Below are 113514 nucleotides of genomic sequence, written 5' to 3' on the forward strand. Positions count from 1 at the left end.
AATGAACCGAACCTCGGCTGTCTTCCAGGATATTGGTAACGTTCCTGTAGCCCAATGCTGATCGTTGAAGCATTCCACCAGCGAGGTGACGGTGTCATCGCTGAGGTTAAATAAGAGCTTCGCTGTTATCTGATCTGGACCTGGAGCTGCATTTTTTCTCATGGCCGCGATTTCTGCTTTTATTTCTTCTTTCGTGAGTGGGATGTCCAGCTCGGGATTCGGCAGCCCAGAATACTCCGGCTGTTCCACGACTTGGTCAGTGCACAGATACCTGGTCTTGAGCTTTTCCATCAACTCTGTGTCCGTACCCGGGGTGGCGTGTACGATCTTCGTGAGCCTGTCTTTAGTGGCCGACTTGCTGCTGCTGGGGTCGATTAGGACACGTAGGAGCTTCCAAGTCTTTGACACCCCTAGCTTCCCCTGAATACCATCACAGAGCGAATTCCAGTTCTGTCTGGCTAAGGATATGGCATAAGATTCTGCCTTTTTGTTTATCTCCTCTATTTTTTTCTTGAGTTTGCGGTTAAGCCGCTGTCTGCGCCATCTCTTTGTCAATGAGTGCCTCGCTTCCCATAAATGTAGAAGGTGCGTATCGACCGCTGGGCAGTCCTCTGTCGTGCAGACCTCTTTTGTAAAGGCTTTCAAAGTGTGCACCTCATCTTTAACCCATTCCTCTAGGTCGGTAATAGGGTTTGCAGGAGATGTCTGGGCCTTTCTCCACCTGTCCCAGTTCGTAACTCTTGCGATACCTATTTTGCGCTTGCACGCATTTGTGCTTATCTCCAGAGAGAGTATGAAGTGATCGCTTCCCAGGTGCTGTTCGGTATTCTTCCAAATGGCGCTTTGTATGTTCTTGGTGAACGTCAGGTCAGGACACGTATCTCTACTGACACTGTTTCCCAGCCTCGTAGGGTAAGTGGGATCGGTGAGGGTCGTTAACCCTTCTTGCGTCACTACTTCTTCCAGTTTTCTGCCTTTTGGTGTCGCTGCCGGGTAGCCCCATGAAGGGTGTGGTGCGTTGAAGTCGCCCCCAATCACGCAGGGGGAATGGCCCACTGAGGTCAGAAATTTCTTTATGAGGGAACCCAATTTTGCGTGCCTGTCTTTAGGAGGGCTGTATACATTCAATACGTGCGTGCTTGCCGCTCCTCTTTGGAGAGGAAGAATAGTTATATAGCAGTGCGCAATATCCGGCTCGAAAGGGTCGTGCAATATGGCAGTGTATAATTTGTGCACTAACGTGGCAGTTAACTGGTCGTGCTGGTAGGTGACATAGTCTTGGAGTTTAATAGGTATTAGGTGGAGTTCTTGAATTAGGATAGCTGCCGGTGGGTCAGACTCCTGAGATATAAGCAGATTTAGAGCAGCCTGCTTTCTCCTGTATCCCCGGCAGTTCCACTGCCAGATCTTTACTCTAGGTTTGGCTGGCATGTTGAATCCGTATCGGATGGCTCGTCCACTTGCATTGTACGAGCGAATTTCGACTTATGTCTTTTATACGCATGTTCCTTCCGAAGTGCAGAAATTGCCGTCTCCGTGTATCGTCGGTTGTTTGCAATCTGCTCTCGAATTTCTTGGAATTGGGCGTTCACGTAAATTGGAAAAGCTTGAAACTCCTCCTTGAAGGACCTCAGTTCTTGGATAATTTGTTGATAGACCTCGCCTAAGGCGGGCTGGGAGCTAGGTACTACCTGCTGTTTTTGGTTTTGAGGAGTCGGCTGAGTTACCGGGGTTATTGCGCTAGTAGTAGCTCGCTTAAGCTCTTGGTTTTGGATTGTTAAAGCACTGACTTGTTTTTTCAGACTTTCTATCTCTTTTTTGAGTGCTGCCAACTCCGTGTTATTCTGAGGGGAGGACGAGGGGAGGGGAGGCCACTCTGCAAAGCTCACCTTCGAATCTGAAAGCTGACCCGAGGACGTCTTCTTCGGCACCCCGGTGGTCTCTTTAGTTTCTTTAGTTCTCCTCTCTGCTCTGTCTTTTTGAGAAGCTCCTGAGCGTTGCTTCCTTTTCCGCAGAGGCAAATCAAGTTATCCCCCATCTCCTCGGGAAGGTTCAACGTTAGATTTACCATGGTTTCCCTCTGCACATAAGGCTTCATAAGATTGCAATTATAAATGCGCACTTCTTTACGCCTACCGGGGATTTTCACTGCGTAGTTAGTGTTAGAAAGCTTTGCAACGACTTCAGCAGGTCCTTCCCACTGTACTTCGAGCTTATTCTGCCTTGAACCTCTCAGCAACATCACCTGGTCCCCGATACAAAACGTCCTTTGTCGGGCTGACTTATCATAGTACACTTTGGAGCAAGCCTGGGCTGACTTCATGCTGGCCTCAACGAGTTCCTTGGTGTTATGTAAGCGATTCAAGAGGTTCAGAATGAATTCTACTACTGTTGGGTCTTCTCCGCGCCCCTCCCAGGCTACGCGCACCATTCGCAAAGGTGAGCGCAGGGACCTTCCGTACACCAACTCGGCTGGGCTAAATCCAGTGGATTCGTGCGGCACTGACCGCAAAGCGAAAAGCGCTGCAGGCAGGCAGGTATCCCATTCGCGCTTGTTTTCATAGCACAGTCCCCTCAGGACTCGTTTGAGAACAGAGTGCCATCTTTCTACGCTGTTGCTCTGCGGATGATGGATCGAGCTATGCACTACCTTAATGCCGCATCGCTCGAGAAATGAGGTGGTGAGGACACTCGTGAAAACGCTACCCTGATCACTTTGGACCTCGGAAGGGAATCCAACTCGTGCAAACACTGACAGCAGCGAATCCACTACACTCTCGGACGTCACCTCGCGCAGCGGAACAGCCTCTGGAAACTTTGTGGCTGGGCATAACATAGTGAGGATATAACGGTACCCTGACTCTGTCACAGGAAGTGGCCCAACTACATCTATTACTAACCGGTGAAACGGCTCGGTAATGATTGGTACTAACACCATCGGAGCTTTCCACTTATCTTGCGCCTTTCCAACCCGCTGGCACGTGTCGCATGACCGTACAAAATTTTCCGTGTCCTTAAAACATCCAGGCCAATAGTATTCTTGCAACAGCCTCTGCTTTGTTTTCCTTATTCCAAGGTGACATGACCACGAGCTGCCATGGGAAAGTCGCAGTAAGTCTCCGCGGTACTTTTGGGGAACGACTAATTGGTCCCGCTCTACTCCGCGCTTATCCTTGAATAAGCGATACAGCACTCCCTTTCTTATCTCAAAAGAAATGTTCTTTGCTGTCTTAGTGGCGCGGTGGCGCTCTCTTATCTCCTGTATCTTGGGATCATTGGCTTGCTCCATAGCTAAGTCCTCTCGAGTTCCCCTTAAAAGTCTCGTGAGATTACTAGACACTGGCGGCAAGAGGTTACTCTCAAGAACGTCCTCATTCCGCGTCTCATCAAGCTCACTTTCAAGTAGACTTATCTGAGATGCCTCGCTCTCAAAGCTTTCTGACCTGCTATCTTCCGCATCTACCACTGTTTTAACTGCCGTTTCCTCCGCTGTGGATTCTTCTGGAATGAGCAGTGTAGCTAGTTCTCGCGCCTTTGAACGTGTTAAGGCTTGCACAACTCTGTCTCCGAAAAGGATGCCCCTCTTTCGCAGTAGCATGTCCGATTTGTTGGAGAACAAATACGGATAGCACTTAGGAAGCTTTCCTGAAACGGCAGCCTCGGTTGTCAACTTGCCGAAAGGGCCCTCGATGACCACGTTCGCGATTGGCAAGCACACACTCTGTTCCTCCACTACCTGGCGGATCCACGCACACTGTCCTGTATAGTCGGAAGGCGACACATACGCCGGATGGACAACATCCATCGTTGCGGCCGAATCGCGCAGTACCTTGCAAGGCTTCCCGTTGACTACTAGGTCATGCAGGTAGGGTTCCAAAAGCTGCATATTTTCATCGCAGTCACTGACATACGAGAAAGCAATCTTTTCTTTCCGGCAGTTGACGGCAATGTAACCCTGCTCATTACACCTAAAGCATGTGAGCGGCTTCCTAGCCTCAAGCTTATTCTTTGTGTTCTGCGCGTTTGTCACTTCCCCACTTTTTTCACTGCCGTCCTTTCTAGGGCGTTTGCCTGAAGAAGCCTTCCTTTCTTCGTTTGCAAATCTAGCAAAGTGCCTTTTCTGACGGTTATTCACACTCAACTTGGGACTGCGGGGCCTATCCACTGCTGGGTTGCTGAATTGTCGGCGCGAAGCGTACTCCTCAATGAGTTCGGCAGCTTCAGTGGCCGACTTAATGTCGCCTCGGTCTTGTAACCAATTTCTTTCTTTTTCTGGGAGGCAGTTATAAAACTGCTCCAAAAGAATTCGCTCGACTACAGCGTCCCTATCACTGTAGGAATCAGTGCTCTTTAGCCACTCGCCCAAATTAACTCTTAAATTGTACAGGAATTCAGGGTAACTCTCGTCCCTGGACTTAGTAGCGTTCCGAAAACGTTGTCTGAACGCCTCGGCGCTAAGCCTATACTTTCTCAGAAGGCAAGCTTTGACCTTCTCGTAGTTGTCCGCGTCCTCCTTGCTTAGCCGCGCGACAACCTCCGCTGCCTCGCAGGGCAGAACCGTCAATAATCTCTGAGACCAAGTGTCTCGCTGGAAGGACAGTTTTTCGCAGGTTCGCTCAAAGTTAGCCAGATACAGACCGATATCCCCTGATATCACATATGGCTGCATGTACTTTGACATCTTGAAATCTGCCTCCTTGTTGAGACGAGGTACCGCTAGCTGGGGACAATCGCCCGACCTCTTGCTCAACTCTAGTTCTAATTTCCGGAGCTCAATTTCTAGCTTCTTTTCCTCTTTTTCCCTCTCACGTTCGCGCTCCATTTCCTCTTTTTCCCGCTCTTTCTGCTGTCTGAGCTGCTCCTTTTTTTGACCGATGAGGTTCCATGCTTCACTGAGCTCCTCATCATCGGTTCCCAGATCAGTGATTGCCTTTATAATCTAGGGTTTTCGTGCCAAACCACTTGTATCAATTCCCAATTCCTCACACAATAGCAACAGGTCCGGTTTCTGCAGCTTTTGTAGGTCCATGATCGCTCCGAGTGTCGGCTACTTCCAAAACAACTGTGCAAACTACCAAACCTAAAGGCGTTTCCACACTCTTTTTACCAGTTCTAAAATCTAACCCTGTTCTAGAACCTGGTCCACATCAGAAGAAAAGCCAAGCACTCACCCACACATGCGATCGATGTTCCGAGCTGCTTTCTTGTTGGCCGATTGTTGCTCCTGCTTGTTGCTTGAGATGCCACCTCCGATCACCAGATGTTGTGGCTTGTAGATTCTGATCCACCTCCAATCACCAGATGTTGTAGCTTGTAGGCTTGTAGATTCAGATCCCAACGCTGGTCACCAGTTGTCGTGACGCTGGGGCTATGGACCCGGCCTTCACTTGGTAGCGTGCAGAGACTCGGGGTTGATGAAGGATTGAATCTTCCACGTTGGTACAATACATACAAGCAGGTTTAATGGCACTTTGAGAAAACTTATTTACAGGACTATTTACATGAAAAAGAAGGGTACATCAGCAAAATGACAAGCGTTAAGAGTTCATAGCGAGAAGCGACTGGATGAGCCGTTTACCCAGGGCTCAGAGCGACATTTCGTGCTCTGCAGCGTCCTTAAAACCCCCTATGTCCAGCCCCTCTCTGAAGATGCTGACCAACCAAATCCAGGGCACGCCCCTCAGATATCGGCATCCAATCGAACACATCACTGCACTGATGGTCTGAAGCACTGACTGGCCCGGCATTGTTTCGTTGAGCCTGGTCACTTGTTGGCGGGAAAAGCTTGGGAACGGCGAGGAGGTACATTTCTATTCTTCAGCCAAGAATCGATAGGCTGGTTCCGGCAAGTGGATTTACTTCTCAGAAACCCAAGTTCACGTGCGCGCCGCATACGGCTCCCAGCATTGTCCCTTTCCAACAATTGCAAATCTTTCCTGCATTCCCAGGAAATCCTCTAGTGGCCGTAATCACCTTGCTCCTTTCTTGTCCTGTACGTCAGCGGACGTGTCACTCTGTCGCCTCCTTTGGACAATAGGCATTCCTTACTTGACCATAGCGCTTCTCGACGGGAAGGGTGAACAATTGAACGAAAGCACTTCCGGCTATTTCCCGCAGGGGGACATTTCTTTGTGTTTTTCTAGACGTTCTCTTGACAGGGTCAATTTGGCATTTGCAGGGTGTCCACAAAGCAAAACAGGCTTACAAAACAGGATTCCTGGAAACAGGCTCACTTAGAGCCATTGTACCAACACCACATATCCACAGCACTTATCCATGCCCACAGGAGAACAATAGAGCGCGCAAGTGCGGATGATGCACGGTCGTAACAGTGCACACCCATTTAGTTGCGTTTCAACCACTGTAATAACGTATTAGATATTGCAATCTTGAAATCGAGACATGGTTTGGGGCCATTTATTCAGCGGGCACTTTTCTGGAAACTTACAATTCAGGACGTAGCGTTCAACATTGTTCAGCCTGTTCCGTTTTCACTGGAAATAATATTCAAGTGGGTACCACCACCAAAACATACTAGCTAAAACAAACTGTTGCAAAAGAAACAACACAAGACAGCCAGTTCAACGACACGCCCGCAGGCTCAGGCAATTTTTTTCTCGTTTGATTATGAAGCCGCGTGGTGCACAGGAGACACGCAAGCTTGTTTTACAAGCGAAGAACATTTCTCGAAAAAGGTTTATGCGCAAGCGTGATTTTTTCCGCTGTCTGATTGATGTTGCCTGTCCAGTTGGTCAGCAGTGGTCGCATTAGTTTGGTTAGGTCCTTAGTGTGATTGCGGTCTTCTCTCTCGCAAATCAATTCCGGAAATTGCACAAAATAGGGAAGAAGGAATGAAATTAACATGCTGCATAGCTTGCTGCTTCTTATGACCTGCGGGCACTTCATCACCTTGCTAACAAAGGTGCATGGTGATTTTCAGATACCTTAGGCGTCCATCATCGAGAATTTTGACAAGTCCAGGGTTTTGCAGGAATCACAAGGCACACAGTTAATAAATGGATGAGGACTAATCAAATAAAATTATTGACACTCTAAAGTAAGCACTAGAGGTTGTTTAAACTTTGGTAATATATAAATAATGAAAACATGGGCAGGCACTGAAAACAGAATAAATAAAAATGTTTCATGACATTCTGTAAAAACATTCATACTTTCTCTTGAAATGGACGTGCAAGGTAACCAGCCAAGAATGCAATCGGTGCTATACTCTATCTCAGCTGCTGGTTCACACCACACATGAATGAATCCAAGCTGGCTCGAAAACTCTCTCGCAGCAGACGTCATATGGCAGTTGGCAACGTACGACTTTCATAATCACGAATTCCAAGTTTTATAGCTGCCTATTGTTGATAGGTGCATTTGCAGACCGATGCTTGCAAGATGCCAACCTGCACAAAGCATGGCAAAATGTATATAACGTCAGTCGATATATTTTTTTTTTTCGTTAGTGGTACCTTCAGTATTTTCTCCGAGGTGAAAACTGCAGCCCTTGCGTCAACTTTGTCGTTCCCGCCTTTGAATTGCCTTAGGCTGCTAAAAAGCGATACTATAGACCCGCTTTCAGAGCCTGCTTTAGGGCGTATCGGAAGCTGAAAATAAGATTCGGTTAAATGCAATGCACTAGTAAGGCACACAGAAGACATTGTTGTAAGATACTTGATGTGGTCAAGAAGGTACTTAATTTGCGCCACTGTTGATCTGGTTGTCATGATTGTTGCTTCGTACGTTTGCTTGGTTAGCCTTTGCTTCGACGTGCCTCCTTGGACCTGAATGTCTTCGATATGGCAAAGTCCAACTATAACCAAGAGAGTCGCTCGTCATATGACAAATAGAGCGGCTCCTCTTGGTGTCTCCATGGCTTCACTTATGTGATGTTGGGCAAGGCATACCATATTGATATCATCGTCATAAAAGTGATCGTGGCGCAGCTATCTTGAAACACACATGCTTCAGGATGACACGGGAAGTTGTCCAGGAGGAAATGAAGTGTAGCTATAGCAAGTGGGGAAAATAAAGCTATTGACCTGCGCACATTAATTTTTTTAAGGTTGTTTGGCTCAACATGAGCCCGCGTGAGTAACTTGTAATGTGGGCAGTTCGGGAACACGGAGGGGACAGCTGAAGGAAGCAGGATCTTCAGTTTTATGTTCTTCCTGTAATCGTCATCTGTGAAGTGCAGTGAGTATACCAGTGACTTGTCATTCGGCTCCCACCGGCTTCCTTTTCCATCCTAGCCCTCCCGAGATATGTTTTTCAGCCATGCTGCTCGACGTTGTGAATCGCACGGGAACTCATGGTAACCGATCTTTTCTTGCTTTCGTGGCGCACAGCGGCACACAGCACTTGTCTGAGATGGTGCTGCATACGCTTAGGACGCTGTTATGCTAGTAGTCAAAACGATAACACGCGTCAACCCAGCCAGCGCGCTCCTTCCGCGTCGTCTGCTCGTCCGTGCCGGCGGCGCCTTGTCCTGGAGTGGTGGCGCCCCCGCGGAGAATGACGGCGGAAGCTGTAACTTCTCCCAATACGCGCTGCCCCAGCCATTGAGGCGCGACGCGACGGGCCGCACCAAGTGCGCCTCCATTGAGCGGCCGTGGGTGATCGATTCAGTGGTCACTGACCATGGTCAATTGACCATGGTCAGTGACCACTGAATCGATCACCAATTTTTGTTGGTATTGGACGTTTTCGCCACCTGCAGCGCTGTCACTCAACCGTTGCAAAAGCGCGCAATTTGAACCGGCTGGTTGTAAGGTGCTCGCGCAATTGTCTTTGCAGTTCTCTCAAGTTCTCTCTTCTCAGTTCAGCTCTCTCTGCAAGTCTCCCAGAGGCTGTATGACTCATTTATCTCGCCACAAGTAGCTTTTAAACCACAGTTCAGCAATGCGACACTAGAGCCATTCAATGAAGGACTGCACTTATTCCTAGTCCGGCATTTATTTCCTTTGCGCATTTTCACTCTGTCCGTTCATAACAACAACCTGAAAGAAAAATAAAGTGGCTAAGTGGGCTTTACTATAGATATGTAAATCAAGTTACATATCTATAGTTATTTCATAAATTGGCAAGAGTTCTGATTCATCATCATCACTGCCTGCACTAGGTATGCTGAAGGGAATTAATGGTCTGCAATCATCGCTGCTTCATGCGTTAGCTGCAGCCGCCAACCTTGGCTCATTTGCCGACATTATCTCTTCATCCCAGTGTCTGGTATCCCTTGCTTGTTTCACTCCCTCGAAACCTAATCGATTAGCTGAAAAGCCCTATTTCCTGGATTACATGTCCCACTCTAATGCTTCTTTTCAGTTTTCTGCATCTTCATACTCAAAGACGTGCAAAATGTGCTGCAATCTCAACTGCAGGTACTCTACTGCAAGATGCCCAGCACTCTGTGTCATATGGTATGGTGTTGCGGCAGCGTAGAAGTACCACCCACACAAACCATCAGATGAGGACCTGCTTATGCCTTTTTGGACCAAGGACGCCACCTGCTTAGGGCAAATAGGGCCCGCTCATTTCAATAATAGCTGATTTCTACTTCCTTGTTATGATTACCTTGAAACTGTACTTTAATCCACATCTGTGTTTGTGAAGGTTTTCCAAATTATTTTACTTTCTATAACCTGCTGCACTGTCCTTTGCTTAGGTATTTTAAACTTATGCTTTAATATCCACTTTTCAGCCTTTCAAATGATTACATGATAGTAAGCTGCCTTTTATTACATTATATGTACAGCACCTTCCAAATTTACTTTCACTTCTTCTTGCTCTTGGGGAAATGTTTCTCATGGTTCAGATTCAGAGCGACTACCTGGCTTAAAAACATTACTCCCTTCCTACGTCCGAAACCTTCCTACCTATGTGCAGCAGTGACTTTGTGACTATGTTTTCGTCTGCTAATCCTAAGGTTTTAAGATTAAATACATGAGTACATTTTGGCAGAGGCAAGATGTAAAGATACCTATGGGCTATACAATGTCAGTGCATATTAAAGGACACCAAGCAGTCAAAATTAATTAGCTCTTTCCCATGCTTGCTGTCTTTCATAGACCGCATTAGGTTTTGGCATTCCCGATCCCCGTGTGCCATGTCAATACCTCTACCTGTTGTAAAGTGTTGCTCTCATCACAAAGGGTTGAAAAATAAACTTTCATCTTGTAGTTTCTTTAGGTCCTTGAGCATGTGCTGTTATTGAGGCAGTGGGCAATATTTGGCTGGGGCTTGGACATGCAATAGCCCAAACCAGATTCGAAATCGAGGAAACAGTTTAGTTGAAACAAATGTCGATTTCAGTCTCATCGACATCAACTGCAATGCCCATTCTCTTTTTCTACAGGAATATAATGTAGACATGATGCAATGCTGTTCTCCCAAATGTTTTCCGATTGTCATGGCTACTGCAGTTCAAAATAATGAGACCAAAGAGCACGACACACAAGGAATGCTTATTCGCAATGGAAGCATTTTATTGCAAGCTGTGAAGTAAATACATCTGTCGTGAAGAACAAGCAAAAGATTGCAAGAAACCATCAAAACAAAATTTAAAACCCCATCTAGAAAAGCAAAAATCTAATGCCATGTTTTCATGGAAAGCAGCCATTTTTCAAAAAAGGCTGCTCTTTGAAGCTACTCACAAAATTATTTCAGCATAAATGCTCAGTTGCTACAATCCTCTTTTTTTCCAACTAGACACAAAGTCTGCAAGACCTTGTGTATAAAATGTCACCAACCAGCACGCAGCTGCCATGCCATCAGCAAAACCATGTGCCCAACTGCTCATTGCACACCGGCCAAAACTCTGCACTGCCTTTGGGCAAGTGGAGAACAGCTGCAAAGCATCTTAAAACCCATCCACCTTTTGTTTCTATTTTAAGGTGCTATCATTTCTCCTGCTTCAATCATTCTTTTCGTTTTCAGGTGCGATTCCATAAACTGAACTAGTTTATGAACCACCCTAAATTCGAAAATGTGTTCAAACCTGCTGTCTATGAGGCAGCGCCTTCAGAATTCGCGATGGCCAAAAGTACTTTTGCAGCAGACTCGTTAGTAACAGAGCTACAGCCATCAAAACCGGCATGTTTCTCTCCTTCCCTTCCGTCACCAGTCTCTCCCTCCTCCCTGGTTGACTAGCCTTGGCAAGAGACAATACGCGTAGGGCTGGTACATGTAGGCTCCCTAAATACGGGAAATGCGGAGCGCCATCTCTTAGTGCTTTGAGAAACTATGCCTGCCATGTTGGTTCGGTCAACAAAATGAAAACGCTGCCCTGTGCTGGGTAAAAACAGCTACAAGAACGCATCAAATGCAGTCATTATGGCCCCGACTTTTACAGGCATTCTTTTTTTTCTTGCTGGTTGGTTTGTGGGGTTTAACGTCCAAAAGAGACTCGGGTATGAGAGACGCCATAGTGAAGGGCCCCGATAATTCCGACCACCTGGAGTTCTTTCTTTAAGGTGCACTGACATTGCACAAACACGGGTGCCTTGCTTTTTGCCTTCCATCAAAATGCTACCGCCGCAGCTTTATTTTTTTTTTTTTCTTGCTTTCTGCTACCCAAGCACCACCAGTGACCTTTGTTTGAAGGTTGAGAAGTGAGCTTTGGCTCATCCAGCTACAATGCCAATAAGGAGGAGGAGGGGGAGAGGCTGAGCTCAATGGGTGGCCGAAGCATAGGTGCGGGACCTCTGGCCTTTCTTAGGAAACCAAGCCTGTGCATGTATGGATGTTCTGTGTTTTCTGTGTTCATGGTTATGCATGGTGTACCATGGCTGGATTCGAGTGGCGACGGTGCGCTCTTTACGACCTAAGCATGGAGGGTGCTTCCTGTCTGCTACAGCTGCGAAATCGTGGCACTGTGTGGCATTGACGCGTCTACTCAGTGATGCCGTCATTTGGTGTGCAACAAGCAGGAAAAACAAAAAGCGGAGGCTGGCCAAGCCTGCGGCTGCAAGCCTACACTTTCACCCGGTTGTGATTCTTGCCAACGAGATGTCATGAACTTGAGCGTTCAGAGCGACCTGCAGTGATTTTTGCCGCTGTACTGAGAGTCATAGATGATAGGAGTGCCGGCCGTGAGCCATCCTTACAGGCTCTGGCTGTGTATCAGCATCTTGCCGAAGAGCCAATACCAGGGAAAAACTCAAACTTGCAGGAGTGTGCTTGTCGTTCAGAGGAAATAAAGTTCAAATGTGTGGCAGAAAACATACGTATGGGTCCGGACCGAAGGAAATACCAAAAGCACACTGCGGCCGAGAAGCTCAACTATTGTCATGAAGTTAGCTTCGTTACAAACTAGCCGCAGAGTTGAGCAACATAGGTGGCAGGCAAAGACAAGGGTCGGAAGGCTTTCCTACTATCCTTATATGAGAATGGTGATGAATGTCTCCTGTTATTTCCAGGTGATGTTGCACACGCCTGAGAACAGTAAAACCAGTTACAGTGAATGCGCTGTTCGCACAGTTACAGTGAATGCGCGAAGTGCACAAAAAGTGCAATAAGAGCAGGTTACCTTTTTTTTTAATTTGCACTAACAACTTAAAACAGGTCAACGACCAGCCTGACTTGCAGACACGCGAAGGCGCTCAAAATTTCGGTACATGTGCAGAAGCAGACAGAAATGTGCCCAAAAGCGAAAAGATGCCGTCACACTGGCATATCATTTGAAATAATGCATGTAGGCAAAACAGGTAATCCTCCGTGCTCAGCCACTAATTGTAACAGACCTGGCAGAACAGGCCCGAGGCCAAAAATGCGCATGTGATAAATTCTTTGCTTCTGTAGCCATGTCAATGCATTTTTGACAGTTCCCCTCATATCATGAAGGAAACAAAGTTACAGCAGGAAGAAAAAAAATCAGCTTTTGTGCAGCATAATGGGACTGACCTTACAAAAGTATGCTGCTACTTGCCTTACTGCAGACTGATAATCCAAATTACTGTTGTATTCAGATGGTATTTAGCACATGTTGCGCACTGTAAGAAATACTATGACAAAGTAAGTATTACTACGATCAAAATGTGCTAAATAACACTGTTACCTGAGCCTACACTGCTCCGCTTTTGCGCACACAAAACTGACACTACATAATTTCTCTAAGTATTTCACTCACTCCGCAAACTGAACACTTGAACGCTTGAAGGCGCGAACGCAGGTGCGCACCGAGTGCCGCCACAGAAGCGAGTGACCAGGGTTGGGTAAATCTTGCACACCCTTCACAGGGAAGAGAGCACTGCTTGCCTAGAAGAGCTGCCATTATATCTGCGGCGAATGCGCAGGCTGTATGAAAGCGCGCGCCGCTGCCACTTGAGTCCAGCCGTTGGTGTATGAATAGCACAGTGCACAGAACACTCTGAAGTATGCATAAACAAGGGCAAGAAACTAAAAGCCTTCTTTCTTGTCTGAGTGCATGCATGAGTGAAAACGAAATGCAAGACAAAGTGCGTGACATCAGCAGACCAAGTGACACCCCTCGCCCATCAGTCAGAGAGACACCAATGGATGCAAAATCTGTTGGTACCTCATCGACAAAGTTCGATGGCAAGCGCAAAGGATGAGGAGGTTTGGCTGTCTGAAAAGGACCACGAGAGCTTTGGTTTGCATTTTGTTGCTTTCCAGTGTGTGCATCGCTGCAGTATTTCGCAGAGACCATGTCCAACGCCTTATCGGGCTTGGTTAAAATGTCAGCCTGGTCAGTAGCCCTTGAATATGTTAGCTCTCTTAAATGAACAACCTGAAATAAGCAAGGACATAAGTTGTGCTGGCCATATTGTGGACTGCTTTCAAGACAATGTGTGTAATGCCAAATAATCTGAGAAGTTGAATAAACCGTTTGGGGTGCCTTGTTTTGTTTTCTAAATATGCATTGTAATACCATTTAACATAGCTTGGCCACCCAACTTGTGCACACCAGCTAACACAAAGCTTTAGCTGCACTACACTAATCCCTCTGTCACACAAGCACTTCCGATCCTCATTGAACTCAATCTGCATTCAGGCTTCCAAGAAGGATTGAAGCATCCGGTGCTACACGGGCGTTTTCAGTGAGCATTGAGAAATTTCCTACGTGGTCCGTTGTCAGCGTCAGTCGCAATGAGTCTCAAAAGGAAATTTAAGATTGGGGTAATGATTACACGATTTCAGTGTACACAGCAGCATTCCGCTTTTGGGGCCTCAGGTCACCTAACCTATCTTCCCAGCGGTCAAGTGCTATAGTGCAGTTTCTCTTCCACTCCAGTTTCCACGCTGACGCAGTCGAAGAGAACGCCACCTTAGCTGCCACTGGCGGCGGAATACGGTGTCAATATTATAAAATTAGCCGTTCTACCAATGGTCTATCACGGCTTTTAATGCATTTATGTGTTATTATGTGCAGTTCCATTGCATTTATTCGTTTTCAAGTTTTAGAGCTCGTTGATGACGAGGGTGTCAATGACCGCTTTTGAGTGTGCTTGAAATCTCGAGAGCGATTGAGGAAGCAACCTTGAGTCACGCAGGCTCGAGCTCGACTGCACTTGACAGTTGCCGTGTGACAACCTCGATCTACAATGAGTTGAATGTAGATCCAGTTCAATGAGGATCGAAACTGTTCGTATGAGAGCGGTTTAACTCGCAACTTGCAGGAACAAGCAGTCTATATACACCTTTTCAATAAGTGTTACTCGATGCCACCATATTGTTCGCTCCTCCTCTCTGGACTGCTGCAAACCGGCTCTGCTTCCACTGTGCTAGCGCCAAATGCACAAAGCAGTCCAGTAGGTAATATGGTGACACCCAGTGACCACTTATTGGAAAGGTGCACACTACTATGACTATGCTACAGTATGCTAAGGAAGTGAACACACAAAAAAGCCAGGCAATCATGTTCCTCTGGTAACAAATGTTTAATTGTGGCTGGCCTTGCATATGGCGGGCAGTAATGCATGTACCCCTGTCTTCGGACAGGACAGCAGGGTTGTAAGCATCTCCAGCAAACACTGTGCGGATGTTCGTTTTGTTATAAAAATTTAGGAGACACTTAAGATCTGTCTTTAAGAGTATAGCATGGCAGCGTCAACAGCTCCCGTCTGCAGCTTCCCTTGTGGATCCTTGATCGCATGCATGCACCTTGCTATTTTATAAATGATGTGTTTAAAGAACTTTGCTGCAACCTACAAAAAAAAAAAAATGTAGGAAGTGCTTAAGAGCTCTAAGATCGCTAAGGCAAACACGACCTGGCACCAGAATTAGAATATGTGACTAATAGGTACGGTGTAGGGAATGCAGCCTTATAGTTACACGCGTCAAATGACAGATCGAATACCACACGCCCATCCTCCGAGGTCCTGTGAATAAGCGCATAAGTGGCCCGAGTATGCATGGGGTTGCCATTACCCTCTTTGTCACCTCTCCGCGGCGGTTTGCACAGCCAGGATGCCTCCTTTCCTCCTCTCTGCAACGCGGCAACAGAGCAAGCACCTGCCAGAGCTCTTCACTTGCAAGCTCCAGTATGAAGGACGTTTCTTGATGACAATTTCTGATCACACTTTCTGTACATGACGCACATGAGCCAATTAAAATACAGCTATTTAAACAAATTTACTAACACTAACAAAATGCAGCGAAGCCCAACTGCCAAGGAAGTAATAATTTACATTCTGAAGCTCATTTTGAAGGTGGGCTGTTCTCTCAGAAATACAGATAAGTTGCTGAAAACACCCATTTTTAAGCTCGGCCTTCCTCTAGTCATTTTACAGTTTATAGCATTGGTATTTCCAAACCTTTCAGGATTTATGACTGGACTATTTGGTGATATGTTTTCCACAAGGTGGGAGAGTTTGCCATCAGATTTGAAAATCTGCAATAGGAGCTCGGTGTTCAAACTCCACTCGATTTGCTTGAAGAAGTTCCACACTTGAAGTTCTGGAGAAGCCATATCAAGTAGTACCAAGCTTTCATTGCTGCTGAAACCCAGCAAATGGAAACAGAACAGTGGGAACACAAAATGAGCACGTGTATCTGACCAAGAGTGATCAGAGATTGAAAGTAAGCTTTTCTTGGCCACTAGCTGAATTTCGAGGCTGACATTTGAGTGATTCATCATCTGAGCTGAACTGAGAGCTAGTAAAATTGTCTTCAAGAGACTTCGCTACTGCTCTCATAAAAAGAAAACTATAGTAGAAGCAGCAGAATCGTGTGAATGGCGCCAAATACCTCTTTATTTCGAATAATTTTTTAAATGTTGCACTGTGCCAGAAAGAACAAAAAAAAAAAAATAAAATAAATAAACAAGCTGCACACAAACAAACTATGATTGTCACAATAGCCCCACTGCGGTAGTGCAGTGGTTAAGATGGTAGATTACTGTGCCGGAGTACCCATGTCTGAACCCGATTGCTGGTGGCTGCTTTCGATGCAGACGATGTGGCACCCGTGTGCTGTGTGATGTCAGCGCGCGTTAAAGATCCCTAGGTGGTCAAAATTACTCTATAGACCTCCACTATGGCACCCATTTCTGTCTTTCCACTTTGATTCCCTCCTCCCTTCCCTTACGGCACAGTTCAGGTGCCCACAGAAACAAGTGACAGATTCTGTGCCTTTCCATTCCTGTGAACTAGTTACTATAATTACTTTTGTCATACTATCTGCCTAAATGGGGCTACCTGTTCCAAACATGAAAATTTACGTCTGCCAGTGTGTGAGAACCATCATTCATATATGAACGATTGGCTTAAAGCGGTCCTGAAAGGTATAAGCCCTAATCCCTTAATTTGTGCCAGTATTATCTCACACATAATCATCAGCATACAACCATAATCTACCACATTGTGCCCAAGACCACCCAACATGGGTATAAAGCTCTGTTTTAACCAAGCTGTATGAATGTGGAGTAGCATGTCTGATACTAGATTCAAGGGTCTCGGAGGGTTCTATTCCACCTCACCCTCTCACCTCAAAGGAGCTGCCTGAGTTAGCAGCTCCAGATAGCGTCGTCCTCTCTTTTCTCGATCCTTTGTCTCTTTTGCGCTTTTCCACAATATGAGCTCCAGCTAGTTCGGCCATATCATGTGGCCTCATGACATCGCAGAACCAGACAACCAATGAGTGCATGGCCATGTCACCTGCCAAAGGCATGGTTGTGATTTTTCTCACAGCCTCCTATCCGATGTGGATGTAGGCTACAATCCAGCACACAACAGCGGCAGGGCAGACACATTAAAAAACATGGCAGCCCTTACGAAAGCCAGCTGCTCTTTCAGCTGATAGAAAGTCCAAGATTTTCCCAATTCTATTATCTTGTAGGCAATAGACAGTAACCCGATCGGTTTAAGTTTGCAAGTGCCTGACAGCCCCTATTTTATAGATTATGGTACTATTAGGATCCTTCCAAGATTTTAATACGCTTGAGGTCGTGAGGCACTACACACACAAAGCAAGCAGTTTTTCTAGCACAATCTCCCTACCACTCTTCAAAGATCTGCAGTTGCCTATCCATACCAGCCGATTTCCCCCTTTGCATTGCTTCTAAGGCTTTTTTACTTCCTCCATGACCAGCATGACGTACAACCTGCTCACATTACTGCCCGTCATCCTGACTGCTTCAGGGCAATGTCATCAGCAAATTGCAGATTACTGAGGTATTCTCCATCTACTCTTATCCCTGAAGGCATGTCACCTAGCACATAGTACAATAGATGCTGTCAAGAGAGTACAAGAAGTGGCCGATTCCATGCCAAGTTACCTAAGACAATGCCATGTTTTAGACACCATCACACACGGATAGCTTTTTCTCGGAGAACCACAGCTGTGTTACATCCACAAGGGATCAAGTTTTCTTCTATATGACAAACTCTCCAATAAATGCCAGGCCTGTTCAGGTATTAATCTGTTACTTTAATTCGCAAGGCTAGAAGCTAGACTGGCAAAAATTGCAGTCACACATTTGTGCTTCCCACCTCCCCCCACTGCAAATCATGTGTTTCAAACCACCCAGAATGATTTTAAAATAATAGCATATCAGCAAATGCAAAGGTGACAATATACAATACTATTAAATACATTGCAAGCAAGGTGTTTTAAACTTAACTGGGAACACGCTCTAAACCTGTGGAAGCAGTGAGAGTATCCATTTGGTCACATCAGTCGCAGCTCACTGCACTACTGAGGTGGCAGTGTAATCGAACTGGCGGAGGAAACTCGTTTGTCGGCACCAAGAATTCCTTGCCTCTGCAAATGTAAATAAATGAGAGTAATACAGCAAGTACATTTAGTTTGCATAAATTCAGCAAACTCACTCACAGTAGAATTTGGTTTCAGTAAAGCAAGTGAGAGTGCCTGCTGCAGAAGGAAAAAGGTAGCAACGAGACTGGCTGTCAATGCTAGCACAAATACAAATATTTAGCACACTTACAAAACACTGAAATAGCAACAAAGAGAATCTAAGTTAAATCACTTGTGCAGTAAGTGCCCAATATGCTGCGGCTTGCATGGAACTGCAATGGAGAGTGCTTATAGCAGCAACTGCCAAGCTTTATGACAGGATTATGAGGTACTAGCAATGGTGCCTCACTCTCCCACAAAACATGCAAGCTCAGATTAATTATCACTCTGTTTTTAAATAAGCTGTCAATGGCCTTGGCAGCAGCTTGAAGCCAAGCACTGCCAACTATTTATGTTGGAGCAGGCAAAAGATATATATATTAGGGAACTCTGTAGTAGCAACATGCATCCAAAGTGTTAAATCTATATAAACAAGCTCAGTGAGTTCCACTAATGCAGTTATTTCGGCAGTAAAAGGAGAGATATTGTCACAGGCATGAACCTATGCTAGCTGAGGAGTAACGAAGTCACCCACATTGCTGTATAAACCGAAATAAGTGAGTACTTGACAGTGGAAGGTCTGAGCAAATAAGCACATGAATTCGGTCATGTATATAACCATACTTTTGTAGCAATTTCATGCTGTGCAGTAGGCTTGTTGCACTTCGAGGCTCATTCCGCACAGGGCCAACTTACGTTTAAACCATCTCTCAGCTGGCCAGCAACCCCCCTTTTAGCAGTCCGCAGATATTACTCATGTATTGCAGCACTACCACGTATGGTCTGTACATATGAGTGCCATTTACCTTCCAACAGTTTTCCGAAAGAAGCCCGACATTTTCTATGGGCCGACCCGCTACATCGGTTGAAGCCGCGAGGAAGGCAATAAAACCTCCTGATTGTAAACCAGCGCGTTCACGCTGGCGCACGCAAAAATGCCTTTTACTGCCCAAACAAATATAAGCGAACTCAGAAATAGTTTTACGTTATCTTTTAGTCGCCTCATATGTACGAATACTCCAGTGCATCCGGAAGACAACAGCAACCGGTGACCGATCGGTGCACAGCAGCAGGTATGGAAGTTGTTCCAAGCGAAATGAAACGAGATCGTGGACGCCATTACGCAGTCTCCTCACGCCTTCGCCCGGAGACTGTCGCGCGATTACGCCGCGTCAATAATTGAGGCTAACGCATGCTTGAGCTGCCGTGCAAAAACTCGTTAAAGAAGCTGCAAGGAAGGCGATGGCAGAAAGACGACAAATGCTTTACTTAGAAATCGCGGGCATGTACGTAAGGTCGACTCACCGCAGTCAGAAGGCTGCAAGTAGGGCTGCGCCCTTGAATTTAAGGATCCACGAACTGAATCCGCATATCACCGAGTTTGCATCTACCGGGATGATGGCCCGCAAACTGCAGCAGTCCGACGCATAAAAGACAATCTAGGGTGCCTAGGGCTCGCAAAGCGCGAATGCTCGTTGTCTGAAAAGCGCGCCAGCCCTCCTTCTTTCGGCCATACTTTGGGCGGCTCAGTGATCTGGGTTTGAGGCTTACTTCTAGAAAAAAAAAACAAGCACAAAAAGCTATATGCACGTCACATCCGTCCAGAAGAGCAACATATCCTCCTTTCCACCTGAACTTGCAGATATGCAGAGAGCCGGCTCCGTGAACTACGCATGCGCGCCCAGGAACAAAGTGGAAAGGAGGATATGTTGCTCTTCTGGACGGATGTGACGTCAAATAGCTTTTAGTGCTTGTTTTTTTTCTAGAAGTAAGCCTCAAACCCAGATGTTCACTGAGCCGCCCAAAGTATGGCACAAACAATGAAGGCTGGCGCGCTTTGCAGTTTGCGGGCCATCATCCCGGTAGATGCAAACTCGGTGAAATGCGGATTCAGTTCGTGGATTATAGCCTTAAATTCAAGGGCGCAGCCCTCGGTGCAGTCCTACTGACTGCGGTGAGTCGTACATACATGCCCGCGAACTCTAAGTAAAGTATTTGTCGTCTTTCTGCCATCGCCTTCCCTGCAGCTTCTTTAACGAGTTTTTGCACGGCAGCGCAAGCATGCGTTATCCTCAATTATTGACGTGGCGTAATCGCGCTATCGCGCGACAGTCTCCGGGCGAAGGCGTGAGGAGACGACGAGACTGCTTAATGGCGTCCACGATCTCGTTTCATTGCGCTTGGATTCCTGCTGCTGTGCACCGATCGGTCGCCGGTTGTTGTTGTCTTCCGGATGCACTGGAGTATTGGGACATATGAGGCGACTAAAAGATAACGTAAAACTATTTCTGAGTTCGCTTATATTTGTTTGGGCAGTATAAGGCATTTTTGCGTGCGCCAACGTGAACGCGCTGGTTTATAATCGGGGTTTTATTGCCTTCCTCGCAGCTTCAACCGATGGAGCGGCTCGGCCCATACAAAATGTCGGGCTTCTTTCGGAAAACTGTTGGAAGGTAAGTGGCACTCATCTGTACAGACCATACGTGGTAGTGCTGCAATACATGAGTAATATCTGCGGACTGCTAAAAAGGGGGTTGCTGGCCGGCTGAGAGAGTTTAAACGTAAGTAGGCCCTGTGCGGACTGAGCCTCGAAGTGCAACAAGCCTACTGCACAGCATGAAATGGCTACAAAAGTATGGTTATATACATGACCGAATTCATGTGCTTATTTGATCAGACCTTCCACTGTCAAGTACTCGCACTTATTTCGGTGTATGCAGCAATGAAAGTGACTTCATTACTCCTCAGCTAGCATAGGTTCATGCCTGTGACAATATCTGTCCTTTTACTGCCGAAATAACTGCATTGGTGGAACTCACTGAGCTTGTTTATATAGATTTAACACTTTGGATGCATGTTGCTACTGCAGAGTTCCCTAATATATATATATATATATATATATATATATATATATATATATATATATATATATATATATATATATATATATATATATATATATCTTTTGCCTGCTCCAACATAAATAGTTGGCAGTGCTTGGCTTCAAGCTGCTGCCAAGGCCATTGACAGCTTATTTGGAAAGAGAGCAATAATTAATCTGAGCTGGCATGTTTTGTGGGAGAGTGAGGCACCATTGCGAGTACCTCGTAATCCTGTCAAAGAGCTTGGCAGTTGCTGCTATAAGCACTCTCCATTGCAGTTCCATGCAAGCCGCAGCATATTGGGCACTTACTGCACAAGTGATTTAACTTAGATTCTCTTTGTTGCTATTTCAGTGCTTTGTAAGTGTGCTAAATATTTGTATTTCTGCTAGCATTGACAGCCAGTCTCGTTGCTACCTTTTTCCTTCTGCAACAGGCACTCTCACTTGTTTTACTCGAACCAAATTCTATTGTGAGTGAGTTTGCTGAATTTATGCAAACTAAATGTAATTGCAGTATTACTCTCATTTATTTACGTCTGCAGAGGCAACGAATTCTTGGTGGCGACGAACGAGTTCCCTCCGCCAGTTCGATTACACTGCCACCTCAGTTGTGCAGTGAGCTGCGACTGGTGTGACCAAATGGATACTCTCACTGCTTCCACAGGTTTAGAGCGTGCTTCCAGTTAAGTTTAAAACACCTTGCTTGCAATGTATTTAATCTTGTGTAATATTGTCACCGTTGCTGATATGCTATTATTTGAAAATCATTCTGGGTGGTTTGGAACACATGATTTGCAATGGGGGGAGGTGGGAAGCACAAATGTGTGACTGCAATTTTTTGCCAGTCTAGCTTCTAGCCTTGCGAATTAAAGTAACAGATTAATACCTGAACAGGCCTGACATTTATTGGAGAGTTTGTCATATAGAAGAAAACTTGATCCGGTGTGGAGGTAACACAGCTGTGGTTCTCCGAGAAAATGTTATCCGTGTGTGATGGTGTCTAAAACATGGCATTGTCTTAGGTAACTTGGCATGGAATCGGCCACTTCTTGTACTCTCTTGACAGCATCTATTGTACTATGTGCTAGGTGATATGCCTTCAGAGATAAGAGTAGATGGAGAATACCTCAGTAATCTGCAATTTGCTGATGACACTGCCCTGAAGCAGTCAGGATGACGGGCAGTAATGTGAGCAGGTTGTACGTCATGCTGGTCATGGAGGAAGTAAAAAAGCCTTAGAAGCAATGTAAAGGGTTCCGGAAATCGGCTGGTATGGATAGGCAACTGCAGATCTTTGAAGAGTGGTAGGGAGATTGTGCTAGAAAAACTGCTTGCTTTGTGTGTGTAGTGCCTCACGACCTCAAGCGTATTAAAACCTTGGAAGGATCCTAACAGTACCATAATCTATAAGGAAGGGGCTGTCAAGCACTTGCGAACTTAAACTGATCGGGTTACTGTCCATTGCCTACAAGATAATAGAATTGGGAAAATCATGGACTTTCTATCAGCTGAAAGAGCAGCTGGCTTTCGTAAGGGCTGCCATGTTTTTTAATGTGTCTGCCCTGCCGCTGTTGTGTGCTGGATTGTAGCCTACATCCACATCGGATAGGAGGCTGTGCAAACAAACTGCTCTTTACAGAAGGGACATAATTTGAACTGCCCATATCATACAATGCAGCAGCAGTAGTGAAAAGTGCTCCACAAAGAGTGACTTATTGTAGAATGGTTGCTTTATTGCGGTAGCGTAAAAGGCGTCACCCTTGAGAAAAATCACAACCATGCCTTTGGCAGGTGACATGGCCATGCACTGATTGGTTGTCTGGTTCTGCGATGTCATGAGGCCACATGATATGGCCGAACTGGCTGGAGCTCATATTGTGGAAAAGCGCAAAAGAGACAAAGAATCGAGAAAAGAGAGGACGACGCTATCTGGAGCTGCTAACTCAGGCAGCTCCTTTGAGGTGAGAGGGTGAGGTGGAATAGAACCCTCAGAGACCCTTGGATCCAGTATCAGACGTGCTACTCCACATTCATACAGCTTGGTTAAAACAGAGCTTTATACCCATGTTGGGTGGTCTTAGGCACAATTTGGTAGATTATGGTTGTATGCTGACGATTATGTGTGAGATAATACCGGCACAAATTAAGGGATTAAGGCTTATACCTTTCAGGACCGCTTTAAGCCAATCTTTCATATATGAATGATGGTTCTCACACACTGGCAGACGTAAATTTTCGTGTTTGGAACATGTAGCCCCTTTTAGGCAGATAGTATGACAAAAGTAATTATAGTAACTAGTTCACAGGGATGGAAAGGCACAGAATCTGTCACTTGTTTCTGTGGGCACCTGAACTGTGTCGTAAGGGAAGGGAGGAGGGAGTCAAAGTGGAAAGACAGAAATGGGTGCTGTAGTGGTGGTCTGTGGAGTAATTTTGACCACCTAGGGATCTTTAACGCATAGCACATGGGTGCCACTTCGTTTGCATCAAAAGCAGCCGCCAGCGTTTGGGTTCGGACATGGGTACTCCGGCACAGTAATCTAGCATCTTAACCACTGCACTACCGCAGTGGGGCTATTGTGACAACCATAGTTTCTGTTTGTGTCCAGCTTGTTTATTTTTTTATTTTATTTTTGTTCTTTCTGGCACAGTGTGACATTTAAAAAATTATTCGAAATAAAGAGGTCTTTGGCGCCATTCACACGATTCTGCTGCTTCTACTATAGTTTTCTTTTTATGAGAGCAGTAGCGAAGTCTCTTGAAGACAATTTTACTAGCTCTCAGTTCAGCTCAGATGATGAATCAGTCAAATGCCAGCCTCGAACTTCAGCTAGTGGCCAAGAAAAGGTTAGTTTCAATCTCTAATCACTCTTGGTCAGTTACACGTGCTCATTTTGTGTTCCTACTGTTCTGTTTCCATTCGCTGGGTTTCAGCAGCAATGAAAGCTTGGTACTACTTGATATGGCTTCTCCAGAACTTCAAGTGTGGAACTTCTTCAAGCAAATCGAGTGGAGTTTGAACACCGAGCTCCTATTGCAGATTTTCAAATCTGATGGCAAACTCTCCCACCTTGTGGAAAACATATCACCAAATAGTCCAGTCATAAATCCTGAAAGGTTTGGAAATGCCAGTGCTATAAACTGTAAAATGAGTAGAGGAAGGCCGAGCTTAAAAATGGGTGTTTTCAGCAACTTAGCTATATTTCTGAGAGAACAGCACACCTTCAAAATGAACTTCAGAACGTAAATTATTACTTCCTTGGCAGTTGGGCTTCGCTGCATTTTGTTAGTGTGATGTGGAGAATAGGTACATGAGACTCTCAACAACTGCTGCAGGAAATCAAGAATGACCACTGCTTCCAAACAGCACTACGAAAAAAAGAAATCTGCCAATAGGTGCACCATATCTTTACTAGTAATAAAAGAGGCAGTGTAGCATATTTTTAGTATTCTGAATTATTTTTCTTGCTGGCTTATTTTGATATTCATGCCCCCTTTTCTTTCACTTTTTGGATTTTTTCTGCAAATTTCGGAGAAAAAGGTTTTTATGTTATGTATAAAGCCAAAACACAAACATGGACATTTATTTAATTGAGGATCAAAATACCTGCATTTTAGTATTATCTAATAGCAAGATTGTGTAAATATTTTATTTAATAAACAAATTACATGGTGCTGAAGGAGTTGAGGCAAAAAAAAAAAAAAGAAAAGACTTCTTCATTTTCAAGCTGTAGTTTAAGAAATGAGCATTTTTCTGCCTTTTGTATATCCTCAAGATTTTATTACAATTTCTTGTTTTTATATTCATGTTTGACAATACTTTTTGAATATTTTACCCAGTGCTGAGAATTTATCTTGTGTATTATGCTTATATTCACAATATTCACGTGTTTAGAGGGCATTTAAATAGCTGTATTTTAATTGGCTCATGTGCGTCATGTACAGAACGTGTGATCAGAAATTGTCATCGAAAAACGTCCTTCATACTGGAACGTGCGTGTGAAGAGCTCTGGCAGGTGCGTGCTCTGTTGCCGCATTGCAGAGAGGAGGAAAGGAGGCATCCTGGCTGTGCAAACCGCCGCGGAGAGGTGACAAAGAGGCTAATGGCAACCCCATGCATACTCGGGCCACTTATGCGCTTATACACAGGACCTCGGAGGATGGGCGTGTGGTATTCGATCTGTCATTTGACGTGTGTAACTAGAAGGCTGCATTTCCTGCACCGTACCTATTAGTCACATATTCTAATTCTGGTGCCGGGTTGTGTTCGCCTTAGCGATCTTAGAGCTCTTAAGCACTTCCTACATTTTTTTTTTTTTTTGTAGGTTGCAGCAAAGTTAGTTAAACACTTCATTTATAAAATAGCAAGGTGCATGTATGCGATCAAGGATCCACAAGGGAAGCTGCAGACGGGAGCTGTTGACGCTACCATGCTATACTCTTAAAGACAGATCTCAAGTGTCTCCTAAATTTTTATAACAAAACGAACATCCGCACAGTGTTTGATGGAGATGCTTACAACCCTGCTGTCCTGTCCGAAGACAGGGGTACATGCATTACTGCCCGCCATATGCAAGGCCAGCCACAATTAAACATTCGTTACCAGAGTAACATGATTGCCTGGCTTTTTTGTGTGTTCACTTCCTTAGCATACTGTAGCATAGTCATAGTAGTGTGCACCTTTCCAATAAGTGGTCACGGGGTGTCGCCATATTACCTGCTGGACTGCTTTGTGCATTTGGTGCTAGCACAGTGGAAGCAGAGCCGGTTTGCAGCAGTCCAGAGAGGAGGAGCGAACAATATGGCGGCACCGAGTAACTTATTGGAAAGGTGTATATAGATTGCTTGTTCCTGCAAGATGCGAGTTAAACTGCTCTCATACGAACAGTTTCGATCCTCATTGAACTGGATCTACATTCAACTCATTGTAGATCGAGGTTGTCACACGGCAACTGTCAAGTGCAGTTGAGCTCGAGCCTGCTTGACTCAAGGTTGCTTCCTCAATCGCTCTCGAAATTTCAAGCACACTCAAAAGCGGTCATTGACACCCTCGTCATCAACGAGCTCTAAAACTTGAAAACGAATAAATGCAATAGAACTGCACATAATAACACATAAATGTATTAAAAGGCATGATAGAACATTCGTAGAACGGCTAATTTTATATTATTGACACCGTAGTCTACTGCCAGTGGAAGCTAAGGTGGAGTTCTCTTCGACTGCGTCAGCGTGGAAACTAGAGCGGAAGAGAAACTGCACTGTAGCAATTGACCGCTGGGAAGATAGGTTAGATGACCTGAGGCGCCAAAAGCGGAATGCTGCTGTGTACACTGAAATCGTGCAATCATTACCCCAATCTTAAATTTCCTTTTGATACTCATTGCGACTGACAGCAGATGACGGACCACGTAGGAAATTTCTCAATGCTGACTGAAAACGCCCGTGTAGCACCGGATGCTTCAATCCTTCTTGAAAGCCTGAATGCAGATTGAGTTCAATGAGGATCGGAAGTGTTTGTGTGACAGAGGGATTAGTGTAGTGCAGCTAAAGCTTTGTGTTAGCTGGTGTGCACAAGTTGGGTGGCCGAGCTGTGTTAAATGGTATTACAATGCATATTTAGAAAACAAAACAGGGCACCCCAAACTGTTTATTCAACTTCATCTTAAAGCAGCGCGAAAACACAGGACTAAAAGGAACAGGAGACGACACAAGCGCTTTTTAGTCCTGTGTTTTCGCGCTGCTTTAAGATAAATCCTATCCAACTCGCCCAGTTTTCTATACTTATTCAACTTCTCAGATTATTTGGCATTACACACATTGTCTTGAAAGCAGTCCACAATATGGCCAGCACAACTTATGTCCTTGCTTATTTCAGATTGTTCATTTAAGAGAGCTAACATATTCAAGGGCTACTGACCAGGCTGACATTTTAACCAAGCCCGATAAGGCGTTGGACATGGTCTCTGCGAAATACTGCAGCGATGCACACACTGGAAAGCAACAAAATGCAAACCAAAGCTCTCATGGTCCTTTTAAAACAGCCAAACCTCCTCATCCTTTGCGCTGGCCATCGAACTTTGTCGATGAGGTACCAACAGATACTGCATCCATTGGTTTCTCTCTGACTGATGGGCGAGGGGTGTCACTTGGTCTGCTGATGTCGCGCACTTTTTTGTCTTGCATTTCGTTTTCACTCATGCATACACTCACACAAGAAAGAAGGCTTTTAGTTTCTTGCCCTTGTCTATGCATGCTTCAGCGTGTTCTGTGCACTGTGCTATTCTACACCAACGGCTGGACTCAAGTGGCAGCAGCGCGCACTTTCATACAGCCTGCGCATTCGCCGCAGATATAATGGCAGCTCTTCTAGGCAAGCAGTGCTCTCTTCCCCGTGAAGTTAGTGCAGGATTTACCCAACCCTGGCCACTCGCTTCTGTCGCGGCGCCCGGTGTGCACCTGCGTTCGCACCTTCAAGCGTTCAAGTGTTCAGTTTACGGAGTGAGCGAAATACTTAGAGAAATTATGTAGTCTCAATTTTGTGTGCGCAAAAGCGGTGCAGTGTAGGCTCAGGCAACAGTATTATTTAGCACATTTTGATCGTAGTAATACTTACTTTGTCTTATTTCTTACAGTGCGCAACATGTGCTAATTACCATCTTAATACAACAGTGATTTGGGTTATCAGTCTGTAGTAAGGCAAGTAGCAGCATACTATTGTAAGGTCAGTCCCATTATGCTGCACAAAAGCTGATTTTTTTCTTCCTGCTGTAACTTTGTTTCCTTCATGATATGAGGGGAACTGTCAAAAATGCATTGACATGGCTACAGAAGCACAGAATTTATCACATGAACATTTTTGGCCTCTCGGGCCTGTTCTGCCAGGCCTGTTAAAATTAGTGGCCGAGCAAGGAGGAGTACCTGTTTTGCCTACATGCATTGTTTCAAATGATATGCCAGTGTGACGGCATCTTTTCGCTTTTGGGCGCATTTCTGTCTGCTTCTGCACATGTACCAAAAGTTCGGGCGCCTTCACGTGTCTGCAAGTCAGGCTGGTCGTTGACCTGTTTTAAGTTGTTAGTGCAAATTAAAAAAAAAAGGTAGCCTGCTCTTATTGCACTTTTTGTGCACTTTGAACAGCGCATTCACTGTAACTGCTTTTCCTGTTCTGAGGCGTGCGCAACATCACCTCGAAATAACAGGAGACATTCATCACCATCTTCATATAAGGATAGTAGGAAAGCCTTCCGACCCTTGTCTTTGCCTGCCACCTATGTTGCTAAGCTCTGCAGCTAGTTTGTAACGAAGCTAACTTCATGACAATAGTTGAGCTTCTCGGCCGCAGTGTGCTTTTGGTATTTCCTTCGGTCCGGACCCATACGTATGCTTTCTGCCACGCATTTGAACTTTATTTCCTCTGAACGACGTGCCCACGCCTGCAAGTTTGAAAAACTTGCGGTGTTTCCTTTCATCAATTTCTGAGTGATGGAGAACTCTGTTCCAATAATTTAGCTATATTTTATGCGAGTTTTTCCATGGTTTTGGCTCTTCGGCAAGATGCTCATACACAGCCAGAGCCTGTAAGGATGGCTCACGGCCGGCACACCTATCATCTATAACTCTCAGTACAGCGGCAAAAATCACTGCAGGTCGCTCTGAACGCTCAAGTTCATGACATCTCGTTGGCAAGAATCACAACCGGGTGAAAGTGCAGGCTTGCAGCCGCAGGCTTGGCCAGCCTCCGCTTTTTTTTTTTTCCACCTTGTTGCACACCAAATGACGGCATCACTGAGTAGACGCCTCAATGCCACACAGTGCCACGATTTCGCAGCTGTAGCAGACGGGAAGCACCCTCCATGCATAGGTCGTAAAGAGCGCACCGTCGCCACTCGAATCCAGCCGTGGTACACCATGCATAACCATGAATACAGAAAACACAGAACATTCATACATGCACGGGCTTGGTTTCCTAAGAAAGGCCAGACGCCTCGCACCTATGCTTCGGCCACCCATTGAGCTCAGCCTCTCCCGCTCCTCCTCCTTATTGGCATTGTAGCTGGATGAGCCGAAGGTCACTGGTGGTGCTTGGGTAGCAGGAAGCAAGAAAAAGAGAAAGCTGCGGCGGTAGCTTTTTGATGGAAGGCAAAAAGCAAGGCACCCGTGTTTGTGCAATGTCAGTGCACCTTAAAGAAAGAACTCCAGGTGGTCGGAATTGTTGGGGACCTTCACTATGGCGTCTTTCATACCTGAGTCGTTTTTGGATGTTAAACCCCACAAAGCAACCGGCAAGAAAAAAAAAGTAATGCCTGTAAAAGTCGGGGCCATAATGACTGCATTTGATGCGTTCTCGTAGCTGTTTTTACCCAGCACAGGGCAGCCAGCGTTTTCATTTTGTTGACCAAACCAACATGGCGGGCATAGTTTCTCAAAGCACTAAGAGATGGCGCTCCACATTTCGCGTATTTAGGGAGCCTACATGTACCAGCCCTACGCGTATTCTCTTGTGGAGGCTAGTCAACCAGGGAGGAGGGAGAGACTCTGGTGATGGAAAAGAAGGATAGAAACATACCGGTTTTGATAGTTGTAGCTCTGTTATTAACGAGTCTGCTGCAAAAGTATTTTTGGCCATCGCGCATTCTGAAGGCGCTGCCTCATAGACAGCAGGTTTGAACACATTTTCGAATCTAGGGTGGTTCATAAACAAGTTCAGTTTATGGAATCGCACCTGAAAACGAAAGGAATGATTGAAGCAGGAGAAATGATAGCACCTTAAAATAGAAACAAAAGGTGGATGGGTTTTAAGATGCTTTGCAGCTGTTTTCCACTTGCCCAAAGGCAGTGCAGAGTTTTGGCCGGTGTGCAATGAGCAGTTGGGCGCATGGTTTCGCTGATGGCATGGCAGGTGCGTGCTGGTTGGTGACATTTTATACACAAGGTCTTGTAGACTTTGTGTCTAGTCGGAAAAAAAGAGGATTGTAGCAAATGAGCATTTATGCTGAAATAATTTTGTGAGTATCTTCAAAGAGCTGCTTTCCATGAAAACATGGCATTAGATTTTTGCTTTTCTAGATGGGGTTTTAAATTTTGTTTTGATGGTTTCTTGCAATCTTTTGCTTGTTCTTCACGACAAATGTATTTACTTCATAGCTTGCAATAAAATGCTTCCATTGCAAATAAGCATTCCTTGTGTGTTGTGCTCTTTGGTCTCATTATTTTGAACTGTAGTAGCCATGACAATCGGAAAACATTTGGGAGAACAGCACTGCATCATGTCTACATTATATTCCTGTAGAAAAAGAGAACGGGCATTGCAGTTGGTGTCGATGAGACTGAAATCGACATTTGTTTCAGCTAAACTGTTTCCTCGATTTCGAATCTGGTTTGGGCTATTGCATGTCTAAGGCCCCAGCCAAATATTGCCCACTGCCTCAATAACAGCACATGCTCAAGGACCTAAAGAAACTACAAGATGAAAGTTTATTTTTCAACCCTTTGTGATGAAAGCAATTTTACCACAGGTAGAGGTATTGACATGGCACACAGGGATCGGGAATGCCAAAACCTAATGCGGTCTATGAAAGACGGCAAGCATGGGAAAGAGCTAATTAATTTTGACTGCTTGGTGTCCTTTTTATATGCACTGACATTGTATATCCCACAGGTGTCTTTACATCTTGCCTCTGCCAAAATGTAGCCATGTATTTAATCTTAAAACCTTAGGATTAGCAGTTGAATGCATAGCCACAAAGTCACTGCTGCACATAGGTAGGAAGGTTTCGGACATAGGAAGGGAGTAATGTTTTTAAGCCAGATAGTCCCTCTGAATCTGAACCATGAGAAACATTTCCCCAAGAGCAAAAAGAGGTGAATGTAAATTTGGAAGGTGCTGTACATATAATGTAATAAAAGGCAGCTTGCTATCATGTGATCATTTGAAAGGCTGAAAAGTGGATATTAAAGCATTAGTTTAAATTACCTAAGCAAAGGACAGTGCAGCAGGTTATAGAAAGTAAAATTGGAAAACCTTCACAAACACAGATGTGGATTAAAGTACAGTTTCAAGGTAATCAGCTATTATTGAAATGAGCAGGCCCTATTTGCCCTGAGCAGGTGGCGTCCTTGGTTCAAAAAGGTGAGGGCATAAGCAGGTCCTCATCTGATGGTTTGTGTGGGTGGTACTTCTATGCTGCCGCAACACCATACCGTATGACACAGAGTGCTGGGCATCTTGCAGTAGAGTACCTGCAGTGGTACTCTACTGGTGTACATGGTGTACATCTTTGAGTATGAAGATGCAGAAAACTGAAAAGAAGCATTAGAGTGGGACATGTAATCCAGGAAATAGGGCTTTTCAGCTAATCGATTAGGTTTCGAGGGAGTGAAACAAGCAAGGGATACCAGACACTGGGATGAAGAGATAATGTCGGCAAATGACCCAAGGTTGGCGGCTGCAGCTAACGCATGAAGCAGCTATGATTGCAGACCATTAATTCCCTTCAGCATACCTAATGCAGGCAGTGATGATGAATCAAAACTCTGTTGCCAATTTATGAAATAACTATAGATATGTAACTGCACTGTGGGAAGCCACTTGATTTTTCTTCCAAGTTTTTTGTTATGAATGGACAGAGTGAAAATGCGCAAAGGAAATAAATGCCAGACTAGGAATAAGTGTAGTCCTTCATTGAATGGCTCTAGTGTCGCATTGCTGAACTGTGGTTTAAAAGTTACTTGTGGCGAGATAAATGAGTCATACAGCCTCTGAGAGGCTTGCAGAGAGAGCTGAACTGAGAAGAGACAACTCGAGAGAACAGCAGAGACTTGTGCGAGCACCGTACAACCAGCCGGTTCAAATGGCGCGCCGTTGCAACGGTTGAGTGACAGCGCTGCAGGTGGCGAAAACGTCCAATACCAACAAAAATTAATTCAGTAAAAGGAAACCTTTAGATAATTAAAATTCGCACTTGTAGTTTATGGGTCACCACCTCCTTTGTTTAACTGAAACTGTATAGTTTCATTTGCAACAATTTCAGATACGATGGTGCGTGCGCCATTATCATCATCATCGCCCCCTCCGCTAAATTATTTGAGTTGCGGCGCGTTATATGAAACGTTTTAAAAAACGAAGTGTCTAAAGGTACGTCCGACGGATCCATTCGATTCTCGTAAAGATACGGCGGACGTCGATATACAGGCTCATGGCTATATGCACGTCGAACGCGGCCCCATTCCGCTTGCTACGCGTGAATGGATCTCATCCTCTATGATATCAGCTAGCCGCGACTCTCGATGAGGTGCTACGAAGAGTGCATCCGTTCTAACATAGATCACGGTCTTCACTTAGGGTTGTGCACGGCAAACATTGCTGTCAAGCACATAGCTGCAGGCGATATGCTACGTACTGCACCAGCTCCACCAGCTGGCATCGAGATACGCACATTCACGAGCAGCTTTCGCTTCGCACTAAACTATCACCTCGATCTGCCCGTAATGCGAGCGAGCTATTCCTAGCATTTACGCTGTCTTAGGTCCTGCATCGACCTCTGAAGATCTAGCGCCGGCACAACACACACACACCTCGTCGTGCAGCTGAACATTCGGCAGTCCAAAGTATGCATGTGAAATGGCATTATGCTCGTTCCTCACATGCAGACCGAGGAAACAGGATGTTTTTAGCTAAATTCTTCGTTTAAATTCTACCTCAGAGCCGTGGCAGAAGACATGCCGAATCTACTAGAGGCCTGCACATCGACTCGTCGAGGCGAAGACCTACTGCACCGCACCGCAAGAGTGCACAACCGGAAAGCCGGAAGCGTGAATGATCCGAATTCCCTGTGAACAGCAATGTTCTTTGGTATATAGGGGATTACTAGACTAAAGTGCTTAGGCTGCATCTTTTTCTTGTCGTTGAAGTCTGCGTACATGTAGTTTAAACCCCCGCATGCTCGAGGTTAGCGTGACCCGACTGAACGGCCGCGCAGCTTTGAAACGATCGGGATCGATATGCATGCATCGCCGGGCTTAGGTACGCGGTAGAAAATGTGCGCTGCACATTTCGTTGAAGAAGCTGACTCTTGGAATTTTGCAGAGTGTGCCATGCAAGCGATCGTTGCTACAACCACGCATCCATGTTCCCACGGCTGGCCTACCCCGAGGCGCATAAATGTTCAACCGTGGACGTATCAATGATCGAAGAGAGGACAGATTTTCACAATATTGGGCGCGAAATCGATAGCTACCAGTGCTCAGTGTTAGAGAAATTCTGCCTTGATCATGAGCAATTCAGTGTTTCAGGTGTGGTCAGCAGCTATATAAGTTTGAACAGTTCGCCTTTCAAGTCAGCGGCGCCAGCGATGGATCGGCGGAGCGATTTTCCACGCTACACCGCTGTCTTGCTAGAAAGCCTATCTAGGCGGCGTTTGACATTCAGCTGCTTTTTGTTGGCCCCGTAATTGAAAGCAACGCCTTCAGAAACGCGTTAAATGTTCAAAAATGTATTCTCTTCAACAGTTTCACTCCAGGCTGTCAAAGCAGGCGGACGTTGATAAAACAGTTGAGCACTCCAGTCTTTAGAAATCTGTTCAATCACCTTCAGTTTGTAAAATTATTGGAATAGGTCGCTTTCCGATCGCTGGGACATAGACCCTCATGACAGCGCTGTCACGTGAATAAGGACCACACCAGGCCGAAAGCTTGTCTCATATAACATAGCTAACCAAGGTATACCTTACAGCATTGTGTTGATTTTTATGGTGCCTAAGCGACTAATGCTGCCATGCACCAAGAACAAGGTTTAATGTATTTATTTTGTGTGTAATGACTAAAATGTTCTTTAGGATGTAGCTTGTTTAGGAAGATTTTAGGAAACCAAAAATGCAGGAAATTTGCACGTCTCTCCTAGGATCATGCTGGGATGGAAAGGGATCTGTTGCATATTGTACAAAATGTTTCCTCTTTTCTCGACTCTGGCGCACGTGTAAGATATGGTTTATTGTTAGTTCATCTCCACACTCCTTGCATATTGGTTTGTCCTCTTTCATAAGTATGAAGCTGTGTGTGAGGTTTGGGTATGTGTTTTGTGAAGATGACCTAAAATGTCCTCCACGTTGTGTTTTTGATTACTGCATGATTTCCATTCCTTAATGACAGGTTTGACAAGTATAGTTTGTAGTTTATTTCAATGTTTCAAAAATCCTGCCATTTCACTCTCACTTTTCTTTGTACAAGCTTCTTGGTATCTTCATGCAGCATATTCACCCTCTGTAATTTAGCATTGCGCCAAGGTAACCTGGTTATTTCTTTTCATCACCTTTCAAGACTACTGTCCCGATTTCATAAAGTTTCTGACGACAGGAACTCCTTGGAAGTCATAGAAATAAACGAGATCCACAATCATGAGCTATCTAGGGTATGCATATACATGTCCATCGCTCAGTGGAATGGCGTCAGTACGCTGTTAGAACAGGTCTTGAGATAACAACCATTGTCTGAGGTGGTCCTTTAATGGGCATTGAAATGCTATGTAACTACAGGTACTGATAGAACTCTTGATCATGTTATGTGATGATGCGATCCTTGCATGAATATAGGTATACATTTCAGAATCTGCAGTGCACCACTTGACCATTTGCCACCAGTTTGTGTGAAAATGTATTTTTCATGCATGTTAACCAGTGTTTAACAGACGACCCCTGTGCACAAGCCAAAAGTGCCACGAGCCAAATGTCACGAGGCCACACGACATGGCAGGAGCTGTTAAGCCAAGCTTACAAAGTTATATTTGAAATATTTCAGCTTCAACGTTTCAGCTCCAATTAAGAAAGGTTGAGGCTTACAGAGGTCTATGCCAGGTTGTCTATCACCTAACAGGGCAGCCTACGACCGTATGCTAATGAGTATATCTGAGATAACAGAGACATGAATTAAGGAATTAGTAGTAATGTTTGTAGCAAAGGGCATGTAAATTAACGAGAATCCACAGTGGGATCTGCAGACAAGAACCATTAACGCTGGCACACCATACCCTTACAGGTGGAGATTAGGAGTCTCCCTAATTTTTTGTCTGCTCAAAGCTTGTCATTTCCTTCGTTCTTCCAGATGAGGAAGATGTGAAAATGATAGCATCTAAAATGCCAGAGACCATCGTTAACAAGGATGCTGATCCCAACAGCGTAAAAAGGAATTTCAGAAAAGATGGGTGACTAGTAATGCTGGCAACAGTTGAAACTAAGTGGAAAGGCATGAAATTGAAATGTAACATATGCAGAGATTTGTTGCGAGACGACCAGTCTGTGGTGTGCGACATCTGTCTCCGTTAGTTCCATCAAGTGATTGGCCAAAGCAGATGGGGCTTGTGGTTTTGTGATAAGTGCAGTGTAGTAGCATAGATGCAACCTTGCCCATTAATAATTCGAGTGGAGTAAGTGCATTGTTTTGTTTTGTTCATGGTTTCCATGAAAACATTATGAGAAATTTTTTCCTAGAGAATGTTTGCTGAAATGTGAATATAATGTGCAATAAAACTAGTGTTTTCTTGCTGTTTACTTTTCCTTGTATACATTAGTTCTGTGAAGAAAACCACAGGCTAGAAAGAAATGTAATGGCATGCATTTTGATACTTGGCCCCGTTGTGCTGGCTCAGTAGTTAGAGTGCTTGGCTGCTGAACCCAAAGATGCAGATTTGGTTCCAGCCACAGCAGGGACATTTCAATAGAGGCGAAACAATAGGCCGTCATGCACCGTGCGGTGTCAGTGCATGTAAAAGAACCCCAGATGGTCGAAATTATACCGGAGCCCTCAACTATTGTGTTCCTCATAGCCGTAGTTATTTTGGGATGCTAAACCAGATATATATCACATCATACTCTGAGTAAGATGCTATTCATGGTCAGTTAATCATACACTAAATGATCAATTTTTTTTCTGCATGGTACAGCAGCTGTTGTACAATTTTACTTTAGCCTTCATGAAGAATATCACACTGGCTCCACATGGCCTTCTGTTGATCCTTGATATGCGTCACAATCACACACCCGAGTATGTATTTGTCTAAAGGCACCTATGCATGCAAGGAGGGGACCGTTACTTTCCACTTGTCAGAACTGAAATGCATGATCCACATCATTTCTGTAATTCAACTGCTTGCTATTTGAACTGTCCAGCATTGATGCAAGTTTCAAAGAACTGCAATTAGCAAATTAATCTAAGCAGCAAACCATGCCAAGAACTGCTTTGGTTTCATCTTTAGCAACTGTTTGGGAACTAAAATTAGCCAAATGTTGCAAAACATAGATGAGAGGTTACAAAATCTAAAAAACAATGCAGCCTACCTGTGGCATGTAGGGTTTCACATCCTAAAGTGACATATGTAGCTATGAAGAATACCGTAGTGGAGATCTCCAGACTAATTTGACTGCCTGGGCTTTGTACTTTGAATTGACATCTTGCAGAAAACAGAAGCATTTGCATTTCACCTGCACCAAAGTGCGACTGCCATCACTGGTATTAAACATCACGACCTTGGGGCAAGTAGCCTAATGTGCCACTAAGATGTCGCAGCGTGTACGTACATGCTATACATTTCAACCTTTCTAGCATTAAAGCTGTCACATGCATGGCAGATATTCATGTTCAGCTTTGGACTGACAAGTTTAAAAGTGTACTATTTGTGTTTGTCTAGCATGAAAAACAAAGGAAACTAAGGAAAAACGAAAAAAAAAATGAACATGATATGTTAAAAAAGCATTAGTCATCAACACATAAAGCATATTCGTTCCTTTATTAATGATAAAGTGGCCTTCAACAATAGTACAAAGCCTGAACATTTAGAAAGGTGCTGTGCCAGGCAGCTATTTTACAGAAACCTGAACCATTTCACCTGTAGTAATACGCATCCCGCGGTGTGGGCTGGGCACTTATTTTACGGTCCACTCCAACATGCGAAAACTGCATCGTGCATTCCCATTTTCCGAGTTTTGAGCTCTGTAGTACAGGCTAACAAATTGTCGATGACTTATTTTCGTCTGATTGTTGCACAGCGCGTGTAAATAAATTACCACTGCACCTAATAAACACTGACATGCACGTGCAACATCGCCGATCATAAACGGACACACTGATGTCCGTCCGGACATCGGCGCACTCATCACAGCACTCTTCGTAGTCTCACACAGCACTCTAGTAGGACGTAATCCGTAATCACAGCATCTCACGGTAAGCACAAACCACACCTCCAGTTGTACAACAAACACGAATGACGCGATGCTTGGGCTAGAGACACGCCGGCGGTGCCCAGCTTTTTCAGCGCCGCTTGTACTACGTAGAACTTGCAGCACCAAACCTCAATGCGAGCAGAAAGCGATGCGTTACGTGACGCATCTCATCACAGATGGAAGTGAGGAAACTTTGAAGAATCAAAACTACATAATTACATAACGACCGTCGTAGACGTTAATCCACACAATAACGAGGACCAAATGAGCGGGCGTGCGGGCCGCGGGCTGGCCGTCAACACCGCGATTACATGCGCTTGCGCTCTGGTCGTGCTTGCCACCCTGCCGCGGTCCAACTCACGTAAACCTATCATCATGCCATCACGTAGTATATCACCCATTCTAGGCACTATTCTTGCCACTGTACTATTCTTTGTAATTTCACATTTCACGCATGCAGTATATAGTACATACTTCTTACACCTCGCACGTACCAACTTCGATTTGCCCCGCCGGGGTGGCGCAGTGGTTACGGCGCTCGACTACTGTGCCCAAGGAAGCGGGATCGAATCCCGGCCTCGGCGGCTGCGTTTCGTTGGAGGCGAAGCGGAGTGGCGTCCGTGTGCTGTACGATGTCAGTGCACGTTAAAGAACCCCAGGTGGTCGAAATTTCCGGAGGCCTCCACTACGGCGTCTCTCATAGCCTGAGTCGCTTTGGGACGTTAAACCCCATAAACAAACAAACAAACAAACAACTTCGATTTGGCTACATATGGCTACCATGTTGTTGCTACAACCACATCTGAGTCCGGCTTTCCCGACGGATCCCAAGGCCCATATCGGAGAAAAATGCGTTGGGTCCGTCGGAAGAACCCTACCGATCGGGTCCGTCCGCCGTACCTCTGAAAAATATTTCCCGGATCCGTCGGACGGATCCCGAAGAAAAACGCACCGGGTCCGTCGGACGTACCTTTAAGACCATTGATCGGGTCCGTCCGACGTACCTTTAGCCACAGCCTTTAAAAAAATGTCTGACGCGTTATTGACTCTGGTTATTCTCCTTCCAGTGCTTTACGGAGCCTGTGTTGCGCTTTATCTATTTGTTGCTAATGCTAACGAACCATAAAAGGGCTGTGTTCTGTGTTTATACAGCACAGGCGACGCACTTCGCACGGTGAGCATCACTTTGGTAAGTCGAATAGAAAGCCAGCTGATTGCTCTTTGGAAGGAAATGAGTTAATATATTGATTTGTGGAACATTAACGTACTCGAGTGCCATGTTGGTAAGCATGGTGCCTGCGCTAGAACCGCGATTCTTCCGCGAATCGCTGTGTGAAATTAGCTGGGAACGATTTGTTTCGGGACGTTTAACTGTGAACATTGCAGCAAGGTTACTTTCTTGCTGCACTTGAGGTTGTCTGAGAGAAGTTCTGCTTGCCTGCGCAGAACTAAATAAAGCGCTCCGTTGAAAGTGTTCAGGCATAATGACTACAGAGACATCGAAGGCTTACGTTTGTGTCAGAAGTGCTTTGAATTAATTTTTAGTGTGAATGTGAGGCATGTAGCTTTCCCCTAGCAGTCGTAAGATCACCGAGGCCAACGTCAGTTTTGCACTTGCATCGGACGCGCCTTTTCAGCACATGCTGCATGTATGCGCCTGTTGTTGCTTTTATGTATGATGACTGTGGTAATAGTTTGCAGACTAGCTGTGTTTCAAGTGTGTTGACCGCTTCTTAATAGTGTGTAATGTTGATTTACTAGCTTCGCATTTTTTTTTTTTTTTTTTTTTGCAAATGTTACGCCTGACACGCTGCCCGTCAGTCCCGAGACGAGTGGTACGCTGTGCAGCAAAGTAAATGTACTTCATTACCGAACGGGGTCACGTACTCGTTAGCTATGATTTTTATTTTTATAACTGTAGTGCACAACGTAGATGTAATGTGGGATCGCTTGGTTCTTTCCTAGTGTATTCTTGTAAAACAAATAAACTGGTCAGAACAGCATAGAGATGTGGCTTTAGGGAATGCATCGAAACAGGCTTGCCAAATGGCTTGCCTCTGTTCTCATTCTTGCTCAGATCCAAAGGCAGTAAATTTCATTTATCAACTTAATTTTTTTTGTAAGTTCAGTGTTTGACTTTACAGTAGTTGTCTGCATGGTAGGTAATCTGCCCAAGTATAGATGACTTGCAGCACTGTCACATTGTTGGTGGACCAGAGCCATGAACGAACCCTGTTTGCCTGCCTAGCCTGCTACTAGCTACCTGCCCCATGGAAGATACCTATACCTGATTTACTATCATGGAGTATGTGCAACAGCCACCTGATAGCTCGCAGCTGCAGCCATGTTGTTTTTATGTTCTACACCTGTGCACTGCAGTGTAACGCTCTATCACGCATTTTAAAAGGACAGTATTTAATGGCTACATTTTCATCTACAGTAATCTGTCACGGTTCCATCCACCAAGGCTGCACGACATTCATAGGTGCCCTAGTGAGGCTTAGAGGAGTTTTGAAAATTCTTGTGCAGTATTGTTGAATTATTACTTACAAAATATTGTCCAGTGAACCAGTTATAACTGTGAATGTATTTATTTTTTTCTAAATTACTATCCACGCAATGCTATTATGGCATTGCGAATGCACAAGATTGTTAGTCTGCTAGAGTTTCCAGTTTGTACAACCCATAGCCATTTAAACAAGAATTGCAATGGTGGCGCTGAATGGCAGCACTTATCTGCGAGATGGCTGATGCATTGTGAGGGCACCAGACATTCCCCTCATCATCTGCGGCGACTGTCATCGATACTACGAAATCACAGTGGTTGCCAGTGTTCACGTGCGAACTGCTCGGGGTCGCAGTCGTCAACAATTTCAAGCCACTACAAAAAGTGTGAATTGCATTGATTACATCTTTGCATGACAGCCGATGTAACCAGCATGAACTATGTCTTATTACAGGTACCATATGCAGTTACTTGCTGTGCTGTACGACAGCACAGAGCACATGTGTGATTAATGGGGTAAATAAAATAAATAAATCCTGTCTCCTCTGAGAATCAAACCTCCATCCCTTGTATTCCTCACATACTGTACTTTGTTTATGACAACAGAACATGAGTCAGCACATATGCATTCTTGCAGTGGAATGATCTAGGCATAGCACTGCTAATTTTTGTTCTAATGTGGCACCTTTTATGGAGTTCACCGATTTTTTTTTTTTTGCATTGTTCATATAATAAACACATAAAAACCCTGCAGCACTATGAAAATTTACCCGGAGCATTCAACTCGTGCTACAGTATGTGCAGTAAAGCTACCTTTGTCTTTGTGTGCAAAATGAAAATTTTTACAAAAGATTTACATTTTGCATGTTGATTTGATCAGAATATATTGGTTTTGAACATGACTGGAAAAGGCTTTTCAATACCTGAGCTGTTTCATGTGCATGGTTAACTACCATGCTGAACTTTGTAGTCAAGTAAAATATTTGCATAGTGCCTATATGCGTACAATATATGCATAGAGGCAGGTAGAGTGATTGTTTAGGTGTACTGTAATTATCAGGCTGTGCTAGTATCCTTACAGCTATGATATAAAAATTCGCATCAGGTTTGTAGAACTTTTATTGTGAACAGTGGTTATATGGTGTCTGTGTATTTTATTTTAGCATAGCCGTGATATTGGTGCAAGTTCTGTCAAGTTTGGTTTTGTTTTGATTTTAACAACTTTGTTTATTGCCACTTGTGGACAGCCTTATCACACAGCGCTATTCAGGTTCTACTAGTGTCGAAGATCATTGATTTCACTTTCTTTAATAGACACCGAGGGTTCACTGATACATACGCTACCAAATTTTTTTTGTTTCAACTGCTTCAATTGTTTTCCTTCCCAGTGGTGTTGTACATTTTCACAAAAATTTGCTTTCAAAGTGCAGTTGTCGACTTTCTTCCAAGTTGTGTGATATGCTGTGAAAAATGGCATGCGTGTCATAAAACTTGTTCCAGATTTTTTTATCGCATTCTGCATGTACAAGTTTTTTCAACCTTCTATGAATGCTTTGTCTCAAAAATATTAAGTATGCAGGCTAACGTAGGATTAGGTTGCATTCTGGGTTCTGTTGTGCCGGGTAGCAGCTCAGCAGTCAGATTCTTTTACTGGACTTGCCTGAGGGTACGAGTTGTGTGAAGCCTGCACACAGACCCATATCATGCCATTTGACGCGAACTTTACGTTCGGCCGCCTTCAGTTCAGAAAAGGACTGTATTGGGTTACTACGACAAACATTACCCCAGCTTGTTTTAGGCAGAAAAAAAAAAGTTTGTGCCATGGTCGCCATCTTGCATGTTCTCATACACTTTAATTTCAAATTTGTAAAATTTGCTGTTCTCATCGTAGTTGTTCCAATAATATCCCAAGTTTTCTAGAAGTAAAGGAACCCAAGAAAATTGTTTTGGAGATTAGAGGATATAAGCCATGCCAGAATAAAATTCTCAAGTTTAGAAAATTTGCTTTTTGCAGCATTTACAGCTGTCAAATACAGAGTAAGGTTGTTCTAGTAAATGTATGACCTGTATTAAGAAAAAAGTACCACTCGGTGGCATTTATTTTGGGAAATTAAATCACAGCACTCAGTTCCTTGCTCGTGTACAACCGCCCAAATCTTCAACTAGACTGCACAACGCCCACTTTCAACAGTGATGCTGTTTAAGCTGGAGGTTGTTTCATCTATTGTGCGCAGCTTAATGTGTTCGCAGTAATGTCACCATTACCGGATGTGACATCATGACGTCACATCCAGTCATGTCTAATAACCAGAACTGAGGTCACCACATGACATCATGTCCAGTCATGACCGATGACTTCACCGTGCGATTCACGCATATATGAAGCTAACCTTGCCAGGCATCCAATCCAGGCATCCGTGCTGCGCCTTTCATTTGTCGCTTCCTCAAACGCCGTACCACACAGGAATCAGCAGCGTTTTAAATTGGTTTACAGGAAAGAAAAGGCATAATATCTGTCACACTTGTCCGCCGACAACAGATAGCCACGATGAGTCTCAAAGTATAATCACGGATAACTTGAGGCAAACAGAAACAGCATCATTGTGTCATCAGTCTTATACACGACTGCAATCTGCCTTAATTTTTTTCTGTACCACTGTGCCTTGGCAGGGATCGAACTTGCAGAGAGGTAAAAATAAGGCAAGGCCTCGGTGAGCCTCTGGTTAGACTTATTCTTTTCGCAAGTTAGCTCTTTTTCAATGTGCAGAAGAGAAAAGGCGGCCATCGTGCACATTAGTAAAGAGTTCGGCAGCTGCACATTCACTCTCCTGATCACTAATCCCTTACTTTGTACAATCTTTGCCAAAAGTAACCAGGCTGTATGTTTAGCTTTTAGCTTGTATCCTAAGGTCAACATGAATTCCTAAAGGATCACAACTTGAGAAGTGAGGACTGCAGCTTGCCTTTACTACTTTGCACAGATTTACAGTTTCAGAAGTGGTACGAATTATCTGCTACTTGACTGAAAATTGGAGCATGCAGCCTGGTTATTTTCGGCAAAGGTAGTACCTCCATTATCTTATACATACTCTTTAGCATATAGTCATGAACTACCACATTATGTGAAAGACTGCCTGACACAAATATAAAGCCTCCCTTAACCTAGCCGTATGAAGTGCCTTTGTGGCCTACGGGTAGCATGTCTGACTTGAAATGCAAGAGTCCTGGAGGGTTCGATTCCTTTCACCTACCCATCTGATTCGAGAAGCTTGAGTTGGCAGCTTCTGCCAAATCTGCCATATCATATGATCAAGTGACTTTGCACAACCCTGCCACCAATCAATTCCCGGCTATCACCTGCCGGCTATCACCCACAATTTTTCATTCACAACCCTGATACCAAATTTTCTGGTGAATGGCAGCCTTTAACGCTGTCATATTAACATGTAACCAAAATTTGGTGTCCTTCAAGTGGTGGCTTTAGACAGCTTGTGTTGTTCGTCCCTTTGAGACCTTGATTGGCAGGTGGCAAAGTAGAGACAAGAGGGATGATGAAGAGAAGGTAGGAGGCAGAGGGTGGAGAACGGGTACAATGTGTCGCACTGTGATTGTAGATTAGGTGGCACAACCTGCTTGCATGGTCGCAACCCATCAGTGGTATTGAGAACAGCAATGCGAACTCCTAGCACATACTCCCCTGCACAGATCGTATTGATTGTCTATACTTTTTCTTGGACAAGTTCTTCTGAATATCTCGTAGGATGTCACTGCTAAGATTTTTGCACGGCCCCTGAAGGCTAGGTATTGCTGCAAAGCACCTTGTCCAGAAAACGGAAACATAGAATGACCAGCTTGTTCAGCTTGTTTCTGCAATGGGCACAAAACTGGACTCCATTCCACTCGTGAAATATGGAGGAGTCTCTATGACCGGTTATCATTGTACAGTAGAACCCTGCTATAGTAAAGTGAAACTGAAGTCCCATCATAGTAAAGGTGCTTTTGGTAAAACTAGGTTATACTAAACAACGTCTGGCCGTGGCGTCGACTTCCCACGAAATGACATTGCTGCACACGCATTACTTAGAATCGCGAGGAAATTTTTTTCTTAAAAAAAAATAAGTAGTGCATTTTTTTTATGGTTTTACCGCTAGGCTCATCAGCACTGAGAAGAAGCCAACTTTAAGGCCTTTGAGCCGTGAGGGAAAGCATGCAGCGCGTAGGGGGAAAAATGTAAAGCTGACTACAAACACAAAAAGAAGACGGCCGGTCACTTAAAAATAGAGTAAAAGGGAAGCGAAGAAACGGCCGAACATTCACACAACACTGTTCAGCACGAAGGAGTAGTGGCAAGAATTGGAGGCGTGGCTTGTGCGGTTTTGCAGTGCTGGACTGTCGCGCATTTTTCATCTATTGCCTCTTAAAAGATGGAAACAGCGGAAGATGATGCCGCGCTCACGCAATGCTTTGGTTCTCAGCTGAAATCAAGCTCGGCTATATTCGTATCCATGTTGCATTCATGCTAAACAGGTACTTCTACAAGCGGTAAAAAAAAAAAAATGAAAAAGGAAATGGCACAGAGACGATAAGAAAGACATGCAAGGCATTTTAGAGTGTTCTTTTCATAAAGCAACAAGATGTGCTTAGTAAGCAGACTTTAATTACAAGATAGTATCTTCAGGACCATGTCATCACTAACAACTGATATAGTAAGATTTTAGCCGGTCCCGGTGACTTTACTATAATGGGGTTCTACTGTACTTATCAGTTCGCAAAGAGCACTTCCTGGCAGAAGGGCAGCTCAACACTGTTAATGTGGAAAACTCTGCTTATGCTCAGACTGAAACCCACATCTGATTTTGATTATGCTTCCTGCAGGAACGACCTTTAGTCTGCATCTCAAGTGAGCATGGGGTATCTTGATGCTTATTTTTATTTTTTGTAACCACAACCTCGAGCAGACTAATTCGCCAAAGCTGGCAGCGCTGGTTATGTATACGTTTGCCGCTGGCTCAAGCCTGCACTGCAGTGAAGTGCAGGCACAGAGCAACGCTAAAGAGCATAGGCGTTCAAATTGCAAAACTTTTCTGCCCGAGTCAAAAAGAATTCCATTTAAGCTTCCGGGGAAAAAAAAAAAAAATGCTACAGTGGCCCTGCGCAATATAATACCATTTACCATATACCAGCTAGTACCACATCACTACTCTCTACAGTGACTTTCTGTTAGCTAGTGCCAAGTTACTGTATATCTGGCAGAACCACATGAATGGTTTGTGGGGTTTAACGTCCCAAAGCGACTCAGGCTATGAGAGACGCTGTAGTGGAGGACTCCGGAAATTTAGACCATCGACATTCCACCGACATTCCACAGCACACGGTCGCCTTGCTTTTCGCCTCCATCGAAAAGCGGTCGCCGAGGCCAGGATTCGATCCCGCATCCTTAGGAAGCGCCCTAACCACTGCGCCACCCCGGCGGGGTAACACATTAATGTGTCATGACGAACACAAAATAACATAAAAGGAACAGCCAAGGTCGTAATGAGCGACTGCAGGTGACAAATGCATCGGTCCCTGGTACTCGTGCTTTTTTAACATTACACATATGCATCACTGAACTGAATGCTCATACGAGCAGAAAGTAAAAACTCTAGGGGCACTTTGGACCACTAAAGAGCAATGAGGTGAAAGCCTTTATTGCACGGTGGTCTGATGCCCTCCACTATGGCACCTCCTTCCTCGTTTTCCTTATGGCTCGATTCAGGTGCTCGCGGAAAAGTGTGAGATACGCCTTTTCTTTCCTGTAAACCAATTTGAAATGCTGCTGATGCTTGCTGTACTGCGTCTGCTTTTGTATGCCGTGTCATGTGGCGTTTGAGCAAACGCCAAATGAAAGGCGCTGCACTGACGACTAGATCGGGTTAACCTTCACATGTGCTCGAGTCGCCTGGTAACGTCACGACTGAATGTGATGTCATCATGGTGTAAGTTTCGGCCATGACATCATAGTAATCTCTCATTATCATCACTGTCACTAACTATCATTATCAATCAGTATCTATCACTAAGTTCTTCACGGACAGATTTAAAGGTAAACAGCACAACCATGCAACTGCTCGCAAGATTCCAATGACAGCTTTCGCATGTTCGAATGGGGACGGAGGAAAGCAGTGGCAATGTGAGTGGCAAGTATGTATTTCCTGGGGCGGCTGTGCTGGACAGACAGAGCGGGAACATACGTGAAGACACAGGTGCCTTCACGGCCAGTCAAGCTCAAGCAGTGATGGCATGACTGCACAATTTCCCAGGCAAGGTGTCTCTGGCCACCCTCCTCACACCTCTCATAACCATGTTGCGCGAACTGCAGCGGAGATGGTGGAGGCTGCTGCCACATTTGCCCTATCAGTGCAATTGCAAAATGTTTTTTCCCAAGTTTATGACTACGAGAGTTTCAAATTGGGCTAGTTGGTGGTTGTTATTCCTGTGCATTGTTGCGCTTACGTAGGAACTGGGACACAATCGGAGACGACACAGAACAGATGTGCGCAAACTATCAACTGCAGGTTTATTTCTGAGTGCATGTATGTATAGGCATTATCAAAACAAAAAACAAAATTAAAACAAAAAACAAAAATTCCGCGATCACATCGTCAAGGCAACATATCTTTTAACGTTCTGTCCAGCATTAAAGAACATGCCTTATCCTTCTGACTTGGCTGCTTGTTATTATATTTCCAAAAATTCTTTTTCTTGATTAGAAAGCTCGATAGAAGGTACGCTTACACATGGCCCTTCTTTTCCTGATTGTATGCAGTATGCTTCCCACAGTTTTCTGATTAGCTTCTCCCTTGAACTGAGCAGTATTGCTGTCTGCCGAAAGTTAGGTGTGCATTCTTTTTGGCATCTGGCGCAATGATCTGCCAGATTTCCCGGTGAGTTGACAAGACCGCAGTTGCGCCTATGTTCTCTGAGCCTCTCATTGACGCGCCTACCGTTCTGGCCAACATACGTCCGCCCGCATGATAGCGGTATCTTATATACTACACCTTCGCGGCATTCCACGAACTTTGTCTCGTGTTTGACGCCACATGACTCCTCTTTCTCTGCACTGTATTCTTCATTTACTTTCGCGCACATAGCTTTCAATTTTTTGGGTGCGGAAAAAACGACTTTTACGTCGTGTCTTTGTGCAACCTTTTTCAGGTTGTGGGAAAGTGCATGGACGTATGGGATAACCACTGGCCTCTTCTTTTCTTTGACATTGTCTTGGTCCCTTATTCGTACTGGCCTTCTCATTATTTTTTCCGCCACTGAAACGAGCATTGGTGTCGGATAGCCTGCTTTTCTCAGCCGTGTTGCCTGCAAATGGAAGCTTTCTTGCATCTTGTGGCTACATGATTTCTTTATGGCCTGCTCTAAACATGACATGGCCATGTTGATAATGCCTATAAGAAATCAGTTGATAATGCCTATACATACATGCACTCAGAAATAAACCTGCAGTTGATAGTTTGCGCACATCTGTTCTGTGTCGTCTCCGATTGTGTCCCAGTTCCTACGTAAGCGCAACAATGCACAGGAATTATGACTACGAGAAATAGGGGTTTGCTGTAAACATTCCCACGGTGATTTCACTTATATGTACTCCTTATTTTGGTTTCCACTCTTCTTCACGCAAAAATTTCACAGAACCAAGAAATAAAACTGCAGACCTGTCTTAGTTAGGTTATAACTGGGTTTAAATGTATTCAATGAGGTAATCACCGCTAGATTAAGAGGAAACCTAGACTTTAGTGAACAAAAAGGCCAGGCTGGATTTCAGGCACACCACTTGACCACAGCCGATGTTCACGGCATCAATCAGATGAAAGAGGAACCACAGAATATACCGTATTTACAGGTAAACAATTCCGTAATGAATATATGATGCGAGGGAAGAGTTTGTGTTGAGAATAAAAAGAAAAAAATTCTGTCACGATTCCAACACAAGCTCACGATTATAACATGAAATCGTAACATTAAAGGCAACCATAGCTGGGGATGTGACAATAAAGGAGACTGCATTTAAAAATCCAAAAGTATCCGAGTGGTTTATTCACTGTCACTACTCAGTTACTTATCGCTGTTCATGAACATGCCCCCACTCGTTTCCCCCTTCTTGGTTAGACACGATTTGCCAAGCACTACATGCTTTCTTCTCTTGCTTAGAATCCAGCATCGCTCCCTGCATGTTTTGCCCATTGGCCATGATCTAATGATATTAAACAGGAGAATTCGAACCCTCAATAACTACACCTTTTTATTATTTTCTTTTTCACTTCCACCTTCTGGTCTTTCTCCATGGTTACCTTTTTTTTAACCTTGCCTCATTTTACAGCCTCGAAGTTGCCAGAAATTTGCCTTCTCCTCGCAACTGGCTTACCTGGTGGTAAAGCTATCTTGATGACCAGCAAAAAAAGAAAAGTGTTAAATTCAGATATTGCTTCTAAATATAGCATGAAGTGCTGTTTCAGTGATGCAATTTCTAAAAACGTAACTCGTGCTATAATCGTATAAATACGGTCAGCAACCCCTACATACAACCTGCTTATATTACAAGCATTTGATTCAGTCTATGCATCAATCATGCATGCATTACATAACCATTCATAGGAAAGGCATATGTAGAAACGCTGTTAATAGTATATGGAAACCGCACAGCAGCCACAAGTCTTCTGCAGAAAAAGCTAACCCTGATCAGGAATGGTGGTAGTTCCCCCCACACCCCATAGTTCATCCTGTGTTTTGTGCACCCCTAATCCCACGAATTTAGCGGTGAGGGGGAGGGCAGAAGAGTTCAGGATTTCGTTACAGAATGGGTATTCAGCTCTAACAGAGGATGGCGACATTACCCTAGAAGCAAGGAACAATAATTTCAGAGATATCATTACTGGGTGCGCGTTAGAAGTAGGCGGTAGGATAAGAGAGGATACCGGTAAGCTGTCTAAGGAGACGAAAGATTTGATTAAGAAACGCCAGAGTATGAAAGCTTCCAATCCAACAGACCAGATCGAATTGGCTGAGATATCAAAGCTAATCAATAAGCGCAAGGTGGCCGATATAAGGAAGTATAACATGGAGAAAATTGAGCATGCTGTAAAGAACTGGGGAAGCCTTAAAGCGGTAAAGAAGAAATTGGGCATAGGCAAAAACCAAATGTATGCGATAAGGGACAAGGCGGGCAACGTCATCACGAATATGGACAAGATATTCAAAGTAGCCGAGGAGTTCTATACAGATCTCTACAGTAGCCAAAGTAGTCAGGACCGTAATGAGATTGGCGGTAGGGAAAAACAGTCGGACGTTCCATCAGTGACGAAGGTCGAGGTCAAGAAAGCACTAAAAACTATGAAAAGGGGGAAATCGGCTAGAGAGGATCAGATAACTACAGATTTGCTGAAAGACGGGGGGGATATCGTGCTAGAAAAACTGGCCACCCTGTATACGCAGTGCCTGGTGTCATCGACGGTACCGGAACCATGGAAGAATGCAAACATTATCCTCATTCATAAGAAAGGGGAAGGACCTTAAAAATTACAGACCAATCAGCTTTCTGTCTGTTACGTATAAGGTGTTTACTAAGGTAATCGCCAATAGAATCAGGGCAACCTTAGACTGCAATCAAGCAAAGGATCAAGCGGTTTCAGAAACGGTACTCTACTATCGATCATATCCATACCATCAATCAGGTGATAGAAAAATGCTCGGAATATAACCAGCACTTGTACATAGCATTCCTTGATTACGAAAAAGCATTTGACTCGGTTGAAACCTCGGCGGTGATGCAGGCATTGAGAAATCGGGGGGTAGACGAGCCGTACGTGAAAGTGCTGGAAGATATAGTGGCTGCACAGCAACCATAGTTCTGCATAAAGTAACAAAATTCCGATAAAGAAAGGTGTTAGGCAAGGAGACACAATCTCCCCAGTACTATTCACAGCTTGCTTAGAGGAAGTATTCAGACTTGGAATGGGAGCAGTTATGGATAAGGGTAGATGGAGAATACCTCAGTAATCTGCGATTTGCTGATGACATTGCCTTGCTAAGCAACTCTGGGATGAACTGCAAATAATGATGACCTAGACAGGAAAAGTAGAAAGGTAAGCTTGAAAATCAATATGCAGAAGACTCCCAAGTGCAGCTGCCGACTATAGCTGTTAACAATGTTGAGTCATACGCTTAAACGCAGAGCTTATGTGTATCCCTGACATATATCGCACCAAGTAGTGACACAGAAGCGATCTTTATCTGAAGAATGGTGGCAGCTTAGATGGAGAAATGTTCATGTCAGGCCGCACAACAAAAAAACACTGAAATTGTGAGATTCAGCAACTTCAGCTACAGAATTTTTTTATCGCACTAGCAGCAAAGAAGCCAGAAGAGTCAGAAGAAGCTCTGATTTCAGCTTTTAGCGATTCAGGTACTACAATTACAGTGGCCAAAGGTGCACACAGTTTCCGTACCCACTTGCTTTTGAGTATGTACCCATGATCGCTGCATGTTCTCAGTTTTATCTCTGTTTAGGAGGGTGTCCACAATCGTTAGGAACGATCTGCTGATACTGGCACACAAGCGTGTAGTTTTCACGTAGATAGGAACCTAGTGTATACTTGAGTGAAGGCTCTCCAGCTTATGATACAAACTATGTGTAAAAATAAAAATAAATATATGATTGTACAGGGATTTTGGGGAAACCCAACAGGTTGCTTGTTTTGATGGATGTTTGGAAGGAATGACTAAGTGAAATGCTCAAGTTCATAGGCCTCTTGTTCGTCCAACACGGGCATTATGAAACTTCACTGGCTGAAGCTGCATTGGAATGAGGGCAACATCTGCAGTGGTTTGCTTCCACCAGGAACAATGCTGTGAATCTGCTTCATAGCAGTGCTGGTGCTCCTCAAAGTGGCAGTCCTGTACAATGTAGACCAGCTGCCACAAGTAAAGCGCCGGTACATCAATCAAGTGCGAAGCCCTCACAGCCACATTAGGCAGGATTTGCATGTAGCTTCCCGAGAAGAGTTTAATAAACAGATATTTAACCTTCGTGGCACACCAGCTCAAATTTTGTCACCCTCTGCAAAATGTGCCAACTATAAACCACAAAAAGTTGACAAATGCACGAAATGAGTTGTGCTATGAGCAAAAGAAGACCGGGCTTAAAAATAATGTTTCTAGCAATTTGGCAAAGTTACGAGAATGGCAAGCCTTCACAATGAACCACATAACACATTGGTTCCTGGTATTTGGCTTCACTGCATTTTATTGGTGTAGTCGGGAGAATAGCAATTTCCAACTCGCAACAACCACCCCATCTTGATACATCAAGGCAACTGCTGCAGACATACAACAGATCCGAAGGCATGTCGCCTAGCACACATTACAATAGATGCTGTCAAGAGAGTGCAAGAAGTGGCCGATTCCATGCCAAGTTACTTAAGACAATGCCATGTTTCGGACACCATCACATACAGAGAACTTTTGCTCAGATAACCACAGCTGTGTTATCCCCGCAAGGGTCGTGTTGTATATGACAAACTCTTTAATCCATGCCAGGCCTGTTCACATATCAATCTGTTGCTTTAAATCTAAAGGCTGAAAACTAGAGAGGCAAAAAATTGCAGTCACACATTTGTGCTTCTCCACCTCCCGCCAAGGCAAATCATGCGTCCAAAATCACTCTGAATGCTTTCCAAATAATAACATATCAGAAAATGCAAGGGTGACAATATTCCACAACAAGATTAAATACATTGCAAGCAAGGTATTTTAAACTTAACTAGGAGCACGCTTTAAACCAGTAGAAGGAGTGAGAGTATCCATTTGGTCACACCAGTTACAGCGCACTGCACTACCGAGGTAGCAGAGGAATCCAACTGGTGGAAGAAACTCGTACGTCGGCCCCGAGTATTCCTTGCCTCTGTAAATGTAAATAAATGAGAGTAATACAGCAATTACATTTAGTTTGCATAAATTCAGCAAACTCACTCACAGTAGAATTTGATTTGAGTAAAGCAAATGAGAGTGCCTGCCGCAGAAGGAAAAAGACAGCAACGAGACTGGCAGTCAATGCTAGCACAAATACAAATATTTAGCACACTTGCAAAACACTGAAATAGCAACAAAGAGACTAAGTTAAATTGTGTGCAGTAAGTGCGGAATATGTTGCGGCTTGCATGGAATTGTAATGAAGAGTGCTTATAGCAGCAACTTACAAGCTCTTTGACAGGATTACGAGGTAGTACATGCAACGGTGCCTCACTCTCCTGAACAAAACATACCACCTCAGGTTAATTATTGCTTTGTTTTCAAATAAGCTGTCAATGGCCTTGACAGCAGCTTGAAGCAAAGCACTGCCCACTATTTATGGGGGCATTATTTCTGCTATCATTCCCAGTTTTCTCAAAGTGATGACGCTGTTGGAGCAGGCAAAAGATATATATTAGGGAACTCGGCGGTAGCGACATGCATTCGAAGTGTTATGTCTATATGAACAAGCTCAGCGAGTTCTACCAATGCAGTTATTTTGGTAGTAAAAGGGCAGATACTCTCATGGGCAAGAACCTATGATAGCCGAAGAGTCACCCTCATTGCTGCATGCACCGATGTGAGTACTCGACAATGGAACGTATGAGCATATAAGCACAATAAATTCGTGCGGGTATACGCCCGTATCTTGTAACCATTTCGTGCTGAGCAGTAGGCTCATTTCACTCCGGGGCTCATTTCGAACTGGGCCAGTTTACAATTATACTGTCTCTCAGCTGGCGAGCAACTCCCCTTCTTTAGCACTTCGTCGACACTGCAAAGAAGCTGACCTCTTGCACTGCAGCACCACGTATGGGCCGCATGGATGAATACCTTACGAGTTTTTTGACAGAAGCACGACCGTTTCTATGGGCCCAGTCACTATCTGCTGAAGCTGCGAGGAAGGCAATAAAACCTCCTGATCATAAACCAGCGCGTTCACGCTGGCGCACACCAAAATGCCTGCTACTGCCCAAACAAACTAGGCCACAAACGAAGAATCTTAAAAAAACAAACAAACAAAAAAAAAGCAAATTACAAACTTTCGTGACTGTCGACTCACAAATAGTTTCCCAAGCATCCTTGGCCGACCATTTACGTGTGGCCGACGTTCGGAAAATGGTCGGCAGCCTACTTAGTCGGCTAGTAAACCACGGCAAGCGGTCGGCCCGGAGGTAGCCGCCAGCCATTTCGGCAAGTAGTTCGCAGCGGCCTTTGGCCCGACTTTTTGGGCGGACTAAATGCCGGGCACGGCGCCAGGTTAATGGCAAGAGTGCGGCAATGCGTTGGCCCGACTGTTGAGGCGGTACCTTGAAAAAAAGTTATGAAGAGCACGACTGCTACTTTTTTTTTTATTTGCCTGTTACTTGGCTTTGGTTTTTCGCGATGTTATGTAATTTGCGCTTAGTATGGAACAAAATGATACATGCTATTCAGTGTAAATGTTTTGTTACATTAATTAATGCTATTGTTTGTTTAACTTGTCGCTCACATTTTTAGTGAACCAATTATAGCTGTTAGTAAAATTATTTACCGAGTTCTGATAAACAGCAAGCCACAAGGTGGCCGCGATTTCATGTGTAGATCATGTCATTATACTGTTTGCTTAATACGAAGCGCAGCTGTAGGTGCTGTAACATCAGTTATATTTCGGCGCACAAACTCCCGTACACCCCATTTAGCCCGTATCACTCACTGAAATGCGTCCGCTATATGGCAGGGCACTTGAGTAGACGCAACTTCTCATTGTGAAGGAGGAGGCTATTGTGTAAAATAAAAGAAGCGGACAGAAGAGAAAAAGCACACGGGGGCAGAAATTATGCGTAGGGCACTGGCAAGCCTTGGCCGCGGCGAACGCTCCGGCAGGCAAGCAAAGAGACAAATTCTAAAAACACTACTTCGCAGCAGGAGAAGAGAAATGCGTACACGGAGGGAGACCCGGACGAAACAAAACCGACCTCACGCTCGGACGTTTCGAAGGGAGGGCGGAAAAGAGGGGGGAAATGGTGGGAAGGGCGGTGCAACTACGTGTCACCCCCGCAGCTCGAAAGTTGGTGGCGAGCGTTCCTGACTGGGCGAGAGAAGAGATGTATACACGCCGACTTTGAAGAGAGCATGCAGTTTTGTGGTATTTGTATACTATTTTTGAAGGAGCTCTTTTCGAACAAAGTTGTCTTACGATCAAATACATGAAGAAAAAAAAACGAAGGAAAATGATTATTGTCCAGGTTATTAATCCCATACTTTTTTTCTCAAAACAGTCTGGTAAAGCTAAGAGCCGCGAGAAAACGGGCCAGCGTCCTTGTCATTTGGTTTTGTTTCTTTGCGTGTGGCCCATTCATCCTCTTTTACGACCTGCCGGGGTGGGACGGGCGGCTCTTTTCATTTTTTTTTTTTTTTCGGAAGTCGGAGGGGCGCATTTTCGCAGCGAGCGGTCCGATTCTACACCAGAAACTAACCCCCTCTCCTCCCCCGCTTCTTGTCAACAGTTCTTGGAAGACTCGGCAGCTTGTGCTCGTGGGTGCGTGCGTGCTTTCAAGTTCATTGCAGAAGTGTAGAGCGCGACCAAGAGACGATCTCGAGCGCGCGAGGACGCTGTACGTGCGAACGAAATGTTGGAAATGTAAGCGCGTTTTCCAAAGTTGCGCGTTATTAGTTAAAATTACAAGACAGTCAACTTTGTTACCTTCAATAACTAGGCGCTGGACAACCAGACCTCTTTTTCTTTCGCATTTATATACTGTCAGGACAAGTGACTATAGTAGTTTTCAAACGCTGTATCCTTTCAGTAACTCCGCCAAGCCATCCTGAAGTAACGCGCTCCTCCGGCGCGTTTGGACACAAAAAATCGAAGATGCTCCGCTTTTTCTGTTTTTTTTTTTGTTCCTTTTTTCTTTTTGCTCAAAGAATGGTAGTGTGGTTTCATAGGAACGAACAGTTGATTTTTATTTATTTTATTAGTATTTCGCTTTTGTTTTGCAGATTGTTTTGAATTATGGCTTCTATATTTTCTTGCTTGTTACTGTCCACTCCTGGTCCGCGAGAGACATATTTTCTCAACGCATCCTGCGTATCAATATGAGTTTGAGACCTCTATGTTAGACAGAGTGATTGAAAATTAAGAATATTTATTGAGAGCTACACGATGTACGCGCAATAAAAGAAGCTAGTTGAAAAGAATTCTTTCCTGAAGCAGCTGCCGCAATTTCGGGTTTTTTGTTGTGGCTTGCAGACTAATAATATGGAGAACTTTTAGTTTTAAGGCGTGAACATGTATCGGAAGTGATTAAAGCGTATTATCTGTCGTACGTACTAAGCCGAGAGATCGCTTGTAGAATAGCCCTGCATATGGAAGGAATGCTGCATAGGTCCAGAAACTTAAGACTTCTGCTTGAAAAGTACCGGGATAAGAGAGTAGAAACGATCATGACGTCATAGGCGTGAACTTCAACCATTTACATAGCAGGGAACCAAATAAATCTTATTGATAAACATGGAAATAGCAAAGCACACTGGGACAATAAATAATGTTTCAGTAAAACAGCAAACAGTACCGAACATATAAGGTAGCGGCAAGAAATATATAATGCAGTGAGTTTCTGGTCACACGTTGTATATCAATAATGCGCAGCTGCAACAGGACTCCCTCGGGACCCCCTAACAAATTTCCAGACAGTCGATTGCTCGATCCTCTGTGCTCACACATACACGCATCAGCCGCAGGCCTGCGTCTTTCAAGACAAGAATCACTTCGATATACAAGTGACCTTCCTGAGGTGGATGTGCCGCGTCAACAACCTCCGGATAAAGCTTTGCTCTCCAAGAACTAACAGCTGGCTATATCTAGGTGAGACGCACTAGCATGGGGAACAGTAGACAACGGGGTCACCGAAAGAATACGATCGACCGCGTTCCTATTCTGCCAAATGATCAATCCCACGGACTTCACTACACGTTGTTCGAACGCTTCGCGCGGCCTTCCACTGTGCGACGAAAAAGCTCACGGCGCTAGGCAGTGGAATGTCCAAGCTGCGACGCAGTCCTTAAGGACACGTGTGTGAGACTCGACCTGACCAAAGTTGATACTGTGCGGATCAATATGCCAGCTGTAAAGCCTATCTTAATTTGGTGGGGATCGAATACGACACACTCAGTGCGCCACCGAAAGTCTCTTAGAGCATGCGGGAGATTGGGTGCAACAGGCGTCTCCCACTTCGCATACGTTTGGCACATATGTATAGGGGCGCAGAATAGCAGAGCGCTTCGCAGAGATTAGATACTGCTATGGCTATCCATGCTCCGTCTACAAACATCTCCTCTAACTATGCGAACACGTGCGCCTGCTTCCCCTGACCATGCACTACAAGCATCTGCCTTCTACTTCCAAGCCAGTATAAAAGTTAAGGCCGCCCAACTTAACCTATGTGATCCACTCCAACACCTTGTGATCCGCACAACAAAGGGCATAATGAAGACAAGGCGAAACCCAGATAGGCGCCACCACCTAGCTATAGTGAAAATATAATCAAAGTAGATTGACTTTGCAAGAGGAATCCACAAGAAAACACGTGCTAAGCCATGCAGGGTCGTATCATTGGGAGGCTGGATCAATAAACAATCAAGGAGCACAGATGTGGGAAAGTTGGCACCTGTGTGCACTAGGCTTTATCGGAAGTTTCGCGCATACGTTAATTAGCTGTAACTTTAGGATGAACAAGATGTCCGAGATTATTGAGTTAACAGTCTATCCCGACATCGGCACGAAGCCGTGTGTGACGCATGCACGTACGCACGCACGCACTTACGCACGTCTGCAGTCGCACAGAGTAAATTGTTCCACGACCTTACACAGTGGTACGATGGAATAGTTAATAATATTTGAAAGAAGGAAATAAAAATTAGGGGGACGCTCAAGCTTCCCCTTAACATTCGACGGGATACAACGCCTTCTCATTCTTCTCTCTATCTCTCTATTTCGGTGGACAACCGCAGTTAATTGTAAATTGGTTATAGGAAAGTAAAGGCGCAGCATCTGTCACAGATCCCGGTGGGAACCTGGACCGCATCTCCATATTTACTACCACATTCCGAATATTTCAGACAAAACCCGACGATACTCAAGCGAAAACCGGGTTAGCGAGGTGGCTTTTGGACCAAATGAGCTGTAGCGCTTCGCATATATACATATATGCTGCACTCTCGATAGACGAAACTCGAGTATATTGCCGACATGAGGATAAATGGAACAGCTTGGGACAAATATTTGCCCGCCTCAGTTAAAACACGGGGATTAGGAAAGCTTTATTCCTTATATATCAATATGCCGAGGCCGACTGTCTTTATCCAGAACACAAATGTGGTCCTGATAGTTTTCAAATAAAAATGAAAGGCACGCAGAGAGCCGATCGCCCGGCCGATTCGCCTGTCGAACGTATACTTCCTGCGAACACAAGCATTGTGCCAGAAGTAACCTTTGGTTTTTTTGAGAAAATTCAAAGGGATTGCGTTTTGAGAATCCCGCGCAACATCAGGATCGATCGGCTCCTGCACCAGTGGCGGTCTACATATTCTTCAACGTCAGCCTCACACGCAGAAATATGGTATGAAATGCCAGAATATATATAAAGTTCCTCGAATCCCCTTTTCCCCAGCCGCGTATTCACTGCTGCTATAATATATCATTAAATAACATTGTGCATATCAAAGTAAAGTCTAGCTCCTGCAATACAGCAGGTTTCCCCTCTACGTTCCATGAGGAAGTCGGCTTAGCAGGAGAAAAGTGGAAAATTCGTATCATTGAAACAGCCATTTTTATGCAACATTGAGTTATACCGCGTGCATGATATATATTGACACTATATCATTTGAGCCTGCTGATAGAATTATACATTGCGCAACAGAATGTGAAATTAACTGTTATTTATATATATTTTGAAATAAAGCTTTAACCGCGCGCTAATTGAGCCGCGGCGGGTATGGTACACTCTGTAGTTGATCGCGAGTTGTCATGAACTTATGCTTGAGTTTGTGAACTGGTAGGCGCTGATTGTCTGTTTGAAGCATACTTAGTATTAAGTGCCTAAGATTAGCGCGGTAACTGCTATGAACCTACGAATGTAATTGTCCATTTTTTTTATGGTTAAATGGTAACCCCTGAATTTAAACAACCTCATCATAAAGTTAACCTATAACGTAACCCTAAGCAAACCCACGGTAAACCGAAGAGATCACGTGCCTTTAAGGTTTATATGTTAACCGTCAATTACTTTTGCCAGTGCCCTCGAAACCTATCAATACTAAACGCCCTTAAATTCGTTTCGCAGACTCCGTGAGTTTACATTTCGTACGGGGGCAAGAAAAGAGGCAGTGATCTTTTATGAGCTTTCATCCGGATCCGGTGCACTTTGCCCTGCGACCTTCTACTGATTTTCATGCATCCCTAAAACAAATGGACAAAATATATTTTTGTCAGAAACTTGCAGCAGTTACTATGTGGTTCAATCGGTATTTACCAGCTTGAGCTCGAGGTCACGGGCTTTAGTCGAGCTGCAGAAGCCGCATTATGATGGAAACCAAACGCGAAAACGGAAATGTGGTTTGCGATTAATATGACAGCCCGAGGGACTCTAAATAACCCACGTACTGCTTTGGGAAGTATAAATCCGCATGGACTATGTAATCTCTGCAAAAGCACTCATAATATACAGTGTTCTGCAACTTAACCGTCTTGGAAAAGACGGTTCCGATAAAGTTGCTGAACACTATATACGTAGCCAGGTCTTGCTATTTTGGCTAAATGAAGCTGCAGGTGTTCTACTGCCCCACACTTGGTTTATGTGGAAGATATTCGGTTAAAAGAACATAACATACATTCACTCCAAGACGGGGGCTCTACAGAAGCCGTAGAAAAAGGAAAAGAAAAGAAAAGAAACTACCTCGACGCTTCTTCAACGACGAGGGAGGGGGGGGGGGGGGGGGCGTGAAAAAGAAAGAAAACTGCTTCTCGCTGCGCGGAACCCGCTGCCCCCCATCGGTCCATCTCTTCTCCCTGCGGCAAAGCGGAAAGAACCACGGGGAGGCGAAAGGCATCGAGGCACCCCACCGCGGGGGGTGACAGGAATGCCGAAGCAGAGAGAAATAGCGGCGAAAAACAAAAAAAAGAATTGCATGCACCGCACACAGGGAGATTCTCCCTGCTTTTGGAGCTTCTCTCCCCCCCCCCCCCCCTCCTCCCTTCTTGAGGTCACGTGGCCAAAAGGCGGGAAAAAACATCCCGCGCGAGCTAAGATGCGCGGCGCCACTCAGTCGATGGCCAGCCTCCGTGAGTCCGTGTGGGCGCGCGCGATGCCTACTGCCTAATTTTATCCTCCGCTTTTATTTCGCGCAAATTCAATCTGTCTCAACCTCCTGCAGCAGTCAGCGTTTGAAAAGAACAGCCCATATATGCAGCTGATGATTGCAGCCGCTCTGTACAGATTCTTCGTGCCGAAGTTCACCAAAACATGCGTAAGTACATGATCTTTCGGTCTTGATCAGAGGAGCTTTTTGCTAGATTCGATATTATACTGAACATAATAATTTATTGTTTTGGAGCATATGTTCGTCTTGTTATATACTCCTTGCATCTTTCTTCATATATATATACATAATTGGTGTGGGCGCTGATCGCGCAGGAAGACTTGCTGAGCCGTTTGGAAACAAGGCTGCGGCTGGCTGCGGTGGCAGAATTGGCTCATTTTGCTGCAGTCTGGGTCCTTGGGTATCTCCTGTCCCAAAATGCTCGCCTTTTAATATGGAGGGACACTCACTATACCGATCAGGTAAGTCCAATTAGCACATATTTTGTTCGATACGACAGTATACTGCAACTGTTTCTGGAGCGCGTATATATATGCGCATCTTATTACTACGTACATTTTTTTTTTTTTTTATAATCGATGTGTGCGCATTTCGCTCTGATTGCGCAGGAAGACGTGCTGAGCCGACTTGGAAACGATGCTGTGGCGGTGGAATTAGCTCTTTTCGCTGCAGTCCGAGGTCCGATTTCCTCTGCCCCAAAACGCCCGTCTTTCACTTCTTCACATCGAAGTGCATGCACTGACATGTATACCGACCAGGTAAGTCAAATTATCGCTGATTTTCTTCTATACGATAATGTACTGCAACTAATTATGTATTGTTTTGAGACTTACGCGCATCTTGTTACTGTAAATGCATATTTTGTAATTGGTGTGCGCGCCTTGCGCTGATCGTGCAGGGAGGCGATATCAGCTGATCTGGAAACTGGCTTCGACAGTGGAAGCTCGTTTCGCCGAAGCCCGAAGTCCTTGGTCTCCTCTACACTAAAACGCTGGTCTTTCGCTTCTTCATGGCGGTGCACTTGCCGGACAGGTATTAGCGCTGATTTTGTTCGGAAAATTCGATTATCCGACTCACATCGATGGGACGCATGCAACCCAGTTAAATGTCAAATGCTATCACTGATATAAATATTGCAGCACCCCTCGCCATAGGAGCGATCAGAAGCTGTACTAGCATCATCGCTACTGCCAAGCAAGCTCGTGCCAGGACTGAGTACAAGATTTATGCCGTGTTTATTATTATTATTTTTTTTTTGCTGCTGTAATGATGTATATACGTGAAAATTGATGATTGAGTGATGCGGTATGCTGGCAAGGTAAGTGAGCCAGTGCGTTCATTTTGTGGATTTTGGAATTATATATGTGATGCACACAGATCTGAGCCGTTTCACATTGATTTTGCTCTGTGCGCTTGCTTTCTGGGCAAGCAGTTGTATTTTCATCGTGCGGATTATTTCCTGGTGCTTACATGCTCATGAGGTGTTCAGCTAACTTGTTTCAAGCTTTAAAAATTTACAACGGGTTCTATAAGCTTCTAAGAGTTAGGCTGTCTAAATAGCCGTCTTGGCTGATGAGACAATTTTTAAAATAATGCTCGGTTGTTAAATAACGAAAATAAATCAGATGACTTATCGTTAAATATCCGGTCGCTTTTGCTGTAAAAGTTCCATCTAGTTTCAGAAAATTAAGCTGTATTCTACGGAATAAACTTATTTTAGGTTTCATGTAAATATCGCGGAAACTGTTTGTTGTGCCGCGTTGGAATCCCTCATACGCGCTCTATGACAAGAGCGGACACTTGGTTTTGCTAGAATTATTAAATTGCAGCATTAGCATGCAAGAACGCACTTCGGGAGGATAAGGTTTGAGTGCGCTACGGTTGCAAATTGCAACATCATGACTCCAGCAAAACAAAGTGATCGCGCCTTTCTCGCGGATTCACGGATCCTGATTACCTATTGTAATCCTGATTACCTATTGCGGCTTTGCGCTAATGCGTTTTCAGTAGGGTCGCATGAAGTCAAGCGCATAAAATATATTAATGTGATAGTGCAGTTGGTGGCAGTGAGCAGACATTATTTTTTCTACCTTTTCACCCTATATTTGCCTGCAATGTAAAAGTCTAGGCGAAAAGGAAATATTTAATTAAAGCACTTTTCTTCATACAGCTGACCAAGATGGAACCTGCCGCAGATCCGACCAGTCGCAGACATCAAGTGATCGACAGGCTGCCAAAAGAAGGAGACCAAGCCTCAAGCCCATCTTCCATATGTGGCACACGCTCAGTCATATATCCACGCTTATTAAAAAGCAAATCGCGAGCTTTTTCTGAACGCTGTTGACAAATAAATTTTTCACCAAATACTGCAGCTTTTGTTTCTTCATGGCATCAGAAAAGCTACTGCTTTTCTTGATGCATTTGTATGTGCTACCCCGTTATATATGCATGGGCCACGATATAATAAATGCATGGCATTATACCTGCACGAGGGGCGATGCCGGCCACTAACCGGCGTCGGGAAGCAACCGGCCGACGTACGGTCTTTCGTCAGCAAAATGCTAGGGCAGACGAGCGGCCGACCATTCAGTAACGCTGGCAGACGGCAGGCCCACGTGCAGCAGGTGGTCGATCACGTCGGGCCAAAAGGTCGGGCCGTAGTCGATTGCCGAAAATCGGCCGACGTTAGGTCAGTGTCAATCCCCGACGCCGGCCCTCATTCGGGTGCCGAAGGTCGGCCTGCCACTTTTTGGTCGGCGAGAAAGGTCGGCCCTACCTTTTGCCACACACTTTTTTTTGCTTGGGTTCACATCATTTGTAAGTCGCCGCGTACGTCCCAATACCCCAGTGCACCCCGAAGACAACAGCAACCGGCGACCGATCGGTGCACAGCAGCAGGTATGCAACGATTGTTTCAAGCGCGAAGAAACGGGATCGACGCCATTATGCAGTCTCCACATGCCTTCGCCCGGAGACTGTCGGGTGATTACGCCGCGTCAGTAATTGTGACTACCGCATAGCTGCACTGCCGTGTAAAAACTCGTTAAAAAAGCTGCAAGACGGTAGCAGAACGCCGACAAGTGCTTTACCTAGAGCTCGCGGGCATGTACGAAACACCATCATTCGCGTACGACTCACCGTAGTCGGAGGCTGCAGACAGGCCAGGGACAGGACCGAAGGCTGCGCTGTTGAATTTAGGGCAACAATCCACGAAGTGAATCAGATTTTCACCGAATTCGCATCTATCGGGATGATGCCCCGCAAACTACAACAAGCCGACGCATGAAAAGCGACCTAGGGCTCGCAAGGCGCGAGCACCCGTTGCGCGAAAAGCGCGCCAGCTTTTGTTCGGGTGGCTCGGGGGCGCGGGCGCTGTGAAACGGGGTAATTGGCATCTGAGTTTGAGGCTTATTTCCAGAAAAAAGCAAATACTAACAGTTATTTGACGTCACATCCGTCGAGAGAATTAACGCATCCTCCTTTCCACTTTGGTTCTGGGCGCGCATGCGCAGTTCACGGAGCCGGCTCTCTGCAAGTTCAGGTACGCGTTCCAATACGCGAACCTGTAGACGTCTAAGTAGACGTCTATGAAGCAGTCTTGCTAGACGTCTAAGAATTGGAACGCACCCATAGTGTACCCATAGTCTCATTAGCATAATTCGGACACCTCGCCACTCGGCGAAATTATGGCGGCCAAACGTCAGCATTTTCGGTAATGGCGGCACATCAGTTACGTCATGACGCGTCAATTTGACGTAATCTAAATATGCTTGCGTATCACGTGCTTCACGTGACATAGCTCCAGCCAATCAAATTTGAGCATCCGCTCCTTCCCAGTATGCCATTATTTTCATCACATTGGTATAGTGTTCTAGAATTGGGAAGTGTGCTGTCTTCGGCGCGCGGCAATGGGAGCGACGTGGTCGCCGGAGCGATGAAAAGCGTAGGTGGCGCTGTCAGCCGTAGGAGCGCATCACAAGCGCGCGCGCCGCTGAGGAAACGCTTGGGGCGTCTGCTTTTGCGGCTCGTTTCCTGCGTGAATTTTGTTGCATCGCGTTGCTTCTCTGGCTGTTGTACTATGGCGCGTTGTTGAGCGAAGAGCGATGATTGGTCAAGCAGGAAAACACGTGCTTGCAGAGAGCACAGTAACAGTTCGTCCGTCTAGTATGACTTCCCCCCCCCCCCCCTCTTTTACTGAATGCTCTTTTCCTTCCTTTCGTTCTTTCTTCTTGCTCATTGCGCGCTCTTTCTGCTGCCTTCCCTATTCGAACCCTTCCCTTCTCGAAACACACTCAAAGCATGGTTGACTCAAAGCATGGTTTCCTAAGCAACAGCACCGCGGAAGGCCTTCGGGTAACATTGCAGTCCACAGTCGACCTCGTTGACTACTTATCTGCAAAATGCGGTTTTACATACATTATCACATCGAGACTAAGCCAAGACAAACAAGAAAACCTCTTCAGCATCGTGAGGCAATTTAATGGCTGCAACGATCATCCCACGCCGGCTCAATTTTTAGTGACAGTTAATGCGCCCTGGCATTTTACAACTTAGCGAAGCCCCCAAACACAGGAAATTGTAATGCTGAAATTGTAAATGCCTTACTTGGAATTAGCCGTACAAGCGAGAGACCTACTCAGCTTCTTTCAAATCCTATTTTTGAGCTTGACCGTTTGGTTGACGAGAGAAGGCTCGAGGACGTCGAAGCTACTTTGAATTCCCTTCCTTCAGATGACCACAGATACGTCACATAGGCACAGTTCTAGCCGTCTCATAGCTTATATTGCAGGATATGTCGCTAGAAAGTTCATGAAGAAGTCAAAATGCAGTACTTGCTCCGCCTATCTTATTTCAAGTAAATCGTGCGCGGCACAAAAAGAAGAAAATCAATTTATCTCAAACTTCGACCACGGAGGTCTTCTTTATCCGTCCTCGGAGCTTGCAAAGCTCGTGCACTCGCTGGAAGAGTCTTTCACGGTTGTTTTTTTAGTTCAAGAAAGATTAACGCAAATAGCGTGCGTGAATTTGCTTTGTTTTTGCAAAGCGCAGAGGTTTCCAAGCTTGGTTGCCCTACTCATGACAAAGAAATGACACTTAACATAGTGAAGTTCTACGTCCTCATGCGATTGCGTTTTTATGCTAAGTCGCTAAACCAAGAGCAGACCTCTAAAGCAGAGCAGGTAAGGCACCTAAAGCTGAGGAGGTGCAAGTAATCGTGTTTGAGGATTTTAATCATTCTGCCTTTCTCTTGTGTGTTTTCAAATTTAGCAGCTTAATTTATTCATGGCCTAGTACAGTTCATAATATTCTCATATAGTTCTGTACAGTTTTATACGTTTGTACCATATTCTTGCACTAAGTCGCGATTTTTTTTTTCACGTCGTCCATTATGTGGTTTCGTTCATTGCTATGTGCTCTCATTCATTCATTTCATTTTGAGTAGGACTGCCAGTTCATATGTATTCGCCCACATTTAAATAAAGTCATCAGTAAGCGCTGGCATAATTTCTGTCTTCAAGCAATCTTCGCATACCTCTATTTACATGTGGTGCAAAAAGTACGCTAGCCTAGCCTAAAATACTATTCACTGCGTTTTCAGTACGTGCGAGCGTCGATGGAAGACTTCAGTCTAGCCCGCATAAACCGCTGCATCCAATATTAAAAATTTACATGATCATAGAAATACGTTAGACATTCGTCATTGAACCTCCCGCTAGTGTTCGAGAAATAAAGCACCCAATACGTTCAGGAAATATATCTTGCCGTTGCTTGTCAGTTCGTCGGCAATCTGTATCTTACATTGCCTGTATTTGCATTGCCGTTCCCTGACGGCAAACAACTAGTTCCCTATTTTATAGGGAACTAGTTGTTTTGTTCATGAACATAACCGTTTTAATACATTTAGACAAGCGTGTGGGAGCTAAAGCGACACAATTTATTGCTACGCGCCTTCGGAGTCCGATTGAACTAGCGGTGACGAAGGCGGTTCACCCAGCTGTCTGCTCCACGCTCACTGCGCTCCTCCTGCACACAGCGCCCTCTCTCCTGTCATCGCTGAAACGACCAGCTCGCCGGCGGCAGACGGCACACTTCTCAATTCTAGAACACTATAACATTGGTTAATCGAGGGTAAGTGTTCTCCAAACCACCATCAGTAACTTTGTTTCCACTCCAAAATCATTCGTATTTGTCATCCAGGCAACAAGGATAGCTCCGGTTGAAATCAATTTTCACGGCTACGTCATTTTGACGTAACCGCTAAAAGTGCTTGCCTCAACTGATGGTTTCGCGCCACGTGACACTTTTCAGAGCCAATCAGAAAGACAATATGGCGCCGCCAGGGGAAGGCGAATATCGAGGATCGGGCCCCGGGTGAATAAACCGGCGGTGGAAGCTAGCAAAAAACGACTGGAAGATTGGTGGCTTAAAAGCAGAGAAGTGACATAATGTTACTAATGTAGGAACAAAATTTAATAAATAGAATGGTGGTTTAGTTAACCATTCTAAATCAGTAATTAAGATATAGGAAGAAAAATGAGCATGATAGCTACTGCTACCACCCCGTTTCAAAGGGGACGCTCATATATTCCTTCCATCCATCCATCCATGCAACGGCGCGCCATTTGAACCGGCTGGTTGTAAGGTGCTCGCACAAGTCTCTGCAGTTCTCTCCAGTTGTCTCTTCTCAGTTCAGCTGTCTCTGCAAGCCTCTCAGAGGCTGTATGACTCATTTATCTCGCCAAAAGTAACTTTTAAACCACAGTTCAGCAATGCGACACTAGAGCCATTCAATGAAGGACTCTGACTACACTTATTCTTAGTCTGGCATTCATTCCCTTTGCGCATTTTCACTCTGTGCATTCATAACAAAAACCTGGAAGAAAAATCAAGTGGCTAAGTGGCTTCCCACAGTGCAGTTACATATCTATAATTATTTCATAAATTGGCAACAGAGTTTTGATTCATCATCATCACTGCCTGCACTAGGTATGCTGAAGGGAATTAATGGTCTGCAATCATCACTGCTTCATGCGTTAGCTGCAGCCGCCAACCTTGGCTCATTTGGTGACATTATCTCTTCATCCAGTGTCTGGTATCCCTTGCTTGTTTCACTCCCTCGAAACCTAATCGATTAGCTGAAAAGCCCTATTTCCTGGATTACATGTCCCACTCTAATGCTTCTTTTCAGTTTTCTGCATCTTCATACTCAAAGATATGCACCATGTGCTGCAATCTCAACTGCAGGTACTCTACTGCAAGATGCCCAGCACTCTGTGTCATATGGTACGGTGCTGCGGCAGCATAGAAGTACCACCCACACAAACTATCAGATGAGGACCTGCTTATGCCCTCACCTTTTTGGACCAAGGACGCCACCTGCCTAGGGAAAATAGGGCCTGCTCATTTCAATAATAGCTTATTACTTTGTTATGATTACCTTGAAACTGTACTTTAATCCACATCTTTGTTTGTGAAGGTTTTCCAAATTATTTTACTTTCTATAATCTGCTGCACTGTCCTTTGCTTTGCTAGAACTTATGCTTTAATATCCACTTTTCGGCCTTTCAAATGATTACATGCTAGCAAGCTGCCTTTTATTACATTATATGTACAGCACCTTCCGAATTTACTTTCACCTCTTCTTGCTCTTGGGGAAATGTTTCTCATGGTTCAGATTCAGAGCGACTACCTGGCTTAAAAACATTACTCCCTTCCTACGTCCGAAACCTTCCTACCTATGTGCAGCAGTGACTTTGTGACTATTCTTTCGTCTGCTGATCCTAAGGTTTTAAGATTAAATACATGGGTACATTTTGGCAGAGGCAGGATGTAAAGATACCTATGGGCTATACAATGTCAGTGCATATTAAAGGACACCAAGCAGTCAAAATTAATTAGCTCTTTCCCATGCTTGCTGTCTTTCATAGACCGCTTTAGGTTTTGGCATTCCCGATCCCCGTGTGCCATGTCAATACCTCTACCTGCTGTAAAGTGTTGCTCTCATCACAAAGGTTTGAAAAATAAACTTTCATCTTGTAGTTTCTTTAGGTCCTTGAGCATGTGCTGTTATTGAGGCAGTGGGCAATATTTTGCCGGGGCCTTAGACATGCAATAGCCCAAACCAGATTCGAAATCGAGGAAATAGTTCAGCTGAAACAAATGTCGATTTCAGTCTCATCGACATCAACTGCAATGCCCGTTCTCTTTTTCTACAGGAACATAATGTAGATTCATGATGCAATGCTGTTTTCCCAAATGTTTTCCGATTGTCATGGCTACTACAGTTCAAAATAATGAGACCAAAGAGCACGACATACAAGGAATGCTTATTTGCAATGGAAGCATTTTATTGCAAGCAATGAATTTGTCGTGAAGAACAAGCAAAAGATTGCAAGAAACCATCAAAACAAAATTTAAAACCCCATCTAGAAAAACAAAAACCTAATGCCATGTTTTCATGGAAAGCAGCTATTTTTCAAAAAAGGCTGCTCTTTGAAGCTACTCACAAAATTATTTCAGCATAAATGCTCATTTTCTAGAATCCTCTTTTTTTCCAATTAGACACAAAGTCTAGAAGACCTTGTGTATAAAATGTCACCAACCAGGACACAGCTGCCATGCCATCAGCAAAACCATGCGCCCAACTGCTCATTGCACACCGGCCAAAACTCTGCACTGCCTTAGGGCAAGTGCAAAACAGCTGAAAAGCATCTTAAAACCCATCCACCTTTTGTTTCTATTTTAAGGTGCTATCATTTCTCCTGCTTCAATCGTTCCTTTCGTTTTCAGGTGCGATTCCATAAACTGAACTTGTTTATGAACTACCCTAAATTCGAAAATGTGTTCAAACCTGCTGTCTATGAGGCAGCGCCTTCAGAATGCGCGATGGCCAAAAATACTTTTGCAGCAGACTTGTTAATAACAGAGCTACAGCCATCAAAACCGGTATGTTTCTCTCCTTCCCTTCGAGTCTCTCCCTCCTCCCTGGTTGACTAGCCTCGGCAAGAGACAATACGCGTAGGGCTGGTACATGTAGGCTCCCTAAATACGGGAAATGCGGAGCGCCATCTCTTAGTGCTTTGAGAAACTATGCCTGCCATGTTGGTTCGGTCAACAAAATGAAAACGCTGCCCTGTGCTGGGTAAAAACAGCTACAAGAACGCATCAAATGCAGTCATTATGGCCCCGACTTTTACAGGCATTCTTTTTTTTCTTGCTGGTTGGTTTGTGGGGTTTAACGTCCAAAAGAGACTCGGGTATGAGAGACGCCATAGTGAAGGGCCCCGATAATTCCGACCACCTGGAGTTCTTTCCTTAAGGTGCACTGACATTGCACAAACACGGGTGCCTTGCTTTTTGCCTTCCATCAAAATGCTACCGCCGCAGCTTTATTTTTTTTTTCTTGCTTTCTGCTACCCAAGCACCACCAGTGACCTTTGTTTGAAGGTTGAGAAGTGAGCTTTGGCTCATCCAGCTACAATGCCAATAAGGAGGAGGAGGGGGAGAGGCTGAGCTCAATGGGTGGCCGAAGCATAGGTGCGGGACCTCTGGCCTTTCTTAGGAAACCAAGCCTGTGCATGTATGGATGTTCTGTGTTTTCTGTATTCGTGGTTATGCATGGTGTACCATGCCTGGATTCGAGTGGCGACGGTGCGCTCTTTACGACCTACGCATGGAGGGTGCTTCCTGTCTGCTACAGCTGCGAAATCATGGCACTGTGTGGCATTGACGCGTCTACTCAGTGATGCCGTCATTTGGGGTGCAACAAGCTGGAAAAAAAAAAAGCAGAGGCTGGCCAAGCCTGCGGCTGCAAACCTGCACTTTCACCGGTTGTAATTCTTGCCAACGAGATGTCATAAACTTGAGCGTTCAGAGCAACCTGCAGTGATTTTTGCCGCTCATAGATGATAGGTGTGCCGGCCATGAGCCATCCTTGCAGGCTCTGGCTGTGTGCACGTCGTTCAGAGGAAATAAAGTTCAAATTTGTGGCAGAAAACATACGTATAGGTCCGGACCGAAGGAAATACCAAAAGCACACTGCGGCCGAGAAGCTCAACTATTGTCATGAAGTTAGCTTCGTTACAAACTTGCCGCAGAGTTTAGCAACATAGGTGGCAAGCAGAGACAAGGGTCGGAAGGCTTTCCTACAATCCTTATATGAGGATGGTGTTGAATGTCTCCTGTTATTTCGAGGTGATGTTGCGCACGCCTCAGAACAGGAAAAGCAGAGACAGTGAATGCTCTGTTCAAAGTGCACAAAAAGTGCAATAAGAGCAGGTTATCATTTTTTGTTTTAATTTGCACTAACAACTTAAAACAGGTCATAGACCAGCCTGATTTGCAGACATGTGAAGGCGCCCGAAATTTCTGTACATGTGCAGAAGCAGCCAGAAATGTGCCCAAAAACGAGAAGATGCCGTCACACTGGCATATCATTTGAAATAATGCATGTAGGCAAAACAGGTACTCCTCCTTGCTCGACCACTAATTGTAACAGGCCTGGCAGAACAGGCCCAAAAATGCTCATGTGATAAATTATGTGCTTCTGTAGCCATGTCAATGCATTTTTGACAGTTCCCCTCATATCATGAAGGAAACAAAGTTACAGCAGGAAGAAAAAAATCAGCTTTTGTGCAGCATAATGGGACTGACCTTACAATAGTATGCTGCTACTTGCCTTACTACAGACTGATAACCCAAATCACTGTTGTATTCAGATGGTAATTAGCACATGTTGCGCACTGTAAGAAATAAGACAAAGTAAGTATTACTACGATCAAAATGTGCTAAATAATACTGTTGCCTGAGCCTACACTGCACCGCTTTTGCGCACACAAAACTGACACTACATAATTTCTCTAAGTATTTCGCTCACTCCGTAAACTGAACACTTGAACGCTTGAAGGCGCGAACGCAGGTGCGCACCGGGCGTCGCCACAGAAGCGAGTGACCAGGGTTGGGTAAATCCTGCACACCCTTCACAGGGAAGAGAGCACTGCTTGCCTAGAAGAGCTGCCACTATATCTGCGGAAAATGCGCAGGCTGTACGAAAGCGCGCGCCGCTGCCACTTGAGTCCAGCCGTTGGTGTATGAATAGCACAGTGCACAAAACTCTGGAGCATGCATAGACAAGGGCAAGAAACTAAAAGCCTTCTTTCTTGTCCGAGTGTATGCATGAGTGAAAACGAAATGCAAGACAAAAAAGTGCGTGACATCAGCAGACCAAGTTACACCCCTCGCCCATCAGTCAGAGAGACACCAATGGATGCAGTATCTGTTGGTACCTCATCGACAAAGTTCGATGGCCAGCGCAAAGGATGAGGAGGTTTGGCTGTCTGAAAAGGACCATGAGAGCTTTGGGTTGCATTTTATTGCTTTCCAGTGTGTGCATCGCTGCAGTATTTCGCAGGGACCATGTCCAACGCCTTATCGGGCTTGGTTAAAATGTCATCCTGGTCAACAGCCCTTGAATATGTTAGCTCTCTTAAATGAACAATCAGAAATAAGCAAGGACATGAGTTGTGCTGGCCATATTGAGGACTCCTTTCAAGACAATATGTGTAATGCAAAATAATCTGAGAAGTTGAATAAACCGTTTGGGGTGCCCTGTTTTGTTTTCTAAATATGCATTGTAATACCATTTAACACAGCTTGGCCACCCAACTTGTGCACACCAGCTAACACAAAGCTTTAGCTGCACTACACTAATCCCTCTGTCACACAAACACTTCCGATCCTCATTGAACTCAATCTGCATTCAGGCTTTCAAGAAGGATTGAAGCATCCGGTGCTACACGGGCGTTTTCAGTGAGCATTGAGAAATTTCCTACGTGGTCCGTCGTCTGCTGTCAGTCGCAATGAGTCTCAAAAGGAAATTTAAGATTGGGGTAATGATTGCACGATTTCAGTGTACACAGCAGCATTCCGCTTTTGGCGCCTCAGGTCACCTAACCTATCTTCCCAGCGGTCAAGTGCTACAGTGCAGTTCCTCTTCCACTCCACAGTTTCCACGCTGACGCAGTTGAAGAGAACGCCACCTTAGCTTCCACTGGCGGCGGAATACGGTGTCAATATTATAAAATTAGCCGTTCTACCAATGTTCTATCATGGCTTTTAATGCATTTAGTAGTATGTGTTATTATGTGCAGTTCCATTGCATTTATTCGTTTTCAAGTTTTAGAGCTCGTTGATGACGAGGGTGTCAATGACCGCTTTTGAGTGTGCTTGAAATCTCGAGAGCGATTGAGGAAGCAACCTTGAGTCACGCAGGCTCGAGCTCGACTGCACTTGACAGTTGCCGTGTGACAACCTCGATCTACAATGAGTTGAATGTAGATCCAGTTCAATGAGGATCGAAACTGTTCGTATGAGAGCGGTTTAACTCGCAACTTGCAGGAACAAGCAGTCTATATACACTTTTTCAATAAGTGTTACTTGGTGCCACCATATTGTTCGCTCCTCCTCTCTGGACTGCTGCAAACCGGCTCTGCTTCCACTGTGCTAGCGCCAAATGCACAAAGCAGTCCAGCAGGTAATATGGTGACACCCCGTGACCACTTATTGGAAAGGTGCACACTGCTATGACTATGCTACAGTATGCTAAGGAAGTGAACACACAAAAAAGCCAGGCAATCATGTTACTCTGGTAACAAATGTTTAATTGTAGCTGGCCTTGCATATGGCGGGCAGGACAGGACAGCAGGGTTGTAAGCATCTCCAGCAAACACTGTGCGGATGTTCGTTTTATAAAAATTTAGAAGACACTTAAGATCTGTCTTTAAGAGTATAGCATGGCAGCGTCAACAGCTCCCGTCTGCAGCTTCCCTTGTGGATCCTTGATCGCATACATGCACCTTGCTATTTTATAAATGAAGTCTTTAAAGAACTTTGCTGCAACGTACAAAAAAAAAAAAACGTAGGAAGTGTGTAAGAGCTCTAAGATCGCTAAGGCAAACACAACCCGGCACCAGAATTAGAATATGTGACTAATAGGTACGGTGCAGGGAATGCAGCGTTATAGTTACGCGCATCAAATGACAGATCGAATACCACACGCCCATCCTCCGAGGTCCTGTGAATAAGCGCATAAGTGGCCCGAGTATGCATGGGGTTGCCATTACCCTCTTTGTCACCTCTCCGCAGCGGTTTGCACAGCCAGGATGCCTCCTTTCCTCCTCTCTGCAACGCGGCAACAGAGCACGCACCTGCCAGAGCTCTTCACACGCAAGTTCCAGTATGAAGGACGTTTCTTGATGACAATTTCTGATCACACTTTCTGTACATGACGCACATGAGCCAATTAAAATACAGCTATTTAAATGCCCTCTAAACACGTGAATATTATGAATATAAGTATAATACATAAGGTAAATTCTCAGCACTGGGTAAAATATTCACAAAGTATACTCAAACATGAATATAAAAACAAGAAATTGTAATAAAATCTTGAGGATATACAAAAGGCAGAAAAATGCTCATTTCTTAAACTACAGCTTGCAAATGTTTTTTTTTTTTTTTTTTTTTTTTGCCTCAACTCCTTCAGCACCATGTAATTTGTTTATTAAACAAAATATTTACACAATCTTGTTATTAGATAATACTAAAATGCAGGTATTTAGATGCTCAATTAAATAAATGCCCATGTTTTTGTTTTGGCTTTATACATAACAAACTTTTTCTCCGAAATTTGCAGAAAAAAATCCAAAAAGTGAAAGAAAAGGGGGCATGAATATCAAAAAAAGACAGCAAGAAAAATAATTCAGAATACTAAAAATATGCTACACTGCCTCTTTTATTACTAGTAAAGATATGGTGCACCTATTGGCAGATTTCTTTTTTTCGTAGTGCTGTTCGGAAGCAGTGGTCATTCTTGACTTCCTGCAGCAATTGTTGAGTCTCGTGTACCTATTCTCCAAATCACACTAACAAAATGCAGCGAAGCCCAACTGCTAAGGAAGTAATAATTTACGTTCTGAAGTTCATTTTGAAGGTGTGCTGTTCTCTCAGAAATATAGCTAAGTTGCTGAAAACACCCATTTTTAAGCTCGGCCTTCCTCTACTCATTTTACAGTTTATAGCCATTGCTCTCTTTTACGTCATCTCATTCTAAGCTGGTGAAACGTGCTGTGGTGAAGTCATGCTATCACAACGCGCTTAACAAATCCTGCATGCACTCCATGCAAGATAGTTTCCTTCTCCAAACCGATCGGCTCGTTAAGGCTGGTTATCCCAAGCAGCTACTAGTATCAGTGTCCGAATCTATTCTCAGCAGCTTGAGCAAAAATGGAAAAGGGAAGCAGGCAGATTCAGAGACGCGGAAGGAAAAAGAAATAATTACTGTTGTACCTTACATTCATCGTTTCTCCCACAGACTAAAAAAGATAGCGAATAGAGCACGAGTTAAGGTTATATTTTCGGCTCCAGATAAGCTTGGGAAGATGTGCAAAATGGTTAATACTGATTTCGTTCCCAGAGATTGCGACATCAAGCATGAAAATCGATTCGTGTCATGTGAAGAAGGTGTAGTGTATGCCATTCCCTTGTCATGCGGCAAGCTGTATGTGGGTCAGACGGGGAGATGCCTCAATGAACGTCTGAAGGAGCACAATAATAACGTGTATAACACAGTAAAAGGGCATCTCGGGATTCATTGTAGAGACTGTGAAAACAAAACTTGCTACCCTGACTTCACTAGCACACAAATTTTAAGTAAACACAGTGACCAATTAACACGCGAAATAATCGAAGCAGCGCACATCGCCTGGTCTAAAGACGCATGCGTCAGTAGCCCCTCTTTATCGATCAGTTCAAAAGAATTGGCATTTTTAGTGAAGGGAAAATGATAATGTTGTTATCGTCCTTGTTCAGTGTGACATGCATGAATTGACTATGAATCTATGAAGGATGGTTGTTTTCCTTGTGTTGTTGGAACTGTGTATATATGCCTCGCTCCAACCAATAAACACCAGTTGCAAGTCAGCGCTCGTGTGTGTCGTGTCTCTCTTCTTGTCTGTGTCTTAGTGCGCGCTGTTCCGGTCAAAATGAGTTACCAACTTGCCCAAGCATCTGTTTTAAGAAATAAGATGCTAGATTACAGTGCCGGAGTACCCATGTTCGAACCCGATCGCTGGCGGCTGCTTTCAATGCAAACGAAGTGGCACCCGTGTGCTGTGTGATGCCAGCGCGCGTTAAAGATCCCTAGGTGGTCAAAATTACTCCATAGACCTCCACTATGGCACCCATTTGTCTTTCCACTTTGACTCCCTCCTCCCTTCCCTTACGGCACAGTTCAGGTGCCCACAGAAACAAGTGACAGATTCTGTGCCTTTCCATTCCTGTGAACTAATTACTATAATTACTTTTGTAATACTAACTGCCTAAATGGGGCTACATAATCCAAACACGAAAATTTACGTCTGCCAGCGTGTGGGAACCACCATTCACATATGAACGATTGGCGTAAAGCGGTCCTGAAAGGTATAAGCCCTAATCCCTTAATTTGTGCCGGTATTATCTCACACATAATTATCTGCATACAACCATAATCTACCCCATTGTGCCCAAGGCCACCCAACATGGGACCCTCTCACCTGAAAGGAACTGCCTGAGTTAGCAGCTCCAGATAGCGTCGTCCTCTCTTTTCTCGATCCTTTGTCTCTTTTGCGCTTTTCCACAATATGAGCTCCAGCCAGTTCGGCCATATCATGTGGCCTCATGACATCGCAGAACCAGACAACCAATCAGTGCATGGCCATGTCACCTGCCAAAGGCATGGTTGTGATTTTTCTCAAGGGTGACGCCTTTTACGCTACCGCAATAAAGCAACCATTCTACAATAAGTCACTTCTTGTGGAGCACTTTTCACCACTGCTGCTGCATTGTATGATATGGGCAGTTCAAACTATGTCCCTTCTGTAAAGAGCAGTTTGTTTGCACAGCCTCCTATCTGATGTGGATGTAGGCTACAATCCAGCACACAACAGTGGCAGGGCAGACACATTAAAAAACATGGCAGCCCTTACGAAAGCCAGCTGCTCCTTCAGCTGATAGAAAGTCCAAGATTTTCCCAATTCTATTATCTTATAGGCAATGGACAGTAACCCGATCAGTTTAAGTTTGCAAGTGCTTGACAGCCCCTTTTTTATAGATTATGGTACTGTTAGGATCCTTCCAAGATTTCAATACGCTTGAGGTCGTGAGGCACTACACACACAAAGCAAGCAGTTTTTCTAGCACAATCTCCCTACCACTCTTCAAAGATCTGCAGTTGCCTATCCATACCAGCCGATTTCCCCCTTTGCATTGCTTCTAAGGCTTTTTTACTTCCTCCATGACCAGCATGACATACAACCTGCTCACATTACTACCGTCATCCTGACTGCTTCAGGATAATGTCATCAGCAAATTGCAGATTACTGAGGTATTCTCCATCTACCCTTATCCCTGAAGGCATGTCACCTAGCACATAGTACAATAGATGCTGTCAAGAGAGTACAAGAAGTGGCCGATTCCATGCCAAGTTACCTAAGACAATGCCATGTTTTAGACACCATCACACACGGATAACTTTTTCTTGGAGAACCACAGCTGTGTTACCTCCACAAGGGATCAAGTTTTCTTCTATATGACAAACTCTCCATAAATGTCAGGCCTGTTCAGGTATTAATCTGTTACTTTAATTCGCAAGGCTAGAAGCTAGACTGGCAAAAAATTGCACTCACACATTTGCGCTTCCCACCTCCCCCCACTGCAAATCATGTGTTCCAAACCAACCAGAATGATTTTCAAATAATAGCAGTAATACGGAAAGTTGAGCTAGTTGGTACATGATTGCAAATTTCGAGCGCTGCGACTGAGAACAACGAGAGAGTAATGACAAGGACAGGCGCTGTCCTTGTCATTACTCTCTCGTTGTTGTTCTCAGTCGCTGCGCTAGAAATTTGCAATCAAATAATAGCATATCAGCAAATGCAAGGGTGACAATATTACACAAAGATTAAATACATTGCAAGCAAGGTGTTTTAAACTTAACTGGGAGCTCGCTCTAAACCTGTGGAAGCAGTGAGAGTATCCATTTGGTCACACCAGCCGCAGCTCACTGCACTACTGAGGTGGCGGTGTAATCGAACTGGCGGAGGGAACTCGTTCGTCGCCACCAAGAATTTGTTGCCTCTGCAAATGTAAATGAGAGTAATACTGCAATTATGTTTAGTTTGCATAACTTCGGCAAACTCACTCACAATAGAATTTGGTTCGAGTAAATCAAGTGAGAGTGCCTGCTGCAGAAGGAAAAAGGTAGCAACGAGACTGGCTGTCAATGCTAGCACAAATACAAATATTTAGCACACTTACAAAACACTGAAATAGCAACAAAGAGAATCTAAGTTAAATCACTTGTGCAGTAAGTGCCCAATATGCTGCGGCTTGCATGTAACTGCAATGGAGAGTGCTTATAGCAGCAACTGCCAAGCTCCTTGACAAGATTACAAGGTACTCGCAATGGTGCCTCACTCTCCTACAAAACATGCCAGCTCAGATTAATTATTGCTCTGTTTTCAAATAAGCTGTCAATGGCCTTGGCAGCAGCTTGAAGCCAAGCACTGCCAACTATTTATGTTGGAGCAGGCAAAAGATATATATATTAGGGAACTCTGCGGTAGCAACATGCATCCAGTGTTAAATGTATATAAACAAGCTCAGTGAGTTCCACCAATGCAGTTATTTCGGCAGTAAAAGGACAGATATTGTCACAGGCATGAACCTATGCTAGCTGAGGAGTAATGAAGTCACCCTCATTGCTGCATACACAGAAATAAGTGAGTACTTGACAGTGGAAGGTCTGAGCAAATAAGCACATGGATTCGGCCATGTATGTATATAACCATACTTTTGTAGCCATTTCATGCTGTGCAGTAGGCTTGTTGCACTTCGAGGCTTATTCCGCACAGGGCCAACTTACGTTTAAACCATCTCTCAGCTGGCCAGCAACCCCCCTTTTAGCAGTCCGCAGTTATTACTCATGTATTGCAGCACTACCACAGATGAGTGTCACTTACCTTCCAACAGTTTTCCGAAAGAAGCCCGACATTTTCTATGGGCCGAGCCGCTCCATCGGTTGAAGCTGCGAGGAAGGCAATAAAACCTCCTGATTATAAACCAGCGCGTTCACGCTGGCGCACGCAAAAATGCCTTATACTGCCCAAACAAATATAAGCGAACTCAGAAATAGTTTTACGTTATCTTTGAGTCGTCTCATATGTCCCAATACTCCAGTGCATCCGGAAGACAACAACAACCGGCGACCGATCGGTGCCCAGCAGCAGGTATGGAAGTTGTTTCAAGCGCAATGAAACGAGATCGTGGACGTCATTACGCAGTCTCCTCGTCTCCTTCGCCCGGAGACTGTCGCGCGATTACGCCGCCTTCTCGTTCGTCAGGCACAGTTGGGAGCGATGACAGCGAACGTCGGCAGCGGCCGCTTGCCAGACACCAGCTTTTTCAGGCGAGCCCGTGCGCATGCCGCGCTCTCGTGTTTCCAGGAGAACGCCGAATAGACTGTGACAATCACCGTGGTGTCAACATAAAATGTTGCGCCTGCGTGAAAAACCCATTTCTCAAAAGTTCATGGTACTTACCGGATAGTCCGAATATCTTACCAATCTCCTCCCAGGCCATATCCACCATATCCTTCTCCCTGCCTTTGAATTCCGGGTGCCGTTTGTTGAAAAGGTAGGGGTATTCTTTAATTGCATTGAGAAGGTGCTCGATCGAGTACTCCGGGACCTCGCTGATTGGTGAAATGGCTTGCAACTAGTAGTCGCGCGACTGAAAATTCTATTCACACTTGCGACTAGATGAGGTCGCGCGCGACAGAGGAGAGGAGCTCGCCACTACCACGGCCGCTCGATGGAAGCGTGCCACTACCGATGTATAGTGCTCTAGAATATTGGGCAGTGTGACGACCGGCGCCGTAGAGCGGGCCGCTTTTGCGATGACAGGAACCGACTTCCGCGAGAGGGCGCGACGTGCAACAGGGGTGCCACGTTCGCCGCTCAGCGCGTAGCGGCCGCGGAGATAGTGGCGGTACAGATGAGGGTCGTGGTTCTCTTTGGAGCTATTTTCACACGCTACGCAATTGGTGCGATATTTAATAAAGAGGCTACTTATTTCAACTTCTTAAACTGATCCCTGCCATTCCTTTACGTTAATCTGGAGACGCCGTGCACGCTTGGGTAGTCCTACGGAGCAGCGCGCGATGTTTGAATCGCTATTTGAAAACTCTTTCAACACTTCTTCCTGCGGACAGCCATAAATCGTCCAGATGAACAATTTGTACGTAATGCTTCCAACGAAGAAGGGTGTTTTGCATTCGTTCTTCCAGTAAGGGAATAAAGGCCGAGGAGCGCTGCTCACACGCGGTGAAAAACAGTACACATGCGAAGCAAAGCTCTTTAGGAACACCTTACTTTTTTTACGAGCCTTATTTACGAACACATTTTTCATCTTTAGGCTAATACATAAATACGTTTATCTTGAATCGCCAGTAATCTGTAATCGTTGTCCTTTACGTACCCTAGCTAATCACCACTTACAGAATTGACAAATACAGTGTGCGAAAATTTAAAGGACTGCGGTTACCGGCAAAAATAAAAAGGAGCGTATACACGACTCAAGCATTTATTTTTTGTTCGTTGTTAACAAATACATTATCGCGGACATTTGTTTACGTGCCGCTGACGAAAGCGTGAACCAGCTGTTTAGATGAAAAAAAAAAAAAGTCAAGTACCAGATAGGGCAATACTTCAGATAAAATATGAAAAATTAAACCTGTCACATACGTTTACGAGGGAATACGTTCATATACATGGGCACGTGAGTGCGGACGCTTTACTGGCATCAAATTGTACTGAGCAAAAAAAAAAGCACTTATAATTGCGCCTTGTATTGGCAGGTATGATGCAGTTCTTGGCGCGCACCGAGAGAAAAAAAATGCGAAAACGATGACGGGCACCTAATGCGCATTCACTTAATATAAGGCCGAATTCAAATGTGGACATTAATGCCTGTTTATTCTTCGAGTGTGTGGTATGAAATGTGAGTAATCGACTGGATATACTCGCCAACTACTGCTTGCCAGACTACAGTCGGGCTACTTACCGCGGTTACTATTTGCAGGACTAATCAGGCTATAATTGTTAAAGAGGTTGATATTACACGGGGAATACTTCCAAGGGCATTTAATTGTTTTCCCTTTGGGAACTTTTGTCGTAGTTCGCTTACTTCGCAAAGAGCGAAGCCGCAAAAACACATGAAATTTAATTACTTAAAGTGTGAGCTTTCTGGTGCTCCAGGTAGGTAAAACCTTTGAACCTCCACATTTTACAGGAAGGTTGGAAAATCTAAAGTGCGAAGGCGTCCAAAAGGACCATACACCCGAGCCAACATTGTAGGTAAATTTCTACCTAGCCTCGAGCCTATGGCGCAGTTTTTGTTCGTGGCGAGAAACCGTGCCGACCTCACAACCTCTCTTTCGCAGAAGGATGATCTAGCGGAATCGAATTATAAAGCCTCTGCATCCTCTATTTTCCGTCGTTCTTTCTTTTTCAAATCTTTATTTTTATTTTTTTTCATTTCGTATGTGCACCAAAACAGGACTAGAGAGGTCTTCTGAGGGCAATGACTTGCACATTACCGGTTGCTTGAGCACGCAGTAAAAACTACCTAGACATTTTTTTGAACAATTGTCATTGTCAAACTATGTGCATTGGTATTAAATGTCTTAAGCATAGCGCGCATCTCTGGGTATTTAAAGCTACCCGTTACAACAATGTTCCAGCTTATGGAAAGAAAAGAAAATGGTTTGTTCTTAGATTACAGTTGACTCTTAAATTTCGACGCTTATATATTTGTGCGCGTTCGATTGCAGCCTGTTTGTGCACTACTTTCTTCTTCCCAGGCCTTCATTTGGTTCTTTACTTTTTTTATTTTCTTTCATATATCTCGACTTTTCTTCGTCTTTAGCTGCCTGCCTTCTTCTCCGTCGTGTTTTTGCCGTGCCGCGCGAAAATTCCAAACCTTTGTTCACATTCGCTCTTTTCACTGCGCTGCATGCTTTCCACCAACCCCTTTCTCCCTCCCTCGACACGTCTTTTTTTTTTTTTTTTTTTTTTTTTTTTTTTTTTTTTTTTTACTGTGAAACCTTTACTTCCCACTTCCACCTTTCCTGACCCACTGTGTTCCGTTTTTCAGTAGCCCTTTACCTAGAGTGGTGTCGTTCGTTTTTCATGTCCTTACTATGTATACCTCCATGCGGGGTAGTCCACATTTAATTCATTTGAACTAAATACCGACTTCTCTTGTGGCTTCAGGTGACGTAGTGTAGACCGCATAGTTTGTGCGTGAAACAATGGAATATACCATTTTGGACTGTTTTGGTAATGGGGTCTATGGGGTCACTGTGGCCAGCTTTAGTCAGCGCTCGAACGCACGTGTTGCATGTTTGACTTTTTCATACGTCCTGTCTCCACAATGTCCTCTTTTTAAAACGAGTACATTTCTGGACGTCATTTAGGTGCATTAGGAATGCTAAAGCGAGCTGTACGGCGAGTGAAGCGTGCTGTGCGAGTCTGAATTTGTACGCCCTCTCCAAGCTGCTTTCTTCAACACCCAACTCCTGTCATGTTGCTTCCCCGAGGTGTTGCCGACGGCCAAAATGGAAAATAAATTAGGTGATTGCTTACGGTACTGAGCCTCATTAACCGGCATATTTGTAAAATCTTGTCGCGAATAGCTCGAGGCGACGCACCAGCAAACAAGAACGTACAGTGCACACGGTATCTGCCCGCCGCACAGCGCGCAAACGCGGGCGCCCGGACGGCTGACACACCAGTTGCTGGTGGCGCCCTCTGCGCTGCAGCGCCTCCGTCATCGCAAAAGCGGCCCCCCGCTCCCATGCATTTCGCGGCGCGGTCGACACACTTCCCAATCTTCTAGAGCACTATAACCGATGTTCACACTTGCGACTGTGGGCATCTGGGGATCTGGGTTTGAGACTTACTTCTAGAAAAAAACAAAAAACAAAAAAAAAAACAAGCTATTTGACGTCACATTTGTTTAGTCACATCCACTTTGGTCTTGGGTGCGCATGCGCAGTTCACGGAGCCGGCTCTCTGCAAGTTCAGGGTTCAGGTGTGTGCCGGGGCCCGGGTTTACCTTCGTTATTTCTTTGGTGGAGACTGTGCGAAAACTTTTTTATAAGCATGAACCATCATCACCTTCGTGCTACATTTTCACAGCAACGTGCTAACGGTGCGCTTTGACCTTGTCACCTTTTGTGCCTAGGCAAAGTTTCGAATGGGACCAAAATGTTGGACGGCTTGGTTTTAGCAGTTTTAGGTCCTGTAGGCATGCTTGCCCACATCGCAAGGACGCCATGCCGGCGAAAGTACTACTCAGCTCTACGTAAGTCCGCTTGTTTAATGTCCCCCCCTCCCCCCCCCCCCTTTTTTTTTCTTCTTCAGAATGGGCTGTTGAACAGCTAGTCTTATTACGTAGCTGCTGTGTAAAAGTGTCGTTTGATAGCTGCAGGTTATAGTCAGGCTTTCAATACCTTTGGGCGCTCGCACGTTTACAGAAGAATGAAAGATCTGCATCCACACGTATTGGGCGATGTTGTCGAGATTCTCCCCTTGCGCAAGCATGTTGGTTGTCTGGAGATATGTAAAGGTAGACCCCTGGACAACGGCGCTTGCAATTAAGGGCAGTACTGCGTGTGACCCGGCGAAATGTGCGTTAGCGGTGAACCTAATTGAGATGACTATGCGCACGGTTTAGCAGAATGTTCTTGCCCGCCACGGGGCCTCAGTGCACCATCAACCAGCGGCAAGTAGTACCTAGGACGCTCAAGGTCCTGTCTATTGTTATTCGAGAATCCGTGTTCGTGCCTCAAAGACGTGCAGCCTCAAAAACGTGCAAAAAACAAACAAACAAAAAGACTACCTCTTTCATCCTGTTGGAGAGATTTCGCATGTTTGTTCGGCAATTAAGCGACCGAATTGTAAGGTAGTTTAGGAAAGCAACACACTTGTGCAACATTTCGCTCGCTTCGCCGGAGTCGTAGCTGATCAGTGTGCGCGGCGCATTCAGCTTTATTTTTATTGTAATTACTGTTCGTGGGCAACTAACACCGCGGTCTGGAAAGTGGAGATTTTCATGTAGGATCTAGTACAGTGTGACGCGAAGGCGACACTAGGAAGAGCCGCTGTCTACTTCGTCTGTCTACTTTCGCGATCACCCCGAGTAGGTGTCTACGAGCCAACGAACCGAGGAATTGATAGGCTGCGAAGTTTTCCCGAAGTGACACGCCGTGGTGGCTGACTGATGACCGCTCGACATCGCACAGCATGCGGGCAAGATTGCGTGGCTGAAGATGCGGGGCTTCACAAAAACTGTCACAAACCAGTCGGCGATTGGTTTCACAGGTTTGTGACAGTTTTTGTGATGTGATTGGAGTTTAAATGATTGCGCGACTTTGCGGTCAACAACTAAATGCCGAGCTGGCACTTATGCGCGCTGATAGAGGGGGCGCATTCGCGGCTAAGTTACCGAATTTTTCACTAAAAACGATTAGCTGTCACCTGTCAGTAATTGTATTTGCTAGAAACTTTGAAAAAAAAAAAATTGAAAGGAACTCCTGTTAGTTTTCGGTAAAGTGACTACCCTGGGCAAGCAGTTGTCATGAGTATGACCTTTGAGCAAGGACTACAACGTTCCTGTTAAAGCTTCTTTTTTTGCACCTGTTTCTCCAAATGAACTTTATGGCAAAGTAGTAACTCCCTATAGTATTTCACTTTGCAAGACAAACGCAGAACTTTTTCTGATTCAAGAAGCCGTATCTTTAGGCCTTTGGCAGTTTCATATAATTTTCCACCTGTCCTGGTGGCTCAATGGTTAGACTGGTGAACACCAAGGATGTGGGCTCAATCCCAGCTGTGGCGGCAGGTCTTGTTTGATGGAGGCATATGCGCCAGCGTACCGTGTGATGTTTGTGCACCTTAACAAAACGCAGGTTGCTGAAATTTTCGGAGCCCTCCACTACGGCATCCCTTATAGCCCGAGCCCCTAAGGACATTACACCGTATAAATCCAACCATATAGATTTTCTACAATGACTTAAGGCTGCAGTGGAATTTAATGAAATAATGAAAACGGAGGTTTAAATTATTTCAACACAAAGCGTGATAAGGCACATTTACTGGGGACCAGAGCACATAGCGCAAAACCAGCATCGACCAAGGCCCTTCTTCCTCATTCCTACACAGGACCTGTAGAAAGAAAACATCATCAACAATGTGTATGAGACCCAAAATGATAGAATATTACCAATGAAACCACACCAGGCACTGGTCACAGGAGATCATTTTCAGTTCCCCATCATCCTTTTCCTTGCATTGCCTGCAATACCACATGTCTCCTTGTTTCTTCACTGCAACTGTAATCATGCAGTGAGTTTACAATAAGAGCAATCACAAAGTACGGAAGAAAGAGAAGACACTTACAACCATCCGTCCGTTAGTGACAACCATGCCTCTGGACTGAAAATTTCTTCATCTTTGGTAGCTGCACATTGCAGTCGAGAAGGGCATTAGACAAACGTTCTGAGCGCACTTCAATGTCGCTTTCCTCCAGAAGGTATTCTTCATTTAAGGCACGTTTTGCAGTGTCTCTATTAGCAATACCAGTCAGGAGTACTGAAATGATAAAAAGAACAGCTCTGCATTGCGACAGCCAGTTATCACAATGAAAATTATGAATGTTTACATCTAGTGCACCAAAAACAAAGAAACGAAGCTTACTTAAATTGACTACAGAAAAAGAAAAGAACCCAAATGCCACATCTCGATTTTCTCATACAGAGCCTATTTTTTAATCCACCTTTAAGTAAAAAAAATAAGTTCTGGTCTGCTTAAACTTTTCTTGTGACCTTGCTGATAGCTTGCTGAAGGGCACTGGCTGGTGTTCCTCCCAGTCTTTAGTTCTCTTTCGTTGCCGAAGCCTTTTGGCAGGGCGCCCTCAGCTCTTCACTTCTGGCAGCTTTAGCACGCACTCATCTTCAACAGCAGGTGCTTTCCTTTTTCCTTGCAAGGAAACTTTTTCAGCTATTTCTTCATTATGATGTGAGGCATCTTGTATGTTGTCTCCCTCTGGCTGTGAAGCATCATCTTTAGGGATGTTCTCATGGATAGCAGTCGCACCTAATCCTGGCCTTTTCTCCGTCCTCCCCCTTTAGCCAAGCTGCATTTAAATCTTCAAGAAACCTGAGGCAAATACATCAGGCTGGCTATCAGCAATGGTGTCAGCATTGCAAAGTTATATTGCTGGTTGCGATTCATCTTTCCAAAGCTTGGCCCTGGCATTGAATTAATCTCAATTTCAGGGGCACTGCTATCATTTGTGGCTTCTGCACTCAATTGACCAAAACCGATTTGGTAAGATTTGAACCAACGCTTATTGATTGCTTTTTCCAGATTAGGTTCAATGCTGAATTTGATGCAAACAGCCTGGAAATGACGGCACAACAAGCCCATCTTTGAAAAAGTGGTGCAGCTGCACGTTTGGTCCTGAATACAAATTTCATGCCTAGTTCCGCTGCTTTCTGAGTGAACGCTATATTTTTCTAGTGATGTTTTCTTCACTTCTGTGTCACTCTGTTTCATTTTCTGCACCTCTTGTCCGATTAAAGAGCATGCATAAGGCGTCAGAACTCTTGTGCACTGCTTCTCGACTGTGGTGAAGCTATCATAAGAGTAAAAATGGCATGTCTTTAGGAGTGTAGTAGTATGGCTAGGTTTCTGTTGCATGGTATATGCCAAATTAAAGAGTTTATTTAGAGCGTCGTGGAGCTTTGCACGAGATGAAAGCACTGTTTTGATGACACCATTGTGTGCCTCCACACGATTTGTGGTATTATTGCCACAGGTGAACTCCTGGTCACAAATGTGGCGCACCCACATCTCGGTGATGTTCTTCCAGTTGTTGAAATATTCTAAAGCTTGCATACCTCTCAAACTCCATGTTTGCTTCTTGAAACTTTTGCTGTGTAGGAGCATGCAACGTCTCACTGAAGCTGGCTACCATGCGATCTCTTTCATCAGCAGAGCTTGCCAGCTGGCTAGCTGCTGCCCTGAATGCCTTTACCACATGAACGCATGCTAGAAAATGTGCTGCTGATGGCACTAATTGCTGTGAAATCCTTGTCAACTTTTGTCTGTTCAGTGCTGGGATTTTCATCCACAAATATTTCCAGAAGTTTTGCAATATTGGGATAAGCGACAAATGCGTATGCAACGACCTGGCTCCTTCCACACCCATCTTGCACGAGAAACACATCTTCAGCTTGTTTGTCCGGTATGTAGCAGCAAGACCTCTGGAAATGAGCTGAGTGCTTGCTGCATCTGCACAAGCAGGGCTTGTTTTCGTCAGTGATGGGAATTATTTTTGCTTTGTGCTTCCTTTCTCAATTTCTTGCATGAGCTGCTGAGCTTCATCTCTGCTTTGAAGGCTTTGCTTGAAGTTGTGCAGGTCTTTTGGTATCACCGATTTTCCTGCACCGTGAAATGAAACAAGGTGGCATTAGAAAAGCAGTGGGTTGAAATTTTGCTAGAAAATGAAGGGATGTTCAGTGGTTAATGCACTTGGTAAGATATGTATGCATCCAATTCTTGGAGTTTGACCCTGAAATGTCGGTGTCGGCACAATCAACATTGTGCCAATGCGCGATTCGACGCAAATCGCCGGGATTCGGTGCCTGGCATCAAAAGCTCAAGTTAAAATTTTCTCACTTGTTTTTTTGTTCAGCTTTCCTGCGATCACGCTGGGGAGTACATTAAGCTCCATGAGGGGTAGCACGAATTCTTTGTCTTCGTCCATCAGACGACAGCATTCCGGGTACGATCTCATAATTTCTGCACTTACTTCATGGTTGTGACTCATGTCGAGTTTCATTATCTCGAGTTCTTGACTTGCGCGGCGTGCTGCAACAATTACTGTCGCTGTTTTTCATCGTCCTGTAAATGAATACACGAATTTACATGCTGCATGTAAAAATGACAAGGAAATAGACAGCTCCTTTGATGAGGTCGAATTCCAGTCCTCTTTTCGCCACCATGCATGCTTGCAGACATATTTCAGCTTCTCTTCTAGTCGCTGCAGGCCAGCACTTAGCCGGGCGTTGACGACCGCGACCGTTTTCGTCGCTTTGCTAACGAAAAAGACATTGTTTTTTACTTGAAACTCGCGGAATTCTCTATCAAATTCTGCGAAACTGCTAAATCTAGCCCCAACTTCAATCATTCTCGTGTCACATGTGGCGACAAAGACTCCGGGCAACCGCGCAATTCACGACCGGACGACTGAAGGCAGTGCGTGTGCGTGCGTGCGCAGCGTGCGGAGACGCGAGGGGACGAAATCGGCAGAGATCTCCCAGGCGGCGCAAGGTGGCGCTAGGTTCGGTCGCGTTGTGCACGCAGACACCGCTGGTTGACCCTCACGACGTCGGGACGCAGCCTCGGTCTATCAAAATAACACGATCTGCCGGGCTAGTTCGTTGTGATCCATATGTTTCAGCAGCGTGAACACAATCGGGAAGAAATGCAGATAGGACAGAGCGCTGAACTTTCAACTTGATATTTAAGAAACAGAAACCCGCACTTAATTACAGCGCGTTGCACAATTAGAGGCGCGCTGTAGAATTCTCTTCCCAGCTAAACCACGAAATCCTCGTTCAAATTTCGCAAAAAAATGGCATTTTATAGTTAGTATTTGTAATATAAAATTTGTTAGAGGTAGTTGCCTGATTCAATCAAAAGTAGTCGGATGTTCTTACCGGATGCGGCGGCGGCAAAGCAAAAGAAACCATCGCCCCAACGCTAACACTAGAGGCGACATCTTGTGCTGTTTCCCCCAACTCTGTCACAACAAAACAAGAGTCCTCAGGTCATCCTCTTGAATAAAAATTTATGCACAAGTGGCACCACTGGTGTTGTCGTTGGTGCAATGGTTTCTCCTAACAAATTTGACATTAAAAAATACTAACGACAAAATGCCATTTGTGTGCAAAATTGGAACTGCGAAGCTTTCGCGGTTTAGCTGGGAAAAGCATTCTGTAGCACGCCTCCAGTCTGCAACACGCTTTATGGATAGGAGGTATTCAACGATGCCGTACTACCAGATGGCGCGAGCATCGTCGCGCCTTGTCCGCCATGTCGGAGGTCGCTGGTGGCACTGGCTTGCGCATTATCAGGTTCGATGTCAGGTGCCCATTGTATATTGAAAGTGGTCCGTAAAGTTTTATCAAGTTGTTAAATACTTTTAAATACTTTCACATCCACTTACCGTTGTTAAGCTCTTTATGTGCATGGCGTCTGCAGTGGTATTTTCATGCTCCGGGACATAACACTGCCTGTTCAGTGTTACAATAAGGCATTCACCTGTGCAACAGCTCGACAGCAAAAGTGCCCGGCTGCCTATTGCGCACAGTACGACTTGTAGCTTATCGTTGTTAGCTGCCATTGAGGCAGAACACATCTTGAAGGCACAGCGCATTAATTGCCCCAATTCCAAAGCTGGCATGGCTGCAAAAACGCGAAACAGTGGCACTGGTCGGCAAACTGTCGATCGAGTGGAAGCTTGCACATGCGCTGTTCTGGCATTAAAGCGAATCAATGCCTTTGCGTAATTTGAGCGATAGAAGGTCGAACGAATACTGTTGCGCGTTCGCAGCATAAACGGCACAGCTAGCGAGCTTGTTTTACAAATTCAGTGTCAGCAACGTAGTTCTGCTTGAAATGCACTTAACCCATGGAACCTAGATTCGCAACAACGCGATGTGCAGCGATAACCCTTGATACAGTTGTAACACGTCACTTTCAAGTTGACAGAGGTAAGCAAACAGACACTTCGCAATTTACTCGCCTTTAAAAACGGCACTCCGGCCATCGACGCTCTCACACACGGCTCTTGTCTCGCTCGCTTGCCAAAAAATTAAAACGCTTTCATGGATTTCTACGTTTTATATTTCTTCACTTGTCGCAAAACTTGTGACCGCACTTCGCCAGACAGGCCCCGCGGTGTCAAGGAATTCAATGCGAAGTAGGGATCTTGTAGTATGCCGCACACCACGATGAAGTTACCGCAGTCGTGCGAGCCGATGTTTTCACAAAGTCGAAAATTATGCCGAGAGTGTAGCTTTTCTTGTTCTACGAAGTCCACGGGTGTATCCACTCACTCGCATGGTTTTTGCTGGTGCATGCAAAAATTCCAACAAGACGAAAAGACTCACCCGCGGATCACAGCGAGTTGAATACTGTGGCTTGTTACGGTGCCCGCACACACTACCACGCATATGACGACTGTTGCACCGGCCACTAGTGCCGCTTGCGGGTGGCGTCATGTGAATACGTCCTATAGACCTTATGCAAAATTGGTGCTATCTATTGGCCGCCGCGCACGTTTCTGCCATGCTTAAAGGTAGCTGAACTGAGGAGCAGCAAGCGGCATAGTAGGAGCTAGTTGCGTGGCCGGCTGCGTTAAGGGTCGTTGTCACTGATAATATCGACATACTGTTGTGTCCCTTGTTGTACGCAAAAATAAAATTAAGGATGTAGAAGAAAAGCAGCAGCAAGTTATATCCCTTGAGCGCCTTTTTTTTTCTTGAGGGTTGTGTTAATCTGCTCTCACGTGGTTGTCGCGCTAGGCGCACTCGATCAGCGGCGTGCCTGAATTGTAAAATGGTATCTTGCAAGATTGCAAATCCGTACTCGGTACTAAGCCAGATGAAATATATCGCCCACGGTGTGTTAACTTTGTCTGTAGAGTGACTGCGCATCGCCTTTTTGCATAAAAGGTCTGCAAGTGTGTTCCTGATTTCCATGTTGCGCTAATAACTCATGCCAGCTTTTACAGTTTCATGTATATAAGCTGTCAACAGATTTTGCCCGTATGTATATATCCAGGTATCCAGATAGAACACGTTTCAGCACTTCCAAGGCGTCAGACCGTTCTCTTAAATTCCAGTGCGATATTCTAAAGTCTTTCATTTACATTTCATTTATTTTCAATTAAACGATGAATTGAATATAGTCGACTACGTCCAGGCTTCAGTTGCTGAGATACGTCTCCAGAACATGACTTGCAAAAGGAATGACTCAAAGTATACGTGGCAGTAGTAGTTGGCGAATATGTCTACTTAGGACAGGTAGTAACCACAGATCCGGACCATGAAAAGGAAATAACAAGAAGAATAAGATTGGGATGGAGCGCATTTGGCAAGCATTCGCAGATTATGACTAGCAGCTTACCGGTATCGCTAAAGAGGAAAGTATATAACAGTTGCATCTTACCTGCACTCACCTATGGCGCTGAAACGTGGAGGCTAACCAAGAGAGTTCTACTTAAGTTGAGGACAACCCAGAGGGCTATGGAACGAAAAATGGTAGGGGTAACATTAAGAGATAGGAAGCGTGCAGAGTGGGTCAGAGAAATAACTCAAGTTACCGACATTGTAGCGGAAATTAAGAAGAAGAAATGGACATGGGCAGGACATGTAGTACGAAGAGAGGATAACCGATGGTCGCTTAGGGTAACAAACTGGATTCCAAGGGAAGGAAAGTGTAGCAAGGGGCGGCAGAAAGTTAGGTGGGCGGATGAGGTTAATAAGTTCGCAGGGGTCAAGTGGATGCAGCTAGCACAGAACCGGGTTAAGTGGAGAAATATGGTAGAGGCCTTCGCCCTGCAGTGGGTATAGTCAGGCTGATGATGATGATGATACGTGGAAGCAACTGCCTCTACCATTTAGCTGCTCTCGTCTACCACGAGTTCACGTGATTGTTGTTGCTATAGTGATGGTGGTCACCGCGCTGTTTATTTTATTAATATTTTTTACTAGTGCGAGATTTTTTCTCTGCGAGTTATGTGAGATGCATCGAAAAGGATTTACGCCTTAATTTGGACCACGCCAGTTTTGTTTTCTCCCATCCATATTACTGAATAATGCTGTTTTTTCGTTTAACATTCATGGCGCATCGTCAAAACAGTGTAATGAGGTAGGGATTGAAACTGTGAACCATTTGTCATTATCCGCAGAGCAATATCGTTTGTATCTAGCCTTACCGCACTTAGCAGTGAGGTTTGCTACTGCGGCTATCACAGTGAGAATAAGAATGAGCGCACATGTCTTCCAACTTTATTTTGTCTAAAAATACCCAGCCTTATAAATGTATGCATCATATTTTCTGTATCCCCATTGTTCGGTACATTCTACTACTTTTCTGAATTGCTGCTGGCAAATAATGTTTGTTGTTTTGCCAAAAAAAAGAAATCCTATGCACCACAGCTCAACACGATGACATTTGTGTTCTTTCTGGTGTCAACTGACTGCACTCCCCATAAATTCGGACTTTGCAAAATATGTTCGGCAGCTATAAAAAGAAAACCGCATTTCAACATTACACACCCATTATGTGTTCGCTACGTTTGCAAAAACAATTTTGTGAAGAATGTCACTAGTGTCGAATATTGCAATAGAATGCAGTGCTATTAGTTTTTTTCATTCAAAATCTTCACAAGCAAATAAAGGCATTAGACCTCGTCCTCTACTCCCCCCCCCCCCCCCCCAAACTAAAAAAAAATAAAGCTTTTCTGAAATGCTAGAAACTGGTATAGTCTGAATAGGCTCCGATAGTTGGTGCCTGTCTCACTACTGAGCTCATCCATGACATGGACAGTGAAAACAATTTTTGCAATGCTTGAATTCCGTCAAGAATTACGGAAATGAAAAGAAAAAAATGTTGCATTGGAGGGTAGAATGACTTTGCTGCAAAATCTGTACATTCCACGAAGGAGCTTGACATTTCGTCTGGGTATCAGGCTGTGATGTGACGATTCGCAGGCAGCAGTATCTGCTATATATTGATTTTCACGAACTAGAACCACAATATGACGGCAACAGGAGCTACATGTCTGAGTAGGATCAGTGTGCACGGAATCACGTCGTTGACCTGTCGCGTTTCGCCAGCAAATTTACGTGGTTGGGGTTTTAGCCAGTAACATACGGAATATGGGATCTGCTATATGGTTGTTTACACGAGATACATCAGCAGCTAAACGTTCAGGCAGTAATAGTGAGCGCGCTGTACTGGGAATTGTGAAAGTCCATCAGAGCGCAGAGCTTATTAGGCATCAGTCCTATATTAAAAAAGAAAAAGAAACAACATTAAGTTCCTTCGTGTACGCGTATTCGTACAACGTGCTATATGGAACGACAATGATCACGGCCAAGCACCGGGCGCAGTTGAGCCTTGCTTGTGTGGGACTCGAAACCATCCTGCGGCGGCTGACGCAGCGTAATGACATCGCAGACATCTTTTACACCCAAAAGCAATATCAATATGTTTGGTGCTTTCATGGACAAATATTTAAGCAGTGTATCATGGAATGCGCCGGAGCAGCAGTGAAGATTTTGCAGTTTGTAGCTACGCTGATGCCACCGTTTGCAAGAAGTTTTGGCAGTGCAGTATCGCTTCATGAAGTAAAATTGGAATGTAGGCAGCGTGGACAAGTCTGTCTTATATTATTCCGTCGTTTTTTGCTCTGAACTTGAACAAATAACACGGAAATGACAGCAGAAAGTAGACGCAGCTAGCGCGATGGCAGCAGCCAACTCACTCAGCCCTTCAACATGTCGCCGAGTAGAGCGGTGCGCTGAGGGTTCGATAAATGGCAGCAATTTTGCATAAGGTCTATAGGCTGTGTGCGCTGATATGGTGGCACCAGCAGGATGAGGATGGAATGTCCCCTTTGAAACTTAGTGGTAGCAGTTGCTATCATGCTCGTTTTTTCCTCTATATCTTAATTATTGTTCTAGGTCAGTTAACTGTGCCATCATTCTATTTATTGAATTTTTGTTTCTACATTACTAACATTATGTTACTTTTCTGCCTTTAAGCCACCAATATTCCAATCGTTTTTTACTAGCTTCAACCGCAGGTTCAGTCACCCGGCCACTGGTATCTCTAAATACCAGGCCCTCAGGAAGAGTGACTGCGTCTGCATCGACTTCCGGATGGATGCCATCCCATTCGAGTACAAGATGGCTGATTGTTTCTGTGAATTTACCACATACTGTCATCTTCATGGTTAAATTTTTTTTGTAGCTGCGGTGGCGTAGCGGTAGTACATCTACCTCGCATGCAAGAGGACCGGAGCTCAAATCCCGGTGCCGCGCAATTCTCCACCGGATGAAAAAAAAAATCCGCGTGTCGATGGAATTGCATAAACAGGTTTGGGGTGCGACCTGATGCCGGTGAACACCTCCGGCAACGCACTCCCTCACCAGAACAGGAGGTGGCCACCCTGGTGCAGTAATTGGCTGCAACCTCTCATGATAAGCTCCACAAAACCCCGGCCCTCAGTCACCAGCGGCTGCGGAACAACTGACCACGGCGGCGGTCAGACCTGTGACTCAGCAGGGGGTGCTACGAAAGCCTGGCTCCGCTGGACAGGCCGCCATTGGAAACTGACCCTAGCAACGTGTCATGCTAGAACCCTAGCTAGTGAAGCTAGTTTAGCAGTGCTGTTAGAGGAATTAGAGGGCATGAAATGGGATGTCATAGGGCTTAGTGAGGTTAGGAGGCCGAATGAGGCATATACTGTACTGAAGGATGGGCATGTACTGTGGTATCAAGGTTTACCAGAGAGGCGACTACCAGGAGTAGGTTTCCTTGTCAGTAAGTATATAGCGGATAATATAGATGATTTCTGTAGTATTATTGAGAGGGTGGCAGGCTTCGTAATTAGGCTTAATAAGCGGTATAAACTGAAGGTTGTACAGGCCTATGCACCCACATGTAGTTATGATGACCAAGCAGTTGAAAGCTTCTACGAAGATGTAGAATCGGCAATGCGAAAAGTAAAGACGCAGTATAGTGTACTAATGAGCGACTTCAGCGCCAAGGTAGGGAAAAAGCAGGCAGGAGACAAGGCAGTAGGTGACAATGGCATTGGTTCTAGGAATAGCAGGGGGGAGTTACTAGTTGAGTTTGCAGAGCGTAATAACTTAAGAATCATGAATACCTTCTTCAGCAAACGGAAGAACCAGAAATGGACATGGAAAAGTCCTAACGGGAAGACTAAAAATGAAATCGACTTCATACTGTGTTCAACCCCCGCCATTATGCAAGATGCAGAGGTAATTGGGAAAGTGCGATGCAGTGACCACAGGATGGTGAGGTCCCGAATTAGCCTAAATCTGAAGAAGGAATGCAACAGGTTAGTAAGAAAGAAACCCATCAACGAATTAGCGGTGAGGGGGAGGGCAGAAGAGTTCAGGATCTCGCTACAGAATAGGTATTCAGCTCTAACTGAGGATGGCGACATTACCCTAAAAGCAAGGAACAATAATTTCAGGGATATCATTACTGAGTGCACGGTAGAAGTAGGCGGTAGGATAGTTAGAGAGGATACCGGTAAGCTGTCTAAGGAGACGAAAGATTTGATTAAGAAATGCCAGAGTTTGAAAGCTTCCAAACCAACAGACCAGATCGAATTGTCCGAGAAATCAAAGCTAATCAATAAGTTCAAGGTGGCCGATATAAGGAAGTATAAGATGGAGAAAATTGAGCATGCTGTAAAGAATGGGGGAAGCCTTAAAGCGGTAAAGAAGAAATTAGGCATAGGCAAAAACCAGGAGTATGCGATAAGGGACAAGGCAGGCAATGTCATCACGAATATGGACAAGATAGTCAAAGCAGCCGGGGAGTTCTATACAAATCTCTACAGTAGCCAAAGTAGTCAAGACCGTAATGAGATTGGCGGTAGGGAAAAACAGTCAGACGTTCCACCAGTGACGAAGGACGAGGTCAAGAAAGCATTAGAAACTATGAAAAGGGGGAAATCAGCTGGAGAGGATCAGATTACTACAGATTTGCTGAAGGACGGGGGGGATATCGAGCTAGAAAAACTGGCCACCATGTATACGCAATGCCTGGTGTCATCGACGGTACCGGAACCATGGAAGAATGCAAACATTATACTCATTCATAAGAAAGGGGACTCTAAGGACTTTAAAAATTACAGACCAATCAGGTTACTGTCTGTTACGTATAAGGTATTTACTAAGGTAATCGCTAATAGAATCAGAACAACCTTAGACTTCAATCAAGCAAAGAATCAAGCAGGGTTTCGGAAACGGTACTCTACTATCGATCATATCCATACCATCAATCAGGTGATAGAAAAATGCTCGGAACATAACCAGCCCTTATACATAGCATTCATTGATTACGAAAAAGCATTTGACTGAGTTGAAACCTCGGCGGTGATGCAGGCATTGCGAAATCAGGGGGTAGACGAGCCGTACGTGAAAATGCTGGAAGATATATACAGTGGCTGCACAGCAACCATAGTTCTGCATAAAGAAAGTAACAAAATTCCCATAAGGAAAGGTGTTAGGCAAGGAGACACAATCTCCCCAGTACTATTCACAGCTTGCTTAGAGGAAGTATTCAGAGACTTGGAATGGGAGCAGTTAGGGATAAGGATAGATGGAGAATACCTCAGTAATCTGCGATTTGCTGATGACATTGCCTTGTTAAGCAACTCGGGGGATGAACTGCAAATAATGATTGACGACCTAGACAGGAAAAGTAGAAAGGTAGGCTTGAAAATCAATATGCAGAAGACTAAGGTAATGTTTAACAGCCTCGGGAAGGAACAGCAGTTTACATTAGGTAGCGAAGTACTGGAAGTAGTAGGCGAATATGTCTACTTAGGACAGGTAATAACCACAGATCCGAACCATGAAAAGGAAATAACAAGAATAATAAGATTGGGATGGAGCGCATTTGGCAAGCACTCGCAGATTATGTCTAGCAGCTTACCGGTATCGCTAAGGAGGAAAGTATATAACAGTTGCATCTTACCTGCACTCACCTATGGGGCTGAAACGTGGAGGCTAACCAAGAGATCGTATTCAGATATGTGGCGCAAATAAACACAAACACAGGAGAAGATACACAGCACACGCGCACACTACCAACTGTAAGAAGAACCGGAAAACACTTCCTCTTCTACACTCAGGCAGGTCTCAACTTCCTCTTCTTCTCATTTTCCTCTTCTTTGCCCAGGGGGAAAATGGCACTCACTTCCTCGCAGACCTTAACCTTGTCCAAACATGGCGGTGACCAATTTCTTCTTCCTCTTCTTCTATTCTTCCTCTTCTTTCCCAAGGGAATATTGACACTTTCTTCCTCTCAGCCCGAAAACATCAACCAATCATGACAGTCACAAAATCTATACCGTCTTGTAAATCCACACCTCTGCTTTGCCCAGCAGCTCCTACTACGCTGGACAGGCAAATATCACCACAAAGTCACAAGTCATTCACTAAAAACACCACCACACATATACAGTAGGACATGTCCATCTACACCCCATAAACTTAAGTAGTCCCTATATAATGAGCAACTTTATCTTGCCAACATCTAAGAAGCCACGAGGCCCATGTACTACTTAAGTTTATGGGGTGTAGATGGACATGTCCTACTGTATATGTGTGGTGGTGTTTTAGTGAATGACTTGTGACTTTGTGGTGATATTTACCTGTCCAGCGTGGTAGGAGCTGCTGGGCAAAGCAGAGGTGTGGATTTACAAGACGGTATAGATTTTGTGACTGTCATGATTGGTTGATGTTTTCGGGCTGAGAGGAAGAAAGTGTCAATATTCCCTTGGGAAAGAAGAGGAAGAATAGAAGAAGAGGAAGAAGAGATTGGTCACCGCCATGTTTGGACAAGGTTAAGGTCTGCGAGGAAGTGAGTGCCATTTTCCCCCTGGGCAAAGAAGAGGAAAATGAGAAGAAGAGGAAGTTGAGACGTGCCTGAGTGTAGAAGAGGAAGTGTTTTCCAGTTCTTCTTACAGTTGGTAGTGTGCGCGTGTGCTGTGTATCTTCTCCTGTGTTTGTGTTTATTTGCGCCACATATCTGAATACGATGATGCACCAACTTGCCCCTCAAGCCGTTATTTATTCTAACCAAGAGAGTTCTACTTAAGTTGAGGACAACCCAGAGGGCTATGGAACGAAAAATGGTAGGGGTAACATTAAGAGATAGGAAGCGTGCAGAGTGGGTCAGAGAAATAACTCAAGTTACCGACATTCTAGTCGAAATTAAGAAGAAGAAATGGACATGGGCAGGACATGTAGTGCGAAGAGAGGATAACCGATGGTCGCTGAGGGTAACAAACTGGATTCCAAGGGAAGGAAAGCGTAGCAGGGGGCGGCAGAAAATTAGGTGGGCGGATGAGATTAAGAAGTTCGCAGGGGTCAAGTGGATGCAGCTAACACAGAACCGGGTTAAGTGGAGAAATATGGGAGAGGCCTTCGCCTTCAAGTGGGTATAGTCAGGCTTATGATGATGATGATGTAGTCGTCGGGGAAAATTCTTATCTTCATGTATACATGAAGAGGAAGGTCATTTATTAAAAACAGGAGAGGGGCGAGTACAGATCCCTGTGGGACATTACAGGGATTGTGTTTGAGCTTTTGTTATTAACATAGACAAACTGTGAGCGGTTAGCAAGGAACTCTTTAATCCAGTTTAGAATGTTGGGATGCAAATTTAGAGTGGCGAGTTTCATTAGTAGGCATTTGTGAGGGACCTTACTCTCTGAGGGAACTAACCTCTTAAGTGATAAGCAAGTGTGTCAGCAAGACTTCTCTTGCTCTTTCAAGCAAAGAGGTGTCTTATTTAAGTGATTTTTTGTGCAGCAGGTGAACCCAGGGGTTGTTTCACGTGACTGTTTCGTTTTCTGCATGTTTGTTTTTTCTGGGCCTTGGAGTAAAGGACTTAGGCATAGCTGCGAGTCAGCGCTTGTACTGTGTTTTTCTTGTCCTTTGTCTTCGTGTTCGCGCTGTTCATATTAATAATGAATAAGTACCAACTCGCCCAACAAAGTATCTTGGTTGCATAGGTAAGTAATGGTAGAATCGTCATTTTATACGCCATCAACTTCACTTCAGACGTGGCGTCAGAAAGCTTCTTACGCAGTGTCCAAAGCTTGTCACAAACTTGATCTACGTGAGATGCCCAGTTTAGGTCATGTCTAAGACATACGCCCAAGTATCTAAAATCAATGACAATTTTTAAGATGACATTGTTGATTTTATACGAAAAAGCAAGTGGCTGTTTTTTGCACGTCATATGCATACAAACAGTCTTTTCTGTATTCATGTCCATTTGCCACTTTTTACACCAGGTGCTGATTATGTCCAGTGGTCATTCAGTCTGTTTTGATCATCATGAGATTGTATATTAGTATAAATGATAGTATCGTCTGCATAGTGTTTAATCGTTATATCTGGTGAAAAACCGACACTCAGATCGCTGATATACAAAGAAAAAAGCAAAGGACCTATCACAGACCCTTGCGGAATGCCTGATCTTACATTGTTACATGAGCTGGCTATATTATCAAGAGACACTGCTTTCTGTGGGTAGGTATGCCTCAATCTATTTTATTACCATATTATTCTTCAACAGGCTGCTAAGCTTTAACAATAACTTTTAGTGGGATATCCTGTCAAACGCTCTCTTAAAATCGATAAAGATTTGTCCTCTTTCGTCAATACATTTTGCAATCTCATGTACAACTACTTCACTTAATATAGTAACAGTAGAATATCCGCGCCGAAAACCGTTCTGGTGGCTACCCAGAAATCCGTTTGCTTCAGCAAAATCCAATAAGTGTGCAGTTAAGATGTGTTCAAATGTTTTGCAGCACGTGCTCGTCAAAGATATTGGTCGGTAGTTTGCTATGTCATGTTTTGGTCCTTGTTTGTGTATTGGGATTACTTTTGCATACTTCCAGTTGCCAGGGACATCACCAGATAGAAGAGACTTATTATATATATCTACAAGATAGGAAGAACACCATTCTGCATACCGTTTAAGAAAGGTATTAGGGATTTCATCTGGTCCGACGGATTTTTTCGTATTGAGATTAAGAAGCAGGTTTAGGACACCCTCTTGACTAATTTTTATATCCTGTAAGGATGGTGTATTAGGTAATTCGTTCAGTAGTGTTGTGCCATCGTCCCATGCAAATACGGACTCAAAATAGTCGTTAAAGAGACATGCCATTTCAGTACTATCACTAACTGTGCAAGTAGCAGTTTTTAAGAATTGAATGGGAGATTTCTGTTTTGACACCAGAATGTTCCCAGTGAGGTTTTAATAAATGTTGACAAAGATTCATTCATAAAGTGCTGCTTCGCTTTTGAAATCTCCAATTTAAATGCATGGGAAAGCTTCCTAATCATTTCGTTTGTTACATTTGAGGTTGAATTTACTCTTTTGGTTTTCAGACGCTTCAACTGACGCTTCATGTGAATAATACTCCGCGATATCCATGGGTTTCTCTTGCAGACCTTCTTGAAGCGCATAGGAATAAAGGATTTTATGCAGTGGTGAATTACCTGTTTAAACCGTTCCCAAGCTTCATTTACAGATGATTTACAAAATTACTGAAACCGTTGAAACCTTGCTCTAGACAGTCCAGTATTCCCACATCATCCGCCCTAGAGGAATCAAGAACTAAAGCAGTTTTAATGCAGTGTCAATTTTGACATTTGATGGACAGGCGGACGGTTACCATCATGTGGTCTGAAAGGCCACTGAGAACTTCACAGCATCGATTATATTTTGTTACCGATTGGCTCAAGAGGACTAGATTCAGTAGGGAGTTTCCAGAATCATGCATTTGCGTAGGCGTGGTAACCAGCTGGGTCATATTTAAGGAAAATATGAGGCCTAAAAACGCATGGGATGTTGCCACATCAACCGTGCCTACTTTGTATTTTATCCAGTCTATATGGGGCAGATTGAAATCCCCAGCCATTATAATTTTCTTGGTTGTGTTAGCAAACAGAGGTATTAAAAAATCATTTAGTGAGGTCTGTACACTGCAATGACCGTGAAGGAAGTACATTTTCAATTTCCATAGTGCACAAGACGCACTCTGGGTCAGATGGTGACGGCATTTCTACGCAGATAATGCTAGATTGATAAACAATAGCCTCCACCTCTGGCTCCTTACGGATAGCTATGTAATTAGTTCTGCACCGTCCATAAACTCACTCAGTGGTTATGTCTGGTTCACGCTCAAGAAGGATGCTTTCGAAATGTCAAGTTTTATTTGCTAAACTTCGCGCATTCAGGTTTATAACAGTTAGTGGTCAGGAGGACAACTCTGCTTGCTCCTGCTTGTTCTGGCTGCGACGAGTGACCTCATAAGCCATCCGCGTCGCAGCATCGTCGTTCCAGTAGTATGACTTATCATTAACATATAACTTTTCTTGCACAAGACGCACACGTGCTCCATTTAGTCTTTCGTTCTTTGCACTTTCTTAAAGGTGTTTTCTGCGACAAGCTGTAGCCTTGGAAAAACCTTAGCTGACAGAGATGCCAGTGTTCTTAAGCTTTTTGCAGTTGCGTAGAATTTTGATCTCTTCCTTGAAGTTGTACAATCGTAAAATCACCGGCCGGTGTGATGCTCCATTTTTCCCTATGCGATGCATTCACTCTATACTGGTAGGGTTAAGTTTTTCGTTTACAGCTTTTGTGAGCTCATCAGGGGTTTCATTTTCTTCTTCAGGCAACCCAAAAATGTGATCAAGTTATTTCGCTGCTGGCGATTTTCCATGTCGTCAACCCTTTTGGAAAGTGCATTGGCATCATTTCTTAAGTCATTTACTACTTGTTATGTTTCAGTTACACTAGAAAGTGCAGATTCAAGTTGAGTTAGGCAATCTTCAATATTCTTTATAGCAATGCTATTTTCTTTAAAGTATTTTTGTACTGCTAGCTGGTCGCGTTTAATATCACTTGGTGTGTTCCTTCAGAGTTTGCAGAATTTGTTCTAATTTCTCTTCAATGGGGGACCAGGGTTCGATGTCTCCACTCGTGGCAAGCTTAACAAATACAGACCAGCAATCACAACAAATTAAGAACAATGTGCACGACAATAAGAGGCAAATGGTTGCTTCGAAGCGAGGGTGCACTTTGTCTTACCAGCAGCCAGGCAAAGATGAGCACATTAGAGACCATGTTTGGACGCATGCTGTGCCCGCAACTGAGTTCGTGAGGGTCCGTGGGCTTGCTTATGTAGACGACCGGGGGAACCGTGGTCGGCGGTGATTGGTGAAAGTTTCCGGGGTAGATTTCGTTGTAGATCACACATTTTGCTGTCCCCAAAGGCGGCTGAAGATAAGGCTCTGCGATCGGCATGTGCTCCAGCACACTGAAGGTAGTTGATGGTGTAGTAAATGCACCGGTCAGTTGTGGAACCTGCAGTCAGGCAAAGATGAGCACATTAGAGACCATGTTTGGAAGCGTGCTGTGCCCGCAACTTCCGTGATCTCCCCCTTCTTGGCTTTGGAGCGCTTTGTCTGCCATCGCAATTCCCCGCTGCTTGTTACCAATTGGCTCTTGCCCACATTTTCGTTGTAACGAAGAGCAGCAAGTGCAGTCCTATAAGGCACCATATGTACAATGTTTTCTGTTGCAAACCAAGCTGAAAGGCCTTAGTTCAGAATCACAAATCACATTCTAATACCCAGAACAAACCACAGGACTAAGGAAAGAAAAGGAAATAGAAGTTGCCTCATGCAGTGGTTTTTGACCAGCAGTATGCCTGCAATCCTTGAAGCTGTGTAATGATAGCTATTCTGTCTTGTTCAGTTTTAGTAAAAAGGCAAATACTATATAAACAGTGAAAAGAGTAAACCGTTGCAGTTATACTGATTGCAGCAGGCAGTCATTTAAGGGTCAGGCTGCTCGAAAAAAAAAATACGCAATGCAAAGGACAACTTATGGGCAACATGTGCTAATTAACCTTGGAAGTGAAAGTATAAGTGACACCTTAAATTTTAGCAGGTGATATTACTCGCAACCAAGGACTGAAAGAAAGCTAAAACAAACTGTCAAAAATGATTGCGTACAGCGTAGCATTTTGGAGCATTGGTGATAGAGTGAAATGATTCCACCGCATATGTCTGCTGGTAAGGCGACAGCTGGCGGATATCTCCAAGCAGACACACGAAGTGATGCTGCTCAGCTTCTCATAAGCTGGTGTGCATGCAGCAATATGGGTGGTAAGGAAATAGACAGCATTTGTTAATGAGAGAATGCAACCTCAACATCAAAAAGCGGCTGATGCCTTCAGGTTCTCCTATATTTTTGACAAGGCAAATATATGCCAGAAATCAACCTACACTGCTCTCCTTTTATGCACAAGTGTGTAAGTTTGCAAAAAAACAAAAAAAGCCTGACATATTCAGTGAAATATGAAACTAGAATCTGCATAACTTTTAAGCTGGCATAAGAAGCTTTCTTTCACATCACAAAAGAAGAGTAAAAAGAAGGCTGCTAAGAGTGCTTATCTTTGACATGGCCACAGCAACAGCCTGGGAGCCCTGAAAGCCAATTGGTGTCTCTTGCTTCTTTTATGCTTATAAAAATTTCTACCTTTACTGACATGTAGTGGCTTGTAGATACTTGCAGATGACGGTCAGGGATTATCTCATTAAGCTTCAAGCCCTCCATGTGGGACTTGTTCATTTCACTAGAATTTGTGTTTAATAATTTTATTTCCTACTTACCTTGATCCAGTTCGAAAGGAGAAAATTTGCTCAACTACAAACAAAGAATCCCTGACTGGCAAAATAACCCCAAACCTTGATCGGAAAATGATAAAAATGCAGCTAGGCAAAGTTGTTTTGTCGCTCTTGCTTAGCATTGTATGTTGTTCATTCCATTAGTTGAGTAGTATACCATTGCTTTGGAGAATGCTTCCGGACTGGCAGCGAAGAAACATTGTAATGGGCAGGGTAGAAGTGTAGGCCAGTTCCGCCCTGTGTTGTCTCCAGCCTCCGTCCTGTGTCTGCTGCGGTATTGTAATGGGGATGTAATATCACTAAAAAGGAATCATTGTCACTTAGTGCGAAGCAAACTTTTGCTTGCATTGGTCAATGATCTTATTCATGGATGCTCAAGTGCCATATTTGGCACCCCGCCGAGTCTGCTGTCACCAGCAAGGCCGCTTGCTTTTAGCGCCTCGAGCACTCTCTTCTTGCCAAACAAAGGACCACACACTCTGTCAAGTAGTGCTGGTGTGCTAAAATGCTCACTTCATATTCACAGCCTCTATTATTATAAGCATAATTATGACAAGAAATATTTGGAATGATTCACTGTAGTCTCAATAAATGTACAAATACCTTGAGGGCTACTGGCAATAGAAAGGGGCATTGTCATAAGTCCTCTGGGAAAAGCAGGCCATGTTGCTGCAGCCAGGTCAATGTTGTAACAGGCTAAGTTGTGGGCTGACTGAACCATGTTCGCAAGTGGCATATGGAAGTGGCCAGTGAGCTTGACACCTGGAAATCAAAGCTTTCATTACCACTGACCATCCCAGGAGGCACATGTCAAATGATTACGTGTCTTCACTGTGATGACAGGGGTTGCAGAACAGGCATTCTTCATACACTTTCAGCTTGGAAGAGGTTCCGATCTGCAACAAATGTTTCTCTGTGAGATGCTGCCTTCACATTCCAATTTCATCCTTCAAACACTTAATGCATAATTTCATGATAAATTAAGCAAACATGTTTTTGTTGCAAAGACAGCCCAGTGCCTGTACATGACTAGTAATTTATTTTTCCCAAACTTAATAGGTGCACTCAAATGGAAGTGGCATGAAAAGGCTTCACTTATTGAAAGCACTGAAGAACCAGCTGGGACACCATTGCATGATAAAATAGCAAACTGACAAACCAGACTTGCAGATTCACCTAGAAGAAGGATAGTCAGAAGAAAAAATCTGCTGTAATACAACTGTGTGAAGGATGTGGTGCAAGCACAAGTAAACCATCTCAAATCGCATCACTGCTAGCTGAAGTGCAAGTAGGCTTTGCAGTAGTGTTGTTAGCTTATAAAACACATCATTCCAGCCAGAGACTGTTTACGTAGACGCTGCCTCATACCCCTCCCGCCCTGCGTTCGCCCTCAGCGCTGTTTCCAACTCTTTGCAACTGGTCGCGGCCGGTACAACTTTTGCCTCCACTTCCCTGGAGGTGGAGGAGGCGGCGGTTGCCCTCGCCATAGCTACTACCCGAGCCACAACCATCTTCAGCGATTCTAAATCTGCCGTACGGAACTTCGCTCGCGGTCGGATCTCTACCCCAGCCTTCTGGTCCCTCGCCTCCCTCCTCCCACCCAAACACCCTATTCAATTAATATGGGTGCCCGCTCACACGGGTCACCCAGGCAACGAGGCAGCTCACTCTTTTGCTCGAGGATACGTCAGTCAAGCAGGGACTGCCACTGCTTGGGGAGATGCTCGCGAGCGCGAAATCTCTCTCCATTACCGTGATCAACGAACCATCTACCCTCCTCCTCATAAATCTATGACTAAGCTACAACAGGTGACGTGGCGCCAGCTTCAGTCCCGTACATTCCCATCCCCTGCTTTCTTAGCTTTGATCCATCCAGGACTGTTCCCGCCGCAGTGCACCCTGTGTGGGGCACCTAAAGCTGATTTTGAGCATATTATGATCAAATGCTCGGAATTCTACCCTCCAGCCACTTGGCAACTCTCCGACTTCGAGCGATGGGAGGCTGCGGTGTCCAGCTCTGACCCGGCCGTTCAAAAGCGGCTGACGGACTGGGCTTTGGGTGTCGCTGGGAAGCACCAGCTTCCGGCCACAACACGCAGCCAAGAGCCGACCCGTATTAGCATGTAATCACTTAAGGCTCCCAAATATAAATTTCTTCACCACCACAACCACCATCATAAGCACTCCTGTTGTGTGGGCAAGCATGTCTCATCATGAGGGTCATCCTCAAAATGCCTTCTAAGGTATAGGGGATGCTGGTTTATGCTGTCAGACAGCACCAAGTCAGTCTGGTACTTTGTAAAAGTAGTTTAAGCACCTGTTTGTTCAAGATGTAGCCGACTCGGCTGGCTATAAGCCTCAGCAGACGATTACAGGGCACACTGTGCACTTTCATGTTCGCCGGATGAAAAAAATGGCTTGATGTGAGCAGGTGTAAGTGGTTCAATTTCAGCTTTTATACTTCAAATACATTATTGCTGGTCACATTTTGCAGAATACATACGCGTGCACAGGGTTCAGCATTAATGAAAGCCCAGTTTCACTGCAACTCCTCCCCCAGCATTTAATTTGATGTGATGTAAATAGCAACACGTACAAAATATTTCGCGCTTAAGAAACAAAACAAGCATCACCATGGATGCAGAACTGGAAATTACTCAATGATGCGCTCCTCACAACAGTTCAACAGTCTCTGGCTTTCCGGAGGAAAAGGTGGCTTGGTACGCAACAGCACGACACCTCGGCCGCCAATATAATAAAGAAATTACATGGTCATAACCCGGCACTTTAAAAAACGACGGCACAGGTCCAACAGAGTTAAGGTATGGGGATGAACTTCGCACCCCCTCTGTGCATGCCTATAGCAGAACAGAATAGATTGCCTCCGAATTAACAAACAGCTTTCTTCATTAAACATGGGTGCCATTGCTTGCAAGTGATAAGTATCACTACACACCTGTTTCCTTGCTTTCATTATCCGTTTGTGTGGCAAAAGATCTTGTTCTTGGTTTGAAAGCTGCCTGTATAGACTTCATTGCAACCTTAATGTAGACCTTCATCTTTCTTTGGCACAGACCTGCTTGGTGCAGTTAGATCTGTAAAGTAAGGTCAGTGCATGTAAATTAAGTATGCAGAATTAGTGCAAGGTATCCTAGTTGAAAAGGCTCTTATCAAAGAAGCCCTCACCGCTATTTCGTTGATGGGCTTCTTTCTTACTAATCTGTTGCATTCCTTCTTCAGATTTAGGCTAATTCGGGACCTCACCATCCTGTGGTCACTGCATCGCACTTTCCCAATTACCTCTACATCTTGTATAATGGCGGGGGTTGAACACATTATGAAGTCGATTTCATTTTTAGTCTCCCCGTTCGGACTTTTCCATGTCCATTTCCGGTTCTTCCGTTTGCTGAAGAAGGTATTCATGATTCGTAAGTTATTGCGCTCTGCAAACTCAACTAGTAACTCCCCCCTGCTATTCCTAGAACCAATGCCATAGTCACCTACTACCTTGTCTCCTGCCTGCTTTTTCCCTACCTTAGCATTGAAGTCGCCCATTAGTACAGTATACTGCGTCTTTACTTTTCGCATTGCCGATTCTACATCTTCGTAGAAGCTTTCAACTGCCTGGTCATCATAACTACATGTAGGTGCATAGGCCTGTACAACCTTCAGTTTATACCGCTTATTAGGCCTAATTACGATGCCTGCCACCCTCTCATTAATACTATAGAATTCATCGATATTACCCGCTATATACTTATTGACAAGCAAACCTACTCCTAGTTCTCGCCTCTCCGGTAAACCTGGATAACACAGTACATGCCCATCCTTCAGTACAGTATATACCTCATTCGGCCTCCTAACCTCGCTAAGCCCTATGACATCCCATTTCCTTCCCTTTAGTTCCTCTAACAGCACTGCTAAACTAGCTTCACTAGCTAGGGTTCTAGCGTTAAACGTTGCCAGGGTCAGTTTCCAATGGCGGCCTGTCCAGCGGAGCCAGGAATTCTTAGCACCCCCTGCTACGTCACAGGTCTGACCGCCGCCGTGGTCAGTTGTTCCGCAGCCGCTGCTGATTGAGGGCTGAGGTTTTGTGGAGCTTGTCATGAGAGGTTGTGGCCAATTACTGCACCAGGGTGGCCAACCCCTGTTCTGGTGAGGGAGTGCGTTGCCGGAGGTGTTCACTGGCATCAGGTCACACACCAGACCTGTTTATGCAATTCCATCGACACGCGGATTTTTTAAAAAATATCCGGTGGAGAATTGCGCGGCACCGGGATTGGAACCCCATTCCTCTTGCATGCGAGGCGGATGTTCTATCGCTACGCCACCGCTGCAGTATAACGCACGTTACACGTGTGCGTTTTCTGCGGGTAGCGCATGTCCATGTATCCACATTTCTGAAATTGTCTGCAAACCCGCAATGCCTGCTTTTATAGTGCTCAAAAATTTAATTAACACTGTTAAGGAAAAGTACACAGTGGTAAATGCTAGTTCACTTTCAGACGCGCAAACCACCAGAATGAACCCAGCTTAGCCTGAGTGTCGTCTTCTTCACTACACCCCACTAGCACGTCGTCGTCGTCTCGATATTACGCTCCGTAACAGTATTCCCCGCACTGGAGAAGCACCGTCCCGGTGCTGCCTACACAGGAGAACTTGAATGATACGGTTTCAGACGGGCGACATGCACAAATTCTGGATGAGGGGTTGTGGAAGAATACTTGAGCTGTAGAGGGGCGATTTCATAGGTCATATCGGTGACTTGCCACAAGATGCAGCAAGGTCCCACGTAAGGAGGAAGAAGTTTCTCGCATATCCCCACACGGTGGATTGGGAGCCAAAGAAGTAGGGAACCAGGAAGGTAGTGGATGTCACGGTGATGAAGGTCATAACGATGCTTTTGAGAGCGCTGAGACTCTCCAAGCCGCTCTCGAGCAATGTGGCGGGCGGCATCAGTGCAGGCGATGGCATCCGAAGCATAACTGCAGGAAGAGTCGTCAAGAGGCAGCAAGGTGTCGAAGGGGAGTAAAGGGTCACAGCCGAAGAGTAGATAAAAGGGAGAGTATCCGGCGGTATCATGGCGTGAGGAGGGCGAACGTGACGGAAGGTAAGCAGACGTCCCAGTCACGATGGTGATTGGACACATACATAGACAGCATGTCGGTCAGTGTGCGATTAAGGCGCTCAGTAAGACCGTTCATTTGTGGATGCTAGGCCGTGGTGAATTAGTGATGAGTAGCGCATGAGCGGAGAAGGTCATGAACTATTTGAAAAAGGAAACAGCGGCCACAATCTATGAGCAGTTAACGTGGAGCGCCACGAATCAAGTTGACAACATGCACAAGAAAGTTGGCAACGTCGGAGGTGTAGCTGGTGGGGATAGCCCTGGTTACAGCATATCGGGTGGTATACTTTGTCGCCACAACAATCCATTTGTTTTCAGAAGTCGACGTCGGAAAAGGCCTATGAAAATAGAGGCCCACACAAGAAAACGGCTCAGTCAGCACTGGGGTTGGTTGCAGGGGCCCACTAGGTTGAAGCGAGGGTGTCTTACGGCGCTGACCCAGCTCACAAGCGGCGACATAGCGACGGACAGATCAGAAAAATCTGTGTCGCACACTGTCATACGTGCGTGGGCGTATAGATGGGCTTGGCAGCACAACAGCGATGGCCACCTCCCCTCTCGGCATCAATCTCCGGCGTACATGCTTCAACGTCACCAACCCGTGAATGGCATAAAAGGACCACTCCACTACCCGTCACCTTTTATGGGCAGCACAACAGCGATGGCCACGTCCTCTCACCTACGTCGCCTTTTTGTTGCGCAGGTAAATTACTGCTACCCACTGTTTACAAAACGTACCGGTCACGCTGCGTTGCTTGTGCTGCCAAGCCCACAATGTTGTTTAACAATTGCTTATGACTGTCTCAATGTCATCTATCAATTACTAATCTTGGCAGGTGACGTCGAGCAAAATCACGGGCCTCCTCATACCCGCTCTACTGATGAAATAATGGAAGCCTTGAACGAATTAGCTTTGTTAGATGAAATGAAAGGCATTCGTTCGAAATTAACTGAGAATGATAAAACAATCGAAGAAATTAAAACAAGACTCGTCAAAATGGAAGAAGATTGTGCATCATTTACCGCAATTAGGGACAGTATTAGCGATGTACGAACACTTGCGGAGAAAAATTCGGGTGAAATTGCAAATCTTTCTTGCAAAATGGCTGATTTTGAAGATAGATCACGTAGAAACAATTTCTTATTTTTCGGCTTGTCAGACACTGACAAAGAAACATGGGCCGAATCTGAAAGGTTGATTTCAGAGTTATGTAAGGACAAGCTCGACATCACAATCAGCCCAATGGATGTTGAAAGAGCGCACAGGCTTGGAGAGTTTCAAAGCGACAGGAAACGGCCGATTATCGTTAAATTCGCTCATTTTAAAACTAAAGAGAATGTTCTTTCCTGCGCTAAGAAACTAAAAAACAGTGACTACGGAATCTCAGAAGACTACTCAAAACCTACTCTCTTTGTCAGGAAACGATTACTAGAATTTGAAAAACTTCAACCAGAAACATACAAACTCTGCCATGATAAACTAATCATTGATAACACCGTCTATATTTTCGACCATTCCGCACAGAAAGTCGTTCCTTGCCACCCCCACCCCCCTCCGTCAGCACGCCATAGCTACTGCGTAAACCGAAGCCCTGCTTCTTGTCCTTCCTTTACACTAATATCTGTAGTCTCCTGCCCAAACTTGATGCCCTTGAAAGTCTTGCACGCACAATTGATAGCAACATAACCATACTCACCTGGCTAACACCATCCATACATGACTCTGAAATACTTCCCGTTTTTCCTAACTACACTGTTTTCCGTTGTGATAGAACAGATAAACGGGTTGGAGGCGTGCCAATAGGAACCCATGATTCGCTTCTTTGTTCTGAAATTAAAATTCCATCCTCTCTAGAAATAATGTTCATTCCTCCCGTAATCATTGGCATTTGCTATCGTCCACCAGATTTAACGAATTCTTTTTTTGCTAATTTCCACAAAGCACTTCGCGTGATAACCGCGGCTCATCAACATACTCCGATTGTTCTTTTCGGCGACTTTCATTTCCCTGCAATAAACTGGTCTGACCTTTCCACTACAACATGTAAAGATAACATTGAAAGCGATTTTTAAACACGTCTAATCTTTGGTCTATCCTAGCTCGTATCAAACCTGACAAGACAAAGCAATCATTCCTCCAACATACTCGACCTCATATTAACTTCCCACCCTGATAACATTCCGCCACTTCTTCATTTGCCAGGACTCAGTGATCATTCCGTAATTCAAGCCACATGCTCCTGCCAGTTGTCATGCACAAAAAAAATACGAAAAACATTAACACTGTACGACAAAGGCAATTATGCACCCATTAATTCCGAACTAACTGATTTCTGCATGTGGTTTCTCCAACAATTTTCAGAGTGACCAATTGAAGATAACTGGTCTCTTTTCAGAAACAAAATGCATCAACTTATTGATAAACACGTCCCTACTATCACTGTCGCTGAAAACCCATCGTTGCCATGGTTCAACAAAGAGCTGAAACGCCTCAGAAACAAAGAGAAAAGACTTTTTCTATCCGCAAAACATTTTGACACCGCATATGCTATGCATGGGAAAGATATTATTCTGCAGAAAAAACATTTTTATCTTTATCAGGCAAAACTAAACATGCATTTTTCTCGTCTGTTCTACCCTCTATGTTGCGCACTAACCCCCGCAAGTTTAGAAAAACTATAAACCCATCACATTCTAAGCCTCTAACATTACATGACGACTTCAACAACCTTATCCCGGAACACAAATCTAGCCATGCTATTAACAACTTTTTTTCTTCAGTTTTTACAAGTGAACCGGACGATGACCTACCAGAATTCCCAGCTCTCGGTCACCCTGTTATGCCAGAGATTACATTTGATGCTAATGGCATCATGAAACTCATTGAATCATTGAAACTTGCATCTTCATCTGGTGTCGATGGCATAAATCCTAAAATTCTAAAAAATACTAAATCACCTCTTTCAGCAGTCCATATCAACAGGTGTCCTTCCACAAGATTGGAAAGTTGGTAAGATCATTCCGGTCCCCAAAAAGGGCTCACCTATTTCATGTAAAAATTACCGCCCCATTTCCCTCACAAGCGTTTGTTCGAAACTTATTATTTATTCGCACATAGTGAAATTCCTTGTCTCCGTAAATTTTTTTCATACTAACCAGCATGGCTTTCTGAAAGGATGGTCATGTGACTTCCAATTGGCTCTCTTTATTAACGACCTAAGCTCAAACCTAGACCGAAATGTTCCTACTGACACTCTCTTCCTTGATTTCGAAAAGCTTTCGATAAAGTACCACACAAAAGACTATTCTAAAGCTGTCGTGCCTAAATCTTAACCTGTTAGTATTGCAATGGCTGTCTAACTTTTTGACTAACAGAGAGCAATTTGTCTATGCTAACAATTGTTCTTCCCCTCGTAGCCTGGTCATTTCAGGTGTTCCCCAAGGTACAGTCCTAGGACCCTTGCTTTTCCTGATATATATTAACGATCTTCCTTTCAATATTTCCTCTACTATCCGCTTATTTGCTGATGATTGTGTAATTTACCGCCCAATCACTAACAGTACTGACGTTGGCATTCTTCAACAAGATCTTAACCAAATCGAAGCTTGGTGCAAACGTTGGTTAATGTCTCTTGATATATTCAAAACATGTTTGATTTTGTTCTATCGTTGGCAGATGCCTACTCCTTCTAAATACTTTGGTTCTGAAGTGTCGTCCGTCTCTTCCTGTAAGTACTTGGGTATTACTGTTACGCAAAGCCTCATGTCATGAACATCGCTAACAAGGCTAATCGTACCCTTGGTTTCTTACGGCGCAATATACGTTTTGCCACCCCATCCATCAAATCATTAGCATACATAACTTTTGTCCGTTCTAAACTAGAATATGCTTCATTAATATGGGATTCTCACCATTCTAACCTTTCTTTAACCTTAGAAAAAATACAAAATCGTGCTGTTTCATATATTCTGATTATTCATACTACACTAGTGTGTCTGCTTTAAAATCTAGAGCCAATTTATCTAGCCTTGAAACCCGACGGAAAATTTCTCGAATGTGCCTCTTTCATATGTTTTATCATTCATCTTTAGGAGAATCTGTCATATCACCTGCTTATCGCCTCTCAAGCCGTATTAATCACCATAAGGCCGTCTACGCCCCCTCCGCAAGAACTACCGCTCATTCTCGATCTTTTTTCGTCACGTCATCCCGGGGCTGGAATGATTTACCACAGGACACCGTGCATCATATCAACGCCATTCATTTTAAGAACGCTATCAAGACCATTGTTGTTTAACTCTCATGCCCATCCCTCATGTAATGCCCTATACCAGGGGCCTTTGAGGTATCAAATAAATAAGTGACCTGCTGTAAGGGCGTCGTGAAGTTGGGCGAGGACACTAGAGCGCAGATGAGCCGGAACGACCAATAAAAGGTCTGCGCCATCTGGACGCGTATTTCGCCTGTATAATGTCTCGTTATGGAGCACCAAACATGCTGGCGGAAGGATCGGGGTTTTTGCGCAGCTGGTCAATAATTGGTTGTAGGGCAGGATTATGATGTTGTTCGGAGAGCCGATATTGATAAAGTCCGAGATGGACAAAACGTTGTCAGCAGTATGGTCGGATAAATTGGGAGGATCTATGGGAAGATCTACGGGATGTTGGGACAAGCAGTCAGCGTCTTAGTGTAAGTGGCCGGACTTGTATATCACAGTAAATGCGTACTTTTGTATTTGCAAGGTCCAGTGACCTTAAGCGGCCAGTGGGGTCCTTAAGTGAGGACAGCTAACACAAAGCATGATGGTCTGTCACTAAGGAGAAGGACCACCCAAACAAATAAGGGCGGAATTTTGTCAGCGCCCAAACAAGTGCAAGGCATTCCTGCTCTGTAATTGAATAATTGCGCTCAGAGGACGAAAGCAGGCGGCTGGCATAAGTAATGACGTGGGAGGAATCATGCTGGTACTGGGTAAGAATGGCACCAATACTATGGTGGCTAGCATTGGTGCGCAGTAGGGTACGTGCAGAGGGATTAAAATGTGCCAGAACAGGTGGAGTGGTGAGGGTGGACGTTGTGAAGGCATGGGCTTATCACAACCCCATGTGAAAGGTACGTTTTTCTGCAGAAGAGAGGTAAGCGGACGAGCAATGTCTTCAAAGTTCCAAATGAAGCGGCGGAAGTAGGAGCAAAGGCCAAGGAAGCGGCCGGCGTTGCTGCGACCCGGTTGGAATAAGCTAGAAGCTTGGTGCAACCGGGTGAAAATAAGCAAATCGTTATTGCAACCCATGGATTGGCTTGGCTTTGTTTATTATTTTCGGATTGGGGTTTTTGCAGGAAAGCCAAAGGCAGATCACGTGTCGTGTATTTGTAATGGTCGTGTGAATCGCGATTTTTGCGCCGTGCACATTTCGTGCCTCAGGCCCATCTTGCAGTTTCTTCGTGGATTACGTTAGTAACGACAGAGGCGATAGACGCAGTAGAGGCTTCGTGCATCCACAGAAGTTGAAAGAGTGCTCCTACCTGCAACAAATCATATTTGCGTGTTGCTTCACGAACAGGGCGTCTTGGATTTATTTTTGAAGCATGAATGGTGCACAGTGCGGCATACTAGAAACCAAGAGCGTATGTAAAAGGCCTGTGTATGGGGATCGTGATTTGGTTTGTGCTGTCATGGAAGAGTATTCTCAACGTGTAGGTGGTCTTGGCTTTCGTTTTGAAGGTTGCGGTGTTTATGTAATCAACGTATGTGATCGCTTGGCTGATTCTGGTAGGGTGTTTATGTGCTCTTTCTTTTGCAATGCCGGGCACTCCAGATAAAACGGGTCTTTTCGAAGCTGCGGGCAGTTTTCCCAAAACTGCCTTAGCGAAAGGGCACTTCTATTTCGCGTTATTCACGAGGTGTGCGCGTTCGCGTAGTGTACAAGAGTGTGTAAAAAATATTTAGCATTCACCCGTTCCTACGTTCCCTGAATCGCACAGGGTATAGGCACTAAGATGGAGCCGAAATGGTGCCTTTCGCCCTCAATATTAACTTCGAAAAAAATATCCAGCAGGTTCGGTACTCGATTTTCTTTTACCGCTTTTCCCAAGTTGCGTCGCCTGTCTGCACGCATTTTTCACGTTGCCCGCGTTCTGCTGAAGCTGCATGAATTGAACAAACCTCTATCTACTAGTTTGATCCAAGACTTTCTGACTGACCGCTCGCGGTTTGTTACTGCTAATACCCAGTCCTCTTTTTCAAAGTTTTCTTTCAGCTATGTGTTCCACAAAGCACTGTCCCTTACTCTTAACGATCTCCCTTCAGTAACTTCTACCATCCACATTTTAGTTGA

The 113514-nt window shown here is 44.6% G+C and overlaps 1 protein-coding gene, 3 long non-coding RNA genes and 1 pseudogene across 7 annotated transcripts; 3 read left to right on the forward strand and 2 right to left on the reverse strand.

Moving 5' to 3' along the window:
- Positions 1-20115: 20115 nt before the first annotated feature.
- On the forward strand, positions 20116-23905 carry LOC146171932 (uncharacterized). Of its 2 annotated transcripts, none has more exons than XR_014702704.1 (3): positions 20116-20591; positions 20704-20768; positions 21742-23905. It is a non-coding gene; the product is annotated as an uncharacterized LOC146171932 (long non-coding RNA). The 2 variants fall into 2 exon arrangements; XR_014702703.1 differs by having other exon boundaries at positions 20116-20269.
- An 8411-nt stretch (positions 23906-32316) lies between these two features.
- On the forward strand, positions 32317-35739 carry LOC146171933 (uncharacterized). Its single transcript, XR_014702638.1, has 2 exons — positions 32317-32806; positions 32902-35739. It is a non-coding gene; the product is annotated as an uncharacterized LOC146171933 (long non-coding RNA).
- A 15440-nt stretch (positions 35740-51179) lies between these two features.
- Positions 51180-78256, reverse strand: LOC146171934 (uncharacterized). 3 transcript variants are annotated; one of them, XR_014702697.1, is made up of 7 exons: positions 77986-78256; positions 77565-77923; positions 77386-77450; positions 76362-76501; positions 74920-75089; positions 62468-62514; positions 51180-51863 (listed from the first exon to the last, which is right to left on the reverse strand). XR_014702697.1 is itself a non-coding variant. In XM_084586164.1 (6 exons), the coding sequence occupies exons 4-6, from the start codon at positions 75043-75045 to the stop codon at positions 51719-51721; spliced, it is 318 nt and encodes a 105-aa protein (XP_084442290.1). In that variant the 5' UTR covers positions 75046-75089; positions 76362-76501; positions 77386-77450; positions 77565-78256; the 3' UTR covers positions 51180-51718. The 3 variants fall into 3 exon arrangements, 2 of the variants coding, with proteins under 2 accessions (XP_084442290.1, XP_084442291.1); XM_084586164.1 differs by having other exon boundaries at positions 77565-78256; XM_084586165.1 differs by lacking the exon at positions 62468-62514 and having other exon boundaries at positions 77565-78256.
- Positions 59958-61876, forward strand: LOC146171935 (uncharacterized). Its single transcript, XR_014702640.1, has 3 exons — positions 59958-60087; positions 60228-60361; positions 61500-61876. It is a non-coding gene; the product is annotated as an uncharacterized LOC146171935 (long non-coding RNA).
- A 6307-nt stretch (positions 78257-84563) lies between the features above and the next one.
- LOC146171936 (uncharacterized) lies at positions 84564-86320 on the reverse strand (annotated as a pseudogene).
- Positions 86321-113514: the final 27194 nt, after the last annotated feature.

The sequence above is a fragment of the Amblyomma maculatum genome, unplaced genomic scaffold (assembly GCF_055883805.1).
Source record: "Amblyomma maculatum isolate TAMU_Amacu unplaced genomic scaffold, ASM5588380v1 scaffold_15, whole genome shotgun sequence".
Lineage (NCBI taxonomy): Eukaryota > Metazoa > Arthropoda > Arachnida > Ixodida > Ixodidae > Amblyomma > Amblyomma maculatum.

Coding starts and splice junctions, on each gene's coding strand:
- LOC146171934 (XM_084586164.1), bottom strand. CDS start 75,045: ATGAGGCCACATGATATGGCCGAACTGGCTGGAGCTCATATTGTGGAA. Junction 62,515..74,919: donor ACTCAGGCAGTTCCTTTCAG/GTGAGAGGGTCC, acceptor TAAATTCAACAG/CGCAGCCTTCGGTCCTGTCC. Junction 51,864..62,467: donor GTCTGCAGCCTCCGACTACG/GTGAGTCGTACG, acceptor TTACATTTACAG/AGGCAAGGAATACTCGGGGC.